The 144,179-nt window shown below is 37.4% G+C and overlaps 1 pseudogene; it reads right to left on the bottom strand.

Moving 5' to 3' along the window:
* Positions 1 to 29,286: 29,286 nt before the first annotated feature.
* Positions 29,287 to 96,379, bottom strand: LOC123818722 (annotated as a pseudogene).
* Between the last annotated feature and the right edge of the window lie 47,800 nt (positions 96,380 to 144,179).

Here is a 144,179-nt window from a genome sequence, read left to right as displayed (position 1 = left end):
TCTCATATATTACAATTGTGAAATTTGAGACAAATATATAAACAATGCCAATGATAGTTTTACTTTCCATTTTTCCTTCAATGTTGAAGGTCTTGCAAATTGATTTGAGTAAAGTTGACTGGCAACATCAGCACTGAACTCGATGCACTGGAGTGTAGAATGAAGATCAGGCCCTGCAACTGGTGCATGTCTGTAAAAATGTCCACAGAACTAAAGCAGAGAAAAAGAAAACTGGGCCTTTTAATCAGGCATATTTGGGTTCCAATTCCAGCTTGGCCACTCAGCATTGGGTAACCCTGAGCAAGTTTCTTAGCCTTTCTAAGTTTCAAGAAACTTAGTTCAAGTTTTGTGAACTGTTTCCCTATTTGTAAGTAGAGATAACAATGCTAGGCAAAAAAAGTCATGGTAGAGATAGAATGAGGTAACACGTGTAGTACAATTAGCACTGAATCTAAAAGCAGTATGTGTGCAAGGAAATGTAGCTATCATGTAGTTGAAAGCACAATTGTCAAAAAAAAAAGTGAGAGAGAAATTCTATTCAGAATACAAAATAATTAAGATGTGATTATTTCTGGAGGGGTGGGATGGAAAAAATAATGAAAGAAAGAAGATTTTAAAAATTTAAAAAAGTGTCCTCTGTAGCTAGTTAGAATTTTAATACACAGGACTGATGCAGAAAGAGATTTCAGAAAGAGGTAACAGTGAGAAAAGATGTTAGAATATTTGGATATTTTAATAAGAGCAAGGGGTATTATTTGGAGTGGGTTTGGGTATATTCATGAAGTGTCTGGAACACTCCAGAAAGCATAATTTCATTCTTGAAGCACTGAAGAGCAATTGACAGGTTTATACAAGTAAATATATCTAACATTTTTTCCTTACCAAATTATTTTTTCCTTATTTCAATTTTAAATCTAATGATCCTGGTAAAAACACCCAACAACTCCACTTTCTACTCAAACGTGCAAGTTAAGCAACTATATATATTACTTAACATGTATTACAAATCCAGTGATATGTCACAAGATGCTTGTGATAATTATTTTTGTACCCTTACCATGTTATTTTAACAATCTTGTCATGAACATGCTGATGATGAGAAGTAGAGCCATAAAACCCTTTTAAATGCTTTATGCAAATATATTCCCTAATTTGAGGATGTGATATTATCAGAGCCCCCAAATTTGTTTGAAGTTATGATCAGCTGTCCTTCCTAACTTCCGTACTACTGCATAATAAACACAGGCTGATCCCTTACCCGGTAAACATTCAACGGAAAGAAAACAGCTGGTATATGAAAGAGAAGCTTGCTCACACATTTCAAGATAGCTTCCGATTCGACTCATCCCTAGATTATTCCAACCCACAATGTTTCTGGCTTGAATGTAAAACATGTTGAGTGTTCAGGAAGGGATATTTGTTTCTGAAAGCCGGGCTCATTGTTCAGCCTAGCAGAAAGGCGTCTTATCTCCTTGGACTCCCACAGGCTCATGGAATAAAAGTGAGTTGTGCATCGTTGGTTTGCTGTGGTCTCTCAGGCCATATCAAACCGCCTGTGTCATGCTCTCCATTCAGCAGATGGAAAATATTGCCTTGCAGCTCAGTGCCAGGAAGGGAGGCTCATTGGGAGAGGTGAATAGAGGCCCAGAGAGGCGTACAAGCCGTGTGCATTCCAGGGGGGGTTAACGGTCAGGCAAAGTCAGAGTTTACTGAGGCAAGACAGAGAGAAATGGCCGAGCTGCTTTTGTGATTGATGACCAGTGGAATGCAAAGGAAGAGAAAGTAAGCATTTCAGGATGGGACACAAGCATTAATAGTGACTATCACAACTAATTCTGATGATGATTTATAGCGTGGCTCTGAGGCAAATCCATCCATCTGGGCTTGCTAATAATTTGCAAGCCATGAGAAAACTCACAAAAATAAAGCAGTACATTACAACCATGAAAGTTCTTTTGGAACTTTGTTTCTCCTTGCAGTATTTCATGTGCTCACTCAGTATCTAAAATCATTCATCTAGATGCCATTGCACGGTGCCTAAGTGGAATTGTAGTTAATCTTGAGTGGCACCAGGCAGAATCATCTGCCCACTTATCAGTCACTGCAAAGTTCACTGGGCTTGTATCTCTTTCTTAAGCTACACTTTAATGTGGTTGCTTTTGTATTTTCTGATTGTATTTCCCTCCCTTCGCATTTCATGTCATATCGGCCCTCCCAAAACTATCTTAAGAAGTGCAGACCTAATGAAAGAAACAGTTCATTTGATATCTTACAAATAGGGCTGATGATGCTCAATAAACATACTCCACTCCACTAGAGAAAAAGCTACAGACTGCTCAGGGAGAGAAGATGGTGACTTGCTCAGTTCATGTAGAGGTATTTCTGTCTCAGTGTGGCCTTAAGACTGAGGCATGCACAAACCATTTTCAGGACAAAGTGCAGGACAGGTAGCATCAAATTCAGGTGGCTGATTAAAATGCCTGAGTGCTTTAATAATTTCGAGGGAGACATACATGTGGGGTTGTTTGGTTTTTTGTTTTGTTTTTTTTGGTAGACTGGCTTTGTCCCCTTTGAATGCCTTTTATAACAAAGCATAAGTTAGATGGATGATGAATAGCTAGATACATAGACAGATATGAAGATGGTAGATGGATAGCTAGGTAAATAGGTAGGTATAAAGATGATACATGGATAGATAGGTAGACAAAGATAATCTTTTCTCTCATAATATTGTAAGTTAACATGCAGTAAATATTTACTATGTATCCAATACCTTACATTTAGGTTTCCATCTTTATAAAGTAGACTCCTTTCTTGGCTGCTTGTTTTTTGACATGGAAATGGAGACAGTTTCAAAGTCACACAATGACTATGTGGCAGGACTGACCATGCTCTTAACTGCTGTGCCAGGCAGCTTTCACTGGGTAACAGGACTCAGAATGTGCATCTAAGGGAAAAGAGTGGGGCACTGGCTGGAAAAGGTGAAGGCACTGAGAAGTATACATTACCAGTCACAAAAACATTCACAGGTATATAAAGTGCAGCATGGGAAATACAGTCAATAGTATTATAATAACTAAGTATGGTGCCAGCTGGAAATATCAGGAGCAACACTTTGTAAAGCACATGATTATATAACCAATATACCTGTATGCCTGAAACTCATATGATATAATATTGAATATAAACTGTAATTGAAAAAATTAAAAAATAAGAATATGAAAATAAGTCCAATCACATTAAAGCCATGTGAAAGGGGGCATGAAGGACCTTTGCTCTCTTCTGACCCGAAAAATACATACTGTTGTTTTTCTACAGGACACAATTAACAAGATGTGGCCTCAGAGTCTGAGACACAGGAAAATTGTACCTTTTAGTTAGAGTTGCTCAGCCAAGCTCTCAAGGCTCAAGTCAACCAACTCTGGATTCCCCCCCACCACCCCACCCCACTGCTGCAATAACTACCCAGCTAAATCTTTCCTCTTCGACATGAATGGTTACTTTACTTTCCTTGTGGGTAGCTGCTCACTTGCTCCACCTCATCACAGTCAATGTGAACAATTCAATCCTTAACCACAATATATTTCAATCGAGCTCTGAGAAGTGTGTGTAGGCTCACACGAGAATATTTACAGGTCTGGTCTAATGTTGTTTCTGGTAACTATTTTATTTTAAATTTGACAACAATTCAAAATATACTCAGAACTGGAATTTTAAAAAAGATCTGGATTTGCCTTTGGTGCACTCACCTATTCATACACCCCACCATGTGGGGTGAGAATATGCACTCAGCAATATACTGACCCTGGCAACAAAATAAGTCAACATGGCCATCGCTATGGTTGCAAGGAAGAATCCCGATTACATTAGTTCAAGGAATGGCTAATTTTGCATCAGAAGCTGCATGGATAGAAGGAAAACAGTAATCGCCAACAGGGGGCAGATCTTAAAGAAACCCAAAGCTTTAGAGCCATGACACAAGAGGAAGACCATATACAGAGGTTAAACCGGGGTTCCCGGTGTCCTCACCTGGCTGGAGAACTTTTCTTGCTGCCAAGAGTAGGGATTTGCTATAGTCGACCATTCTACTAAGTTTTACCAAGGCCAGGTCCTCTCTGCCTTCATCTCATTTCTGGTCCTGTGCTTCAATGACTCACGGTAGCTTGAGTGCAAATCCCTTTCCTCTTCTGGTGTATCTCTTTAACTCCAGGTTGTTTTCATATTTTATAAGTAGACAGTGTCCCCAGCTTTATGTTATAGATAAAAAGTAAATATTATCAACTCCCATCTTTCTGAAATTAGCTGGATCTTGCCTTTCTGACAAGCAACAGGGGAGACCCATCTTTTTAAAAGTGCGTTTAGGAGACAATGACCCATCCGGAGGTAGGCAATGCCAGGGCTGGTTAATTCAAAGTTTCCACCACACCCTGGTCCTTGCTTGGTGATGCTGTGACTTTCTCAGTTTTCCTCAGCTGTTCACAGCATCTATTCTTTCACAACAACCGATAAAGCAGAAAAAAGAAAAAGGTATCCAAATAGTTAGGTATTCAGTCCTGACCAGGGTGGTTCAGTTGGTTTGGAGTCATCCTGCAAAGCAAAAGGCCACAAGTTCAATTCCGTCAGGGCACATGCTGCTTGTGGGTTGGGTCCCTGGTTGGGGGGGGCGGGTACAATAGGCAACTGATTGATGTTTCTCTCTCACCTTGATGTTTCCCACCCTCTCTCGCTTTCTTCCCCTTTCTCGAATAAACAAACAAATAAATTTCTAAAAAATGATATATTCAAGCCTTAGTGAGCAATCTTTCAGAATCTTACATAAGAACAACAATAATAAATATGCTTCCTACTTAGGCATATTTTACTTTCTCAGCTTAATTTTGAAAAGTGAAATCCATGCTTGGGTTGCTGATTTATGAAAGGATCTTAAATTTCAAATCTCTCTTACTCATTCACAGGAAACTTCTTTATTAGAAAATACTATGTCAAGCTGTGTGATAGATAAAAATGATTTCCTATTTTGTCTTAGAAACACTCAACTTGAAAATCATTACCATATTTTTAAATCAGTTTTAACAGTAACCTTCCAGTTTTGAAAAAAGGTCTCCATCTGCTGAGATGTCTGGAAGCAGGAAGGTGGGTGAAATAAGAAAGAAATTTCATGGTGTGAATGTAGCCAAATATTACATTTAACATTATTCCTTACATGTATTTTTTTGGCTGAGAATATCTAGATATCTGATACCAAATCCTCTTTGCTACTCCTTTAGAGAATACAACAGTAATGTTGAAATGGAACAATAATTTACTCGGTCAAAATGCATTGCTTACAACCCATATGCATAATAATGGATTTCTTATTTTTCAGAAGTAAAGGAATCAAGTTTTGTAGTCCAATAAAGGAAAAGACTCACTAAGCATGAATAAAATAAATTGTTACATGGAACAATGGAGCATATTCAAGTTAAGCATTGATACATAGTATCAACACATAATAACTATATATTATTAATAAAATATTGTCATATGTTTTCAGTGTGGAGCTTACCATAAGACAGATTCTCTCACAAGCCATCCTTTCCTGACTCCCTGTCTATGGAGTTTACCTCCCTACATGTTCAAACACACACACATGCTTTTGTACATAACTTCCAATTCCCTCTCCCTACTCACTTATATTTTGAATTGCTTCACTTAGGAAGAAAACTTTTTCGATACCCTAGATAAGTTTAAACTAGAAATCATTTGGGGGAGGAAGTTAATAAATAAATTCACTGTCATGGTAGTAGTGAAGATGAAATTTTAAGATTTATGGAAATAAGGGGGGGCTGGATTGGGAGTAAAAGGGAGAAAACTGTACTTGAACAATGATTAAAACAAAATTTAAAAAAAGATTTATGGAAATATTATTTATAACTTTAAAGAAATGTCAGTGGATTTTTTTCACACTCTGTTGTAAATTGTAGCAAGATTTTACCTACAATTCTTGATAGAATGGACAAGAGTCTGAGTGAGAGAAGGAAAGTGAGTATTCTCTGTAAGTGCATTCTTCTTTAGGGTTAGTCGTTTTTGACAACATTTTCAGAAGAAAATAAGGAAAAGAACAATGTTTCTGAAATTTCTTTTTATTTTGTTTTGTTTTTACTTCTTATACCTTTGTCCTACATAATACTTTGTGTATTGTCTCATATATATGTGTGTATATATACACATATATATAAGCTAAAAATAAAAATCAGTTTGAAAATTTAAAGACAGATGTCATACCTATATTTACTTGAGATGTTAAATAACAAAGTAAAACACAATGTATTATTAGCATGTGTTTTTCACATTGACCATATTGTTTTACTTGTCTGCTCCTAACATTTTCCTATTTCTTTTTTTAAACTGAAAACTCTGTGTGGTATTTGTCCATATGCATAAATAGAAACGTAAAAGGAGTTAGCAAATCAGGATCCTATGCATGAATAAGTATTGAAATAATAGCTACTAACTATAATTTTTAATCTACAATGAGGTATGGTGAGAATTAGGATTAATGACCATAAATTAAAAAATATATGGACAGCAAGACTATCACTTATTTCCCTCTATCTCTAGACCTGATAGTATCAATACACTTGAAAATGACATAATTAGAGGTGGACTAAAGGGTAAAATTCTGCCTTAGCAAAGCAATAGCAATACCCACTGCAGCATTTTGATATGATACTCCCGGTGGAGTGGTTCTTTCTCATCCTGTATCCCTGGGTCCTCACTTCTTTATGTCCATCTCTTTGTGCAGAACAACCCTAATCAGCTCCAGTATGGAAAGTCTGTCATTGGCAACAGATTCGATATATCTCAACTCTGCTAAAGTGAATATGAAAAATAGGAGGTTGAGACATAGTTTCTCCAAGACTTTCTCATATTATATGTTAAAACTAGTAACCTGGGATTATGTAAAGAAATGTTAAAATCTATGTGACAAGTACATTGCCCTCTGGGAGAAAAAGAAAAGCAGGTGATAACTAATATAAAATGAGGGAAATAGAGGGGGAGAGGTGACTCTTAACCACTTCTGATGAAAAAAAAAGGTCACACACAACAAAGTTGTAGAAAGAGCAATTCATCTGTAAGACTACAAGCAGAGGGACACGGTTTAACATAGAAAATGAATGGTGAGTTTTCCATCTTTTTCTTCCCAGTAGAAACAGAATCAACATCATCTGTGATGTCAAAGAACAGTAACAATAATAATGATAACAAATTTAGCAGGATTTGAAAAGATCAATTACTAAAATTCTTTTAAAGGACTTTTTAGATCTTCTAAGAGTCCCTGTTAAAGAAAACAACGTTGGTGGAGATACCTAAGCTAGAAAGAAAGACAAATTGTTTGATAAAACATCCAGGTGAATGTGGAAACTAAAGAAAGTATCACTATTAAATCGATGAGATATAAAATACTGACATGTTTAAACATACATGTATTTCATAAGAGAATTGTCTCATGTTTCACATTACGGTGATGATACATTGTTTGGGCGAGTGGTTTCCAGACCAGCAGTACGAGTACCCTTCGAGAACTTGTTAGAACTGCCAGGTCCCAAACCCCACACAGACCTTCTGACTGCAAAACTTGGAGGTGCGGCCTGGGAATCTGTATTTTAACCAGCCCTCCCCCTGATCGTGATGTGATCATTTAAACCACTGGTTTACAAAAAGCCACAAAGGAAACTAAATTATTATTTTCAAATAGTCAAAGAATGTTAAAATAGGGAGAGGCATTTGACAACACACACTTATTTGACAAGCACATTCTATCAAAGGGTTCGGTAAGAATAAGGAGATATTGTGTTAAATAACAACAGCACCTTAATTTCAGAGTGTTGTTTACAATACTTATAAAATACTTTTCCATGCATTACCTGTTTAATTGACCTGCTCACAACCCCAGATTACTTGTCAAAATATGTCTTTATAACAGGTCAATTTTCTAAAGATGTTAAGCTGTAAAAAGTGCTGAATATCAGGAAATAATATACACAGATTACAGATAAACTAACAACCAGAAAGGAAAAAATATGCAGTAAAATGTGAAAAAATGCTAAAAAGGCAATGAATGTTACTTTTCAGAGAAGGGCAAGTCTAACTGTTGCTTTTTGCCTATTTTTTTTTTCTTAGTCTTCATATCAGGTGACCTGTGATTACACTCAGGAATAGTGTGCAGAGTATAATTTTTCAACAATGAAAAAAGAGTATTGTAACCATATCGCTAATCTTCCATGACCCACATCCTTCATGGGGAGATTTCTGAATGAAGCTTTAATGTTTGCAAATACTTTTAGCTCCATGGCCTATGCGTTATCCCTAGGAGGTGGGTATTTAATCTGTCAAACATTTGTAAAACACCAAAAGCAGTACGGCCTTTGACCCGGGTCACTAAAATGGTACTCCATTCTGGTGACTTTTTGATTTCACCCAGCAGGGCCCATACATTTGTACTGCACCTTTCGAAGCACTCAGGCCGAGTATGATCTTTGACTTCTGGCCACCTGTGTCCCATACTTTTTGTGTGAAAGAAATAAATGACAGGGCTGGAGATTAAGTCCAGCTTTCCTTTTTTATTCAGGTGTATTGCTAGCTGAGTCAAATGACCCATGTGGGTGCTTTAATTTATTGTATTTTTTTTTACTGTTATAACTTGTAGCAGTGCATGTGTTACTGACAAATTATCGTAACGTTCTGTGTTACAAATGAATTCTGTTCTTCAGGAAGTAGGTATATCAACCCCAAAACATCTAACATATTGCATGCACACATGCATATGCATCTTTAATTTCTGCATGTGTTTTCCATATTAATGTCATCATCATTGTTTTTACATCCAGAGCCTTTGACATTTTGGAATGCTTTCCATGGGCTTATAAATGGGTTTTATGTATCACTAATCCAGAACCTATCCTGGGGATAACATTTGGAGATCCTATCACGAACATTTCCTTTTAACAGTTTTATGAAAATCAACTACAAAGGTCCTCACTAATAAAGCATAAAATCTAAGTTCTCTTTCCTTGCCTAACACGCATGCAGGAGATAATTATTGAATCTCTACTATGTACCAAGAATTTCACCAGGCACTGCAGAAAACATGAAGATGAGTTTCTTCCCTCTAAGTAGCTGGTAAAGGAGCTAAGGCAGAATCATAAATAACTAGAGCGTAGGGTCAGGTTGCCCACGTTCCAAACCAGAGTGCTAAACAATAGCTTCTGAAGGCTGGGCTAAAAATAAAGACGAGGACAAGTGTTGGTGTTGGGGGTGGCATCTATTCTAAGACTTGAAGGATACACAGGACGTCAACAAATATAAATAGAGAGACAAAACAACCTAGGGAAGAGTAAACAGCATGAATTATTAAACAGGAGAGAGAAAACTGGGCCTGTTCTGGAAATACCATGTTGTCTGTACTGAATTGATAGTAAGACAAGCGAAGAAAGCGGTGAAAAACATGGAGGGAGCCAGGTGATGGAGAATATTGAAGGCCACGCTCAGAAATTTTAATGTTACAGCAAAATGAAGTTGGGAGTCATCATATTTTTTAATCAGAGGAATAAATTTTGACTAGAAATTTTAAAATTAGATTGTTCAAGCAGGAAAGATTCACCTTTTCGGTCATGCAGAGCTGATTTCTGTTTCCAGATCTGAAACTTGTAAGTGATGTGAATAAGCGTATTTCTTCTTTTGTGCCTCAGTTTCCTTACCTGGAAAAATTGGGAGTAGTTACTTTTATATCAGGTGAGACAACTGATTAAGGAAATGCATGCAATGCATCCTATTAGACCTTCTAGGCTACACTAGGTGCAGGAAAACTCAGCCATTTTCCCCAAGGGTTTAATGAATAGGGAATTGAAGACTGGAAGTAAGCAAGTAAAATGGAAATATGAGTCAAGGTGGTAATGGAATCTTAATACTTTATTTTTAATACAAGTTTTCATAAATATAATAAGTATTTCATACAGACTCAGTTCATATTTATAATATATCAATGCTGTAGAATTAGCTGGTCTAATTGGCCCTGCCTCTTTTCCCCATATGGATGAAAAGTTTAAAGGTTCAATTTATATTTTAAGTCCCAAACCTTATAGATAATGTGCTGTAATATACAATTATATAGTCAAGAAATCTGCTCATTAACTATTTGGTTTATATTTACATTTGACAACAGCCCATTCTACTTTCTCAGAATTCTTTTTATTTTGGTGGGAAACTTTTTTTTTACTTTTTAAAATTGGTTTATTTGTTAATAATTTTAATTACATTTACTGCAGTGACATTGGTTAATAAGATTAAGTAAGTGTCGCAGGTTCAATTCCCAGTCAGGGTACATGCCTGGGTTGCAGGCCATGACCCCCAGCAACCGCACATTGATGTTTCTCTCTCTTTCTCTTTCTCTTTCTCCTTTCCTTCCCTCTCTAAAAAAATAAATAAATAAAATCTTTAAAAATTAAAAAAAAAAGATTATGTAGATTTCAAGTGTACATTTCCATGCTACTGGAACTCTCTATTGCACTGTGTGCCCACCACCTAAAGTCACACCATCTTCCGTCACCATACATCAGGTGTCCTCTGCCCTGCACCCCGAGCCCCTTCTTTCTGGCAACCACCACACTGCCGTGTGTGTTTACGAGTTTTAGTTTTGTTTCCCACATGTGAGTGAAGTCATATGGTTCTCGGCATTTCTGATTGACTTATTTCACAGAGCATAAATATTTTCAAGGTTCATCCAAAGAGTTGCAAATGGCACTATTTCATCTTTTCTTATGGCTGAATAGTATTTCATTGTGTATATGTGCCACGTTCTCTATCCAATCCTCTGTCAAAGAACACTTTGGTTGTCTCCATGTCTTGGCCCCCGTAAATCATGCTGAAATGAATGTATGGGTGCATATATCTTACATGTTTTTGAGTTTTTCGAGTAGACACCCAGAAGAGGGATTGCTGGGTCATATGGTAGCGCTCATCTTAATTTTGAGGAACCACCAGACTGTTTTCCATAGTGGCAATACCAGTGTAGACCCCCACCAGCAGTGAATGAGGTGAGGACACTTCTCTTTTCTCCCCAATCTCTCCAACACTGCTATTACTTGTCTTGTTGAAAATAGCTATTCTAACAGGTGTGAGGTGGTATCTCACTGTAGTTTTGATTTGCACGTCCCTATTGCTAGTGAGGTCGGATATCTTTTTGTGTATCCGTTGGCTATTTGCATGTCTTCTTGGGAGAGGTGTCTGTTCAGGTCCTGTGCCTCTGTTTTTATTGGATTGTTTGTTTGTTTGGTGTTGAGTTGTATGAGTTGTTTATATATATTTTGGATATTAAACTTTTGTTGCAGCTGTTATTTGCAAATGCCATCTCCTATTTGGTCAGTTGTCTTTTTATTTTGTTGTTGGTTTCTTTTGCTGCACAGAAGCTTTTTAGTTTAATATAGTCCTGTTCAGTTATTTTTGCCTTTACTTCCTTTGCCTTTGCTGTCAAATTCATAAAATTTTCTCTATGACCAAGGCACATAAGTGTAGTACCTATGTTTTCTTCAATATAATTTATTGTTTCAGATGTTACATTTAGGTCTTTAATCCCCTTTGAATTAATTTTTGTAGCAGAATGCTAAATAAGTTTTTACCCTTTAAAAAAATCTATCTCCCCCCACACAAATATACATATTTGTAGCATAGTATTTTACACATTTTCCATGTACATCTGTAATAGCATAGCTAATTAAATTAATTTGCTAATTTATTAAGTGTTATACTTCCCAACTCAAATGTGAACAGTTTGAAACATGTACATAATTTTTTTTATTTATTTCTCAATTCAAGAAATGCATCAGAGTATCAAAATGGGTCAACATTCATATGAATGAATAAATGTCTCCTGTCACAGTATCTGATTTAGCATTTCAATTATAGCAGTGGCACCAAGTTCCTTTTTAGTAAATCACGCTGCCTTTTGGAGGATTATGTCATTAATAAGTAATGTGACTTCAGATTCTACCAATTCCTCTGTGTTTGCAGAGGCCACCAACCCCATCAGGAGATATTATCCGGAAGTTGTTATGGGAGGGACAAGTGGTGCGGATATTTAAAAAACATATGTAAATAAGCCCTGGCTGGTGTAGCTCAGTGGATTGAGTGTGGGCTGTGAACCAAAGTGTCGCAGGTTCAATTCCCAGTCAGGGTACATGCCTGCGTTCCAGGCCATGACCCCCAGCAACCGCACATTGATGTTTCTCTCTCTCTCTTTCTCCCTCCCTTCCCTCTCTAAAAATAAATAAATAAAACATTTTTTAAAAACTTATGTAAATAAATAAGATTCTGAGATCTAAAAACACTTATGTCCTGGACACGACCAAATCTGACTCTCCAATTTTGCTTTCCCTAACCTTTCCTCTACCCATAACCCTTTCCGGCACTCCCAAATCTCCTCTTGTGAATGTCCAAGACTGCAGAATTAAGCTGGTGAGGGCCTGAGACCAGAGCCTGAACCACAGAAGACAGCGGAGCAGGGGATGGTGAGGGCAGCGACCTCCACTGGAGGACAGCGGGACTGCAGGGGAAGCTCTCCCCACTTCCTGTGGGGAGAAACACGACCTCACCTGGGCCCTCAGAGTAATGGCTCTCACACTGGATTGTAAGAATGCCTTCATTAAATGCACAAGTAATTTTTGCCTCGTTGAAGGCGAAAAATAGATAAGCTCCAGTCTACAGCCATACCATCCTGAACATGCCCGAGCTAGTCTGATAAGCTCTGCTAAACTATGTTTGTATTAAGAATACAAGAATACTTTTTTGGAACAGTTACTTCAGCTTCCATTACTTCTAGTATACAAATAAGAACTAGAGAATTCTATAGAAACTGGAGGATTTGGTTTACAATAATATTGTTAAATTGCTTGCGACATAATCCTGGCTTAATGTCTGTTACCATTAAAAAGAAATGTCAGCAAGAGGGAATTAAGGCATTTTTCTAAAAATACCTTATTTGGTACAAGAAATAGCATTGCGTCTTTGAGGTTAAATGCATCAGTGAAGTGATATAAAATAGATTCAGGAAGAGAGCTAAGTAAAACTCTGTTGCAAGATCAGACAGATGGTTGTCAGAGGAGAGGAGTTTGGGGTAGGTGAAAAAGGTGAAGGGATTAAGAAGTACAAATTGATAGTCACAAAACAGTCATGAGGATGTAAGTACAGAATAGAGAATATAGTCAATAATACTGTAATAACTATGTATGGTGCCAGGTGGGTACTTGAAATATTGGGGGGATTGATACCTTGTAAAACATATGATTGTCTAACCACTATTCAGTACACCTGAAACTAGTATAAAATAATACTAAATATAAACTGTGATTGCAAAAATTAATTTAGAATGTAAACATAAAAAAATAAAAAGATTGAAAAAAATGTAGTGGGGGAGAAGATAGATTTTGGAATTGGACAGAACTGGAGTTAAACTGATTCAGAAGCTTACTGAATCTCTCTGACTCTTACTTATCTTTATCATCTAAGGAAGAATGAAATGGAAAAACATGTAAAAATGAGAATAACTGCTAATATTTATTATTTATTGTAACAGGTATTATACTAAATAATTTAGATGTTTTACCTCATCCATTTATCCCCCAATGAAGTGAGTGCTGTTATTTCTCTAGTCTACACTTGAGAATATAATTACACAGCAGGGTTAGTTATCTTTTTTGAGGTCAGCAGACTTTTCAGTGGAGGAGAGATCTGGATGTGAACCCAGTCCCTTGAGGTCCAGAGTCCAAATTATACTCCACAAACATGGAAGGAAAAACATCTTTTAAGAATGAACTACCAAACAAAACAGACGGACAGCTGTAAGAGGAGAGAGGACAGGTGGGGACCGACTGAAAGAAGCTGAAGGGATCAGTCAAAGAACGTGCACAAAGGACCCATGGACATGGACCACGGGGTGGGGATTGACTATGGAAGTGGTGGGTGGGCTGGGTAGAAGGGAGCAAAGGGGGAAAATTGGGGAAAGTTTGAGAAATTGAGGTTTAAAAGACCTACCCAAGCAGGTTGGCATGGTTGCAACTTATTGTAAATTAATTTACTGCGGTTCTGTATTCCATATCAGTTTTGAGTACTTAGTTGATGGTATGTTAGGGCAAAACATACATCTTCCTTCTGTGTCAGAACCTTCAGCTGATGGCCATACTCTGGAACTTTCTAAACTTCATTAAGATGACAAAAGTCACCTAGTGAAATCTCCTGAAAAATAATTCTGGTGCACAGTGTCCACAGTGGAGGTCTGACATCAGTAATAAGTGTGCTTTGTTTTTGTAACTACATCCAGTCTTATTTTGACTTATGTTTATCACTGATCAGTGTATATCTATGAGAAAGTGTTTTATATTGACACAATTTATTTTGCATTTGGCTAAAATATATATTAAGGCTATTTTGATCAAATAGAATTTTTTGATAAAACATTTTATTGCTCACTGTAAAAAATAATAAAAGATGAGAAAATCTTTATAAAATACCTTTAAAATTTGTGCTTCTAAATGAAAAGAACATTTAGCAAGAATTTTTATCATCTTATCTAGAGTAATAGTGTGTACCAAATAAACTTGTATGCTTTTTTTTAGTTATAAAACTGAATTCAGGTAGTTCCGTGCATGAAGCAGAGTTCTGGGTGCTATGGAGAGTTTCTAAAAAAATGAGACAGTCCAGTGTGGGAGATGGGGCATGATAAAAAGTAATCATCATCATACCATTGTTAGGACCAATCACTAGTGAGAAAGAGTAAATCCAGATGGGCTCAAGAAAGGATGGAGGCTGTGTTTAGGTCAACTATTGAATGATGACAATTTTCTTTTAAGTCATGTTCTTAGATACATCTATATCATCTGTCTGACAAAACATTCTTCTACTTTGTATTAGTTAATAGATCTGAACCCTGGTTTCAGCATCCCCGATTCTGCCTAGTTTAGTCAACTTCACTTTATGGGATAGGGTATAGATTGGTATTTCTTTGTTTGCCTTTGCTGACCAGAACCAACAGATATTCACAGACCCACCTCTCTGAAAGGGCAGTAACATCTTCCATTAAGTGAATATTAAGAGTGACTGGTAGTGTCTGATTTTTAAAAATCTATCTAGTATTACTACTGAATATTGATTAATATTTACATTATAATATCAACAAGTAAAATTTTATAATTAAAATTCCACAATGTTTATTGAACTCCTCAAATCAATTGGAAATTAACTCAGTAGCATAATTTTATATATATGTGCTTTTAAAGTAATACTTAACACTACAGAACAATGCCTACTACATGGCTGAGACTCAATTATTACCTGTTGGGTTAATTAAAAATTATTTAATTATATACTTGATTAGACTCTTCTTGGAACCATTTTCTTCACACCACTTGCATAAGAACGGCAGAGACCCAAGTATAAGGCTTCGCCAGGAGAATTGATGGATTGATCGGATTTATGGTTGAAAGAGATGGAGTCGTCAAACATGATCCCCATTCTTATAGCTCCAAAAAAGTCTGGATATGTACTAAAATCCAGAATAGAGACTCAAGAACAGGTGGATGAGAGAAGATAAATTAAGTCTTTTTAAAAATCTGACTATGAGATATTGATAGGCCATGGCAGTGTAAAATAATTATCTGAAACCCATAGGAAGATACATGTTGGAGATATTCATTTGGAGATTGTCAACACACTTGGTGGAAACAAAGCTATGGTGAAGACGGGAGGTAAAAACCCTTCCAGAATGTTGTAATCTGATGCCTTTATAAAATGTCAGAATGCCTAAGATGACTCCTAGCAGTGGCTTTCAGTCTAAACAATATAAAAAAAACACCATTTGCTCAGAAATAATTGACTATCTACCATTTTCAGGCATTTTAATCATGGCTAGAAACAGACTGAATCTGCTAAAAAGACAAACATTATTGGCTTTGTAGGTATAACTTTCGGGAAAAATAACAACTGGTGGCAAACGCAGAGGGTCCGTCAATGGAAATGGTATGGGTCACACAATCAAGTCACTTTAAGTGAGCTCTGTTTATCGTGAAATTCCAGTATTCTTATTTAGTAATTACAGGCTAGCTTTGCCTTCTCTCTACCTCTCCACTGACCAGTTCATTATATTATTTGTATAAATATCTGTTTCATCCTCTTGAATCTACACTGCAGAACACAGTGGATTTCCTTGAATCTTAATACATAACACAATGCCATGTTAGTCACTCAAGAAGTATTTCCCAAAATCCTTTCATTTTATTTGTTTTACATACATGTTACTTTATATTACAATATATAAAATGGACTTCATTCATAGCTTTTGGAGTGCAAAAGAGAAAGGAAGCCATTTTTATATGGTATAGATCTGCCCTGGCTGAGTAGTTCAGTTGGTTAGAGCATCATACCCACGTGCCGAAGTTGTGGGTTTGACCCCTGGTAAGGGCACATACAGGAATCAACCAATGAATTCATGAATAAGCAGAATAACAAATTGATCTCTCTCTCTTTCTCTCTTTATCTCTTTCTGTAATCAATAAAAAATACTTTAAAAAATACTTTGTGTAGTACAGAGCTGATTGTCAGAGGTTATTACCCCACTGATTTATTTGTTACCATGCCAGATGAGCAGAACAACTGTGATCAGATTCTCAGACCCATTAGAATTGGCCTACACACCTTTGCAATCGCAGCGATAACCTGTCTGACATATTCTAGTGCTGGTACTTCTATAATTTATCCTGCCTGTTTGTCCTTCGACACCTGCTTAAGAAACTGACTCTGGATTAAGATATTCTTTACCTAGTTTTATTACTTATCTATAATTATTATATCTATTTCTATCATTCTAAACATTTCACCCTGATCCAACATTTGGATAATGAATCCAGTTTTATCAGTTTTACATTGCATGCTGTACTATTTTTGCTATCCTAATTTAATTTTTTATTTTCTGATTCTGTACCTGCCCTTGTACTTAACCTGAAAATTCTTCAAAAACTTTTACAACCTTCTGGTTTGGGGTTTCCCACCCACCATTTTGAAGCAGATCCCTCTGATTTTATCCCTTACACATAGCCCTGTCCAAGGGGGGACCCTGTAACCTCTGGAATGTCCTCACTCCTAACCTTATTCTGATTGGAGATCAAAGGAAGCAGCACCCACCTGTCTAAACTCTGATCTCCATCCATCTGGGTGTCTTCAAATTAGCATATTAACTCATCCTAGTAACTGTTAAGACTTGAGTATTTTATAACTAGTGTAACTATTGCAGCAAAGTAAAAACATTATGTACGACAGATGAAGTAAAAATTTGTCTAAGATATATGAATAATTTTTGTGTGTCTGTAACTTACTTTAAATGTTTCAATGTTGTATATATTATCTTAATGCCAAAGATATATTAAAGTATATCGCAGGAAAGTTATAATAATGAAATTATGGAGAATAGATTTCTTGAGGGTACTAACAGATTTATCGGCATGTTTTCAACATTATGCAGTGAAAATTCTACTTCTTCTCAGGATGAATGTAGTAGCACAAAACGAATAAGTACTAAATTCTATCTGTGCTCCATAATGATGCTTCTATAATAAAGCACTTATTTCGCTCACTTTCATAGTTGATAAAAATCTTAGTCAACACAAGTTTTCTAGACAATTCTTTCACTGTGTCATTAATAGTCATAGTTCCTGGTTTTCTCTCTTTGATTCAGATGAAGCACTAAAAGCAAGGCCACAGACTCAGAAACCACTTTATAGCAGGCAGCATGACTTGGGTCCTACAACTTTTTCCATGAGACAGGAAGCAATTGAATGTCTCCATGGCTTTATTGAAAGTTTTTATAAGTCTAGACAAAAACTTACACAAAAACAGCTTGCAACCCTGCAACTACTGAATGAATGCGTATAGAATGACTCTCCACGGAGAGTCATTAATTCCATGAGACCCCTGATCTCCAAAAGTAGGCCATTTATTTGTTTGTAACTTACTTATAATTCCAAATATTTTTAGGTCTTGATTTAAATCTTACTAAACTGGAAATTTTATAAACTATTAAAAAAAACATGATATTATTACTTTATTTTATACTTTACTCCACTTGTAAAACTGTTTCATAAATTAACATTTTGATGTTTTCATGTTTTGGTTTTTTGCCTACATGCAAACAGATTTTATTAACATTTAAATAGGATAACTATTGCATAGAAATACATAATATTTGAAATGCTTTTCATAAAATGAGAATTTTTTTTAAAGTCTATGGAAAAACTAGGACAGAGTGTTAGGCAATACCTAAGATGTCTTTGTAAATTATCAGTGCTATTGTTATAATTAATTATCCATTTACATGTTTGAAATTGCCTCTTATAAAAACGTAATAAGTCAAATCTCTTTGGCTTCCAATAAACTGTGGTTCAATCCTGTGTGTTGTATCTGTATTGCTCGGCCTGATAATGTTTGAATGGGTTATTGGAAGAATGGAAACTTAGGTTAACTAGAACAAGTAACAGAAAGCACCAGACCTAGCTTAGGTATAAAGTGGTAATTCAATAGAAGGACACAAAAGTTCTCCTGGAATGAAGTCAATCTCTTTGAAGTTTCTACAAACAGAACATTGTTAAAAGTCCAAACTCTTCATTTCCCTGCACATCTCCTAGATATTTTCCTCTAGCAGATTAACTCCCTTTGTTTCTCTCATCTGAAGGGCAGGTAAATCATTATCTTCCATGTTACAGGCCCAGCCTTGGTCTTAATTCTAAATATGAAGGAGCAACTATTGTTGACCCTTCACTACTCCCTCTTGGCCCAATTACTGATGAAGAGTGGCCAAGGTCACATTCTACCCAAATATAACAGGGCAGTGTGACGTGGGGTGGAACGCCCCTTTGGATTGGAGGTAGTTTTAGAAAAAAGGAGAATCCTGGTAAACTGGGAAGGTACCCAGTAAAAACTGAGTCATTATGATTATAATTCTAAGAATTTACGACTCATTAATGAAAGAGTTTTCCTTGAACTATTTTGAAAGGTGCTCTTGTAGTACACAGGAGCTCCCTTGTATATAAAGTATAAAGATTAGGTAAATATGGTCCCTACACACAAAGTACTTACCAATGAATATCAGTACTCAAGAATTTTTCTAACTACCTCACTGTCTGCTATGAGATTACCATATATTCATCATACAAAGTGAATATTTACTAACTTAAAAAGTATTTACTTAACTTTTTAAGTGTATGTGTAATGCACAACTAGATATATGTGAATATTTACTAACAATGGTGTCAGTGGACCAAAGAGCAAGAAGAGGTAAAATATTTAAAGGCAGGGAATCATTAACTTAGTGGGTAGTGTGAGTCCTGTTTTACAGATCCAGGTTACCTCTGAGATTTTTTTTTTTTAAAAAAGGAGTTGATTCAATAACTCTTTTAAAATGTCATGAAGGCTAGCTTTTGGTAGTTCACCAGCTATTTTGTTTTTATTGTTTTGCACAATGGTTTGAAAACAAAGTCCACATTTACAGGGTTGAAGGCATGGGGCAAGTCACCTACACAATGAAGTGGCCTCCTGCTGTTGATCCTTGCTCTCACCTTTTAAAGCTTAGGTCAGGTCACAGCAGCCTCAACCCCAAATGTCCCAGAGACTTCACATCTGGGAGTGAAAGACAAAAGCTTTCTCATGGTCTCAAGACCCCACATAATTTGCTCCTCCTTCTTGACTCTCTGAACTGACCTAGAACTCTCCCTCACCCTTTTCCCTCCAGCACACTGCCCTTCTCACTGCCCTTCACACCCCCTCCGAGCTCGAGCTCGCATGCTTGCTGGTCCGTTTCACAGCAGTGCCCCTCTCTCAGGGTTTTGCATGGCCTCTGCCCTCACTTGCAAGTCCAAAATAACCATGCTTTTCCCACACCCCAGCCTTGTCTATGCTACCTGCTTTGACTCTAAATCTGGCCTACTCTACATGCACTGGAACCAAAACAGGAGGAACTTAGTGTAATTACAACTTTTGTAATAAGGAGCATTTTGAGGCATTTTATAAAAACATAGGGTAGCTATGAGTTTATATTGGGAGATCATTTAAAAGTGTTAGGGTGGGGGTAGTTGTCAGGGGGAATAGAGATGACTGTACTTAAACAACAATAAGAAATATTTTTAAAAGAATCATAAAATAATAAAATAAAAAATACAATACAATAAAATAAAATACAATACAATACAATAAAATACAATACAATAAAATAAAATAGTGTTAGGGTCTCACCTTTCTGGAAGAGTTCATGAGCAATGTAGCCTAAGTTTAGCAAATGAATTGAGATTACTTCAGATGGCCAGAATATGACAGGCAAGTTCTGAGGAAGCCAAAGTGTTATTCAATAGGCCATGAATGGAGTGTATGTGATTTGGAACCAGAAGAACAGAGTTCAGACCTGGTGTTGCCACTTTCTCTGCTTTTAATGTTTGGCAAGGTCATCAAATAGGACAAAAGATATTAATACTAGCAGTTTAAAAATACGGAGTTGGTTTACAGTTGTATGTGAAACACAGAGTTTATTTTCATATTATCATTTATTAATTATTGTATAATTGTCCACACTAAGAACAGTAAACCTACTTTTGCTCCACCCTGTATATGAATACGTGAATTACCTTTTTAAGCCATGTATACTTCTTTTTTTAGAGGCAACCAGAACTTGTACTGCCTAGCTCATTTAGTCGTAGTGAAGATAAAATAAAATATGAAAATGCTCTATAAGCTGATAATAAAATAATTTATATTACCTATTGTTATTCTTGGTAATCAGGAAAGTAGTAAAGTGAACACATAATTGAAAAAAATTATACAACCTAGTGTGGACAGAGATACTGGTCAACAGCTTGATATGCACAAATCTAGTCACAATATAACTGGAAAAGTATAATAAAGAAGAATTAATAGTAGTAATTCTTATCAAAGATTACTAGGTGCCAGCTACTGAACTAAGAATCTTACAGCAACATCTCTCTGAATAATTACAGCAATCCTATGAGTCAAATGACTATTACTGCAATTTTACAAATGAGGGAACAAAGAGTGAGCAGCCAAATTTCACAAATCTAGTAAATACTTAAGCAGTAACTGGAATCGGAAAGTTTATTAGTCATTTGTTATTTTACACACTCATATTGGTATTATGAGTCTAAACCTGTAACAATATGTACCCTTAATACAGCCCATTCATATTTCCTCTTTGTAAATGGAAATATAAAAGAGAAACAAAATTAATTAACATTCATATTAAAAAACATGCACATTCCTTCACACATGAAAAAAAAGAAAGCTGTTAATGGTCAGAAAAACACAAGGTTGGGGTTGTTTGTATAAATTTGAAGTAACTATACACAATAGGATACACCCTCAGTGGCTTTTGTAGATTTTATTGTAGGATGTACATCTTAAGGAATTTGGGGAAAAAAACTCTTCAGCAGTTCCAGCCCAGCTGTCCCTTATGGAGCGTCATGGCTCTTTGGCCCTTTGCTCCACCAGAGGTCACTGCACCACCTGCCAGGCAAAGCCCTAAGGTTAACTGAGGGCGGGTCCTTCCTTCCCCAGGGGTGACCTCCATACACACAGGGACTCTGTGGGTCCTAAGGGAGGATGATCTGTCAGTATAAGTGAGGTTTCTATTACCACGGAATTCACAGAACATGAAAGGAGGTGATTAATTATCCAGGCCCTGGAAATTATAATACATTTCTTCTTGTGCTCGATTATATAAAAGAGAACAGTAGGAAATTTGAAAAACTGTGCTTTGAATGTGGTTGACACCCAAGGTCTAGAATATAAAACAATTGCCATTACCTTTGATTTCTTTCACCATCTGAAAGATCAGCTCTGCTTTGAAATACTTTCAGGTTCTACATACCTGCTTTTTTTTCCCTGATGTTATTTTAAAATTCAACATTAATGGCAAAGAAGAGTTCAACAATTTAAGGGAGGTGAAGAAAACATATTTAGTGGTGAAACAGCCATCTGATTGTGAACTAGCTCTCGCCTATTAAGCAGAATCATTTGGTCCCCTGTCTCATAACTATGGAAAAGCAGGAAGCAGTTTTTGGACAGGAAAAATCAGAGCTGGGAGGAGGTGGGCATGGGAAGGTCTGGTTTGTCTGTGTGACATGCTTCTTACCCGCACCATGCTCAGAAAACTCTCCATGCCCCTTTGAAAGGCAGAGGCTTATAAAAAGCTTGAAAGAGGTCTACATTCTTGACAGAAGGTACGAGAAACAGGATAGTCTGAGCAGTCATAAGACTAGATCAAACCTGCTGGTGCATTCACATCAGGGCTGCGGGCAAGTCTAGGAGGGAGAGTGCAATGATGTTCAGAGGAGGCGCTGACCATGAGGTTCTTGGAGAACATGGCGGGGGGAAGGGAGGCAGGAGGCACAAATGGAAAAGTCTGTTTTATAAAGTGGGGCAGGCAGAACAGTAGAGGAAAACACCTGTTGCCTTAAGCCAGTGATTAATGATCAGAGGGAACGGAAGATTTGGAGATTGAAAATAAATGTGGTAATTTGCCATATGGAAACAATGAAATATACATGAGTATTTAAGTAATAGCATTATTTATAATAGTAAACATTTAAAAGTAATCTGTATGTCTATTTACCTATATGATATATCATCTACGTTACATGTAATGTGTGTGGGTATGTATATATCCTAGAAAAATGTATAGTAATTTAAATATATTTCTTACAAAAATTTTAAATCTGAAAAAAGTTGATATTCATAAAGCAGCACCTACCCATATACTCATGTATGTATATATAAATAAATTACATATATACACATGTGTACAGATACAAAAGCAGAGAAGAAAATGAAAAAAATATGTCAGAATGCAATAATGATTTTCCTCTCAGTAATGGAATTGTATATGATTTTAATTTACTTTATACTTTTTGATGTTTTTCAGATTTTTTTACAATACTAGATTGCTCCTCTATATTTTATGTTTTCTTAAATTTAAATGTCATTCATAGACATTTTGAAAGTTTCCAGTAACGTTAAATACTATTAAATAAGGCAGAATGTTCCCCAACTCTCATGTCTCTCCAGCCCTCACACCTCTTTGAGTCACGGTCTCTCAGTAGCACTGTATTGACTCAAGTTGAGAGAACCTGAGGAGTCCATAAATTGCTGTGGAGTTGCTAAAGACACATGTACATGCCCTGGATTCATCTCTTCTACTGAAAAGGGACATTTTGAGTTAAACTCCAAAATCCGAGTGAGTAAGCAGTGGGAGCCCAGAGTATGTGAAGCAGCTGGGTCCCGATAAATTGACAATAAACATCAGGAAGTGATACCACAGCAGATGTTTTAGGTAGTGAAAATTGGAGACAGTCAGCCTGGTTTACCCGTCCCCTCCTTGGGTGTATCATCCAGCCTTTGTCCATGATAAACTACTGAGCGAACAGCCATAGGCTCAGGCATGTGGCAACCTGGGGACAAAGGGTTTCCCAGAGCCAAACAGAAAAACTGAAGGACTTTATGTAATCTTAGTGGTTAAATTCTGAGATAAGAAAATGGGTCTCGAAGCTCAGATTTTTCTGGAGAAGAGAAATATGCAAATCCTACATAGTTTATGATACAAACTGCCTGAAAAAAACTGATGAAAAATTTCATACTACCAACTTACACAGGCATGAGAAAACTTGTCCTGGATGTTTAAAATATCTGTGTTGTTTCACCAGAGATAATATTGGGCAAGCCTATCTTACTAGTTCTAAAAGGCTGCGTGATTCCAGCTTTAATATTCTCCATATGGGTGGACATAATTGGACATAATATATCACAACAGAATCTAAGTTGTTAAAGGACGGGTGTCCATAGGAGATGGGAATGTCCACAAGGACAGCAAGTCCTTGGGCACCGACACACAGTGATGAGGTGCTATTCGGGCTGTGCTGACACCTCACATAAACATATAGACAAATATGGCAGAAGGTGAGAAGTCATGGGCTGCTTGGTGTAGTTTTTCTACGCTGATGAAGTCTAAATTTTGCCCAAATTATCTGGGGACAGGAAGGAGTGGAAATGCTAATTTAGCCTACCACGGATCTTGTTATCACCAAGAGCTGGGAGAACAACGGCCCATCTCTCGGGGTTTTGACAAGTGAGGGCACTGGCTTAACCTCAAAGCTCAGTGCATTTCCATAGTGTTTGCCACAGAGCAAATAATATGGCCCGGACTCACTTTCCACCACAAAATTAGGGGAAGCTTTTCTATTAAATGAAAGAAAGGTTTTGACCTCCAGTTAGAACTGTAGGGACCATCTGTGCCAGGACCAAGTAAGAGATGATGGCCCAGAAAAAAAAAAGTAGAGTGCAGCGAAAGAAAGCTTTCAGAGTTTAAGGTAACTACTAACTCATGCTGTTAATGTGTCCTTGTGACCGAAGAACCAACTGAAGCTGTTACAGAGGCTTCACGTTTAGCTAAGTGAGAGTATTCTACTCAGAAAACAATGCCTGCCAGAAACCCCTTAGTTTGCCAGCTGAAGACTCCCAAAGAATGAAACAATGCACGTACAGGCTGGAGCTCTTGGTTTCAGTTCACAGCAAAGGTTCAAGCACATTTTTAAGGCTTGCTCATTCACCATGGACATATAGCATCACACTAGCATACATGTTACTACGTTACGGTTAGGTGCTCTGCCAATTTTAAGTTCAATGGCCTGAGGAAAAAAAATAGGGATTCTGATGCTCTGTCTATGGGTCCCAAGCTTCTTACAGAATGGATAATATAAACTGTAATCAATCAGATAATTGAATTTAATAGCCCAATGAGGAGTACAAAAATTAGCTGGAACATTTTCTGAAGGTTGTACCACTAACAGCAAGGAACCAATCCTCTGGGCTACACTGAACAAAGTCAGCTAATGAGGGAAACTGACGTATAGATAGTTCTGCTGTCTAACAGAGGAGAGAGTCTCCAAGAGGACAGAGTAGCTAACAAAATAACATTATTCTTACAGGAATAACACAAATCCCGAGTGAATCCAGGGTAGAGATCCCAAAACTAACTCATGCTGTCTAGAGCTGCTGCTACCTATTAATGAGAGCTCTTCATGGTAACTTTGATTCTTGAGACTGGACTCTGAATTATCTGCCCAACAAACCCTATAGATCCTCCAAAACAGTATATAAGAATAAAACATTAAGGCATTTTGCAGATACAATTAATATAGAAGTGGAATAGACAGCTCATCTGGAAAACATGACGTGTATTGCAAATCTCCATGAGACTCCAAGTGACAAGAATGTAACCTCAATATGCTCTAGAAAAAAAAAATTTAAAAAATCAGAAGAAAAGGACAAAAAAAAGGAGAAAAAAAGGAAAGAAAGAAAAGAATTGTTTCCTTAATTAAACTGAAAAAACCAGGGATACTATCTTTTTTCTCTGCGTGGTTCTGTTCTCAGGCAGAGTTCCACAATGACAAAATGGCTCCCAGCAGTTTCAAAAACTCTAGTTTAAAATATGACTTATTTCTTAAGGACTCTAATGAAAGTTCCCCAACTGAGACTCCTTGGTTTTCATCAGGTTTCATGGCCATCTCTGAACGGCTGTGGCTGGAGGGTTGTAATACTCTGTCTGGGCCTAGGACATATTCCCCCACCTGAATGCAAAAGGGTCAAAACGAGTAAGGAAAATCAGGAAATAAAAGTGAAAATGCATGTTATGCGGGCAAAAAGGATATAGACTTCATTCTCAACAAGCAAACAGAAACAACATGAATACATGTCAGCGGTGGCCTCTTCCAGGAAGCTCACGCTCTTGCCCTATTCCCGGCACATCTACCAACCAAATGAGCCTGGCTCCAGCCTCCTCCTCATTCATCTCTCTTCTATCAAGAATGGGTCATTGTCAAAGGCAGGAAATGTTTTCTGGCCTCAGTCCTAATGGGTGGAGAGTTTTGGGTGCAAAGTTAAAACCTGAATCAGTAGTAGTGGGATCTGCTCCCACACATTTGGCAGGTGAAACCAGTCTGGGGCCAGTTTTATTTGGTTACTGCCCGAGGAGGTGATATTACATTGGGATTCAGGGCAAAAGCCACACCGCGTTGAATAATAGGCCTTAGCCTGGCCTTGCCCTCTGTGCACACATCTCTCGGGCATATTGCGTTTGGAGCAGTGTGGGTTGAAGGAAGGATTCAAGTAGTTGGTATCCTGGGTCCTGGCCCAAATACCGTCTCTTTTCACGCTTTAACATGATTTACATCGGGCTTGGTTTCTGGAGGTTGTTTATGTGCAGGGAACTTGAAATTAGGAGGAAAGTGCTCCAAACGAAAGAGTGAGACTCAGGCTCTAGGAAAGGCCTCGGATGTTTATATAAAACTGCAAGTGCAGCTGCGCCTGCTGAGTAATATCCCACATGCAGCAAGCAGGATCTGGTGTTAGTGGGGATAGGGATTTATTTCTCCTTCCAGACAGGCTCTCTTGGGAACTCTAAATGGTAAAAGCAGTGAACTTCCATATGGGCTGGGGTAGGCCATAAGTAGTCTCTGCATATGGGATTTTTTTGGCCATGAGCCTCCTCACCTCACTTTGAACTCTGTATTTCCTTTCCTTTGCCAGCTGTAGCCTGCATCTAGGATCAACGACGGATTTGTGGCGGGGCTGAACAGGGGGATTCTTGCAGCCTGCTTGAAATGTCTCCTAAGAATCCATTCTGTCACTGGTCAGTCCATTAGGTGAACGTTCATCCCTGAAGCCTTACAGGGGAAGGTCAGAGAGAGATGGGAAAAGAAAATATTTTGTTAATATGCATGACTTGACCACAGCAGAGCTAGAGCCAGCCCGCGTCATGCTTTTCTGTTAGAGATCCATACAGTGCCTTCGATAATCCCTCAGCTTGGTGGCAGATTGCAGACACCTCCTTTGTGTATTCAGCCAAACTGAGTGAAAGATTTCATCACTTGAAATATGCTGCTGCTTCTTCTTTTTCTTGGACTAGGATTGTGGATTGAAGCTGGGGCAAAGTGCGGGGGTTGGAATCAGAAATGATTCATGCAGATGGTATTTAATACATAAAATCAAAGTAGGAAGAATTGAAGCATTTATATGTATCACTCGCATAACACACCTCAGGAGGAACACAGTTTAGGGCAGGTCTGGTGACCTCTTGTCCATCAGGCAACCGGTCTCTTCTTTCTGCTCTATCGCCCAACAACATGACACCCGTACTTGAGATTCACTTTACCATTGAAAAGGGCCACTGGTGCTCCAAGCGTGCAAGAATAAAAATGCCAGCTATCTGCATCCTTCAAGTGCCTTTCCTATTTTTGTTAGTGAGTGTCATACTGCCTCCACGTGCTGCCAGCCAGCTGGAAATGTGTCTTCCAATTAGGTGCAATGTCAATTCTGATCAAATGTTTTCAGACCAACAGTCCTTGCCACTCACCTCTTCCACTCAAGCAGTATCAGCATTCCTAGTTCACTAAGGCATTGCCATGAAGTCTATTGGGTTAAAAGAGAAAACAAAAGCTGAAGAAGATATTGCCCCCTTGAAGGAGTTTAAGATATTTCACTTTGTTCTCTTTATTCCAATATTTTTTCCTTCTCCTCCAGAAATTTGTCTAAATCAAGGGGAAAAGTATATTGGGCCGCAGCACTTGCACTGGCTCTCTCGTTTTGACAAAAAGAAGAATGCATCTATCAGAGCTGAGGAGCACACACTTTCTCTGTGCTCTCTCCCACAGAGTCAGTCTACTCACTAGAGAAGGATAAGCTATTGTGCCAAAGAACAATGTGCTTTAAGGTTCATACTATCCGTCCCCAGCTTTGCTACATATTACGGGAACTACATTCTTCAGCTCCCTTCACCTCTGGATTTTTGATAGGAGCAGACGATTAGGGGAAGAATGGTGGATATCCCATCACCTTTGATTTCTGTCACTTCCCTTTCTAGTTCCCACCAAATAGCCCTTCTGTATATTGTTCCACTTTCTATCAGGAAGGCCTCGCTGTAGTTGTAGCTTTCATTGTATGCCTCAGCTTCTGGGTAACACCATCTCCTTCCATTGTCCTTCTGTTCCATGGGTATTACTTTCTTATATGCAATCTCTGGGTTGCCTTACTGTCTTGGGTTTGCTGTGTACTTTTGCATCACCTATGCAACCAATTTTCTGTATTAAATGTACTGCATTTGAACAATCTGAACTGCTTTCTGACAAGTTCTTGACTAATAAAAGTTATTCTTCAATAATCAACAAGTTCCCAAATCTCAGTAGCTTAACATGCAAAATCTTGTTTCCTACTCACATAGTAGTAGTGCAGGGCGGCCACCTTCCAAATGGTGAATCAGGAGTCCAGGTGGCTTTTAGTTTTAATTATGACATTTGCAGTATTTGGTTTTTACATAATTGTGGCAAAGGAAGATAATGAATAAAGAATTCAAATCTACAATTGTTTTGCTTGATCCACAAGTGATGTGTGATAATCCCACTTTAGCCCATTGGGCAGGGCTAGTCATATGGCTCAATATGATTACTAGAGACTATTGGAAGTGACCCTTTTTGTGTATGTATGTGTATATGTACACATATGTACATGTTTAAACATATTTATACACACACACACAAATAAACTAAGAAAGGTACAAGATTTGGGCAACCTGGATTGTGAATTCAAGGCAAGTATGATCACCTGTATCTCTTTCTGAAAAACACAACTTTACATGTGACAATGATTAACCCATTCAACTGGTTATTTTTACATTTTTCTTCCTCGACATCCAAAATCTTCTATTGTAAAAATGTCATTGAATTATTTCTCAGTGTATGGAAAAATGGTACTTATCTTCTTACTACAGCTTCTGTCTTTCCCTCTCTCAGCTCTAGTCCCGCTTGTTGAAAGTCAACGTGAAATCTAAGCAACACTTGCCCCTGGAAATATGTCATGATTTTTCTTAAGAGAAAGCAAACAGCTCTGTCCAAGTTCATAATATAATTACAAGTCCAAGTTTTTAAGAAGTTTAAAACTATGAAAACTTAATATAAAAATAAATGTTAATGGGAAATAATTACTGCATATAGTTGAATAAATTCCAGACACACCCACGTAAAAAATTCCCTAGAGTTCCATCCATGCTAACTTTTCTTTGGCTTCATCCAAAGATGTAGAGTTTTCTCATACAGGCCTTGAGATGCAGTACTCCCCCTCTATATTTATGGGCCAGATCTCTTCTGTGACTTTCTTTTTTCAAGCTTTATTTAAGGGCAATGATCCATGATGGATTTTTAGGTTTTGTTGAATGGAAGCAGCCACATCCATGGACTACATGTAGACTTCAAAAGCAGTGATCTTCTCCTCCAGCGTATCTGTTCCAACTTTATCTTCTTCTACTACACATTGTATTTGAAGTTTTTCTTTTGAATTTCATACTGAGTAGAACTAGTTTAGAGAGCCCCAGACCAAGCCAGCTTCTTGAATGCTCCTGACACACTCTTCTAATTTTACCAATCTGTCTAGTCACCCCAAGGTTTCATATCTAATAAGATGGGAGAGTGGGCAACAAGAGCAGGATTTTTAGCCCCTTACTGTGCAAGGCATTCTTCTCCTAATCTTTTCACTTCTTTTCTTCCCTGCTCCTTCCTCATCACATCCGGAGAGATCAATGTCATTATCATCTTTACTCTCTGTAGCTCTACGTGCTGTGGTGTCTTCCACATTAGCAGGGCCATACTTGCCCAAGCTTTCTTCACGCCTGGCAGGCTGGCCTGTTCCTTTTCATAATACTTGATGCCATTTTACCGATTTAGGGCATGATACCAATTGGCAGGTGGTGGACTGGAGTCTGCTTCAAGTACTGCCACACGTGCTTCAGATGGCACATAACCCTCGATGTAGGCCTTGTCTGCCAGGTAGTCACTGAGCACCTAGAGGCTGACTGGCAGGCCTTTTCAGGCCTGCAAAATCCATGGTGTTGGCTGGTCCCCGAGTGTGTTGTTGCAGAGGCAAGAGGAGTGCAGGCGGTCAGAGCTGAGTGCTAAGTGGGACAACAAAAAGGTTCTCTTCTGGAACTTTCCTTTTGTGTATTATTCCACTCATATTTAGGGGTTTCATTTTACATATGAACGAGATAAGAGAAGCACACCAAATGTAAATACCACATTGTCTGATGCAAATCAAATGACAACAAATGTTAGCCCTAGTATGATGCTGGGATTACCCCCATTAAAGATAGTTGGGGCTTTTAATTAATGAATACATTACATGGAGATTAACATATAAATCTGAAAAATACTTGAGCTTACTTTTTGTCTTGCCTTTCTATTCTGAGAGTAGCCGAAGTTTGCACTGAAAGCAGGTTCACCTGATACTTCCTTTTTTAGTATCTACTGTGAGCCAGCCCCTGTCACCAGTACTCAGAGTTCAGTAGGAAAAAAGACAAACATGCTTCCCTCTCTCAGGAACCTTATATTTCAGTGAAAGATATAGACAATGAATAATAATTAACATGAGAATAAAAAGAGATCCAAGATCTTTTGGAGAGGAAAAGAAAAGAAAAAAAACAGTGTTTCCAGAGCAAAGACTGAAATGGTAAGCTTGAAAATGGAGACACACACAAGGTTACACATGGCCCTGAGACTTTAGAAAGAATTTAAAATTTTATTCTCAGTGGAAAGGCTGTGGAGAGTTTTAAGTATGACCTGTGTTTTTAAAAATCACCTTGATTGTGAAGAACAGTGGTTTTGACTTAAAAAGCGTAGAGGCAAGGGGACTGCGAAGAAGCTAGTAGCTGTTGTACAAGCGACAGGTGATTAGAAATGTTCTAGATGGCAATATCTTTTCACGTTCGAATATCACCGAGAAATTTTTAAAAGAAAAAAAGGTAGGGTAAATATTATTAGCTCCTTTAACAGATAGAAATACTGCCCTGTGGAAAGGTAAAAGTTAAGTCAAAGGTCAAGTTGTTTTCGCTTCCAAATTTAGAGGGTTTCTTTATCCATTTTATCCTGAGGAAAACAGTTCAGGAAAAGAGCAAATATGGGTGCATAAAGTCGAATCAAAGCATATTGTGCAGGTTGAGTAGTGTTTTTATAGGCTTAACCTATTTGGAATATCTTACAAATCATAATACGTTGCATGCAAAGCATTATGAGACCACGGCGAGGCTTCCATAATCACTGGGGCAGAGACGTCCACCGAAAGTTTTTAGATCAACACCACCCTGTGTGGGTACGGCTTTCCATGGGGTTCCAGCTGAGTGAGGCCACTGCCACCTCTCCTGCTCAGGGCACGTTCCCCGTCTCCTGGGCCATCCAAGGTAGATGGGAATCTGCTCTCGCCCCACTACATTTTTTGGTGAAAGAATCACATTCTCTATTTCTAATGCCATTCTTGATTCAGAGTGGCCTTAAAATGGGGAAAACTTTCTAGTAGGATTGCTTATTTAAAAGCAACCATTTTTGCCCAGGAGAGGTGATTAACTGTAAAAGAATATGAAAAATCTTACTGGGGGGATGAAAATGTTCTAAAACTGGATATAGTGATAACTTCACAAGTTAACATATTTACTAAAAATTATTAAATTCTATACTAAAAGTGGGAAAATTTAAGTACATAAATTAGACTTCAATAAGGTGGTTAAAAAAGAGAGAAAACTAACAGAAATAAAGGTATTTCAATGCATTTGAAAAACTGGAAATCAAATGAAAGGCAAATATTTACAAATTGAGAATATTTTTCCAAAATCCAGCAAATATCCCTCAAGGCAGATCAGTTTTAAAAAGAAAAAAAACTGTTTTTAAACAAATATCAAACTATGTGTGTTAAGTTAAATATTTATTTGTGAATAGATACAAAGTGTTTACTTCTGTTTCTGAAATTTTCTGTGTCACTTTTTATTAATTCAACTGTAGAGCTTATTTTTTACATCAAAACTTATCTTTATATCATAAAAAATAGTAAATAAAATTGTCGGGTTCATTTAAATACGGAAGTTCATTTTCTGCTTGAGCCAAATGCAACACATCTATTACCTGATTAATACTGAAGGGTATTTCTTGACAGAAGATAATAAAGTGACCATTTATTAAACCTTATTCCTACTCTGTGTCATAAATAATGTTAATCATTTTATAAAGTGCCAAATTTAGCTGTCACAAGAATTTTATTATGTTCATTTATTAGAGTGTTTTCATTTCAAGGGTAAATAGAGAGTTAGAAATAGTTATTAAAAATATGTTCTGAACTTCACACAATTATTACCACAGCTGAGACTTAAACCCAAATACCATTGTATCTAATGCACACACTTCATTCAGTAATCTATACTGTTGTGTTTAGCAGATAAAAATAGGGGATAAGTTCTCTCACATCTACCCTAAAATCAATCATAGATATGTGACAGTCATACTTTTGAGAAATTACGTTAGAGCGATGAGTTCATATCTTTTATCTAATTGGATTGCATCATTGTGAACTCAGAAAAGTTGAAGGTGAGACTGATAAACTGCTTTTAAGAATCCTTCAGAGATAATAAGAAATACTCGTGCTGCTAATAGATAGGATGATCGTGGAATTTATTGTACAAGCTAGAACTCTATTAATATTTTTTGGACAAAAGGCATAAACAAAGACTGTCTTGAGCAAACTGGGACATCTGGTCACCTTTCTCAAAACTAGAGGACAATAATACACCAGAAATAGAGAAGAGTGATGATACTATTTATTAAACTATAACACAGGCAATGTTGACATAAAATTACCAGATAATTAGTACAAAAAAGATTATTAACTAGATGATTACTAAAGATAAGAATAAGTTTCCAAAGACCAAGTTGTGCAAGTCCAACTACAATTTAGATGTCAGTTGAGATAATACTACCTCCTAATATGAAGATACATTTCCTTCAGTCCATGTCTCATGGAAAATCTCAAGCACCCGACAAGGTTTCTGGGAACTCCAGAGTTTACACTATCTCAGTCATCTATGGTTTCAGGTTTCTGACTGCAAACTTCTGCCTGCTAGGATCTTTTTTCTTTTATTACTTCTCAAAGGGATTCTTGATCTCTGCACTAGAATCCATGCAAATAGAGAACTCAACATTTGCCTTAGTTTTAACCACAATAAGCTAGCAAACCCAAAAACTGAGAATGCCAACACACTACTACTACTATTGACACTGAGAGCAGATGAGCTAGAAGGGGATTACAGAAGAATAAAAGTGAAAAAATAGATAAGAATACAAGTCTAGACTTAGGTTGTGCTACTTAACTGCTTATATGATCTTACTCACATCCTGGTAAAATGATGGCACTACCTCAAATAATTATAACAGAATGAATGTGATAACAGATGTTTCATTAACACAATGAATGGGTACAAGGTAAAAAAACAAGAAATATTAGTTACCAACATTGTTACATTATAGTTGAGAAAATAAACAAATTGTAATTTATTCTGTTCTTAGAAGTCCTTTGGCCTGTCTGCAATGATATTAGTCCTTTTTTTTTTAATTTAATCTAATCTACTTTCTTCTTTTCCTTCACTGCATAAGAGAAGAAAAAAAGCTCTGTTTTCTTCAGCACCTACTGGGAAACCAAATTGTGAAATTTCTGTTGCTCATTCTGAGATTTACCTGAGGCTAACAATGATATAAATACCCGTGAGCACCTGACTCAGTGTTCACACAGCACACCACCCTGGTCTAGCTATAGACGAAGTAGAAAAGGGTTTTTTTCTTTTAGTTACATAATGTCAATTCTAAGATTCACAGATTGACATGAGCAAGTTTTATGTTCACATAAAGATTTCAAGTGTCAACTATTATACTAGTTTATTCTAAGATTTCACATAAAGAAGAAAAAGGCAACTAAATAATAATATATTTTACTAAGTTCATTGCTGGTTGACTATGTCTAAAGAACATAATGATGTAATTGATTTATATCCATAGTGGGTGTTTGGAGGTGGAGCTATTGACTCTGAGCCTATTGGAGAACTCAGACCACTTTGAGATTTGTTTGACTATATCAAGAAAGGAATAAACTAATATTAATACATATCCACATAGATAAATGAATATATCTATAAATATATCTATAAAAATTCACGTGATACATATATCTGCACATATATGCAGATATTTTTAAGGTGATTCAAAGAATATGTAAAACCCATGAAGATTCATAAACTCCAACCTAAAAACTTAGACCAAAAGCAAATCAAGAAATGAGCAATGATCTGCTTGGGTTCTGTCAGTGTAATGGACACTTTTGGTTATTAATAAATATTGTTAACAGGATTTTCTAACAGGATTAGCTACCTAACAATCCAGCAAAAAGATACAGGGATGGACTCTAGCTAGCAAAGTTCACTAATGCAATGCTCTCAAAGAAGGCCAAATAACTGCGTATAGATTTGTCCAGTGAGATCAGACCCAAATTTCAGTGGGTGGTACTGCAATGCTGTGTAATAGCAAAACATAACTTTTGAGCCCAGTGCACTTGCATTTAAATCCTAGTTCTGCTACTCGATACCTGAGAACCAACTTAAACAGTTTAATCTCCCCCACCCCACTTCAGTATTCTAATTTGAAATATTGAGGTCGTGACAACTAGAAGTCATCATGCCATCATGATTGTAAAAAATGATATACAAAAAAGTTTTACTGTGCTTGGCCCATAGTAAGTGCTCAGTAAATGCCTGCTATTTTCAGGAAACAAGCTGCTGACTTTGCAGGCCATTGCAACACTATTGCAATGTATATTATTATGATTATGAAATACAAATACATGTATAATATAATGTATATTACTACAATTTTAAAGTATTAAAATCTTTTTCTTCAACTCCATTGATAGTATGGTCCTTTTAATAGCTAGTAAGCATTCTATTAGTTTCTCTCTTGCCCTAAAAAACTTCCTCACTTCTCCAAGGAGGACGTACAGAGGGCCCAGAGACATATGAAAGGATGCTCAGCATCACTAGCTATCAGTGACATCCAGATTAAAACCACAATGAGATGCCACTTCACATGGGTCAGAATGGCCATCATAAACAAATCAAAAACTACAAGTGCTGGTGAAGATGTGAAGAAAAGGGAACCCTAATGCACTGTTGGTAGGAATGCAGACTGGTGTAGCCACTGTGGAAAATGGTATGGAATTTCCTCAAAAAACTAAAAATGGAACTGCCTTTTGACCCAGCAATTCCACTGCTGGGGTTATGCCCTAAGTATCCTAAAACACCAATGCAAAAGAACCTATGCATCCCAATGTTCATAGCAGCACAATTTACAATAGCCAGGTGCTGGAAACAGCCTAAGTGCCCACCAGTAAGTGAACGGATCAAAAAACTGTGGTACATTTACACAATAGAATACTACGCAGCAGAGAGAAAAAAGGAGGTCCTACCCTTTGCGACGGCATGGAGGGAACTGGAGAGTATTATGCTAAGTGAAATAAGCCAGGTCATGAAAGAAAAATACCCTATGATCTCACCTATAAGTGGAACCTAATCAACAAAACAAACAAGGGAGCAAACAGAACTAGAGGCATGGAAATAAAGAAGTAACTGACAATAACCAGAGGGGAAGAGGGAGGGGGATAACCATGGAAAGAAGGAGAAGGGTTGTCAAGGAACATGTATGAAGGACCCACGGACAAAGACAAGGTAGGGGGGAGGGTTGAATGCAGGAGTGGAAGGTGGGTAGGAAGGGGAGAGTGGTGGGGAAACAATGAGGACAACTGTAATTGAACAACAATAAAAAAATACTTCCTCATAAACTCTTCATTCTAAAGGCATTTCTTTTATTTACTTTCTGACTTTACGGACAGTTTTGAGTATCAATGTTGAAGTGTTGAAATAATCATTCTATTTTTTGTTTTAATCAGCACTCAAGAATGAGCAGGATATATATTTTGAATTTTACAGTGTGTGACGATACAGATTAGGATAGATACCTAAGTATAACAAAATGCTATCCTTGATTCAATCAAAATAAATCATACTTGCTATAGTACTTGGTAGGGCCATTTTGGTAATTTTAATATATTTTGAAAATACAAAAGCAAGCAGAATAAGTCACATGAAAACTAATACTATATATGAGAAATAAAATATGTTAAATTTATTGTTAAATTATAGTTGACATCAGACAGTATATTAGTTTCATGTTTACAAGAGAGTAATTAGATATTTATATTTTATAAGAAGAAAAGTAACAAAGTATGTCATTGTTTGGCATTTTATACCCATTGCCTCAATTGTTTTATTTTTTCTGACCACTATTTCACTAATTGTTTTAGAGAACTCATTTCTGTCATCTCTAGCATGCTGTAAGGTCTTGAAATGAAGTGATGGGAAGGGCAGTTACCTTGCAGTCAGGAGAACTGTTTTCAAATGGCAGCTTTACTGTTTGTCAATATATAACCACAAGAAATCACTTAATCCTTATGCTTTTCAGTTTTTCACATATAAAATAAGGGAAAATCTTTTTTTGAAGGTTTAGATCTTTTCTAGCCAAAAAAAGAAAAGAAAAGAAAAAAGAGGGGGTGGGGAGGAGGAGGAGAAAAGAAAGGAAGACTTGGTTAACATTTTCTAAATCATTTAATTGCCTGCTTACTAAAACGTACTCTAACTGCTAAAATTTTTAACCATACTTCCTTTTTCTCAGAAAGGGGATCTTTGTTTTCTTACATATACAGCAGCCTCTCTTTCCAAGTTTTCTTCTCTAAAAACCATGATGGAGTTGGACATTCTAATTTTATGGCTGATAAAACTGAGTTCCAATATATAAAATAATTCATGAAAGATGGCATGGTGAAATCTCATCAATGATTACACGTGTGTGTGTGTAATTATATAGTCTCTGCATTAATTATTACAAATAGTCCCCTAAATATGTCTAATATTTTGAATGAAAGATATTTAAAGCACAGATGTAGTTCTACATATTTCAATGTAATTTCAAAACAGTCTATTTATTATGCTAAAGAAAGTACTTGGACAGCGAGCATTTGTTATAGCATGATTTTCCCTGTAAAGTCAGAAGATTGAATGCAGGAAATAAATTATCAACCGGTTAGTGTGTATTTTTTTCCAAGTCTTACTCATAACTTCCTTAGCTGTCATTTCATATAACCGTACTTTACCTGTAAATTAAGCTCTCCTTTTATCAAACTCAGCTGGGGGTTATTATATCAACTTTAATGCCCCTCTAAAATTGGTACTAAATGTGGATTTATATCACAAATGGAAAATCTGAGAGTGAAGGACATTTTCCATGTGGCAGTCTCATAAAACTATCACTTTTAACAAACAACTTGAATTCAAGAGAAATTTGCAAAAATCTTTTAAGCACATTCATGGTCTTAGGAGGAAATGCTAATACAGAGTCTGTCTGCTCTGCTGCAGCTGCTTGATTTATGAAAGCATAAACAACCCTGACTCATTCTAGGGAAGTCATAATTACCATATGGAGTGTTAAATGTACAGACACTTCGTAAGGACTAATGCAGTAGCTTAAATTATAGTCATTATGCTATCCCCACTCCCAAATCTTGCTTTAATCCTTGCTGAGGAAAAGAAGTCCTCTATTCAGTACCTTTCACAATCAACTCCATTGCATCTTGAAAGTAAATATACATGAAGACACATAACAAACAGGTAAGGTAAGCAAAAACTGATTGTCGAGGCAAGACAACTGGCTACTTCCTCAAATGTTTGATAATGGCATTCTCAGCACCCCTATTCTATGTGAATTACACTACAGAGGAGCTCTGTTGATAGGAATATGATATGGCCAGGCCCTTTAAGGTTGCAGTGGGAGAAGCAAGCTACTAAACATTTGAAATAACTGTGATGTAACCATTGAAATACAAGGTCTGTCCAGAAAAAATCCAGCCATTGTTAACATAATGAGCATGGTTTGCGTAACATTGATGTAACCTGGCAGCCAAGGAGAGTGGGCTGGAATGTGCATGCATGAACAATGGTGACCTCACTGTACTAGTGAGTAGAGGTAAAGGTCATTGAGTGAGCATGTCTACTATGTGGCTGGTGTATTCAAAATGGCTGAGCAAGCAGAGCAACGAATCTGAATCAAATTCCGTGTTACACTTGAAAATTCTTCCACAGAAACTATGTAGATGATTCAGAAGGCCGCAGCTATAGGCAGCTTCATCACAAAAATGTGCCCGCTCATGCATCACTTCTCATGGAGAGTTTTTTGGCGAAACATAAAATCGCCCAAGTGACTCATTTCCCCTACAGCCCAGATTTGGTGCCCTGCAACTTCTGGTTTTTCCTAACACCAAAATCAACTTTGAAAGAAAAAAGATTTCAGATCATTGATGACATTCAGGAAAATATGATGGGGCAGCAGATGGTGATTGGGTGAACTGTGTGAGGTCCCAAGGTACCTACTTTGAAGAGGACTGAGGCATCATTTTCCTATGTACAATATTTCTTGTCTTGTGTATCTGCTTCAATAAACATTTCTATTTTTCATATTACATGGCTGGATACCTTCTGGACAGACTTGGTATATCTCAGTGAAATCTTAAGTGCTGTTGCTAATAAAATCAATAGTAAAGGAACTACTATATATACAATGAGCAAAATAGAAGCTAGCAAGCAAGCTTTTTCCTATCTATATCCCAGAGAAGTACTTCTTAACATATATTTCCATCAGTTATCCCTATAAGCCACTTGGTAACTTAAATGGCAATGAATACTTAATCAGCATCTTCCCTCATCCAGACTCTAAATTGTGTATGTTGCATCATAATGTGCACAAGTCTCAAAGAATCTTCACTATTAAAGTGTCCTAGAGTCAATGGGATCCCACCAACAGTTTTCACACAATGCGAGAAAAGACTTACCTAGTACTGAGTGAGTGATAGGCACCATTCTAAAGGCTTTACATGTGCCAGCCCTAACAAACTGTACTGAGTCACTGCTATTCCTATTTTTCAGGTGCTTGAGCTGAAACACAAAGAGTTTAAGTTGCCTAAAGTCACATATAATGGAATCAGAACTCAAATCCCTGGACTCTGGTTGGCACTACTGTAATTCTCAAACAATAAAAGTGATATCAGAATTAAACTTTGATATGATATTATAGCATCAAAATATATAAATACATATATTACATGTATTTAATAGGTACAAAACTGCACAGAGGACTACTAATTAAAGAAAAAGTCATATTCCATAAAAGTAATACATATAACAAAGGATATGAATAAGATTTCAAAAATTTGGTGACTAATTGGATTTGGAGAACAGAAAAGATTCAAGCTTTGTAAAGTGGGAAGATATCTTCTTAACAGAAACTCACATGATTAAAAGAAAGTAAGAGTGGATGAAAGACAAAATCACATTCAAACTTCCTATTATCAGGGAAAGGAAAGCTCATGGTGTGTATACAAAGCAAATTAGCCATGCTATATAAATCAACTACCTTCCTAGTTTCCTACTTCTATTCTGTGGTGGTTGGACACATACTAGAAACAAATTTCACAAAGCATTGTCACAGATATACTGCTCCTTTGGAATATTTTGCAATTGCATCTGTAAATATACATTTAATCTTACGGAACTTACTAACATATAAGCGTTTACCATTCTTCAGGCCAAATGCTCAATGGAGAAGGGTCAATACAGCTCGTTGTCCTGTGACATAATCCATCATAATCCCTCTTTAATTTCTCTGTGCAAAGTCAATTGATTTTGGCTTTTGGAAATTATTATAGGGCTGAACAAGAAGCAAAGCTGAGTGAATCACAAAGGTGGAAAAAGCAGCCATCAGAGCAGAAAGCCCTGTCCAGGTAGCCAGGTGGTCTGCAAATGCCTGCTAGCACTTTTTCTTCCAGTTGGCACGTAACATCTGTTTCTGAAGTGAAAGGGTGTGAAGAAAATGACACAAGTGGTAAGCACTGACATATGCAGGGGAAAGGAAGTGATTTATTTTATATGAAGATTGTTACTGTTGCAAAAATAAAAGCACAACCTGAATATGTCTCTGTAAGACTTGTATAATATGTGTGTGTTTAAGAGAAAGATTGTATATTTTTATTAAATCATAACACAAAAATACAGGACTCTGAAAATCTAATTAGCACAATGAATAAAAACAGGAGGCCTATAAAAAATTATTTTCTGAAATAAGGGCAAGATTCTACCAAGACTTTAGAAATAAGAAGGGTAGGAGTGGAACCTAAGAAATTATAAACTATTCATGTGCATCAGCTAGAAATTGCATAAGTGAAAGAATAAATAAATATTGGCTAAGAAAAATGAAATAAACGTATTTTAAAAGAAATAGTAATTATAAATTATCAGTGCATTAGGTAGGTAATTAAATAGTTACCTTTTGGGATTGCTGCAAATGACAGCATTTTGAACTGAAGTCGGTATCAATTATAGAGCCTTATAGAATGAGTTTATAGAAAATAGGGAAGGGCAGTTAATGGACTCTAAGTATTAATCCCGTTCACACCCTGTTTGTATAAATAAAAATCACAGAGCCATGGAGGTGAAGTAACTCTCCCAACATCAGTTTGGGGGGTTTTTTTAGCAATGATACATGGAGACCTTTTTTGGGACCTTTTTTGGGACCTTTTTTTGAACCCATGATAAGAAGGGTGCGGCACTGTCATAGTCCCAGAATAAATGGCATCTGGGTGAAGAATTAACGAGGCAGTAGTTCATTTATAATAAAAGTATGGGGAGTGTACTGGGCCACAGAAAATAAGGAAGGACCAAATTAGGAAGTGAACACAATCACAATCAATCATCAGAAAGCAAATGTGGTAAATTAGAGAATAATCTGTTAAAGTTCCTCTGATGAGAAATAAGCATTTCTAAAGTCTGAGGAAACACTGGTTTTGTCTGTACAACTTAGTTGTGTAGAAACAAGCCAGGTTGCCAAGGAGGTCATTACAGGGTTCCCCCCTTTCAGAAAGAAAACGACCACAATAAAATTTAAGTATCTGAAATAAAGTATTTTTGATATATTATTTTTAAGTATCTTGCCAAAATATGTACCTGGCAGAGAAGGAAGAGATGCAGGGAGAAGGGAAAACCTTTGAGAGTATCATTTCAAAATTAGAAAACAGGGAAATGAGAAATAAGTATTATGTGAAAAAAGATATCAGAAGTATCTCTTCTTTACATAATTTCTCTCATGGCTAGCGAAAAGCACAAAACAAAAATCTTCTTGTTAGACTTACAGGTTGGAACACTTTGGATAGCCACTCTGGGGTCCCCAGTCTCCCTCGGGGCTCCGGGTCATCGCCTGGTTTGTGGCCCACAACGTGCCTCCTGTGGAGCCCTCGTCCCGTCACACGCCTGACCCCTGCCCCGACAGGACCACACCTCTGTCATCGCAGTGCACGACTTACAGTGAGTACCTCACCATGTTAAATTATAAAAGCTAAGAGTACCTTTTTGTCACAGAGATAATACAAATCTGATAATAGCCGGTGTCACGGGTTTGTGATGAGTGGGATGAGGCACTTTTACCCTACAAGGAGACAGATGCAAGAGGGAAGAGTTTTTAAGTACTGTCCTCAGAAGTAATGTTGCCAGAGCTTATGGAATTGCTTTCAAGGTAGGGAAAAATAAATGAAAAGCAGATTTTCTCCCTAATAAAATTGCCAGTGGGTAAGGCAAAGGTTCAGAAAAACAGGAGGTTTCTAATATATTAACCACCCATTCAATGTCTGGCAGTAATTAGGAAAATAAACAGGATCCTGAGTCGAATTAACAGCACCAATTAAACTTTCTTAATACATTTATACTGATAACCAGTGGGGCAATGCCTGGAGCATTATCCACAGAAATGATGTCTGATATTTCTGATGTTCTCAAAGTAAACAAATACAAATCAAAAAATTAAAAATGAGCAGGAGGTATGAGCTGGGTATCAAAAGATAAATGCGTTCTGATTTTTGCCAGAAGTTTAGACAAATAGCAGATCAAACGTGTTTAAATGTTTAAAAGGTATAATTACCTTAGTAGTTTATTTCCATGAGCAGAGTTGTTTCTAAATATGGTCTAAGACATAGAAATTTTTAAATTATATTTAAGGTAGATACTAAAACCTTACAAAACTGAAAGTGAGGTAAGGACATGGCACTTAATATAACACGTAGTTGGAAAACTTGACAGAAACAGTATTTATGAGATCACATAAAATCCTTAATATTTTCAGCAATTTTTTGTTTATAGAAGCTTTTGATGAGTTTTTAAATAAAGAATCCACTGTAATAAAATAATTCCCCTTTTATTTATCTCAGCTGCATGTCAGGAATCCAAGTTATGAATATGTTTTATTTAAAAGCTATTGTAAATCATTTTTGAAGTTTGCAGAACATATCTCCATAGAAATCATAGTAATGGTAGTTTTGATTCCAGAGCCCAGAGTTCTCAATTATCTCTTTAATCTTATGTGCCCATAAATATAGTGTAAATTACACTATTCCAATTATACCTAACCAATATATGCATTTTTCCTTACTTGAAAAATGTATTCCAAATTCTAATTTAAGAGATCAGGAAGACCTTTCTTTCTCACGAAAGACTCCCACTCACCTCCCAGAAAAGAAATACCGTTAATTAAAGATTTTATCACTAAATTTATTTTCAAAAAAGAAGACACTTCTTTAAGACACTCTTTTCTTGAGGGGAAGAGGGGAAGAATGCAAGAGAAGGTGGAGCTACCTACCTGGCTCGAAATTTCCAGTGCACTTGTTCATTCAACAAATATGTATTGAGCTCCTACTAGGTAAACAATTGCAAGGAAGGCATTACGTTACTCAGGAAAAACGATGATTAGTTCAAATGCAATGTGACTTCCAAGAATCTGTTCTGGTTGGGAATAGAGCAGATGTGCGCACAAATACTCTGATGTAACATATCACGCCATACGTCTTGGCTAGGCAATGGAGCACCTTAAATGCAGTGCTGAAGAGATTGAAGTTTATTCTGTGGGCCTCAGGGAGACATCAAAACTCTGATGAGTGTTTGTTTGGAGGCAGTGAAGTGACTGCAGATAGTTTTTTTTTTTTAAGTATTTTAAAGACTCATGTAAGATGAATTGCAAATGATGGGCGTGGTCGATGCGAGAAATTGATGTTGAGAGACCAGTTCTAAAATATCAAAATAATATAGCATAAACAAGACTGCAGAACACTGGACTTCAGAGATGAGTAGAATGTTTAAAATAACGTAATGGGAAAAATGGACTAATTCTGATGGGGAGCCAAATGGCACAATAAGTTAAATAAGGCCCTCAGGTCGAACATACATAAATAGAAGAATGCAGATAGAGTTGGTTTGACTGGGAGAATAAGGTATTTGATTATGGAAGTATTTCACTGGAGATGCCAGTGAAATGGAGCTGATGATAATTACAGTAACTTTAGTTAAATCCTTTACACTAGAGTAAAAAAGAGAGAGAAGTTTGGAGAAATGCATACATTTAAGGAGTTATGAAAAGGGGAGGTGAGGTGGATACAAAATGTCAAAGAAGAACAAGAAGCGTGTTTCTTCTAGGAAGCTAAGAGAAAAGAGCTTGTCCCAAAAGGTGTTGACCCATTAAATAAAATGCCTCTAAATAATGGAGGAAGATGAGAAATAGAAAACAAAAATAAAAGAACACTTGAAATCTTCAAATATGGGCTCCTTCATAGGTCAGGTATTACTCCCAAACTTGTCCACATCTAATTTATTTTTTTAAACAAGATTTATTTCTACCACCCATTTCACAAGAAAATATCAGTTTCATTTTGTTGATGAAATAATAACTCACTAGTTTTAATAAGTCAGCTTTTATTTTATTAGAATCTATATTTCACAAGTCTCTCCAGCAAATTTTCCAGTGTCTAGCACAGTGCTGAGCTTGTAGGAATCACTGAATAATAGCGTGCTGGATAAAAGTGTGATATTGGTGTAGGTGATATGCAGGTATGTTTGGGAGTAGAAATGGAAGGGTTTGGGGGAACATTATAAAACAAGGGAAAGAGTCCATTTGGATGGTCTGGACATTACGTGGCTACACTGTTTATTATTTATAATAATGATGATTAAGAAATGGGAGTGGGCAAATGGAAGGTGCTTTGGAAAGAAATATCACACGTTTGCTCAATCTTATCTCCAAATTCCCTAGATTCCACTGTATTCTTTATGTCTTTCTCTGTTAGGTATGTTCACCTTGCCCTATTTCATAATTTTTTCTGAAGTCTGGAATTCCATTTCATCAAAGTATCAATGTAAAAAGTCAACAATTTCTTTCAATATTACTGTGTTTTCAAATATAGCTTGGAACTTTAAAAACCTTTTGCTAATGAAAAGCCACATACAGTAATTTTGAAATCCTACCAAAAAATCCATGCCAATATATGCAAAATATTTCTACAGGTTACTAAAGCCACATTTAATAAAAAATGTAAATACAGTAAAAGTTTCTAATAATTTGGCTTAATTAAAATTTTATTCGTGTATAATAAATTATTAGGAAATATTCCCTTATTTCTTCTTACCAGCACCCACATGGCATGCCTCTCTCCTCACCTCTGCCCCACTATTACCTTATTAATAATTTATTTGTGTTTCTGACAAAGTAAATTAAAGCCAAGTTTTTGTGTTATTCTGCCCTCCTTCTCACCCTTAACCTGAACTCGTGGTATTATGACAGTTGGGACAGAGGGAGATGATGTCAGCTTTTTTGTGAGCTTTTGAGTCCCTTCTTTTTAATTTCCTCCTGTGTTTCATCCATCTTTGCTCACTTTATTTTGCTCTTGGATGGAAAGTAACCAGCATGATAAGATAAATGATTTATATAAGTGGTTTAACTTTGAATCCTTAAAACTCACACTTGTGCTTCCGAGGCAAATTTCAGAGCAACATGGGGACTTCCAGTGCTCACCACCAGTGATGTGGATGTAAGGAGAGAAGACATTATGTATTTGGAATCTTCATGGTGTGTGTGAGTGTGCTTGTGTGTGCATGTGCATGTGTGTGTGTGTGCATGTGTGGCTTTTCCTTTGGGTTAATCTCCTTTCTGTACACCTTCCCACATGGGGAATCCCTTAGAACAGATATTTGAAGTGGAAATTTGTGGTACCAACCTTCAGTGTTACTTGCATCTCCCAAGATGGTGGTCAAAGTCCTGTGTGGATCAACATAGGTCAATTGTGCTTCTCCCTAAAATCTTTGATTTCCTCAAAATTTAAATATTGTAGATCCTGAGAAAATGTTGTCATTTTAATGGCAAATGTTTTTCTATGCAAACCATAGCCTGTACTAAAAAGCTTGACTGCCCTTACTTTGAGATTCTCCTAACTTCCATTACATGGTTTTTACCTTGGTCCTGTTTATCTTTCACTTAAAAGACAAATAAATATATTTTCTTCTTGGTCTTTGTTGGGTTTTTTTGCAAAAGGGTTAACATTTCACTGCCACAACAAATCCTGTGTGTGAAGATGTTTATGTGCCTCAGTGAAAGTTTTTACACTTTTCAAAACCTTAGCAATGGTTTTTGGTTCAGTTACGAAGTTGTAAAGTTTATTTCCTAACTGTAGTTTTCCCTCTTTATTAAACCTGACTCCCAGATTAAGATGGAGGATAAGCCCTTGCAGGTAATAATTTGGTTAAGTTGTTCCTCCACCTGATATTGTTAGGGTGGGAAATCTCATGGAATGTGGGTCTGAGTTTCCATTTATCTTTGTATCTTAACTAAGTCCACTCACTTCTTGTGTTTAATTCATTCTCTACAACTAAAATCTTAATCTTTACTTACCCAATGTCCATAGAGAATCCTCAGTCATGACAGACAGACACAAAAAAAGGCATTTCTGGATGTTCTGAAGGCAAACCAAGTGAATTCCTATGGTTGCAGTTTATTTTTTTTTCCATTTACCTTCTTCATCACCCTCTCCACACCCCCAGTTCCCAAAACTCACAAAGAGACAAACAGGAGCTTATGTGAAAGGACATTGTAGGGTTGGTTATCAGAGAAGTGTCACATTAAACCCTATAAGTTAGTCTTGATAAAGTCACCTCTTTGCTCCTGTATGTTGGTGAAGATAGTGATAAAAAAGATAGAAAAAAGTGAAATAAAACAAAAACAAAACCACAATAAGGAATAGAACTAGGGCAGCCAGTCCTGCACCATTCAGATCTGTCTGGTACCATCAGCCTGAAACCCAAGAACAACCACATTGCAGCTATGACCATTTTAATGTCAATTTGTGAGAACCCTAGGAACAAATCTCCTGCAATCACCCAAATCAGACTTTTATTAATTAGACACCCTGGATTTGATCTATTTCTAGTACAAGGACCTAATTTCTCATGGGTAAGGTATTGGTTTGAGCCAGCAGAGTAAGTCTCTTTCATAAGCCTTACGAAGGCAGACCAAAGATAGAAATGATCAGGGTTATAACCTGGAGCCCACTGTATCTTCTAATAATTCATATGTGACAGGTCCAGGCAAATCGCTGTATATTTGGTAGCTTTGTGACTCACATGCGAACAGCACGAAGTGTTCTTTACCATTATTTCCTAGATTTTCATCCTTCAATTTTCCATCCTTGAGCACCCACAGGACAATAGGAGAGAAGACGTAATGCAATTTTTAGATGAAGTCCCACCTGACCTCACCACCCTGATAGATGCACGTTACATGGAGTTAGAATGGTAAAAATCATAGAAATGTTTATACAAATCAATATCCTTCATTTCTTCCTAAATTCTAATGGCTCATTCAAGATAATGGTGTTTCTTCTTGGGTATTGTGAATGTCCATGAAATAAAAATATTGTTGTATATTGACATAAATATGTCAAATAAAAAGTATTCTATTGTATTTATCAACCTGATAAGATCGACACAGGGATGATGTAAGTATATTAATTTTAGTAATAATTTTACTATTTTAATTACCAGGACATTAATAACAAGCAGAGGGGGTCAATGTACAGGTAAGATCTTTCTCAGAGATCACAGAAACTGGTAGGAAGTGCACATGAGTGTCAGATTAAGGTAGGATTAATAGCAAGTAGGAAACTAAAAGGTTATGTTGTTCAATGCCATTTTATAATAATAAAAAAGGGTTCCAAATAACAAAATTAACTAGTCATAGTTAAACACAAAGGAAGTGACACAGCCTAAGTCTAATTTTTTTTTACTTATTTTGAAAGAAATGCCATAACCTCTCCTTATCATCTTGGGCTGCATTTTGCTGTGTCTAGGAAATCCACCATCTAATTAGACAAAGAACATTCTCCATAATTAAGGTAGAAAATGCCAGACATTTTTGTAACCTTCCATTTAACAAAGGCATGGATGTATAAAGTCAGCAGTCAATCAGATGCTCTCAGAACAGACTTCAAAACAATAGCAAGTCAAGGAAACCAAGGGTTTGCAGAACTCAGTCTGGTGGATGTAGTGGCAAACAGTAGCAGATATGCTCAGAGTCCTGAACTATCTGTCACATGGTACTGAAAGCAATGTCTAGAGCCTGTCAAAGACAATGAATTCATAATAAAAGCTGTCAAATTTTTGTCCACTTGTGATGGCAGTGGTGTCTTCACAGGGCCAATGTGAAGATGTAATTTTGGGTGTGTATAAGACACAGAACAAGGAGAAAAGCTGAGAATAGCCCAAGAATAAAAAAGTCACATAGGTCACACAGCTTCCTGTTCCAGCCCAGATACAGTGTTTTTTCCTTTTCAAACAAGCCTCAAGATACCTTCAACCTTAGTTTTACAAGCTCGGGATCAGGCTGGAGCATGAGATGAACAGCCATCAGCTCTATCAATCCTTTCTGTATGGGTCTTGATAAGGAAGATAAGTCAATTAGTATGTCATGTTTTTCTTTCTTTTAGTTGTTCATGCTTGTTTTATTTTTTAAAAAATATGTATTAAAAACCAGTAAAAGTATGATGAGTGCAGATATAAAAGAATAGGAAAAGGAAAAATTAACCAATTAACATCTGTCTGCCCACATGCCACAAATCCAGGTAAGACAGAATACCAAACTACCTTAAGAGATTTCATAGGTCAGGGTCCAACCAGTAAGATTCAGCAACTGAAATGGGTACTGATCATTTGATTGCCATTTATAAAACTATTCCAAATAAGTAAATCCATCATGTTTAAAATAGTAGTTTAAAAGATATGGGCATTGAATCAATCTCCCTGCTTTTTGTTGTGTTTTCTTGCTGTGCAAATGAGTAAACAGTTGCCATGTTTCATGCAAAGGTGTTGATGCAACATCTCATGGAAATTAAGACTATTCTCTGTGACAGTAACTTCTGTAGCTTGCAAAATAACATCATTGTCTCCAACTTCTCTGAGCTTTCTGAGAAAGCGATCTGTGGTGTTGTGACTTATAATAAATAGGTGTTTGGTCTTTATCCCTTTTCTGATGCAGGGCTCTAAAACCCTTAGAGCTTACTAAATGATGAGAGTCCTAAAGCTGTCTTTTGTTAGGTTAAGAAGGTGGCTTTGGGTGACAACTAAAGATGGCAGATGGTAACCAGAACCAACCAAGCCATTAGAAGGTGGGAACTTTCAGCCCCACCCCTGACTTCTGGGAAGGGGAGAGAGGCTGGAGATTGAGTTCAATTACTACTGAATTAATCATGCATGCCTCTGTAATGAAGCTTCCATAGAAATCCAAAAGGATGGGGTTCAGAGACTTCGGGTTGGTGAAGCTTCATACCCTTTCTCCATACCTTGACCTATGCATCTCTTTCCGAGTTATATTCTTTTAGGAAAAAAGCCATAAACTAGTAGGTTAAAGTTTATCTGAGTTCTGTGAACCATTCTAGCAAATTAATCAAACCCAAGGAGGGGTCGATGGAACCTGCTATGGCTATTTGGTCAGAACCACAAATGACAACCTGGTCTGGCAACTGGCATCTGAAGTTGGGAAGGGGAGGGGCATTCTTATGGGGCTGAACCCTTAACCTGTGGAATCTGATAGTATCTCGTGGTAGGTGGTATTAGGATTCAGGTGAATTATAGGACACCCTGATGGTGTCCAAGAACTGCTAGTTGGGGCGAGTGAACCACCACTACTCCATGTTGAAACTGGATGTAAACCTTTCAGATCTTTTGTTTGAAATGTCTGGCTTTCCTGCTCCACAAAACTAAAGGCCGATCAACCTCCCTGTGGGGAGTAAGTTTGTATATTGGCCTTAACAGAGCTTATCTCTAGGAACACAAAACAAAAGAAAGTCAGATTATGGCATCAAAAACTATATTAAATACATACATGATTATAATTGCCCTCCTGTTTCTACAAACCCAGTAACTTTCCTTTTATTCTTGATTTTTGCTGATTTCAATTTTTAAGAGTGTCTTAAACTTATTTTTCATATTCTCCACAGTTGCTAATATAGGATCTTGTATGTAGGTGTTTAATTATCAGCTAGTGTCAATCAATTCTTGATGCAAAATATTAATCCATTACCAAAATTATATTCAACTACCCTTTCAATTTAACAAATTTCCATTTATAAAATGCCAAAACAAGGAATACAATCAATGTTTGACAAATTATATATCTATTAGCAAGTCTAGAATGTAAAATGGGACAAATCATGAATATTTGCTATTTTTTTACTCAAAAAGAATGTCATCTGGAATTATCTTGCATAAATTCTGATGTTATATAATTTATTGCTCATTTTAGCAATATTCTCTTTTACCTTAATATTCTGGCTTTATTTTACCTATTTACAAATTTTAATGCTGTAGAGGTGTCTATTGGATAAGTCAAAGAATATATGAAGTGAAAATTATTTCAACAAAACAAAAGAATTTATTAAATCTATTTAGAATTTTAGATATCTTGATATCCATATTATATTAGCATAATAGAAGGTAAATGATATTGTAGAATAAAAAATGAATACAAGTATATTAAGTATATTATCAAATAAAAGTGGAAGTTAGAAGAGAGTATCATCATTTATTTATGAAACAACCACTATTTCAAGGCAGTTTTCTCATAGCAGCAAACCATCCCTAAGAGTTAGATATCAAGAACTTCCCTTAGACTGGAGACATTAAGACTGCATAAGATTTAAGCCCCACAACAGTAGGGAGTTGGGTAAGAATGCAAATAATCTTATTTTTATCACTTCAACTATGGCATTGGTTTTGTTGCAGAATTTAATGAAAATTATATATATGGACAATTAATGCAGGAGTTATTTATTTTCATTCCATTAACACTTTTCACCATCTTGAATTATGTTAGTTATTCTAAGTAGAACAGAATATCTCACCTCCTAATCACTTAACAAGGTCAAAGAAAATTATCTCTGCCCACAAGAACAGTAAGGTAAAAATAATAATATCAATGGTGTGGTTTCAGTGAGGAATATTCTGTAGAGAACAACACTTCATCCAGGAAGACAGTTCCCTTAGCATAATGCTCTCTGGGCTCACCCACAAGCCAGCCCCAGGATGACAAATCATATAAGAAGTCCATGAGGAACCCACTTATATAAGGAACCCATAATAGTCAAACTTATAGAAACAGTGGTTGCTAGGGCTGGGGGTGGGAAAATGGGGAGTTCTTACTTGCTGAATATCAAGTTTCCCTTATGTCAGATGAGTATGTCCTGGCTATCCGCAGTAGAACACATTGCCTATAGTTAATACAATATTGTGCACTTCAAAGTTCATTAAGAAGCAGATCTTATGTTACATGTTCTTACCAAAAATCAAGAGAGACAGAGAGGGTGGTAAGGAGAGAAAAAAAAGAGAGAGAGAGAGAAGGAAACGCTGGGAGGCGTTGTGTACGTCTAATACCTTGGTGGTGGGATTTGCAAATGTACAAGTTGATTGTGTGCAGGTCTTTGCACACCAACTATACCTCAATAAATCTGTTTTTTTAAAGAAAGACACTTCCCCCTTCACTGGATTTGTACTGTTTTAAGTTCAGAGGATTTATGTATTTCATGCTTTCTTCCCATTTGCTAAGAACAAAAAGACACACACTTCTTGGGTACAAGTCTGCTGCTAGTCCGTGAGTGGCCATGAGTCTTGACAGGGTGGCTGTGTATTTAAGAAGTGACACAAGGAAGGCAGGGGTCCATTCACTGAATGCATAGGATATTTTAGTAATTTATTTCACATACATATCACAAATCTCCTCTTTTATGGGTAACATAGCTAAATACAGCTACCACAATCATAATGAGCAGCTACTATATGTCAGACACTACGCTAATAACTCTCACCTAATCTTTCATATCTATTTGATCTAGCAACTGGCTGTTGAGGAGCTGGCATGGAGAACTAAGACAAAGAAAACACGATAATGAAAGCAATAATTGTAACTACAAATCAGAAGAGCTTAACGTATCTTAGCAGTTAGTTGCCTGTCACTTCTGGTTTTCAACAGCGGTCCGTGCCTGTCCTGAACACTTCTCCTGAATCCTGAGGCCCTTTCCCACAATGCTCTGCCCCATCCTAATCCTCTCTTCCTTGTCTTGAGCTCTGCTCCAGACCTCGTCGCTTTAATTCTTCATTTCAACTTTCAGCTCCTTCTAAAAGCCCCATGCATAATGGCTGTAGCATAGGTTGGACAATCCTGCTTCATCTAGGAAAATCATCTCAGAAACTGACAGCAGTACAAATTCCAAAGTTTGAGTCTTGGAGTCTGAAATGGTAACGCAAGGTGGCCTTGGCAAGTGTGAGTGGGGCCACCCAGTCCTCACTTCTTGGGGCCACTCTGCCACTGTGCAATAGAGAAGCCCCACACCCCCCATGGCCTAAAGTTCTCAGCGTCTTTGGACACACACACATGCATAAAACACATGCACATCTCTAGAGAAACTTTTTGAAGTTATTATAATCAAATTAAGGTAGAAATCAAAATTTCCCCCGAAAGTACACAAGGCTCTGAGATTTTTCTTGCCACAAAAGGTAGGTAAAGTAGTTACATCATTATCCAGGATGGGTTTGTCTTCTCTTTCTATTGATAGCTCCGTTCAGGTACTGTCCCAGTGATGTATTAGTGCATGTAAGCAAGCCCATTAATGTGCCTGCTCTGACGTCCTTAATCCAGCTACTCTAACAGAATGCAGGGTAAACTGTGAATGAAAAATAGCTCTCTGTTTTATTTCATTCTATTGTAAAAGAAAATAAATTAAACAAGCTTTAGCACATAATTCAACTTAAATATCTGCCTTCAGTTCAAATAGTTTAGGATCACAGAATCCACTAGTTTGCTTATCACACTGAACTGAAAACTTAGAAATACATTTGGTGATCTATCCCCTAATTACCTTTCTAGGTTCCCCCAGTTAGTCTTAGAAAATTCTTTGAAGGTCCTAAAACAAGCCTATAAGACTATTTTATGTTCTGATTTTTCTATGACTGGATTCTCTACTCTTTTCTTACTCCAATTCCTATTGTGTAGTCTCAATTCCTATTATGTAGTCTCTACAACACCTAAATACTCTTTTTTTTTACCTCATAGAAAAAGCCATTGTATCCCATGTGCCTCCAATGTCCCTAAAATGTTATTTCTCGTACTTGATTTCATGTTTTCCTACTGGACTGCATTTCCAGGATTTATTGCAGGGTCTGGCACATAGTCGGTGTTCAATATATATTTGATGAATAAGTGATTAAAGAATAAATATTATATAACAAGCTTTGTGAAATTTCCATGCTCAAGTGTAGAGCAGGAAACATGCAGGTTGTTTATGTGGAAGTGATCCCAGAAATCAAAAATGAGGGAGGATGGGCAGGTCTGGAGGAAAAGACAGGAGGCTGAGTTCTTTAGATCCGGTCTACAAGGAAGCATGTGAAACACTTCGGAGAATTGTCTCTCCAGTCTTTCAGGTTGCATTTCAGGCTGAGCAGACTCCTGCAAGCTCAGCTTCAGAGAAGGACCTGAAGTTATTTGAGGAATATGCGATGAACCTTTGAAGAACAAGGCTGTCAGTGAACACGGAGTTTTTCACCACAGTTTCAGCTTCAGTCAGAAGTGAACCTACAGATGTGACACAGGGTATCAAAGCATCTGCTACAACTTCATAAAAATGCTCTTCAGATGTCCTATGCAAGTAATCAATGGCATTTAAGTACCAGCTACCAAACCATTGTTTCTGTCTTTCCTTTCACTCCCAGCACTTTTGAGATGTTACATGGGAGTGTGCTTTCACAACATTAAAATGCTAATGAATTCAAAGTAACATTTACGCAGTTCTGTTAAAAAGCAATTTTACTAAACTGTATTGATTCTCTAAATTACTCTGTGTTCAACCAGTTGTGCTGCATTGTAGAGTGCACAACCAGAAGATGAGAAGTTAATATGACCTACTTAAAGCAACTAGCCTCAACCTGGATTTAAAAGCTCTGTGGAATATTCTATTGCTAGTGGAATTAAATGGTTCAAATGTCTACATTAGGTTCTTATCGAAGTTTCAGCCAATCTTTTATTTAATTATTGCCCAACACTCCTCATAAAAACCAGGAAGTAATGGTGATGTATGTTAATTTCTGTTCAGATTAACCACATCCTCGCTCGGTTAAACAGAAATCTGAAGCTCTACATTCTTCATGTTTTGTTCTGCATGAGTAAAATAAACCATATTCTATGAATTGGAAACTGTTGAAATTGAATTAAATTGTCCTCAGTTCTAATTACCTTGATTGCAGGTAATAATATGCATTGGGCACCTGAAAGAATATCCTATGCAATGGCAGACATATAAACAGCAATGATATTATTGGCTCATAACATCCTAGGAAATCAAAAGATTTCATCTAAACTTCAAGGTATCATAGTCTCTCTTGCAATTCCAGAACTATCTGTAACTAGTTTCTCTGAGCGTGTGATGTTTATTCGCAGGAGAGTGCAGTTTCACCCCTGTCACATGTCTTCTGATACAGAACATGGTCTCTGGGCCAGCGAACTAGACACAGCCTGGAGGTTGTAAGAAATGAGAAATTCAGGCTGCTTCTCTGATATACTGAACCATCATCTCCACTTCTAAAAGATCTTCATGCAATTTATACTCACTTGAAATTTGAGAAACATAGCTCTAGATGATCGGTTTGTTTCTTTTTTCTTTTTCTTTTTTTTTTTGTACTTCTAGATAAACTTTTTTTTCTGTCTTATTTATGGAATTGGAGATGGGTGCTGGTAATGCTGTTTGCTTTATACCATTTATGTCACAGGCTTTCTTTCCTTGGCTCACGCAACTGAGACACAAACCTGTTCAGTAGCTACCCAACCACCATTCCCAAGTTCTTCCCTTCCCAACAAGGCCATTGTCTCCATAAAAAATGAGACTATCCCCGGTCCCATCGAGTGAACCATGGCTATTTTAAACCAATTCCATTATTTCCTTATTTACCTGAGATTGATTTAGGCTTGGGCATATGACAATATCCTAAGCAGATTTATATTAATCTTGTCATCGTGTGAAACTTATAGAAGGAATCCAGGGAGAAGTATAGTTCAGATCATTCTAAACCAGAAGAGATCAGCAAAGACCAAGAAAAACAATAATAGAATTTGGGGGAGAAAAATATTCAACTGTAAATTACTGATAAGTTTTTCTATACTATTAATGTGTATGACTACTTATTTTCTGTTTAAGAATGTGGGAGATCTAATTGACAGCATAGAGATTATTAGGTGAATATAATTTATGTAATATGAAAAGCAGAGATATTTATTGAAGAAGATGCAAGAGACAAGAAACATTATACATAGGAAAATGACACTTCAGTCTCCTTCAAATTAGCACCTTGGGACCTCATACAATTCTCCCAATAGCCATCAGCTGTCCCCTCATATTTTCCTGAACCTCATCAACATTTCGAAATCTCTCCTCTTTCAAAGGTGATTTTAGTTTTGGGAAAAGCCAGAATTCAGCGGGTGCCAAATGTGGGCTGTAGGGGGACTGAGTCACCTGGATGGTTTGATGTTTCACAAAAAAACTCTGCACAAGATGTGATGCATGAGCAGGTACACTGTCATGATGAAGCTACCAATCAATAGTTGCCACAGCTGTGGCCTTCTGAATCACCCAAATATTATTCTGCAGAAGAATGTTCAAGCTTCATGAAAAATTTGATGATTTACTCACTCAGTCATTTTAATTGTGATGGCCACACAGTACACATGCTCAGTCAACAGTATCGACCACCCCCACTGACTGACTAGTACAGTGAAGTTGGCATTGTTCACACATGCGCATTCCAGTCCATTCCCCTTGACTGCCAGGTTATGCTGATGCAAACTGTTCTCATTACATTAACAGTGGCTGGACTTTTTCCAGGTAGTATATTGAGCAATATTATATTATAAATTTAAAAGTTGCTGAGTGACTAGGTCCTCATCTTTCACCACAAAAAAAGGTAATAATTATGTGAGATAATGGAGCTGTTAGCTAGTGTGAAGGTGGTAATCATATTGCAATATACAAATAAATCAATATGTTATACACCTTAAATTCATATAGTGTTCTATGTAAATTATATCTCAATTTAGAAAAAAATCTTCCACCTAATGTCTCTATTACCCATAGAAAAAAAATGTGTTATGAGGAAATTTATGTCACAATCTTTCTTTTAATTTAAAAATATTTTTCAATTACAGTCTTTATTCAATATTATTAAATCTAGGGATAATATTTAGATTATGTTGAAAAATGTCTTCTCTCATATGAACTTGTGTACTTTGGAAACATTCACAAGATCTGGAACTGGTTAAATGAGAAATGCTCCCCTTAAGTATAAGAAACTCAGAAGGCTCTGTGTTTGAAAAGGGGCTTCAGAGAAGTTCATAGTCAAGACCATGCTGCTTTATGTCAGTGCTGGGGGCAAAGACAGTGCTGACCTGCTCTGTGGATCTTTTTATTCTATTGGCATAACCCAGGGAAATTAAGGTAAACATTGTACATCAGCAAATTACTAACTAAAATATCTGGGTTCTAAAATCCTTAGACTCTCAACCCCAAAAAGAAATATCTTTCTCAAGACATTATCCCTAAAAATCAAAAAAGCCCTCATAAACTTAGTAGGGAAAACAGCACAGTATTTTTTTAAATTGAAAATTAATTTTCAGCAAGCCTTCTAGGTCCTATCTCTCTACCAATAAATTACAACTGTAACAGTTAATCCTAGATACACTAATGAAGTGTATGGAAGGATTTATTCTTTTATGATTTAGAAAATTTTCTAACCTGAGAGGATGTTAGCACTTTTTCAGACCTATGCTATAATTTTATAAGAAGAGAAATTGAAATCAGGGACTTCAGATGGCTTTCCCAAAGTCACACCTAGTTAGCACTGGAATCGCAACAAAAGCCCGTGTTTCTTCCCACTTACCTCTTGCGCTTCCCCCTGCCTTGTGCTCTCAGGCTCATCCCATCCCAATGAATCAGTTCATGGTTCACAGCACATTTTCACTTGTGTATTAGTTATATGAAAGTATATATGTAGAAATAAACCACACTAATTAATATCCTATAGCTGTTTCCTGACAACAGGATAAGCAACATCTTTTGTTTGATTCTGCACATTTTTGTTAGCTGAGGAAGTGTTACCTAAGTTTTTGATTGGTCATGGTATAAATGTGATGATTATTTTACTTCTACTCACTATAAACATTGTTGATTCATGTACATTTTTTTCAAAGAACTAGATTACAGTCTGTCCCCATGTACAAAAATTAATTCAAAGTGAATCAAATAATTACATATAAAATCTGAAACAATAAATTACATAGAACAAAATGTAGGTACTAAACTTATGGACCTTGGTCATGAGGAACATTTTATGAATTTGATCCCTAAGGCAAAAATAAATGAATTAGACCATACTAAAATAAAAAGCTTTTGCGCAGCAAAAGAAACTGACAAGAAGACAAAACTGAGGCAACTGACCAAATGGGAGGTGATATTTGCAAACAACAGCTCCAACAAAAATGTGATATTCAAAATATATAAATAACTCATAAAACGTAACACCAGACAAACAATCCAATTTAAAAAAATGGGTCAGAGGACCTGAACAGACACCTCTCTCGAGAAGACAAAAAAATGGCAAACGGATATATGAAAAGATGTTCAACCTCACTAGCTAGGGAAGTACAAATTAAAACTACAATGAGATACCCTTTCACACCTATTAGAACAGCTAGTATCAACAAGACAAGTGATAACAAGTGTGGGAGAGGTTGGAGAGAAAGGAGAACCCCCATCACCGCTGGTGGGAAAGTAGACTGGTGCAGCCACTATGGAAAATAGTCTGGCAGTTCCTCAAAAATTAGGAATAGAATTACCATATGACCCTGTAATCCCTCCCCTGGGTGTCTACTCAACAAAGTCAAAAATATGTATTTTCAAAGATATATGCATCCCTATGTTCATTGCAGCATTACTCACAGTAACCAAGATGTGGAGCCAATCAAAGTGTCCTTTAGTAGAGTCTCGTCCATAAAAAAAAATGAAATCTTACCTTTTCCAACAGCATGCATGGATCTAGAAAGACAAATATCATATGCTTTCACTTATATGTGGAATCTACAGAAAAAAATAAGTAAAAATAAAAACACACTCAGATACAGAGAACAGACTGATGGTTACCAGAAGGGAGGGTTGTTGGAAGGCTGGGTAAAAAGGTAAAGGAATGAAGAGGTACAAGTTGGTAGTTACAGAATAGTCATGGGAATATAAATTGCAGCATAGGGAATATAGTTAATAATATTGTAATAACTATGTGTAGGGCCAGGAGGGTACTTGAAATATCGGAGGTGGCCACTTTATCAAGTCTACAAGATCTTTCCAGAAAAAGTCCAGCCATTGTTAATGTAATGAGAACAGTTAGCCCAATATCAGTGTAATGTGGCAGCCAAGGAGAGTGGACTGGAGTGCACAGGTGGAACAATGACAACTTCATGGTACTAGTCAGTGTGGGGGGCATCGTAGACACCATTGAGTGAGCATGTGTACTGTGTGGCCGGCACATTCAAAATGACTGAGCGAGTAGAACAATGAATCTGCATCAGATGTTGTGTTAGGACTGAACTTTGCTCCATGGAAACTGTTCAGATGATCTAGAAAACCTCAGCAATGGACAGCCGCTTGATTGGCAGCTTCATCATGAGGACATGCCCACTCACACAGATAGCAACAGGGCGGATGCCAGCAGGATGAGGGTGGGTGTGTGGGGTTGGGGGTTGGTGCAGGCCTAGCATATGATGACAGGAGATGGTGGGACTTTAGGTGGTGGGCGCACAGTGCAACATACAGTTCTTGTGATATAGAAACGTACACTTGAAACCTATATTTAGGTTTCAAACATACACTTGAAACCATTATTAACCAATGTCACCCTGATAAATTTAATAAAAAGGAGAGAGAAAGAGAAAAAAGAACTACACTTTTTAAAACTCTAATGACATAAAATTGTGAAAGTCATAACTGGCCAATGTTCAAAGGTCATAATTTGTTTTCAGCAAAAATTAATCCTTCCTTTTAGCTAATCTGAAAATTATATAGTCTCTAGGTTGCATTGTTATTTATTCATCTGTTTTATAGCTGAACACTTTTAATTGCTACCATAACTGATAATTTCAGATGTCAAATTATAACACTTTGTATCCAAAATATTTGCAGTCTCTATTTCTTGTACTGTTTTGTTAATTTTATTTCTGATAGAGTTTTATGTGTGCAGCATTTTGTCAGTGTTATATGGTTGCTACTTTTATAATTATTGGCATTTACCCCCTAACAATTTCAGTCGACCTATCTGTAGATGTCTTTTTAGCTTAATGAGAAATGTAAGCATGACATAGTTCTCTAGGCCCAAGTGATCTCGTTGTAGGCATCGTCCTCTCTCTAAACATCTGAGACGTGGCCCTCTCAATCAAGCTGCTTTCTATTCCATTCAGATTGTTAGCGAACTACTTGCTTATGTGGAGCCAAAGTTTTCTCATTATAATTTCAATGCATTGGGTTTAGTTTAGCCTTTTGGAGTAACACAGAATAAGCCTACCATTTTTTCAAAGTGTTGGGTTTTTCTGTTTGCTTGTTTTTAATAGTAGGCATTAGCTATCATATTACACTTCCTTTTTCTCTTTCCCAGGCCCTACAATGATGACAATAATGATATCTGATATTTGCTGAGCACCTACCATGGGTCAGATTCATAGTCTTTCGCATGCTTTAGCCTCAGGCCCCCAGTGACCCACAAAGCGGACGCAAGTGTCCCCCCTTCCGTATGAGGAAACTGAGGTGCAGAGAGATGACATTGCTTCTTCAAAGCAAACCAGCCAAAGACTGCAAGCAAGAAGTAAACTGATTCTCTGACATCAAATCCAAGTTTTCCCTACTACACGTCATACTTTTTACTGTATTTCCTGTTTCTTTATCCAGTCTTCCTATGGCATGATTATTAAACTCACGACCAGTCTCTCACTTCCAGTACATCTATTTGTTGAAATTATTTATACTCTTCCCATGTAACCCATGTTTAATATACTAATGTTTCTAATTTTTTTAAAGATTTTATTTATCTATTTTTAGGGAGGGAGAAAGAGAGAGAGAGAAACATCAATGTGCGGTTGCTGGGGGTCATGGCCTGCAACCCAGGCATGTGGCCTGACTGGGAGTTGAACCTGCGACACTTTGGTTCGCAGCTTGCGCTCAATCCACTGAGCTACGCCAGCCAGGGCTAATGTTTCTAATTTAATGAAGGATTCCATTTTAGTGAAACTTTCAGCTTTTCACACAAAGTTGTCACAAAATATGAATTGCTGGGCCTTGTTTTTTGATCTAGCTAGAAAATTGTTTAAATTTTAGTCATCATTTTATACTGGATATATTTAAGTAGTACTTACCAACAAGAACTCCCATCCTCCTCCAAATGCCAATGGGTTACTGTGGAGACATAAATGTAAACTAGAAAGCGATCAGGCCACTAATTGATACAGACAGTCAATTAGTGCTTCAAAGGAGCTGGCTCCGTATTTTACACCCAGCAAACATGGGAGAAACATCAGTTTGTTGCGGTGAAACTCTGTTGCTTCTCTGTAGACTGAAGCTGTGTATGCTGCTAGTGGTTTCTACAGAAATTATGCAAGTTTCTCACTGGTTACTAAGGCGTGGTGGTGTTATGGAAAACACTGCCATCGTGTGATTTGAACCATCCGCTTTCCCTCTTTCAAGTCCCAGACTGCACTGATTCCAGCGCTGTTCAGGTCAGAAGTCTTCTTAATCTCTGTGTTATGCTGATCAAACCCCCAACTGTCGGGTCAAATTATTTCCATTGGGCCAGTTCTATTTGTGATTAATTAAAATTTCTTCTTGATTGCATACAGTTCTTTTAAATGTATAATCCCTTTATTGTGTATCGAATTGAGAATATGGTCCTAATTTAAAAACAAATACTCCAGAGGGCCTCTCAGTGTGATGTAAGCCACCAACTTCAGTAAAGTGAGGAAAGAAAAATAAAACATTTTACCATTTTCGCCTGACTATGTGAGTATAATAACCAAGAGAAAATTATACCTGACTTGCCTATCATTACAGATTAAAAGGGTTGATTTCCAGAGAAAATGCTTTATATAAATAGAATGTATATGCAGAAAGTTTTGATTCCAGATTTTTATCCAGAGGTATTATGGTTTCAGAAAAGAAGAATCAAAAGCTGAACTACATGGAAAACGTTAAAAGGTGACAAACCTCCTCATTGGATTACTGGAATTTGAAAATTCAGGCTAATTTTCCTCAAGGATATTCTGTCATTTAAATGAAGAATTGGTCTGAAGTTTCATTGTCTCTGTGTATAAATGTATGGTTATTAACTACATAATCTTTCATGTTGTGTTTATCATGAGGAAACAGGGTGCCTTTTTGTTATGTTATTCATTTTCTACCTGCTAAGAAAACGTATGAATTTCCTGGGACTGAAAGCCTAGCACACAAATGTTCTAGTATCCCGAAGGCTGTGAAACATCCACCCTTTCCAAAAAGAAGCTCTGCTTTTCCCACCATTAATGCCTCTCCCCCAAATACATAAATAAAGCCGTTAATGTAAGCCATGCGGAGGACTGAAGAGTATCCCTGAGAACAAGGCCCACAGTGGACCCAGTGCTGAATACCCACCCCATGGCGAAGGGCAGTGAGGAAAGAGAGGAAAAGGGGGGGAAGAAAAGAAGCCAGAAGAGGCGGGCAAGAATTTCTCAGAGAGGGCCTGGCAAACAAAGAAATAGAGGCCAGAAGAAAGGAGGGCTTGTGAAAGGCTGTTGAGCTCCAAAATGAAAGAAGGGCAGGGGTCTGCTGAGCCAGCGCCCTAGTGAATCTCCTGCCTGCAGCCCCAACAGAGGCCCAAAGCCAAGGTCATGTGGTCCTCTGCAAAGAGCCCTACCTTGGGGGTGGCCGGGGCGGTCACCAGTTGGGAGCAAGGTGATTAGAGGATACAAAAGAAATGTCCAGTGCGTTTGTCATAAGACATATCAAAGAACACAGTCTGGTATGTTCATTAATGTAGGTGCCCCTTAACTAAGCTGCGTGGTCTTGCAGCCAGGAAGGAGCCATGTTTACTCACAGCCTTGAGGAAAGGGTATGAATATACTCATTATCATTGTGTCAAAACACTGCAGGGCTTCATATGGTAGCATATATTATGTAAGAAATTGTGTGTGTATGTGGGGAGGTGGATTGGTTTGGCTAATGGAAACAAAGAGGTCTCTGCCACTTGTTAGCTGGGAGACCATGGAGAAGTTATGTACCTTCTCTGTGCTTTTGTAGGCCCCTCTGTAAAATGTGTATATATGAGAGTACTTACTTCCTTAGGGTTATCTTCCTAAGATGATAGGATGAGTTAATATTTATAAACCATTCAGAGAATAGTATGGCACACAGTATATCATTCAAATTCTTACTCAAATAATAAATTTTATAGAATTAACTTCCCTCTTATTTCTCTATCATTTACATATTTGTGGAAGAAAGTAACTTTCCTCACAAGAGCATTATGTCTCTCTCTCTCTTCCAAATTATTATGCAAGGGAACTTTCTGGCCTGCCCATTCTTAAAAAGGAAAATCATTAAACAGAAAAATATTTCTGAAATATGAAGTCTTAAGAAATCAGCCTGGATGGCAGATTTCAGCCTGATACCAGCATAAAAACACTTTTTTAAAAAAATGAGAAAATCACTTCATTCTTTCTCCCAAGTGTGAGTTCTTCTACATACCTTTTTGCTCCTGTCCACGCTCTAATATCTTTGGATAATTTCAAAAATATTCTGTCCAGAGTTGATAGCTACTCAATCAGTGGGAGGCTGGTCCATGGAAATGACTCTGACCTCAACTGGAGGCAGAGCCTCCACATTCTATTCCAATGTGATGGGGTGGAAGGGGAGAGGATCGGGCTCCTTCTTTCATGCGGGGCTTTTCCTCGAATGTTTCGGACCCTCTCTTGTTCATTTATATACAAGAATTAGACAATAAAGCTGAGTGCAAGTCCTAAGTGCATGGAAATGTTGTCAGTGGGCTATACAGTGATGCGTTTCCTGCCAAACCTAGTTGTGAAAACTTCCAGACATCAGAACCTGCAGGTATTTCTCCGGAGAATAAAGTTTTTTTTTTCAGAGAATCACCATTTAGTTGCCTGCCTGGGATAGTGCTCAGCTACAGCAAACTGGACACTCATAAGGAAAATGAGCTAGAAGTCTTGTTGTCCAGGTATGTTGCTATGCATGACCCCTTATTTGTATTTGAACCTCCATGTCTATCTTTCTGTTTGTCTAAGGCAAATGAGTCTGTACTATGATGAATTAAGTTGTTCTGGAGAACTTACATGGTCTCTCCCAAAGAAGGAGCAGCAGCAGTCTCAGTGCCCAGGGTAACAGTGTGACCCTGGCTGTCCAACCATTCATACAAGCAATTCACCTGTCTCCAGACCTTCCCCCTAGCTCTATGTTTCAAGCCCATTTTGTTTACTATTCATTTTCTCTGGTTTTGAAGGGAATCAGTTGCTGCTTTGCTTTTCCTTCTGTAAGCATTTGATGTCGACCCTCCTTCAGTTGGCCGAATCACGGACTGTTTCCTGGTCTGATTGCCTTTTTCACAAATTTGGGAGGAATTACAGATTTTGGCAAATTATAACAATAATGTTATTTGTGATTGTTCTTTTTCGCAAGGGTGGATTTTTGAGGAAGATGAGGAAGGGAAGATTTTTGGGGAAGGGAAGATTTTTGAGGATTTTTGAGGATAGATTTTCACCCTTTTTATGAATATTGGAAATCTCTTTCTCGCATGGTTTTCATCAGCAAAGTAGTTAATTTAATAACCTGAAGTACTTTGAAATGTTAAATGAATAAAATCCTAGTGTATCATTATTGAAAAAGTTTTTAATGAATATCAACTTTTTTTCCAGTGTGAGCATCATACTATATTTAGCATTTATACACTATATTTTCTTGCCCAGGAACATTTAAGGATATTTTTCACCCACAAACATACACTGGTTATGATTTCAGAAAAACATCAATTTAAATGGGGAGAGCAAACACGGTAGACCGCAAGACAATGTATAATCTTTTTTGACACGAGCAAAGATGATATAAAATTTTACCTCTTGGAAATGTTTATGTCTTACATTAAAAATGGGAGATCTGTGCATAGTTTTAATCACTGACAATTTAGAAAAATGAAAGTGTTTCACATCTAAACATCTTGACTTGATCTTGCTTGAAAACTCAGAAGATCTGTCACACTAGCTCTACATTTACAGAGGGCAGCAGTCAGTAGGCACCGGGTAGAGTAAATGGTCTCATGTCTCGCTGGAACTTGTGCTGTTCATTCCAGCACCATCTTCGTCTCTCCCTGTAGAGGCTCTGAAACCCAGCCCACCTCAGCTGTTACACTATTTGCTTCCTCCTTATAGGGTAAAGCCAGCATCCTAAAGCTAGTTCTGTGATTGAACTTTGTACTTAGGATAGATTTTCCAAGAGTAAATGAACCTGCAAACATTGCAGTAGAATTGCATTACTGCAACAACTATTATGTTAGCAGTCTTCTAAATATGGTGGACAAATAATGAATATTAAAGCTCCTCCCAATTTTGTTAGCTCACCTTGGAGATTAGGTATTTATATGATAAAAAAAATTGCACTTTTCTTTTTGGTATGAATTAATAATCATGTATTTTCTTTTTTATATAATGTTTTTTTAAAGATTTTATTTATTTGTTTTTAGGGAGGGAAGGGAGGGGGGAGATAGAGAGAGAGAGAGAGAGAAGCATCAATGTGTGGTTGCTGGGGGTTATGGCCTGCAATCCAGGCATGTACCCTGGCTGGGAATCAAATCTGGGACACTTTGGTTCCCAGCCCGCGCTCAATCCACTGAGCTATGCCAGCCAGGGCTAGCTTTTTTATTAAATTTATTGGGATGGCATTGGTTAGTAACATTATATAAGTTTCAAGTGTACAATATTATAGTACATGATTTGTATAACACATTGTGTGCTCATCACCCCAAGTTTCATCTCCTTTAGTCACTATATTTGACCCCCTTTTCCCTCTTCAGCCCCCCATCACCCTTGTCCTTTAGTAACCACCACACTGTTCCCTTTCAGTGAGGTTTTTGTTTGTTCGTTTTGTTCATTCATTTGTTGCTTTCTGTTTTACAGCTTACATATAAGTGAAATCATCTGATTCCTCTCCTTTTTTGTCTAACTTATTTTATTTAACATGGTATTCTCAAGTTCCATCCATGTCCCAAAGGCAGTACTTCATCTTCTCTTATGGCTGAGCAGCATTGCATTGTACGTGCTCCACATCGGCTTCACGCAATCATCCATCGAAGGGCACTTGGATTCTTTCCATGTCTTGGCTACTTTGAATAGTGCTACAATGAACATAGGAGTGTATATAATCTTTAAAAAAATGTTTCCAAATTTTGGAGGTCAATACCAAGAAGAAGGATTGCTGGGTTATAGGGTAGCTCTGATAAGTGTATATTTTAGAAAAATCATATATCAAAAGTTGAGTGCTATACCAAAAAGAATATAGTTAAATGAAGTTAGGTCATTTATTGGACCACCTTAGCAGAGAAAAACTAAAGCACATAAACCAAGCAAGTGTAGAGAAATACCAAGAATTAATTACAAAGGGAAAAAGAGAAACCAGTTATCCAGGTGAAGAGTAGTCTAGTAAGTAGTATATGTGAATAGAAGAACTTTTGAGGAAAAAAAAAGATGAACAAATTGCCAGAAGCATTCTAAAGCTGAGTAAACCTTCAAATACACATCATCGATCTTTATTTCATTTCCCAGGCACATGGGCTTCCTTCTTAATTTCACCACAAGCTAAACATGTGAACGGTGACATTTACTGGCTCAGTTTTGTGGTCAGTACAATATACCTAAACTAAATCATTAATAGAATAGCATGGGAAAAGTGCCTAGGATAGTGTCCGGCACATACTTGGTTTTCAAAAGATATCCACTCCTTTCTTAGCCTTCTAATTCTCTTCATGTTTTCTCAAAGTTGAATCCACTCCTTGAGCACCATTTGAATCATTCCAGTCCAGCATTCTCCCAGTACGAGAAGGTTCTCAGTGCTGTCCTTCCTCATGCGGTAATCTGATCCATGGTGTGGTACTGAGTGTGGGCACAGGAGTTCTATGATGATCCTGAGCTGAATCTCTGTGCCCGTCCTTTCGTCCTTTCTGAGAGGGAGCTATGGAATCGGAGAGTTTTCCATGCTGAAGCCCACCTCCCACCTTACCTCATTCTTTTTGTTCTTTATCTCTGATCCGACTCCTGAAATTAGATCTCCTCCCTACCCTCATTTCCAATTGTCAAAGGCTTGAGTGACTCCCGCAAGGGATAAGTGTCTAAAATTCTCTTTAACTATTTAGAGAGAACTCTACCCAATAGACATTTTTCTCCAACCCATAAAGGTGTCATCGGTTTTAAGTAATATCTGAAAAGCTTAGGCTTCCCAGTACCTTTAAGCTCTTGGCAACCATCATTGGTATAAAATTTATAAAACCAATCTGTGCAAACATTGTATTAATGAATAATATGCTTTTTCATTGAATCTTTCATAGTTTCAAACACAATTGATGCAACTACGCTTCTTACCTCTCTGAGGCTGGGTCACATGCCAGAATGCCCTTGTTTATTGCCATCTACCACTCTGCACTGAAATCATCAATTAAACAATTTGGCTAATTTTTAAAAGCTAATATCACTTATGAGGCTAAAGATCCAAGTAATTTTTTCTCTGTCTTGTCGGTGCTATTGAGTTATAAAATATTGAAACCCCTTTAGTCCTTGGGGCCTCAGCCCAAGTGGCATCAGAAGACCACTCCCAAACAAGTGATGTAGCCTCCTGACTTGCCCTCCATAGGGGACCTTGCTCCAACCACACCCACTTTGCTCTCTCACGCCAACTTCCACTTCAAATGGCTGTCACCTGTGTGCTCAACCTTCTCGACAAGTTCACATCCCCGCCTTGCCTTAACCAAAGCGTCACATTCTTTAGACAATGTTAAACCCTTGTTCAACATGTGTCTCTCTCAAGCGGACACTGCCTGTTCTCGTGCACTCCCCATGCCACAGCGTTCAGATTTGGGGATTAAATGTGTTTAACTTTTCCACTGAGACAGCCAAGCTTTTTGTCCTAAAGGACAGCTGAATGTTTTGATCCCAGCTTACTGGAATCAAACTCCTTCACATTTGTTATTGACACCTATTGATTTTCTGTCCTCTGCCATTGCCCTTTGGCTTTTTTAAGGTTCATGTCACTCCACAATATGCCCCTTGTGATAAGGAGGCTGAATTTACTTCACCTTTTTGCCAATCTGTAAAAGTAAAAATCTACATAAAGCAATTACAAGGTTTCTCAAGGCTATTGCATAGAGCTGGTTTCTCCAGTGACTCTATTACCATTTGAATTAGATGATCCTTTGATGTAGGAGACTGTTCTGTGCCTTGCACGAGGTGCAGCAGCATCCCAGTGCTTTAGCCACTGGATGCCAGTAGCATCTTTTCTCCAAGTTTCAGTGAGAATTAACAATATCTGCAAACATTACCCAATGTTCCCTGGTTGTGAAACTTGCCCCGGGGTTGACAACTACTGTCACAGAGGAAATGACAAAAATATGCAATGCATCATGGAATCCATAAACCTGAGCTGACACACTAACTCAGAGTGCAGCTGCAAAGAGGAAAGACAAAAAACTATTAAGGAAGAAAATGTAAACACATAAGCCTGGAAAGTTGCTCACAATAAAATTCTGAGAACAATAGATGCATTAAAATTTTTTAGAAGTCTCTGTTCAAGTCAGTGTGTCTGACATTGTGGAATAAATTCATTTCATAATTATATGTTCATTTTAATTTATGCTTGGGATTACAAATGAATCTGATTTGGTTATAATCATTTTTAAGATACAAGAGTGGAGGAAAAAAATAAGAAAAAGCACAGACTTTTTAAATAGCTTCAAACATAATGGATTCAGAGAGAAGTAATTGTGTTCAACTGCAAAAGTAGATTTAAAATGTCATAAGTATCTGCAATTGCACCATTATCTTTTCTTACTATGCCATTTATACTTAAAAAACAGCTATTTATAGTAATTTACTTATTTCATGAAAAATAATAATCCCAGAATCAAGATTTGAATCCTAATTGAATGTAGTGTAATTCCAGGTACAATGTGACAAGAAAAACACAAATGTCAGTTGATGAATTGTGATGTCAAAGTAGCTAAATTGGTACCAAAAACATAATTATTCTTTTCTTTTATTATAATAGTTTTCAAAGAAATTATAGCTATTATACTTGAATTGTAAGGCTTACCATGAAGTTTGAGTTTCGGGCTGCCCAAATCGATTTCTCAAATATATTTGTAACTTACAAAGCCTGTTAGAATTGCTTTAAAAATCACATATTCTGAAGTGCATTAATGATGCCAACTTAGTCTGCAGCTGCTTCAGCTTGAAGATTGTGACCTTCTCTTTGGTTTTCAGTTTTCTTTTGTGTAGGAAGATGGATACACTCTCCTGATTATGGTGGTGTCCACAAGATAACAAAATATCAAGAAAACTAATTTTAGAAAAGTTACAAATATATTATTTTCTTTCCATCACAAATATAAACATGATTAAAAGTGAACAGTGTAATCTTTAAGTTTATAATTTGATTTACAGAGGGCCAAATACATGAGTTTCATATTCACTACAAAGCTATATAAATGCATCTTAAATTACACCACATTGGCTGAATAGTGGGGTTTTATAACACTCAGCAGATATCAGGAAGTTGTTTTTTCATTCTCAGACTATTTCTCCATAGTTTCAAATTGTTTTGTTTTTAATTAACCATAACTGATTGGCCTGATATTTAAGTGATATTTTTAAAAGATAAATAGGTCTTCTAAAGAACACACTTCCTTTTAATTTTTGAAGCTAATAGAAATGATTCAGTGTTTAATTATTCTTCAACAAGCAATTACTCCATCGCACAGTGAACTCCCATTTATACTAAGAAACTCAATTTACCTAAAATTTTACTTTGACTACATGAAGCTATTACTTGGGTTAAATTCTCCACAGTTAGATGTTTTCCATGCAAAAGGAAATGTTTCATGATAAGTTATAACTTAACTTTTGAGTTAAATCTGTATTCAAATCTTGTTTCCACCATTTTCCACATGTGTAGACTGAGGCAACTTTCATAACCCCAGTATTCTCATTTGTAAGATGAAACAGCATCTTGGGTCATGGAGAGAATTAAAACAAAATAACTTTTTAAGTTTGCTTAGCAGGGTGACTGGTGTGGAATAAATGATCAAAAATGATACAACAATAAAATAATTTTTAAAAATTATTTCTGTTATTGCAAATAATTATTTTTATAAAAATCAATGATACTTGTTATTTGGGTATTCTATAAAAACAAAAACATAAGCTGCTCTATATGCTTTAGGTAACAAAACCATTGTTACATGCATGTGTTATTTTTCTAATGGAGGTGCGGGGGAAATACCTGAATGACAGTATTTCTAGTGGGAAAAAGCATTATCACTCTGTAAGTGGTATATAAGTGGTATAAGTGGACTTGAGGATATAGTTCCTTTTTTTCCTGAAATGCCTCATTATTTAGTTTATTATGTTAATTTTTTATTAGAGTTGACATGTAATGCTATATCAGTGCCAGGGGTACACATAGTGATTGGACATTGATAGACCTTATGACGTGATCGCCACAAGTCTAATAACCATGCCTAGTTATTAACAATATAATTGACTACATTCCTTATGCTGTACATTGCATCCTCATGACTTATTTTATAAATGGAAATTTGTCATTCTTACTACCTTTTCCATTTTCTGCCCATCGCCTTACTCCCACCCCTCTGACAACCGTTAGTTCTCTGTATCTATGAGTTTGTTTCTGTTTCATTTTTTTAATTTGTTCTGTCCCTTACATTCCACATGTAAATGAAATCATCTAGTATTTTTCTTTCTCTGACTTATTTTACCTAGCATAATACACTTTAGATCCATTATGTTGTTTCAAATGGTAAGATTTCATTCTTTTTTATGGCTACATATATATTTCATTATATATGTATGTATACACACATGTGCATATATATATATTTACACATACACACATATACATCTATTCATATCTCTATGGACACTTGGATTGCTTCCATATTTTGTTTGACTATTATAAACATTGCTGCAATGAACATAATGGTGTGTATATCTTTTTGAATTAGTTTTTGTTTTCTTTAGATAAATTCCCAGAAGTGGAATTGCTAGGTTACAGAATAGTTCTATACTTAATTTTTGGAGGAACTTCCATAATGTTTTCCGTAGTGGCTGCAGTGAATGCAATAAGCCTAGCAACAGTGCACGAGGGTTCCCTTCTCGCCTTATCCCTGCAAACACTTGCTCTTTGTTGCATTTTTGATAGTAGCCATTCTGACAGGTCTGAAGTGTTATCTCATTTTGGTTTTAATTTGCATTTCTCTGATAATTAGTGATGTTAAGCATCTTTTCATGTGTCTGTGGACCATCTGTACTTCTTCTTTGGAGAAATGCCTATTCAGGTCCTCTGCCCATTTTTTAATTGGATTGTTTGGGGGTTTTGATGTTGAGTTGCATGAGTTCTTTACATGGTTTGGATATTTACCCCTTACCAGATATATCATTAGCAAATATCATCTCCCATTCAATAGGTTGCCTTTTCACTTGGTTGATGGTTTCCTTCCCTGTGCAACTTCAGAGTAGAGTCTGTTCAGAACTAAACACTTCTGGGGGTTATACTGTGAACCTTTAAGGTCAAGAGTTAATATTAAATATGTATTCATATGTAATTTTGAATACATGAATTTTTCATTCCATCATCAACTGGATTTTTTTTTCTATATTCAGTGGTCCAGAACTCTAATTTCTTTTATCGATGTCTTACTCAAGAACTTGAGGACTTTCAGACATTTGGGAGAAGTGAGGGAGGATATTAATCATATGTATAAGTTCATCTACAAAAAAAGATTTTATTTATTTCTTTTTAAAAAAAGATTTAAAAAAAGATTTTATTTATTTCTTTTTAGACAGAGGGGAAGGGAGGGAGAAAGAGGGGTAGAGAAACATCAACGTGTGGTTACCTCTCACACAATCCCCACTGGGGACCCAGTCCACAACCCTGGCACGTGCCCTGACTGGGAATCAAACCAGTGACCCTTTGGTTCATAGGCCAGCATTCCATCCACTGAGCCACACCAGCCAGGGTGCAGTTAGCATCTTTAAGAAGTGTATTTCTCTGCCTAAAAGACTGCAGGAACATATACTAAAATAAGTCAGATCTATTTTTAGTATACATTTATTGGATTTATTACTTAATTAGCATTATGGTAAATATTCCAACTATTCCAATCTGTTTTATCAACCACAAACATCTATGAGTTTTCTACCCCTTAAAATTCAGCTAAATTTCACCAAAATATAACATATTTAAGACCCTCATTCTTTGCATAAACCAATAAAGGCATTTGTTTCTGTGCTGTGCCTCCCACCACCCAGGATCACTTAGTAGTGTTTGTGTGTTAATTATATTGGTCAGTGTATTAACTATATTGCTCAATGGACAGTCACTTGTATTCTAAAATTCAAAGCTGTTTTAGACCTATGTTATATTTAAAGCTATAAAAAGGAACCCCAAGAAGTTGAATTCTATATAAATTCATTCTGATGAAGAATGTATTTTGTTGTAACAATTTAAACAAAATTTAAGTAATTGCAACAATTTTCATTTTAGCAGGATGGTTGGAAAATACATTGTTTCTTTTTTCCTGAGAGTTTAGTTACTTTTCTCCCAGTGCCCTAAACATACTCAATAACATCTTACCCAATATAATTGTTAGCTTTTGTTATGATATTTTAAATTTTACTTTTTTTATTTTTCACTGCTCATTGATTGTTACCATAAAGGAAGGTTATTATTTTGTATGTATTTATTAAATGATGAGGTCTCTCCAGAAGGTATCCAGCCATGCAATAGGAAAAATAGAGATATTTATTGAAGAAGATACAAGAAAGACTGTACATAGAATGATGATGCCTCATTCCCCTCACTTTGGGACTCACACAGTTCTCCCAGTTTCCATAAGTTGCCCCATTGTATATTCTTGAATCTTTTCAACTGTCTGAAATCTCTTCTCTTTCGAAGGTGATTTTAGTTTTGGGAAAAGTCAGAAGTTTCAGGATGCCAAATCTGGTCTGTAGGGGACTGAGTCATCTAGGTGCTTGGATGTTTTGCTAAAAAACTGCATGATGCATGACATGATGCATGAGTGGGTGCATTGTGATGAAGCTGCCAATCAGCAGTTGCCCACAGCTGCACCTTCTAAATTACCAGAATAGTTTCCGTAGAGGAATGTTCAAATTCAATGCAAAACTTAATGCAAATTTGTTGCTCTACACTCTCAGTCATTTTGAATGTGACAGCCACACAGTACACATGCCCACTCAATGGCATCTACTGCCCCCACTGACTAGTACAGTGAAGTCAACATTGTTCACACATGTGCAATCCAATCCACTCTCTTTGATTGCCAGTTTACACGGATGTCACGTGAACTCTTCTTGTTATATTAACAATGGCTGAAATTTTCCTGGACAGACCTTGTATATACTGTTCTAAGAACCTCTTATAAATTTTAAATATGAGTAGCAGTTTTTCCTCTGAAATATTTTAAAACATTTTATAAGAGGTTTTACTAGGCATATAACTATACATATATGAAATTTAAAATAATATTATTTGTAATCATTATATTACTTCATTTTATTCACTTCAAAATCAATTTAATTTGTAAAGGTGACTTTATAACAATATTTATTATGCTAATTGCTATTGGTTTGTTGTGGTCTTTATATAATATTTGTGGTCTATTCTATTTTTCTTCACATAGCCTTTTTTTAAAAAATTAGGATGTGTTACTAGTTTTACCAACTCCTGCTTCAGTTTCAGGCTATGTGAACATATTGACTTGTTGTAAAATGTTCCTGAAATGAATTATGCTAATTAATTGCTAATACTTGATAAATATTGAAAATTTGTGAACATTTAAAAAATTTGTTCACTTCATTAAATTTTAGATCATGTAATATTGATTTTGAGACTTTTCATTGTTCCTCATGTTTTTTAAAGCATATCTTTTAATTTTAAGTTGCTAAAGATTTGGTATGTGTGTATTTAATGTTGTTTTACTTAATTCCAAGTGATATTGGCTTATACTGACTCAATGTAGCCTGCACCTAATAAAATTTATTGAAGTTTTTGGAGGGGGGATCAATACATGACCAATTTAATGCGTTTTTAAAGAAATAGATAAATGTTTCATCTCTACTTTAGATCTGTACATCACAAGATTTATTTATTTTTCATTATTGTATACATGTAATAGGGCTTGTTGATTTTGTTATGTGACATTTCAAATTACTTTTTTCTTGTTTCATTTTCTATATAATTCATTAGTACTGAGGGATATATATCAAATGTCTCATTACAACTGTATTTTGAAAGAACTTGTATTTCTAGGCTTTTTTCTTTATAAATACAAGGCTATAAAACTCCATGGAAAATTTTATTGTATACACTATGTGGATTATATTTTGTTATTTTGTTCTTTAATTCATCTGCTATTAATATTGCATTTTCCTTCATTATATTTGGAATTTCATGATAATACATTGATCTATCTCTATTTTAGTGCATTTGTTTTACTGTATATAGCAAAATACACTTTTAACATTTGCATGGTATTAGGTAGTAATATCATTTATTTTTCTTCCTTTGTGGGCAGGCAGTGGTACTAGCATTGCTTTTTAAAAATTACCTTTCACTCATTGTTTCAAAAGTTTTCCTTGCTCAGTTATCAAGATTCCGCAAGTGTGTATAGGCTGTGTCTGGGTTCTCTGTGTTGTTTGTGTTTGTCGACCCCTGTGCACACACAACATTTTAAAGTAACACAATATGTTTTGAAAGCTTGGAAATCCACTGCCGCTCTGTGGTGGCTTACAGAAGGACACACTGTTTCTCCTCTCCTCCTGTAGAGACAGGACTTCTCCTGACCCAGGATGGCCAGGGAGAGCTGACTAATCCATGAAGTGCAGAGGAAATACAAATTCTGGTTCCCCAGAATTGGGTATAAAACCTTTGCAGCTCAAGAGACTGCAGCTGAGTCTCTTGAGATACTGTCTCTTAGAGAGCTCGTTCTCAGAACACAGGTGTCATGCCAAGAGAAAGCCAAAGCGTGAGGAGAGGCCTTGTGAAGACTCACTGCTAGGCAGCCCTTGCTGAGCTTCTAGCCTTCACAGGGTGTCAGCTGACAACAAGGTGACCGAACTGGAAGGGTGAGCCTGGGTGAGTATGGCAACCCTGGGAAACACCTAACTGCAGTCACATACAACTCCCCCAGACAAAAACCACCCTTCTAAATCCACTCAATCCACAATGGTGAAATAATACTAATAAATTATTCTTAGAAACCAGTTAACTTTGAGGTGGTTTTATCATACATCAGTAGGTAATCCGGATACTCTCTTTCATATCATAAATTCTTTTCTGTTGTCGGGTTTTTAGTCTAAACTATTAATTTTAGAGTCAGCTTATTTCATTTTCAAAAATTAAGAATGTGAATGGAATTGATGTGCAGATCAATTTGAAAAAAAATTGTCTTTATAAAATAAATAGAAAAGAAACAAGTTACAAGACTCTAGGTTTGGAAGTAAGTCAACAAACAAAACCAAAGTAGAAGCACACATTTATTTTCCTGTCATGCAAGTTTGTTGTTGATGAACTCAACTTTACAACAGGACCCAAACTAAAATAAAATGTTAGAAATAAATACTATAAAATTCTAGTACTTTTAAATATACCAGATTTTAAAGATTTATGTCTTCAATTTAAGAAACATTTTAAAGCTCTACCCCACTACCATGATTTCATAAAATTTAATGCACAAATACATGTGCATCCCAACATGTCAAAAGATTATTTTCATATGTTGGAAGGTTTGATCCATGCCTCTCTTAAAAATTTAGAACTCATTCTTTTCTAAGGCTGAATGGCTTTTGGAGTAAGTTTGTGTTCGCTACAAATAACAGTCCTAGCAACCAGGCTCTGCTTTTAGCAAAGGCCTTTGAAGAGTTTCTTTCACTGTCTCTGCCCCTCCTCCTATACACACCCAGGTCCCTACCATCCCAATTAAAGTGAGAGAGTGGGAGGGAAGGGGGAAGGGAAGAAGGGAGGCAGGGAGGGAGGAAGGAAGAAGGGAGGGAGGGAGTGAGGGAGAGATGAAGGGAGGAAGGAAGGGAGGGAGGGAGGGAGAGAAGGAGGAAATTTTTGTCTAAAATGGGGTAGTGCAGTGGTTCATAGTTTAAAATTGTATGAAAGTCAAATGTACACTTCTTCTTCTTCTTAACATGCAAGTTTTGGGATATAATCCTACAGCAAACAACAAGTTTATTGATTATAAAGATTCCAGCAGGGCTTGCTTGCCAATGTCTGCTTTTTTTGTGTGAAGAAAAAGAAAAAACAGTGATTTGGAAATGAGCCACCTTTATTTTAAGTTCCCCAGTCAACTTGTTGCCACAGCAACCCAAGTTCTTGCTATCCGGGGAAAAGACAGATGCCTTTGCTTCAATCAGGATGCAAAGCTCAGAGAAGGAAAAAGGGAAAAGGCAATGAAAATTCATCATTTCATTATTTTCAATGTGAATTGTTCAGAGTTGGCTTGGGGCCATAGTTTTTATCCACAATATCCTTCAACATATATTCACACCCATCAATATTGCAGTACTTCATTTCCATTAATTAAGTAATTATATCCAACACTGTCTCATGATGCAGTTGAATTCATTCATTGCCAAAAACAGTCATTTTTTCAATTTAAAGTAGTCCATATTATTATGCAACGTATTGACCAAGATGATATTTAACTGTAGATAATAGGAGTAGTTGTACCCAGAGAAGAAAAAGATGGGGACTGTGAAAGGCAACTAGAGAGAGAGAACCAGAAAGCCGTCTGCATTTTTAGTTAAACATGGATGTTTACTATATGTGCTTATTCCTTCTCGCCCCTGAAGTTTTGTTAAAATGAAAGTAAGCCATTTTATGAACGTTTAAACGAACAAGGGCAAAAATAAGAGACAAGAATAGATAATATACTACAAAAAGTTTTTGAAGGTGGAAAAGAAATACAACAGTAAAAAAATTAAGAGACTAAAGGAGGGTTCAATCAAGCTGTCTGGCCTGAAGGATACTGAAGAGCAGTGAGCAAATTTAGATAGAATTACAGATAAACTCAGGTTCGATGTCTGCAGAAGGTGATGTGTTAAAACAAAACAAAGGCAAGAAATTAGTTTTACAAAATCTCCTTGGAGAAAAGTCGGAGCTTTCAGACCCTTCCTCTTCCTGAGACTATGATACCAAACAAAGTCGAGAGGGAGGGTTGTATCCAGGTCTCAAAGTAGGAAAGTTAATGAAAAATTTACATGTTATACATCACTCTACAATTTCATTTAATTTAGTGTTCGCATGTTTAAATCACTAGGTTTCGAGTTTTGGAACAGATTTAGGTGTAGAGGAAAGTTGAGCAGATAATGCAGAGAATTTCCATATATTTCCTCTTCCCTAAACACTAGTTTCCCCTTTATTAACTTTGTGCTTTATGTAGTACATTTGTTAAAATGGCTAAACCAATGGTGATACCTTCCTATTGGCTAAAAGCCATGGTTTACATTGTCTTATTCTTTGTGTTGTACTGGATTATGAGTTTGGGAAATATGTGATGTCATGTACCTGCCATTAAAATATCATTTGGAATAGTTTTCTTACTCTAAAAATCCCCGTATCCATCCCCCTCCCTCCCCATTCTGCATGAACCGCTGCCAACCACTGATCTAGTTACTGTCCCTGTAGCTTTGCTTACCCAGAAAATATCATACCGTTGGAACGATACAGTTATGGAGCTTTTCACACGGGCTTTGTTCACCTAACAATACGCATTGTTAAAGCCAAGCTGCCTGGGTCAAGTGAAAATATACCTGTTGGTACTGAAAGGAAGATAACATTACAATTTTGGATACTGATTTAAGCCAGTAGTAGCCCGCACACATGAACACATCCTGGGAGCAGATGCCCACAACAGATCAGCACCATGAACTTTACTAATTACTCTATCAATTCTGTCATTGAATTTGCCACTTACACATGCTCAGCTACTCCATTTAATTAGTTCAATTGTTTCCATAGTGCAAAATATTAATAATGTTGATTCAATATGAGGATAAATGTTGTTGATTGTCCAGTTACTCAGATGTATTTTCTCATTTGGTTTTCACAAATGCACTGGCCAAGGGGCAGACCCAGACGGAAGTGTCTTCCATAATGGCAAAGTAGATGAGCAGCTCAAGGTGCACTGAAGAAGTGGGTTTCATTGTGAACCCTGTGTTCTCAACAGCTGAGCTACACCATACAAATGTTCAGCTCAACATGGCAGATTATGCTTCTTGGAAATAGTTTTTTGGATGGCTGGCTTCTTCACATAAAAAGCACAACTCCTTTCCAGAATATCTGAATATTCATTGACTTTTCCATCATTGATTATGCATAATAAACTGAAAAGTTTATTACAATTCACAATCATATGTATAGCCTCAAAGTTCACAATGTAGAAGATCATCTGCTTTTTACACATTGCAATGATCTGTATCTTTATGGAAATAATTTAGTAACTTACCATCTGGCTATATTTTATCACATATGGTACACTTAAATAGTTAAGCAATATTAGTCACCTGTTTTCTATTAGGCTTGCATTACTTATTATACAAAATATGTTACATAGATCATACTTTGTTTTGACTATTGAAAAACTATGCTTACTATGTTTACTGTTGTAATTTAGTAATTCCATGAGAGTTCCAGAGCCCCCTTGGGAATTCCTCATATTGACATGACATCCCAAATTGCCAGAATCTACATTTGGATACCTATTTATAATTTTGCTTAAAAAATATGTTGAAACTCAAACAGTTATCCCTTTGGCTATTCATCAGAGGAATCTCAGGAGACTGAGCATTTGTATTCTAAGGCTGGAATGATTTACCATTTGAAAGAAATGTAAGCAGGCCCTGGTCAGGTAGCTCACTTGGATAGAACATTGTCCCAATACACCGAAGCTGAGGGTTCCATCCCTGGTCAAGGTACATGTAAGTTTCAACCAATGAATGCTTAAATGAGTGGAACAACAAATGAACAATTCTCTCTCTCAAATCAAGAACATTTGTCTACATAGATTTTTAGTGAAACAACCAAATGCCTCTTTAACATCTACAACATGTGAGGAGCCATATTATTATCTACATAAATAAATAGTTGAAAGATATATCATAAGACTCCTTTGAGTCACAATGCCATCTTTCAGCAGAATGCAATGAAAGCCACTTTGTTTTAAAGCAGTGCTCCAAGAAAATTATTCAAGAAATTCCTCTTAAGACACTGGTCAGTTAATTGTTATGATCTAGTCTCTGGCTCTGAATCTGTTTTTGATCATTCTTAATGAAAATGAGCATGGATGATTATTAACCTGCACAGACTTTGGACTGACTGGAAGACCATTATCGGGTAACTTGTAAGCCCTTCTGATTTTCCATGCATCCATCTCAAACCATTTCCTCAAAGTTATCTTCTGAAAATCCATCATGTGGAAAGGTCCATCTTTCCCTTATTTCTCTTGCTTTGTAGAATACAATAAAAAACCCTAGCTTTACTATATAAAGCAAACATAAGAAGGTTCTGAGAAACAAAGAGAAGAAGAAAGAACATGCAAGACATTGGGACCCAAGGAATGACATGATAACATGTTCCCTGGGTTTTCTTTTTACCTCGCAAACCCCAGACATGGAACTGAAGAAGCTGGTGACCAGTAATGCAAATGAACACAAGCCAGAAAAAAAAGAGGCAGCCTAGTGGGACAAACACTTAGACAACAACTGCTCTGGTTAAGACAAACACCACAGGAAAAAAAATGGCAGCCTGATGCCCATCAGCACTAGCAAAGGTAGAATGGAAAGCCTAAATATCCACTGCACCTGGGAGTAATAAGGTGCCCCTCCCTGCACCTGCTGGGGTGGTATAAGAGAAGTCTAATGGAGACTTTGGATTTTAGCCTGCTGCTACAGACCATGGGCCCACCCCCTCCATGGCATCAGTAGAAGGGTGTGGGAGCAGGAAGGAGGCGTTCCTAGTCCTTCTCGACAGGAGGGTGGGTATGAGTGGAGGCCTCATCAGGAGCTGGACATCCCGCATTTGTCCAGCAGTAAAGATGAACCCTCTCCTCGCATCGTTAGACTGAGTAGGAAACCTAGATTTCTATGCTAACCAGGCAATAAAGAGACTGCACTGATTCCCTATCTCCCTCTGTCTCTGCCACAATAGTGTCAAAAAGAGGTCAGCTAAAACAGAGGTTAGATAAGATCCAGAATTTCATGATATAGACCAGAAATTTGCAAGTTTTGATCACAAATCACTTGTTACACCAAGAAGATCTCAAACCTGAAGAAAAACAACAATCAATAAAATAAATACTGAAGACATAGAGGTGTTAGAGTTATCTGACAAGACTCAAAAGCTACCATCCTAAAATCACTTCAAAAAGCAATTATGGACAGTTTAAACCAACTAAAAATATAAGTACTCATGAACGCCAATTCAAAAGAACCTATGTAACCCAATGTTCATAGCAACACAATTTACAATAGCCAAGGGCTAGAAACAGCTTAAGTGCCCATCAGTAAATGAATGGATCAAAAAAACTGTGGTACATTCCCACAGCAGAAAGGAAAAAGGAGCTCCTACCCTTCATATTAGCAGGCATGGAACTGGAGAGCATTATGCTAAGTAAAATAAGCCAGGCGTGGTCATATCATATGGAACTTATCATATGATCTCACCTATAAGTGGAACCTAATCAACAAAACAAACAAGGGAGCCAAACAGAACCAGAGACATGGAAGTAAAGAACAAACTGACAGTGACCAGAGGGGAGGAGAGAGAGGGATAATGGGACAAAGAAGGGGAAAGGTCGTCAGGAACATATATGAAGGACCCATGGACAAAGACAGTGGCGGGGAGTGGGGGAACTGAATGTGGAAGGTGGGGGTGTGCGGGGTGCGGAAGAGTAATGGGGGTGGGAATGGGGACAACTGCAATCGAACAACAAGAAAAATATTTAAAAAAATAAAAGCATATGTACTCAACAAAGAATTAAGAAATCTCAGAAAATGAATTAAAAACCATTTTTAAACAAACGGTGCCCTGGCCAGGTAGTTGGGTTGGTTAGAAGATCGTCCTGACACACCAAGGCTGTGGGTTCGATCTCCAGTCAGGGTGTATATAGGAAGCAACTGATGAATGCATAAACAAGTGGGACAACAAATCAGTCTTTCTCTTTTTCTCTCCTTCTCTCTAAAAATCTATTTGAAATTTTTAAAAAATAACAAGTGGACATTTTAGAGCAGAAAACTATAGTAAGGACTGAACTAAAAAAACCTCCATGGATGGGCTCAAGACCAAATGAAGAGGGAAGATGAGAGAACCAGTGAGCTTCAAGGTTGGAAGTAGAAATTAGCAAATCCGAACAACGGAAACTAGATGAAAAGGAAAAGTAAGCGTAAGTGCAGAGACCTGTAGGACCGTAACAAAAGATCTAACGTTTGTGTTGTCAGAGTCCCAGAAGGAGAGGATAAGAAGGAGGGAGCTGAAAAATGTACTCAAAGAAATGTGGCAGAAAGATTCTCAAATTTGGCAAAAAGAAGTAAAGCCTACATATTCTTTAAAAAGCTGAAGGAAACACAAATACAATAACCCCAAAGAAGCCCACACCCAGACATATCATACTCAAACTTTTAAAAAGAAAAATCTTGAAAAGAGTGAAAGAAAAATGCCACATCTGTAGAGGAATCATCACCATTAGATCTACTTTGTACATCAAACCTTACTTGTCTGACTCAGGGGTACTCTCCGTATCCAGACCCAAAGGGAGCCCCCCCTAAACAAAGGGAAAAGTTCGTCACCTGCTTAGTGAAAAGGCACAGAAACTCTAAATATTTTGTGCATCATTGTGACGTTGATTGTATACATTTATGTTTAAATTTACAATACCACTTTTAAATGTTGGTTTTACCACTCTCCGTTAATCCTTTATTAGATCCATGAAGTATAATGCTAAGTAGCCCTTACTGTTACAGATGGCTTCCCACATAACTCTTTTGATCTATGGCAAATTACAAATTCTCAGAGCCAGAGTGGCCAAACAAGTTACATCTTAAAGAGTGTGTTTCCAAATGTCAGGATGCAACACCTGTTCCATAGATTTAAAAATTAGAATTAAAAAATGCACAAAATATTAGCGCAATTTAATTTGGGTTTGAGGTAATAGAATTTTTTCTTTCTAATTTTTTCCCATTATTTTTAAAGCGAGCATTTGAATTTTGTAAAGAAAAAACTATTAAAATATTTTCAAATTTGGTAAGTATGTTTCCCATCTCAGACTCAGAGTTCAGTGTATAAAATATGTGATGTGTAAGTAAGTATTTGGCAATGCAGGATACGATTTTGGAAAATCTGCCTACATTATGATAATCTACTTAGGGTGACTCCTCTTCTTCACGGAGACTCAACTCTTTATTCTTTAATTTGTTCTTTCAAATCATCTTCCATCTGTTATTTGTGTGCCCCTCTCGTACCATTTGCCCTGATGATACTGCGAGTGTTGTCTGTGTTTCCTGTAACACGGTCCTAATATTTATTATATCTCACAAACATATATGTGGATGTATGGGGGTGTCTGTGTGTATTTGTGTTTGTGACTGTGTGCATGTCTATTCATGACTGTATGTGTACTTGTGTGGTTACCATCTATGTATATGCCTATGTATGTGTGTATGGTTAGGTGTGCATACAGATCGTGTGTTTGTATGTTTATATGTGAGTATTTGCTCTTTATTTGTCTCTCCATCTGCCTACCTTTAAACTTTTATTACTTATCTACCTACCTAGCTACATTCCTCTTATCTACCTATAATCCAAAACAAAAATTACTTCGTACCTTTTAGAATATTCTTTCACAATTCAAATATTCAAATGACAACCTAATCAAAAAATGTATGTTTAATACCTAAAATGTATGAGTGACAATGCCAGTGACTGGGATTACAAAGTTAAAAAAGGAAAATTTCATAGAGAACAGGATGACAGCCAAAGGTGGGGGGAGAGAGTGGAGGGACCGAGCAAAAGGAGAAGGGACTCATGGGCATGGAAAACAGTGTGGGGACTATGGGGCAGGCAGCTATAAAGGGGCTAAATGGCAATGGAATAAATAAATAAATAAATAAATAAATAAATAAACAAACAAACAGTTTCTGCACTTAAAAAACTTTCCTTCTCTTGACAGTTTTTAGAAAATCGAGATTATGGATAGGTAACTAAAATGTAACCCGTTTTCGTCATTGAACTAAAGTTAGAAAATCCTACCTAAAATTTCTCAACATTTCATTGAATAAAAGCTTGATTTCCTTAGTTTTGTAAGCTGAATCCTAATAACCTGACTCAGGTATTCTTTCCAGTGTTCCTGCCCCATGTCCTGGCATCCGACTGGTACTCGGACCCGAGTAATTCACCGTTCCATAAGTACTCACTCCTCCTCTGCATCGGAATGTTAAACATTCTCTTTCTTTTTGAGCTACCTCTTCTCTCTCTTCCGGTTTTGACACTTTGAATCTGAACCACTTTCCAAACTAGCACAGATTCTGTAGTAACGTATAGCACCTCCGCGGCAGCCTTTCTTCAGACTGTATCTCTCTCGTAGCAGTTTCCATCCCCTACATAAACCAGTCAAAAATATACACAGGTCGTGTGTCAGCAATGTGCCCATTACGGGGTGAGGCACTGGGGATACAGCCACTAGCAAAAGAGACAAACAAACAAAAAAAAAACCCACAAGGAGTTTAGGGCCAGCAGCCGCGGTGGACTTTTAACAAACCATTTAAAATAAGTACATAATGAAGGGTGAGTGCTGTGGAAGCATCTACGGAACACTGCGGAAGCGTGTCGTGAGCAGGTGGGTATCATTTAGGAGGACGAACATTGCTAGATGGCAGACAGATCTCCAGGCGACTTGCATACATACGAGACATTCAAATATTTATTACATGGCTAACTAGTTTTAAAACTACTTAAAGCATTTGTTCAGTTCATAGTAACAAGTGAAAAGCCTCACTGTACAGGGAGGCTGCTTTTCATTCATTTTGTTTAAATCGTATTATTGCAAGCAGATAATAAGGTTCTGATAGAATGTTACCAAATCTTCTTTATTTCAGTCACATGGATGTTCTTAGTAGACCACACAAATCACTTGGAAATCAAACTGTGATGTTTGATAACCACAATTGCTGTTTTGTGACTTCAGGAGTAAAATAACAGATTCTCAGATTCTCTAAATAACAGATTCTCAGGGAATAAAAAAGCCTGACAAGCGCACTTAAAGCATTGAAATTGTTCTGGGATTAGGCTAAGTCACACTAATTAAACAAACATCACAACCTCACCAGTGCCTGAGTACCCATTAGACCAGAAATCTCTCTGGATTCAGTCTCAACCAAAAGCTCATCCATGGAAAAGCACTGCTACTTGGAGACTTCATTAGACACTACCATTTCTAAAAATGTACTTCAAGTTCAAGTTAATTATATTGCATTTCATATTTGCCTTAATATTAATACAGAAAAAAATCTGGTTCGAGCTTTCATTTTTTAAAAGATTTTATACAATCACTGCCTGAATTTAATGAAAGTGGGTTTTTTTAGGCTCCAATAATAGTGACAATATACTAGCAGATGTGTAGAAAACATTAATCACCAGACTAGTAATAATTCGATTTCCTGAATCCAATGATTTAAAATATGGATGTATTCACTGATAAATTAGGTGTGAAGCGAAGAACATGAAGTCTTAGAGAATAATTACTTTCAAGGCCTGAGTTACTATGTGGCTTCCGGCAAATATGTGCTTTTGCCCACTTCCCCAATCTCTTCTATTATTGCCATGTGTTCTATTGAACAATTAAAACACTGGATCCGTACCCTGCCCAACAGATTCTGTTACTTTGCCTCAAAGTCTTTTTTCCTCAGTATTTTTAAATTATTGAAGAGAAAGGAATTTTGATGAGAAATGAAACCGAAAAGGAACTTTTGATTGCTCGTTACCTAAGTACAGTTCTTGAAGTATTTGAGGCAAGAGATTTGTCTTTTTTAATTTTTTTTATGATTTAAGAATTTATGATTTTGAAAAAATGATAAAAAGAAGATATTCAATAAAGAAAATTACAAAATATATGGGAAAATATCTTACTATCTATAAATTACTGTTATTACCTTACCAGGGATAGCATTTCAGATATACACCTACACTACTATGTGTAGATAGAAGAATATATAAAAATAGAAGGTTGCATGAATAGCAGATGGATGGATGGGTACATAGTTCGATGGGTGGATATAATTTTTTTAAACCTAGAATATATTGTATTTGTCATTATAGTGAAGAATGAAATTAAACTTTATTTAATTATATTTAAATTAGCAGCACTTAGTGGCGGTTTTATTTCATTGGACGTCTTCCATCATGGAAGTATCAGTGCTTTATCCTCATTCAAAGACCCTGAGAACAAGTATTTGACTCTTATGCTTGCAGTGCTTCTGCTAACACGGTCATCCATGAGTTTGCTGGAGGCTTCTTTATGTTCTCCGTGGTTTCGATATTGAATCTTATGTCAGGCCAAAGGCCCTGAGGCAATACATTTCCGGCATGCAGTCTATTCACCCAATAGCTAGCCTGAAAAAAATGCTGAGTGGTCTATTGAATATTCTATCATGGTGCCCTCTTGGCGGTACCATTTTGAGGGCATGGTCCTTCAAGATGGGATACATGCTTTGAAACAGCATATGACCTACAGTGTTATTCTGCATATTGATCAAAATTCATTGCTCTCAGGATTTCTATAGGCTTAAGCCAAAAGACCCTTTCATAAGCCATTTCTCCCCCTCATTGAACTTTGTCTTAATTCTATGGAGAAGATACCAAGGAAAATACTTGTGCTAGGGGATATAATGGCCACAACACTGAGCCAGAATCTGAGACTACCACCTGGTCACTTCGAGCTTATTGTGAACTGAGTCAACAGGAAAAGAAGGAGGTTACCATGTTGGCTGAGGCTTTAGTCCTGATTGTCCTGGAAAGTAGGCTGTGGCCAGAAATGGAACACAAAGAAGCATGCCAGAAGACCTCAGATAACCTACTTTGTGTTTACTTTATTCAGTTTATCTTAAATAATTTCAAATCTACATAAAATGCTACAATAAACAATCTATATCTATCAATTGTTAATATTTTGCCACACTTAATTATCTTTCCACAGATGATAAGTAGATGATAGTTACACGATAAATTAGAGAGAGGTAGATAGATAGATTTTCTGCTAAATCACCTGGAAGTTGCAGACCTCATTGCTTTCTGAACACTAAATACTTCAGCATGTGTCACCTAAGAACTAGAACATTGTCTTACGTAAACATAATGCATCATCATCCCTAATATATTCCCCACATTCAGATTTTTCAATTGTCTCTAAAATAAAGCAATAGAAGAGTAAATAGTCTTACGCTGTGAACCTACTGTGTTCTACATCTGCTGAAGAAAAGCAGGCGAGGCTGGGAGTAGACTCCTACAAGGTCACAGAAACGTATCTTTAGATCCTCAGTCCAGGGCAAGATCATAAAATGAAAAGCGTGATCTCTTCTGTCATGCGATGACATTATACATTTTGCAGATATCAAGTCACAGAACTGAGAGCAAATTAAGTTTCCGATCCTGCTGGTGATCTGTGTTATTTCCTCTCCTGTCCCTAGGCTCACGTTTTTTAAAACCCATGGAAGCAGAAAGCAACCAGAAAACATTTTTTCAGGTTCCTTTCACAGGTGGGAGGTGGGAGCAATGCCAATCAAATGCCTATGCTCATGCAGTGAACTTGGCTCGCCGTCTCCACAGCACACTTACTTCACATGACCCCGCAGGGGTAACTTCCTGACTACCACAGGATTCTGGTCATGCAGCACACCCATGAATTCATCTTGTTCCTGTGCATTTCTGCTGAATTTATGGCCATGGAGATTTTTATGTTATGCTTGATCCTACCTAAGACTTTTCAGTTTTCCTCTCCATACTTCGTGTATTATCATTAGGGGTCTGTCCTAGAAAATACCACATGGAAGCACAAACTATTTGTAATATACTCACTGGAAGTAATTACCAGGACCACTGCATATGGTTGTGTGGTTTCTTTCAAGCACAAGAAGGCCTAGCCTGAGAATGAACAAGGACAGAAATCGAGCCTGATGTTTGACATCACGTTGTCTGTCTGGCACGGGGCTGCAAGCACCTACAGGATGAGACACCTTTTTTCTGGTTCACAGAGAGGAATTGTTTACCAAGATATACGTCATCAGTGCGTACCCAGTGAGACGGGACACCTTTTCTCTAACTCACACAAAGATAGCCTATGGGCTGGCAATATCTTTGGTCATTTTATTCCTTTAAAAAACCATTCCTGAGGACTCTGGAAAGGTAGTGGTAGAGTTTTTCAAACCCTATGTGAGATAGATAGAGAAACTAAATGGCAAAACCCAAAGCCCAAATGATAAATAGGTCAATTTAATGACATGTACACATACAACATTACAGTGTGGAATGCACAATTACAGTTGGAAACTTCAACACTCCTCTCTCAGGAATCGATTAAATAAGTAGACAAAACATTAAACTAACTGACATTAGGTCACCCCACCCAACAGCAAAATCCATATCCTTTTGAAGTGCATGCAAAATAATCACCAAGATAGACTGTACTTTCTGCAAAAAAGAAGAAAAGTGCAACTAGTTTCTAAAAACTGAAATCATACAAAGCATGTTCTCTGATCACAATGGAATTAATGTTTAAATCAACAACGGAAAAGTCTTAAGAAGTACAAATCGACAGTTACAAAATAGTCATGGTATGTAAATTTCAGCATAGGGAATAGAGTTAATAATATTGTAATAACCATGTATGGTGTCTGATGGGTGCTACACTTAAGGGGGTCACTTCAAAAGTTATTGAGTCAAATAGGGTAAACAAGAGGGCTTCAGCAGGCCCTGTTAGATAGATATCCCCTGTGTCTTATGGTTTCTGAGTTTCCTAAAAGAATTGGCCTGCCTTGTATGTTCCTTCCTCTCTTCCTCAATCACCTGTAAATCACCCATTCTCATTCCGAAAGCTAATATCCAGTCCTCCCCTTTTCTCCTTTGTCCAAAATGCTTTATATACTTAATGATGAAGACTGATGCTTCAATATGCACAAGAATGATTTATGCTAAAGGAGTAAGAAAAAACATGATTAACAGGGAGAGTAAATGCACCTTGTCTTCCCACAGAAAATTTAAGTCAGAGGTATAATTTAATCATGATATTAAAAATAAGTGTTACAAAAGAACTACTGTTTTTAGTAAGGTACTATTTTCTTTATAATGGATGAAGGCAATATTCATTTTTTATTTCATTTTTTATTTCACAGCAAAGTAACATATAAAAAATCCTATCATTGAGTGGAGAGAAAAAAATCATATCATAAAAGAGATATTAGACAAAGGCTACATAATTCTTGTTCTTGTATCATTTATTCATTTGTGCAGGCCTTTTTTTCTCTCCTTTAAACATTTACTAAACAGAGCTGTTGTGCTTATAATTGATTTTGCTGTCTCAGCCACATTAGGCTGAGATGCTTTTTGGCTTTCATCTGAATGAACAATTTTCTCATTAGACACACTGGGTTTGGAGTTGGGTCAATAAAAGCTTTACTGTGTCCCTTCTCTTTCCTCTTAGAGCTCACAAAAGAGACCTAAATTCCATTCATCTTTTCACTTGCCACAGTGGAATCTTTAGCAATGCAATTATGGCTTGAATGAAGAAACATAGTGAGAAATTGGCAGAGAAACAAACAGGAATTCTCTGTGTTTCCTTCTTGCACCCCTGAAGATCAGTTACTTCTGGGTATGCATGTAAATCTGCCTACTTTAACTGTTTGTCTTTGCTATTCTTTGAGAGTGTACATCGTTATCAAAGGTTTAGTGTATTCTTATTGAACCTCCTGTGGCTAACTCTAAAGGTATTTGCAAGGAATCTAAATTGATTGGATCCTGGTATTTAAACTTAACATATTTTTAATGGATTGAACCAAGGAGTTTTCTTCCCAACTTTGAATGGTGTCATAAAAAATTACCAACTATTAAAAGTCTGAATTTTTAATATTAATAATCATTTATAAAAATTATTTTTGAGATGCCTACCCTTATTTTGTAGTCTGTGATATAAGAACTGTAACATACATCATCGTTTTTATCTGACACATGTAAGCTGAAAATAACCAGCCCTAAACTCTCAGCAATGAATGAAAAACATGCTTTGGAATGAATATAACTACAAAAACGTTGGTAGTTCCTAAAAAGAACGCGTGGCTGTTGTGTCGCTAAGTCCAACGGTGACTCCACAGCTTGAGGGCCAGCCGATTCTCCGTCCCACGACTCTGCTGAACTCCGCTGAGCTGCCGAGGTAACGCTGGCACTCTTCTGAGATGCACAACGCTTTCTGGCTCATAGATTTATTGAATCTTATCAGATGCTTTCTCTGAATGAAACATGGGTAAAATATTGATTTATTTTCTCTGTTCCAAGTTCCTTTGAAAATTTTTTTCTAGTGCCATAAATAATGAAAAAACCTCTGGAATATCCAATACAGAGAAAGAAGGAAGAACCAGTTAGAAGTATGGCCGGGGAATGTGGAAACAAATATAAAAGTTTAATTCATCAGTGCGAGAAAGACGATACTGGTGTTTAATAATCAATATACAAACACATGCTCAAAATAAATGGAAGTAACAAAAAACTAGGTTAATTTACTACTTCAGCAGTTGTTGATTATAGAGCTATTCTATATCACGTACTGTTCTAGGTTCTAGGATATAACAATATAACAATTCATGAGCAAAATACTCTCATGTCCCCGACTCCATGCCCCTTACGTGACAATGAGGAAAGTCGGACAGTAAACAAAAATAAGTAACTATTCAGCATGCCAGACACAGACGTGTATCACAGCAGGGGAGACACAGAGAGGAGGGGGCTGGTAGAGATTGGTGCTGAACTGCGTGCTTGGTCTTCATTGAGGAAAACACCTGTCAGGTGTTTATGCCTAAATACTTATTAGAGGTTGAAAAATTGTACCTGGTGTACATTTTATCCTACGTATCAGCGTAATGTACCAACATTGGATTGAATCTACAAAAGAGGTTGAAAAATACAAAGAGGAAAATGTGGAACTCTTGGCTGTGAGATAAAATTTAATATTCCACTGTCTACCATACTCTAGGACTATAAGATTGCTAATATGAATTAACCCCCACACACATACACACACACACACAAAAAGACCGTAAGTGTTAGGGTGAAAATTATAGGCCAATGAACAACAATGTCTTATTTAATAAACTTGTAGAGGTTATATTAATGGATGGGCAATGAAACAAATGTAATAGGTATGATAAAGGCAAATAGTTTCTGGAAAAAAAGAAAAAGTATGCATATGCTATGTGAATTCATTCAGAAAGAACTAAACACGTGAGTCGGAGAAATCACTGAAGAGGACTCATCTATAATATGATTCTATAGAAAGATAACCTTACAATGAGAAGATGTAAAAGGGAAACATTTTTTCAGATTAAGAATTGACTTGGAAGCAGACTGAGGTGAGAGGAAAGATAGATTTTTCTTATGAAGTAAATAAATAACTAAACAGTGAAAGACCCTAAAGCTCATACAACTAATGAAGAGACAGGGTGCAACACAGCCCCCACGTCGTCAGAGCACATCGCTCTTCCGGGAAGTGAAATGTCAAGTGGATGGAAATAAAGCCATCAGTTCAGAATCAGTCACAGTTATTGAGCACCTCCTGTATGCAAATACACTAAGTATGAAATTACAACAATATCTTTTAAATATGGCCCCTGTATTGATATAATCATCAGCCGGGTGGTTAGGACTACAGTGTAAATAAAGAAAGAATTATAATGTTAAGTGCTAAGCACACAATATAGGATGCCTTGAAAACATACAGCGGGCTGGATGGAGAGAGGCAGTGCTCACACCAGAGGCTGCTCCAGTTCAAAGGCCATGAGCTCTCTTCCAGGAACAGCTGAAAGCACACAGGGAGGGGGAGTCCAAGGACATTCTATTAAAAGAAAGTGGCCTTTAAAATGGGACAGATTTTTAAAGTGCCTAGGAATAAGAAATATTCGCAAAGCCCACATTAATTTCCTGAGACCCTACTGTGTGCCAGGAACTCTGCCAAGGCCGTGGGATTTACAAAGATGAATGAAAGGGTGTTCTAGCTTTCAAGAAGCTCATCAGTCTAGGAGGGCAAAAAGAGAACAGCAAAAATATTACCATAGCTTATTGCCATAAGCATGTTTATAAAGAATTGCCCTGAATATAGGGATGGGCAAAGGGGTGAAATGGTCACTTCTGCTTGGATAATATGGCTGGGTCCCCAGGGTATTCTTGATTTAGGTTTGGAGACATGACTTGGCATTCGTACATATAAAGGCAAGGGAATATTTCAGGAAGCAACATTTTGCAAAAGGACAAGCAAATGAATCATCCGATAGCATTAGAGGAAGAATAGATGGTTTTCCATGGCTGGAACAGAGGGCACCTGTGCTACAACTGAACAGAGGGGCATGTGAAAGTTGGTTCCTGACATAAACATTCCAATTTGCCTGGAACATAAATTTTATGTGAAGAAAGTATAGAAGATACCATTGGAAAATTGATAGTATCAGATTTTGAAAAACCTTAAATATTAAAATAATTATTCAAAAACATTATTTGGAAATCCAGGGGAATTCAAGGTACTATTTTGATACAGAAAGTGTGGAGTGTTGCTTTAAGTAAAGTTAGTTGATGACAGTGTCCAGAATAGTTTGTAGGAATAAAAAATGGTTGTACCTGTCAAGAAAGAATCAAAGGAAACTTAAAGAGATAAAGAATCAAAATTAAAATGTTTGAGAAAGGTGTCCAAGATGATGTCTAAGTTTTGATCTTTGTTTAAACTGTAGAGGAAAAAAATAACTGTTCTTATCAACTTAGATTACAAGAACTAATATTAGAGAAGAAAATATTACAAATACCAAGAACAAAATCCTGCTGACACACTATTTGGTAAACATTTACAAAACAAAAGAATGTCACTTTTCCTTCTCATTGTGAAATAATTTTTAGTTTACATTTTTATAACTTTATTTTCTGCTTCTACGATGTCTCTCAGGAAGGCTCTGGAAGTTCAAGTCTTTCAGCAGCTCTTACGTACCCACTTTTGTGCATTCGATCATAAAAGTCACGGAAACAGACTCCCTGCAGCTGGTGCTGGGACCTTCGCAGCTGTCCCTTCTCGTCTCACACCTCGGGACGTGGTGCTGGGCAGCAGACCAGCCTCGGAAATAGTCCTTACTTCCGGTGATATTAGCTCTCCTGACTTTAAGAGAAGAACAGATGTTCATCGGAGAAAAAAAATAGTTTAAGCATGGAAGCATTGTTCTTCACATGCTTTCATTTGAACTGACCTCCGCCGTAGACAGATTTTGCCTGCTCCAGACAGAATCTTCTTTCTAGAGCACTCACAAGCAACACACACTCACACGCACACAGGAACCAGGCTTCTTTTATTGACCAATAACAGGTAAATAAAATTACAAGCTTGTCTAGAGTTTAATGCACTAGAGAATTTTTTGCTGTAAGCTTGGAGAGTAGCATAAATACAGATATAAAAAAGATTTCTTCTGCTAATGAAATATAATTTTAATTGAAGCTTAGAATAAACACTCCAGCAGAATCACTACATTCAAGAAACAGTTGAAGATAGGACAAAAACAATTTAAAATAACTGTAATAAGTATTTACAAAGAAATTCGATAAGATTTAGCATCCTTAAAAAGATTGTATTAAGAAAAGAAGTAATAAAAGATTAGAATTACAAAAATTACTGCTAAAATGAAAATATTATAGAATAAATAGAATACATTCAACTGAGAACTAATGCTGATGCCAAAGAATTCCCTCAGAAGGCAGTCAAAAAGAATCAAAATTCAAATAACATAGGAGAAATGGGGGGTAGGCTCAATTTGAACATCAATGTAATAACAGTTCCTGAAAATAAGAACAAAGAAAATGGAAGAAAGAAAATAAAATAATAGTTCAAATAATGTACTAGAAAGCTAAAGAAGGCAGATTATTTAAACCAGACTCACACATGCTTTGAATATTGCCAGAATATGAGTTGATGGAAAATAAAAACAAAGAAATCCAGAATAAATTTATCCTTTTAAACTTGTAAAAACACAATTTTACATAACAGTAGGAGTACAGAGAATAACAATTTAAAATGAGAGATTACTTACAGAAGCACAATGTGCCAAAAATCTGCAGAACAGGGCTAAGTGGCACTTAGTAAGTTGCATAATCCAAAACACATTAGAAAACAAACAAAAAAATTTCTGAAAAATTAAACACTTTAAGGATCAAGAAAAAATAACAATAACACTTCACTCACAAAGGAAGGAATTAATAAAGATAAAAATAGAAATAAAAATAAAACAAGGAGAGGACCAGTAACAGATTCATAAAAGCTATAGCTGGTTCTTTGAAGAGTCTAGTACAACAAACTAAAATTAGAAAGCTCAAACAGCTTTAAGAAGGGGAAGTATTGATAACATAACTAGGACACTTCTTATCTATAAATTCAAAAAAAAACAAAAAAGAATGACTTGTGAGGAAAATATGCAATAACCAGATTGATCTGAAAGGACTGGAAACTCCGACATTTAAAAGATTCTGTCCTTGTAAAATGCATCAAACCCCAACCACCTTATTTGCAAGACTTTCAAAACCATCAGAGGAGAGTTCAATCCTAAAATGGAGATCATTTTTTTTTTGAAAACAGAAAAATAAAGAATGTGTCTCAGGGGGACAAAATCTTTGTGGAAAAATGCAAGTAGTTAGCATTACAAAAAATTCTAGTCTGATCTCTTTAATAAAAAAGACAAGAGTATAAATACAATTTAAAGTACAGTTCAGTTACAGATTGGAATACTACTTGTCACAAAGAACATTTTTCCCCAGAAATTCAAACTTGCTCATCTCTAGAGCATCTCTGAATACTATCAAGTAGTTTAAAAGATTTAACTAGAAAGGACAGGCTTTATTTAGCTGATGCGCCTCCCAGTACTAGAAGACCAGGTAACCGCCTGAATGGCAGCAAGTCTGGAGTGCTATAGGACGAGAAGGGGTAGGCATCTGAGTTCCCTGTGGTCCAGTCCAAATTTGTTTCCTTCCTCTTCCCCTGCTGCTAAACTTGTGTTTGGGACAGTTGAAGATTATTCTTTTGCTTGGGATCCCTGGTGCAATGCAACCTTAAGAACTGGTGCAGTCCTTATGAGAGCTGCTTTCCCAAATCTTATTATTTTGGTCAAGGTTCAGGTCAGGGAAGGAGGGAGGGACCAAGGGAGAAAGGAAAGGAGAAAGGGAGGGAGGGGCAAAGTAAATAAATAACAAAGGTGGGGTGTAGGGGAGAAGAATAGGGAAGAAAGAAAAGAAATTAGAAAAAAGCAAAGGAGGTATGAGTTGAATTAGGGACATTTAGGTATATTTTAAATTTTTAAAAAAATATTTTATTTATTTATTTTTAGAGAGGGAAGGAAGGGAGAAAGAGAGAGAGAGAAACATCAATGTGCAGTTGCTGGGGGTCATGGCCTGCAACCCAGGCATGTACCCTGACTGGGAATCGAACCTGCGACACTTTGGTTCACAGCCCGTGCTCAATCCACTGAGCTATGCCAGCCAGGTGGTGTATTTTAAATTTTTTAAACTCTAAATGACGTGAATAGATATTAAGATACAATCCATGAGATCAGCTAGCGAAATACTGAAAACACAATTACAAACCTATACTTTAAAACCAATTCTTGGCTTGCTAAAATATACCTACCAGGAAATTATAGCATTTATCACATATGACAGTTCACAGATGAACATTTTTTCTAATACAATCCCATTAAAGTTACTAAAAAGATTAGGTCGCCCACTGTCTTTTGGGCAGCTTTTGTTGGTGTGCTCAGCACTGCCCATCTCCTCTAGGAAAAAACGTCCCCCTTCTGTGGGGAGCTGCTCCCCACGGCAGCTCTGCTCCACGGCACAGGTAAAGGAAGCTACGGCTCCCAGTTCGTTGCTGATGGTTGAACAAGTGAGCCAACCCAAGCCAATCGTTCTTTTTCAGGGTTTGCTTCCATTTTGTTTTTCAGTCTGCAGCTGAAGAAAGGGATTCTATTCCAACTAACGACAGAAGATTCGAGATACAAAACATCAAGCTCTCTGCATCCATGGCTGCTCTCAGCGAGGAGGCATCGGTCACTGTAGAAAATGAGGCCCAAATGAAGGGAAAACATAAAAAGAGTTAGAGAGAGAAGGAGTCCGGGCTGCATTTCAGTTACTGGTTTAGAGTGTGCTTCAGGCCAAGCCGCACTGACTTCAGGCCAGCCGCAAGCTGTTTGAATGTCCTAAAAATTTCCTCTTGTTACCCAAAGTTTCTTCAGGTTAAATATATTGCTGTTTGCAATAACAATATGATAACAAAATATTATCATTTGCAACAAAAAGATCCTGATGAAATATCATCACAACTAGTCAATATTGATTTCGGGGAGTATGAGGGGGACCCCCCAAAAAAACAAATTATCTTCTGGAGGGTGAGGCCCTTGTAGTACAGCCTTCCCCACTGTGTTCTGTATTAGTGTACCAGCTGGGGTTGTTGTGAGAGGCTGTATTCAGCTTCAGGAATTTTTTTGGAAGACTCTTCCAAGCATTTGCCCATTTCATGATGGGTGATTTACCAGTGCACCTGCCCATGATGCACTGAGTGTTCAGCAGTTTTGACCAAATATAGCACGACCTCCATTCCCACCCCCCTTATTCACCCCATCTCACTCCTGAGTGACTTTTTTTGTTTCCTCAGACAGAAAAAGTTCTCAAAGGGAAACATTTTGCTGATGTGCAAGAGGTAAAACAAAAAGCAGCAGAAGTACTAAAAGGCATCAAAATCAACAAGTTCAAAACCTGTTTTGAGCTGTTGGAAAAAGTCTTGATAGATGTATTGCATCAAATGGAGATTCTGAAGGTGACTAAAGTTTAAACATGAAAGAATAAATACATAACATTTTTTGTAAATAAATGCTGGTTTGTGGGGGGACCCCTCTTGTACAGTGAGAGAAAGAAAATTAACAGGAGGACTGAACATTGAATATAATGATAATGTAATTATGTGTTGATGGCATTTATATCTGTCTAGAACACAGAAAGATTCAATTTAGAAATATTTTAAAAATATGAGCCAATAATATTGCTCAAGGTAGAATTATAAGCAAATTCTAAAGAATTTGTTCATGCTTAGCAACAAGAAATTAGAAAACATAATAGAATATGACTCACTTGCAGCACAAACCCTCTGTTTCTGGAAGGGAATACACATATTGAGATGTTTATTCCATCTTAACAAATTTTGCAAATGAAACATCCTAAACTTCTTTTGCCTTAAGCAAAGAAGTTAGGGAAAGAGGAAAGGGAAAGTGAGAAGTGAGATCTTTATCCTTTCACTTGTATTTTTTAATTAACTATAATCATGTGTTTATGCAGAACTTTGTAATCAAAGAAAGCAATGGTACAAAAATGTTTTTAGCTCTAATGTTACAAATAATGTAATTATTTTACAAGTTGAGTAGTCAGAGAAGTGGGTGGATGATCTGGCATGAATCCTCAAACAATATTAATCAGTTTATATAAATTGCTGTATGCTTCTCTCCTTCCTCAAACTGGAGGTCCATCAGCTGGTAAGTTTCTTGGGAGCAAGAAAATGTTTCATCTCTGTACCCGAATCCTCACCACCGTGCTGCTGTTCGGTGGCGTGCAGCAAGTGCTGCAGCATTTTTAAGTGAATCGTGGTGAGCACGAATACAGCTGTTCTGGAGACGATGCGCCCTCACCACGGGGCCATCTGCTTCCATGATGCCAAGAATCACCCAGAAGTAAATGGAAAAGTCTTTTCTATGGAAAAGTGAAAGTCTTTAAAGACTTCTTATTATCACTTCTCAGATGACCTTTTGCAGCCGTATAAAGAAATACAGAGATCAGGACAAAGACGATGATCTCGGCACCCGGTAAATTGCTTTGAGAGGTGGGGCTGAAGGCGAAGTTGGCGAGGGCACGTTCCACGTGCCCACAGCAAGGAAAGCACAGCTCATTTGTCAGATTCCAAAAGCATATATGTGTTTTTTTAAATATAGTAGATAAATTAATTATGAAAGGAAAAAGGCATTTCCTTACTGAGCAGAATGACCCACAGTGTTCCTCGGAGAAGGACGCAGCCCGGAGAATGAAGCGTGCCAAGTCCAGGCCGGTCCCAGGCGCACTGCATGTCATGGCAGTGAGTGCGGCACAAGGTACAAGGTCCCGTGTAGTCGCCAATGGCAGCATTTCTTCTTATGGCTGAGTAGTACCCCATTGTGTATGTGCACCACATCCTCTTTATCCAGTCCTCTGTTGAAGGACACTTCAGTGGTCTCCATGTTTGGCAACCATAAATAATGCTGCAATGAACATAAGTGTGCATTCATCTTTGCAAATACATGTTTTCAAGTTTGTTGGGCAGATACCCAGGAGAGGGTTGCTGGGTCATATGGTAACTCTATTTTTAATTTTCTGAGGAGCCATGAGACTGTTTTCCATAGTGGCTGCACTCCCACCAGCAGTGAATGAGGGTTCTCTTTTCCCCACAACCTCTCCAACACTTGTTATGACTTGTCTTGTTGGCCATTCTAACAGGTGTGAAAGGGTGTCTCGTTATCGTTCTGATTTGCATTTCCCTAACAGCTAGTGAGGTTGAACATCTTTTCATATATTTGTTGGCTATTTGTCTTCTTGGGAAAGGTGACTCTTCTGGCCTCTGCCCACTTTTTATTTGGATTGTTTGGTTGGTGTTGAGTTTTATGAGTTACTTATGCATTTTGCAGATTAAACTTTTGTTGGAGCTGTTGTTTGCAAATACCATCTCTCATTCAGTCTGTTGCCTCTTTGTTGTGTTGTCGGTTTCTTTTGCTGGGCAGAAGCTTTTTAGTTTGATATAGTCCGTTTATTTGTTTTTGCCTTTACTTCCCTTGACTTTGGTGTCAAATTCATAAAATCTTCCCTATAACCAAGGGCCATATGTTTGGTTCTATGTTTTCTTCTATGTAATTTATTGTTTTATATCTTATATTTAGGTCTTTGATCCACTTTAAATTAATTTTTGTACATGGGGACAAACTGTAATCTAGTTTCTTTTCTTTTCTTTTCTTTTGCATATGGCTTTCCAGTTCTTCCAGCACTATTTGTTGAAGAGGTTTGTTTCTTCCACTGTGTGCTTCTAGCTCCTTTGTAAAAAATTATCATCCCATATACATACACGCGGTTTTAAATCTCAGCTCTCAATTCTGTTCCATTGAATCTGTGTGTCTGTTTTCTGCCAATACCATGTTATCTTAATTACTGTAGCTCTGTAGCACAATTTAAAGTCAGGAAGTCATATTACTTTTTAATAATTAAAGGCTTTCAAAAGGAAATTTCCTCCGAGGTCCACGCTAGCTCAGAGATCTAGTGTAACCCTCATCATTTTCCTCCCTGCCATAATTTGGAGAGACTCCTGAGTCATGTAGATGACTCTTCGAAAACCCAATGGTCTCAGCTGGAATGACTTCATTTTCACTTCACTTCTGTGACCAGTGTCATCTTCAACTGTCACTGCTATTCCACCTCAGCAAACAGAAGCTCCAATCTATCTTTTCTCTACAACTATAATTTTATGCTGTAATTTTTTTTAGTTTGCCAAATAAATCTCCTGATATCACTCCCTTTCCTATCTTCGATGATTCACCACCCTCCGTCTTTCTACCCCTGCTCTTCTTCCAAAGCGTACCTCCGGCAAAACAACAGCTGCTAGGGTGCCAAAATAGGAGGAACATGTGTGCATAGAACTATGTAGAACCAGCAGACTATTCCAACAAGACCTTATATGTTACAGATTTTCTTTTTTCTTTTTAAAATTTATATTATTGATTATGCTATTACAGTTATCCCATTTCCTCCCTTTATTCCTCTCTGCCCTGCACCGCCCTCCCACCAGCATTTCATGTTATACATTTTCATCTGTGCTTTCAAAACGACTTGGCCATCCAATTGTATATTCTGAATAGACTCCCTCTCACACTCCCTTAATGGTCATCCCAAACTTTCACCTTTGCTCTCATGCCCTCTGTCTCAACATCCTCTCACCTCACAGCAGAAGACGTCACTCACATCATGAACACACTCCTGCATCCCTGCCTCCTTCTGGATACATGCACCCTTCCTTATCTTGTTTACCCTGTCACAGAGGAAGTAGCATCCAGGCTGTTCATGGATCTGAAGCTGACATCCGATCCCTTACATCGTTGTAATGCATGGATCATCTCATCATCCCTGGGCACGTAATCTCACTTTCTAATGGCTTTTCTGCATCAGCATATAACTATGCTCTAGTCACTCCTATTAAATTACAAAAAAAAAACCCTCTTCCATGTTTCATGGCTTTACATGCCTTTCTAACTATTTCTTAGAGCTTTCTTTCCTTGAAAAAACCAAGCACCTAAAAAGAATCTTTCCTTATCGTCCCTACCTCAACCCCCTAAAATCCAGCATCTGGCTCCATTTGATAACAATGACCTTCAAGTGACTACATCTCAGCCCTCCTCATCCTTGGCTTCCCCTGATGTCCCTGAGTTTGATTACGTTTCTCTACTCTGAATTCTCATAATGTCCTGTGCTTATTTGTATCACTACATTTAATACACCCCCTTATAGTTATCTTTCCAGATATTACTCTCATTTACTTTATTTCTTGCACATAACACACCAACAATATCCACTTATATTTCTTTCTAAATATTACCTCTATACATTGCCTCATTTCATCCCAGTCCAAATCAGGCCATCAGAATCCTTACCAAAAGAAACTGATTTATTGCAACAGTTTATTTTTCCTTCTATCCTTACGGCACAAAATAAACTTTCCCTCTGGAATAAGCTTTCTTCCAAGTAAAGTAATCACATTGAAAGATTGAACATATACATCTGAATTTACTCTAAGTTCGCCAGTGTTCTCAGGAAAACTAAGGTAATACTGGGCAGGTTCCAAAAACCAGAGCGAAGAGGATGGAGAAACAGACAGAGTCGCATCGCTGGGAAGGCGCTAAGAAACCTGCTGTCCACTCACCAGGGAGGGGGCGTTGCCAGGCCCTCGGATGCTTCTTCGGTGAGCCGCGGCCGGCCATCTGAAAACACAGGACACAGCACAGAGAGAGAATGTGTCACCACCAGTTTTCCAGGCCTGTGAGGAAGCTAACAGAATGATTGTTTTTGAAATCTCTGAAATAAAAACAAGTCCTAAAATATATTTTATTTTGTGTTGTTTTTCTGGAAAAAATTAAAAAGCAACCACAGCGTGGCGTTGCTTTGATGGGTCCTGAGTGTCGCGAGCATATGCCGAGTGAATAGCACATGGTGAAGGGTGTGATCTTCGCCGCTCCAGTGAAGACCTGCACCAAGCCTTATGAGGACAATTTCAGACCTTCATTTACATTTGCTAGGGATTAGGACATCAAGACAGTGCAGTTACAATGTCCCTGCACAATGCATTATTTTATTAAATTTAATTTATTTTTAAATTCACGAGCTTAGCTATAAGAGATGGTCTCATAAGTTTGCTTTTTTAAAGATAAGCTATACCTGTGTAAAACACTAGATATCATAAATACCCTGAATGTTAAAGAACTTTTATACTGATGATTTTTATTCCAGATTCCACAGTTTTATTTAATATTCTGTATTTTGGGCCACAGGCCTGAAATTACTTTAAAATGGTTGCCACATAATATGGTAAGATTTTTTAAGGGGGAGCAAGTTTAATTGTGGCAAAGGAAATTGTAGTGCTGTTGGAAGAACCATTTGAATATGAAAAATAAACTTCTGATTGTGCAACTTGAATTTCCAGCTGCAGGTGCAGGGGAGAGGGCCTTGTTCTGCACAAACACCATTCTGACAGCACAGAACTGATAGATAGAAGGATAAGGTCATAGTTGGCACTAGCCCCGACCGCTGAGACCGCTACAATGAGGTTCCACCAACTGTAGGGACCACCTTCACTGCATGACACTCTCATGACAGAATCACAGCTGGCCGGGACCTTAGGAACATAGAGGCCAGGCTGTGACCCCGTATAAGAATGTCTTACCCTGCGTCCCTGACAGATGGCCTGCCAACCTCTAGCCTTAGGGGAAAAAAAAAAAAAAACCTGCTCACTTTTGGACATTTACATGGTCAAAGGGTCTCCCTTAACATTGTATCAAAATTTCTGTCATTGGACCTCTGTTTGTTGTTGCTAGTTTTGTCATTCAGCAGAGACCTGAAAACTTCGTCCCTTGACAGGATAACTCTTCCCATATTTTGTCAGGTCTGGGGTGCCAAGCCTTCCCCTCTTTGGACTCAACATTCCCAATTTTGAAAGCTTTTTCCTCTTTGGCGTGATTTTCAGAATCTTCCCAATCTTTATCTTCCTTTGCCAGATCAGTTTAACTTTCTGAAGCGTGTTTTAAATTGTAGCAACTTTAGCTACACATAATGCTCAGATGTAGTCTGATGTATAAATGTGATAAAACTATTAATCCTTATATTTTGAAGTGTGTAGCTACATTAAACTAAAAATAGAAAGGACCGTCTTCTATGTTTTTAGTTATTGTTGGTTCATTTTAACTTACAAAAAAAAGCAAAAATCTTTTGCACAGAAATGATTCCAAGCACAACTGATTTTTAAAACAAATTTGCCCTATAAATTTAAATTTCATATTTACTATAAAAAATAATGAAATAGTTTGACTTAAATAACAAGTGTGCCTGAGTATATGAAAAAAGTACAGATTTTTACTGAAGTTGATTAACAAAGCAAACCTAAAATTATCTTTGTTTGGAAATGCTAAATATTGTAAATATATGAAATTTCTAAAAATATATGTATTAAATGAATGCACCTCATATAATATTTCCTATGGAACTTTTTAAGGACCTTAACAAGTGTTCCTCAAGTTCATCAAAAGAGTGTGTGGCTGGAAGCAAACAGGCATTTCAGAAAAGAAGTGGATGTTCATACCACCAAATATTAAGAGATATAGTAAAACTCCAATAATATAAACTGTGTAATCAATGTCTAGTGTACACAGAAGTCAGAATTCATGGCCTTGAAGAAATATGTTGTATTAGAAAAAGTATATATAAGGTTTTTCATCACAAGTCCATTGAAAGAGAGCATTATTAGCCCAAGCAATAATTTCTGACCTCTTATTAATTTCTGGTGGGATTATAAAATTGGCACAAGTTTTCTAGAAAAAAATTGGCAATATTTATCAAATCTTTAAAAATATTTTACATCTTTATATGGCAAAAGCCTGTCTAAAAAAACCCTAAGAAAATGATCAGATATTTGGACCAAGAGCAGTGCAGAGTAAGTTATTTATGCAAGGGGGGGAAAGGCAAAAAGAATAAATTTTCATAATAGAAAGAATAAAGAAGTCATGAACCCTACAATGATGAGCGAACATTAGTTTCTGTCAGAAGCAACCCCAGATATAACACCTCAAATATAAAAAATCTGATTTGTATAAGTACAAACCAAGTGTTTCTGGTTACTGATGTTTTTCCTTTAATTCATAATTCAAGAACCTATGCTCTTTCCAGCGTGTGGCTCTGCCTTTTTAATTCAAGGTTGCCAGTGGAGCCAGTCTCATTCTGGTAAAGGCAAAAGGCCTTGGAGCCACATATGTATGACACGTTACTTTCGGTTCACATTCCATTTGCGAGAACTCATTCCCAGGGCCGCAAATAACTGCCAGGGAGGTTGGTGAGGAGAGCTGAGCTGCGTGCACTGGATGAAAGGAAACTATGTTCAGTGACTAACTGAGCTGTAACATCAGAACCTCCCCTTGACGTTCCAAATTGCATCTTTCTTTCCAAAGAGTACAGGCACCACCCCATCCTCCAGGGAAGGAACCAAATGCCCATCTCAAATTTCATGATCTCTAAATGGAGGGGGCGCAGTTCTCTCTATCAGATCTGGAATGAGGTTCCTTGTGGTCCAGTGACCTGTGAACTAAAAGGACTAATTACTTCTTGTTCCACAGATAACAGTGGGGGGTAGGGGATGGGAACAACTTTTGGAAGAATTTAGGAGAGAAACAGAGCAGTTGCTAGTCTGGAGCAATGATGAATCTTCCTGATTAGACATTTTAAAGACCCAGAGACTATTTCAAGGCCTAAGCAGTGAAACATAGTTTTTATTTTGTCCAACCAGGTTCACACTCATTCATCAAATTCTTATGAGGCTTCTGTTCCTTCTTTCTTATCCTTGTTCTCCTTCTCCTTCTCCATTTTCCCCTTCATCCCCTCCTTCCCCTCCTCCTCCTCCTCCTCCTCCTTTTTTGGAGGATATACTTATTACCCCATCCAAAGTTCTTATCTACTGATAAACACTTGTGTTGCTTCTAACTCTTGGCTATTGTAAATAATGCGGCAATGAACAAAGGAATGAAGATGTTCTTTCAAATTGGTGTTTCGGGTTTTTTTGGATATATTCCTAAAAGTGGAATTACTGGGTCATAAGGCAATCCATGTTTAATTTTCTGAGGTACCCCCACACTGTTTTCCACAGTGGCTGCACCAATCTGAATTCCCACCAACAGTGCACGAGTGTTCCCTTTTCTCCACATCCTCACCAGCAGTTGTTGTTTGTTGATTTATTCATGATAGCCGTTGGGACAGGTGTAAGGTGGTATCTCATTGTGGTTTTAACTTGCATTTCTCTGATAATTAGTGACAGTGAACATCTTTTCATACGTCTATTGGCCGTCTCTATGTCCTCTTTGGAGAAGTGCCTATTCAGGCTCTTTGCCCATCATTTAACTGGATTGTTTGTTTTTTGGTACATTTAAACAATGAAATACTACTCAGCCATAAAAAAAGAAGAAAATCTTACCCTTGTGACAACATGGATGGGCTTGAAGAACATTATGCTAAGTAAAAAAACCAGTGAAAGACAAGTACCATATGTTTTCACTCACATGTAGAATCTAATGAACAAAATAAACTAACAAACAACACAGAACCAGACTCATAAAAAACAAAATTACAGCCATCAAAGGGAAGGGATGTCACAGGTCTGGGTGAAAAAGTGAAGAAATTAAGCAAAAAGAAAAAAAAGAAAAACCTCCTAGACACAGAGCAGGAGGTGGAAGAAGGACAGAGGGATAAATGGTGATGGCAGGAGACTTGACTTGGGGCAGTGAACGAACAATACAGTCTACAGAGGATGTGTTATAGAACTGTACACCTGAAACCTAGAGAACTTTAACCAATAAATTTAATTGTAAAAAATTATTTTCTAGATGCTGTCCTTCTCAATTAATTTCACTGCCTTGTCACCATCTGAAAAGAAGGAAGTGTGGCCCAAAGATAACATTCTATGCTGGACTGATTCAGTGGAGTGAGAAATCTCTTACTCCTGGTGTTCAAAACCTTTCTCAGTTTTTCTTTACTATTTGGATGCACAGGTAATAACTTTCCAGCCTTATAAACCTTCCATACCCGAATCTCTGTTTTTGTGATCTCTGCTTCCACTCTGGTCTAAACTCACTTCTATCACAATACCTCTTACCACTCCTTACATTGTGTTTTCCTCGCCCTTTGAAAGAAAATCTCCTCTCTCTGGTGCTTAATTAAATTCCACGCTTTGTCCTTCAATGCTCTGATTGTTTACTGCTCTGAATTTTATCTCTGTAGAGCTAAATCTGTGTCACATATTTTTTGTAATTAGTATGTTATCATTTTTAATGTTCTGAATGTTTTAACCAAGAGGAAATCAAAAACAGAAAACATTTAGACATGTGCAAGTGATTAGATATTTGTTTACTTCTAATTTTGCTTTTATTTTTTCATTTTATTATAATTTACTCACCTTAATTTTTATTATTTCAATTTTTAAATATATTTATGCTTTTATTTTTGGCTGTTTTAAGTTCATTATTTCTGCAAATGGAACAAATATACTTGCATAGAGGATGCACTTTCTGTTGAATACAATATTTACTACCAGTCTTTATATAAAGCTATTTCATTCAGGTTTTTCTTTCTTTTCAATTAATGCTTCCGTCAATAGGACTCTGTCTCTAATGTGATTTTTAGAAAGGTCTATAAATGTTATAAGTTATTGACTAACTATAAGTACATTTCCTCTTCCTTTACATGTATATGATTTGTGCTGCTTCAAACTTTTGTGGTCATACAAAAGTCTACAGACTCTGCTCCAGGTAATTATGAAAATGTTAATGGCTTCAGTGACCAGGTTTTTCTGTCGGACATTTATGCAAGTATTTCTACATCATAGGGATCTAAAAATGTCATCATGATATAACCCCTTTAGTGCTTCCCCATTTATCCATTATTTTTTATCCCATCATATTTATCTTGTTATTCTTATTGTATATAGTTACACAGGGTTTCTCTCTTACGACTATCTTTGATATCAGTGAATCTGATTTCAAAAATATTTTTCCTATATCCATCTGCTTTTAATATGAATTTTCATTCCCATAGCCGTTTTCTTATATTCTACTTTTTCTTCCCTATTTCAGCTCCTTTAAAATTCGAATTCTACTTTATCACATCATCTTTTTATATTTATTTTAATGATATATCTTTAAATAACTCATGTATTTGATTTTTTAATCATGTGAAAAAGCTGTCTTGTTCAAACTTTTCTTGTTTCTGAATGCCACTGCTAGTTTTGTACCATCTTTCTTTTTTGAAAGCCTTTCTTTAATGTTTTAAGTGTCCATGCACAGATCTCTTGTTGGGTTTATTCTATTTACAGTTCATCATCAAATGACCGTAAATCTTTCTAAAGTTTCCACTTGCATAAGGGCGGTCTGGTAGTCTCTGTCTCAGGTCTTGTCCATTTATTTAATTGTTTGTTTTACTGTTTCCATAGAACTTAAATTACAGGTTCGACTATTGATAGTTTTAAGTCTTTCAGTTCTTTGGCTACCTGGGGACAACTGGGGCCAGTGAGTTAACCAAGCAGCCAGATTCAGTTATTCCACGTAGACAAATGTGTTCTGCCAAATTCAGTAAAATCATCTTCAGACCGAAGCTATTGCTCCCTACCAAGCAGCTCTCTCTGATGGAACACCGTCAGTAGTACAGCCCTAGACCTCGCAGCGAAGACCGGGAACACACTCATTTCTGTTTTATATTTGCATGTTAACTTATCTCTGCTTAAGAACATCATTCAGTAGCTATAAAGCTGATTTCTTTGTTGATGCTTCCCCTGAAATGTTTTTGCATCACCACAGGTCTTGACCATTTTTTTCAGCTCAAAGCAAGTAAAAATGGCATGTCCTTCACTAAGCCTTCTTTTCCATGATGTCTTATAGTGAGGAATTGGGTACTGTACCCTCCTTCATCTTCCCAAATGAAGACTTCTTGATTAGGACCCTTTAAGATCCTCTGACTTAATAAAAGAAATTTGCCATTTGTGTTGTTTCTGCAAAGATATGCATTCGTTCTTGTTGCCCTATTTCATTTAGGCTCATGCTATCACTCTTAATAGATATCATTTGCTTTGGTAGTGTGGCTCTTTCTTAGTTTACAGTTAAGGTTAATTTTCATTGTTTTTGATCATTTAGGTAATTTCAGGCAGAAATGTATGTAAAAACAACTTCAATCTCTTCTTTTGCCAGAACGACACAGTATGCTATCTGAGCCTTGGCTTATCTAAAAATATCTTTTTTGTTGCTTTCAGGCATAAAGATTATAATCATTCTTCCAGATTTGAATGTGGGCAGAGAAATCTATGGGTGTGTTTGCTGTGTGAAACCTCTTTTTTTTTTCTTTCCGGAGTTCCAGAGATCTAGATACTTTCAAAGTTTGTACTTCATAAATTGCGAGGACATATTGCAACCAGAGGACATGTGGCCGAGCACCTCCTTCTCTCCTCTGAAACACAGAGTCAGAGAGAACTTGCGTTTATGAAAAAAATCATGGAAGTCACCACGTTGACAGTCACTCCAAGAATCCAGGCCACATACAGAGTGTGCAGATCAGGGTAAAGAAAGGCACTTGAGGCCAACATGCTCATTAAATGTCGTGTCTTAGGTGACTATATAAGTGGAGCCATCTCAGCAGTGGTGCTCATACCCCACAAGGGATGGTTTATCAAGTTGGCAGCTGACGGTACAATAAATTGGACTGATTTTTGCAATAGGAAATAGCTCTTTTCCGTGACAAGAGGTGGCCTAGATATCTTAGAGACACAGTCAAGGGAGTGGCTCCAGTAAAGTGTCTCGAGGTAAGTTCCATCTCAGAGGGAACAATGCTATTCCTACACCAGGAAAGAGAGCTGAGGATGTGAACTCCAAAATCTGGCACAGTACTTCACAAATTAAACAGGCAAATGCACACCTAGAAGTAAGAGAAATGAGGCCATGAAAACATGTAATTTTCTATCTGGAATTACCCGTATTTTCAACACCTTCTCTCAAAAGATTGTCTTTTAAAAATTGATTAAATTTTTGAATCTTCAGAACAAAATAGTTCATCAGGAACCAGGAAAACAAAACTCAGAAAAAAAAATAAAAGCAAAGATTTATCCTCCTGAAGGGGTTGTAGAGGTTCATTACTCCTCTCTCTGCCATCCTTGATTTCTTCATTGAATAGGCAAGTGCCAAGTGGGTGTTGAAACATAGCATACGTTATTTCTTGGTTGAGCTCAGTCTCACACTGGGTGTGTTACAACTTCTCCAAATGAATTCTTCCAGCCAGTTATAAGTGAATAGCTGGAGACAGCAGGCTTTCCCCCAATGCGATGAAAATAGAGAAAACAAATTTCACCTTTATGGGTGGGTACCTACAAGAGAGGAAAAGCAGCAGGATATCGGGTCATAGGTGGGCAATGAATTTCCATATATTTCTAGATCCCAATAGGGGAAAAAATTTTTCCGGACTGTTATTGGTCTTTGTAGCTTCCCTTTTATTGAAGAAGAGGGAAAAGGGACATAGAGAATGGCAGAAACTATTCCAAAGTGCTTCACTAACACACCATATGATCTCACCTTTAAGTGGAACCTAATTGACAAAACAAACAAGCAAGCAAAATATAACCAGAGACATTGAAATTAAGAACAATCTGACAGTAACCAGAGGGGAGGTGGGAGGGGATAATGAGGGGGGGAAGAGGAAGGGTTTTCAGGAACATCTATAAAGGACACACGGACAAAATCAAGAGGGGGAGGTATCAGGGGAGGGAGGTGGGGATGGCTGGGGTGGGGGAGGAAAGGTGGGGGGTTAGTGCTGACAACTGTACTTGAACAACCATAAAAATAATTTTTTTAAAAAAATCTGATTCTCACATTGAAAAGAATGACAGCGATATTGATTGGTGTTCTTATTTTATGGAACCATTCAGAAACATGATGACTGGAGCTGGTGTATTTCCCTCTACCATCTTGAAGAGAGCCTTGAACTTCAAGTACTCAAGCACATAAAAATAACAGATCACATACAAAGAGGGCAAATCTGCTTTCCCATCCAAAGCACAACTGAATTATTTGTGTTTCTATCTTACGTGGCTCAGTTAAATTAATCTGCATATCAAATCCTTGGGTAGGAGGGATGAAACAGCAAATAGACTGCCCTATTATGGGTGAATAGTATGCTTGCCCCATTTCCTTTCATGAAGAGAAGTAAGGTAAGATCATGTAAGCCCAGGTGGTATCCTCACTTTCAAAAAGATATAGCAAACTTGTATGTCTTACATTATTTTATGTAGTATCTTTTTGTCAAGTTGAAGGTAAACTAACATTGATTTGAATAATTTTCCTAACAGTTCTCAGCATTGGACAGCATCTGCATTGCCAGTCACTATTCTAATGACATAATTTCATAGCAACAAAACATACTGGTTCTCAACACCAGACAGGTAACAAGTCACTCAGTTCAAAGATATTGCACACTCTACACATGGAATAAGTGGGGCCCAAAACACTGGCAGTATCAGAAATAGGCTTTTCATTAATGATTTGTGATAACAGGTCCTAGGTATTCATAAGTGAAATATGAAAGCTCAGAAAAATATAAATGAAAGCTAAACAAACGTCACTCTTTCCAGCAACCCAGGAGGACATGGCTAAGAAGGCATTTTTCATATTTATAGATGAAAGTAAATTAGCTCTAATAAGCTGCTAATTGGGCATCACCTGAAGGCTGGGAGCGCTGCTGCCACTGGGGAATGCGAGGCTATTTAAATGAGCATCTCCAGATCCACTGTAGCAACTCCCAGCCCAAGGGCCATTTGTATTTCTTGTTGTACATGTTGATGTAAAAGAAAGGGACATAATGAACTGAAGTGTTTCCCCCACCAAAGGAACTTGACCTCCTTAGGGGTAAAGGAAAGAAAAAGAAGAAGAAGAAAAAATAAAATAAAAAACAGCTGTTTGGCCTAAAGGAAGAAAAGGATTCCCCAATGACAAATTTATAATCGAGAGGAAATTGGGTCCAAAGAAATGAAATGAAGGCAGCCAATGTGATTATCTCTAAATTTTTAAAAAATAGTTTGGGTATCAAAGGACAGGAAAGAAAAATGTCTTCAAAGAATCGAACTTCACAGTAAAAATCCCAAAGGAACAAGAGTGGGGGAACAAACTATAATACTTATATATATATACAATGCACTTCGGATTTTTCTTTAAAGCTGTTACAAAGTTCAAGCTTATCTTTAGCATTTACTTATCATAACTACATCAAAGATGGGCTCATGCTAAGCCCCAACTCTCGCCACACCACAACCTGCCTTTCGAATCACATATGTCCTGTAGCAAGAAATAAACATTTCTGGGATGACTGGTAAATGGAATAAAAAAAACATAGATTAATAATATAAATCTTATTTCTTTAGCAATTAAATTAAAACCAAAGCATATGGAGGAATTAGAGTCAGAAGAGCTCATGAAACCTGGGTCTGCATGGATCAACTCAAGCCATGCGAAACCTGCAAACTGACTTTCTTCAGACACACAAAAAATGATCCTATATGAGTGACACAGATATTTTCAATGTGCTGCTCTTTGCTCCTGCAAGGAACAGCCTAAAAGCCTCATAACATGTGCCAGGTGCCTGTGCTATGCTCGCAATCCTGTCATTAACTTGTCCCTTCACCTGCCACAACTTGCGCTTCCTTCTCAACCAAAAGGAAATTTTGCCAAACTATGCTGTCAAAGGAGTAGCTTGAAGGCATACGTAAGTCATAGGATAAAAACTTTTGAGATTATTTTCTCTAAAAAAAATTCCATGTTTTTTAGTTAGAAAAGAGTTCCAACTTGTTAAGATTTCCTTTAGTTACCTCTTCATGCTTTAATAGTATAACCAGTGCTTGATGCCCCATAGAGATATTCACAAATATACAATAAAAAGCTCACATTTAGAAAATTAATAAATAACAGGAAAAATCACTTTCAAATATGCTATTGCCAATGGCCATAATAACACACACACAAAATGGAAAATAACTGGGCTTTTTTTTCCCAACCTATCCTACTCAAACTAAAAGAAAAAAGAATGATGACCACATCCCAACTCAATAGAAAAACAGAATTGCAGATGTTGTGGCTCCTAACCAGAAGAGGCTGGACCTCTGAGCAAGGGAACTCTCTGGTGGCCAGAATCGCTGAACACACATCCTGAAACCAAGAGACACTAAAGCTTAATGAGAACTCTGGAATGCCGGGGGAAGCCAAACAAAGCTTTCCAAATTGAAAAGTCACAGAATTTTCTCCATTTGCTTTTCTGAAAAATTATGTATTACAGAATTGGGAGTCTTTCTGGCTACATTGGGGAAAAAATAGCAAATAATTTTTTAAGACAACTGAAAGAAAGTTGCTTTTCTTTCATAGCATTGACTGGAATGAATGTGCATAAACAAACCCAGGGAGAGGGCTTCCTAGGGGCTGTCACAGATGGTGCATACAGGAGAGATTTTATCTAAATGAGAATCTCAAAGGAAAACTTGACCACGCTCATAACAAATTAGCCACAAAAACAATAAGCTGTACAGACGGTTCTTCTGGCCTATGTTCTGCCAGCCACAGAGGATGAGGAGCATTTTTTTTTGAAGTTTATAAAAGAGAGTTTTAACCTACAACTAGGGGCTTTACTAAATGTTCTTACATATATTCAGATTTTCTGCCTTTTGAAGACACCAGTTCCAAAATGTTTCCAACTGAATTTATGTTGCATTTTTTCAAGAATAATTTATTTATTTGCCTGTGCTGATTAAGCAAATATATTGCAGGTATAGATACATATGCATGTATACAAATACAACCTCAGACCTCCATACAATGAACAGCATCATAACACTCAGTTGATAGGATTCCAGCTAAATGTGAAAACACTTGATTTGACATTTTAGTTTTTCCACTCTCATCATCAATAAACACCAAATGTTCCTTATGTATTTCTTAGTCCTGAAAATAGCTTGCAAGGACTTACCCTCTTCATGATTGTTTCCTTACATATCACCTCAAATTCTGGGAATGCACGTTTGGATGTAATCATAACAAATCTTTAACAGGTTCAAAAGGATTTCATTACATTTTTAACTGAACTGATTTTAAGAGGAATCTAATTTCTCTCCCATCCCTGAGGTAATGTAAGGAAACATTACAAAGACTTGAATATTTTGTTTTAACCAAGTCAAACAGTTGTTTCGACAGAAGCGCATAAAATCTTGAGCTCTATCCATCAAATGGGCCTTCTGAAATGAGGGAGCTGAGGACCCCTCTCTGCTCTGCTAAGATCACTGTTGAAACCAGTGCCCATTCTGGGGACTGTGCTTTCAGAGGGACATTAATGCACTGGGATTTTTCCAGAAAAGAGTGATATATTTGATAAGGGAATTCAGATCATGCTCAAGGGGAACCATAGGATCAGTCATCCCAAAGAATTTGGTAGGCACAACTATTCTATATATCTGTGAATAAATTCAAGTAAGATTATGCATAACATTCTTATATAACATATGTAAAGAACATTGAAGTGAAAAGTTCCATGTTTTTTTTTAATTTCTAAAATTGATTTTAGACGAAGAGGAAGAAGAGAAAAGAGAAAGAGAGAGAGAGAGAGGGAGGAGGGAGAAAGAGAGAGATTTGTTTTTCCACTTATTTATACATTTATTGGTTGATGCTTGTGTGTGCCCTGACTAGGGATTGAACCTGCAACCTCGGCATATTGGATGACGTTCTGACCAACTGAGCTACCTGGTCAGGGCCCCATGACTTGTTTTTTAAGTTTATAAGCCAAAATCCAATGACTCAGTAAATCAAATCTGAATTCATAATCAAAATGTATTGCATAGAAATAAATGCATGTTATAGCATCATTATTTTTGGTAGGAATCTTTTTTTCTTTCTCTATAAAACACAATTTTAACACTCTTATTATAGAAAACTTAACTTTTTACAGGAGCTCAGGCTTTCTATAGTCTATCAGTGCCTAGATTTTACAAAGCAAAATCTACTTTTAGAATATAACTAAAGAAAGGGATTTTATCATATGGGGAAAAAATAAATATTTCAAGCAAGGAGTATGACAGTGAAGTTGAAATGATGGTAGATTTCAGGATCTTATCCAGAAAAAGACAGATAGGAGATATAGATATATAGATGGATATAGATATATATATATAAATGCATACACACATATACATATAGAGAGATATATAGGTAGATACAGATAGATGTAGAGATAGCTATATATTATATATATATATATATATATATATATACATGTAGGCATATATCTATATATAATACATAAAGAGAAGGATATCAAATAAAACACTTCTCCCCAATTTTAAAATCTAAGGCAAATAACCCAATGTTTTCAGAATTACAATATTCTGCTAGAACCTCTTAATGTATACAGTTGGAACATCCCCTAAAGTCTCCCAGGGAGGACTTGCCATTTTCTCCCCTATGTCACAAACTTACCATGCTTTTTCTCAAGCAGAACAGCTAGCCCCTTCTCTCAGATAGTGACCTTTCACTCCTCAGCTGGAGTCCTACCATCCCCGTGAAGACACACCTCAGTCATTGAAGAGGAGCGCATATTTTCATGTAAGGAAAAGAGGAAGGAACTACTTCGTTTGGAAATAAGAAATGTCACATTACCAAAACAAGAAGATTATAAATGATGATTATAATGGAGAGTTCGATATAGGCCAAGCCCTATGTTTTGCCCTCCTCCTGGCTTGATTGGCAGAATAAATCTTTCCTCTTGTAACACAAATTCACTCAGAACTGATTGCCTAAGCTCAGAGTGTAGCCAAGAACTTCCTCTGGTCACATTTGCTAATGTCTACATGGAAGCTATTTGTATCATAACTTCTTTAAAGTAAAACATAAATGACATTCTCTTACTGGATGCATTCACTGTAAAGGCAGGATTCAGTGATGATTTGAATGACATATGTTCTATTGTCATTGCAAACATGAATTTATTATGTGTTTATAGATTTATTTCCTAAGAATGAAAGGTCTTTAGGCTCCTTTCATTCAAAAACCACAGGCTAGTAAGCTTTCTATAAAAGAGCAAGCTATTGCAAAAGGAGAAAATAATGTTCAGGAATTGAAAAATGGTGCAAATATTTGGAAATATTTAAATAAATAAGGAACCGTGCAAAATTATTTCTAAAGTGAAAAAATGAAGAAATTAATTAATGAATACTTTAGGAAATGCATCTTTATAAATGACTTCTTAGAGCGCTCTTATACAAGTTGTAAATCAAAGTGTAGCAAATCCTAAAAATCTTGTCTGTAGTTTATTAAAAGTCATAAGGCCCATCAGACACCAATTAGCAGTTCCAGAACATTTCTAGTTGCATCTCTAAGCAGAGAGAGAGAATTCATTGTTGCTTCGTGTATAAACCACTATTCTGAAGGGAGAGGGTTCCGTTTGATCAAAGTTCTCACTAGAAAAATTATCTTAACACTTCATTGTTAGGTGTGGCGTCTAGGTTCTTGTTTTTAAATATGTTTTCATATCAGCATTCTCCCAAATTTTCTTTTAAATAACTTAAAGTGTTGCATGTTTGTCCCCATTGTGAATCTGGCCATCATCCACACTGAAGACGAGTATGATGACAGGGAGACTGAGTCACTGAGAGAGGACCCCGATGTTACTGCACTAAATGTTACCGCTTCTCGTCCCACCTCCTCTGCCCTCCAGACTTGCCAGCCACTCCTCGGGTGCGAAACCAATGATTTGCTGACAATTCATGAATCTACGTCCACAGCCCCAGATTTTCTTCTGAGCTCCCGACCCTTACTTTCAACTACATACACCCAGATATCTATTCCACAGGCATCTCAAAATCACCTTGTCTAAATACACACCCATTACCTTTTCCCATTAGTCTGTTCTGCTACAGTAAACCCTACACCAGGACATAGCATCAGCTTCTATCCCATTGCATAGTCTGCTGATCTGGGTACATTACTAACCACCGCCACCACTGCCACCACCCCCCACACACAGTCGTCCACTTAGTCATCACCACTATCACTTCCCTAATCCTTTTGCCTAAACTTTTATTTTCACAGTCCCCTAAATATGCACCCTGTTTCTTTCCAGCCTGTCATCCTCATTACAGTATAATCTTTCTAGAATTATTTCTCAATAGGTTATGATGCTTCAGAAACATCTTTCTTTGCCATTTGAGAAATTTCAAACCCCCTGACCTGGTTTAACAATGGGTTTATGACCAGAGCCCAGACTTCCTTTGCCCCTTGGTCTCTACAACCTTCCCCCTACAAAATTTGACCCCCACCACATGGACCTTCCTCCAGGTCCTTGGAATTACCATACAGCTTCCAAGTCTGTTTCTCCATATTGCCCCTGATGAAACATTCATGGCCCATTGCTTATGCAACTAATTCCAATTCATCCTCCAGGTTTCAGTGGAGCAGTGTTCCTGCCAGAATCTTACCTGATCCCCCTAACTTAGCTTTTCATATCACCATACATATAACACTCTTTTAGAATTGAGTTTATTTATCCAAGAGTGGCCTATAGGCTCAGAAAGGACAGGGGATGTGTCTGCCTTCAGTATCACGGCACCCCCGCCCCAGCTCCCAGAAGCCAGAGTTCTTGTCACTTGGTAGTTGTTCAATGCATTTGGTCCAAATAGATGAAATTTTCCGAGCAGACAAAATCCAGAATATGCATTTTAGTTATGACTATTATATTAGTAGGTTAGTTAATTAAATCAAGGATAAAATCAGACTGTTTTTAAAGATATAAACAATGATTTTCAAAATAGATTTATTATGGTGTTGGTTTTTGTTTCTTTGTCTTTCTGGAGAGAGATATCAATGTATGGTTGCCCCTCATGTGTCCCCCAGTGGGGACCCGGCCCACAACTCAGGCATGTGCCCTGACTGGGAATCGAACCAGTGACCCTTTGATTCGCAGGCAGACGCTAAATCCACTGAGCCACACCAACCAGGGTAATGTGGTTTTTAATCACCATCCTCCCATGACAATTTAGAAAGGTCAGATAGCAATGGGTAGAAGGCTCTTCCACATCAGAACTGAGAATATCTCAAGGAAATGTCTTTCATCTCCTTAGCTGTCATTGTCCCCATCTTAACAGAGACATTAAAGTGCATTTTAATTAAATTTACATTTCTTTCTGTCAATTAACTGGTTGGTTTGCTATTGTTATTCCTTCTTAGACTCTTTGCCTGATAAAGACCGACCGACCCAGCTCTGCACCTCTGGAGACCTGGAACCAGTTTAGTGGCAGTTGACTGGGGCAGAGCCAGAGTTATCCGCATGCATGTGACAGAAGCGGCAGTAGCTGTGTGATTTACAGTTGTGTTACTGCTAATTCACTGATGGAACCGGAGGGCGGACTTAACTTCTCTCAGGAAAATAGCGAGTCTGATCTAATAGTCAAGCCCGCTATGATTGTGTATCCCTACACCATATTTCAGGCCCTTTTACTAACCTCAAAATCTGGGTAAAGCTATTCAAAGCAACACACTGAAGTGAATGACTGGAACAGCGGCCTCTGGTAATAAGGGTATTTTAACTTTATTTTTTCTGTCTCGTTATTACAGATTCATTTATAGGACATTTATAACTGATTATAAGCTGATTTTCAGTGTATCTTCTCAGACAGAGAGATATGGATAAACAGATTTGATGCTGAGAAATGGAGATAGGTATATAGATAAATACAGAAACCAATAAATACAGATATAGCAAAGACCTAGATGTGGACATAGATATCAATATAGAATGTTTTTTCTTTATTTTCCTCAATTTCCCTAAACTGTCAGAGTGCTTAATGGTACGCTTTACTTGTATTTACCTGTGTACTTCAAGTTTTTCTTTTCAAGTCAATATTAATATTAAAAAATATTACTCCCTTGAGAATTTATATATTTTAATTCCTCATAGATACAAATTTAAAAAATGGTTTAGAAATCTCAATGCAAAACCCTATATAAAATTTTTGCTTTTGAGGTAACTGTTTCCAAAAGTAATGCTTTTTTCAAAATGTGTCCTAGGCCCTTAATTTGTAGCATTGAGGTTGTTTGGGTTTTCCTTCAGAAATAGCAAGGCAAGCCTGCAGTTCCTTTTCGTAATGTTCACTTACATAGAAAGCGAGGCAAATATATATTTTAGTGACCTGGACTTTTACAACAGCTCATTAGCGCCAGTTAGCATGTAATAGATATTTTGGCTAAAGAAGTTTATGGGTTTTACAAATAATTTCTTCCTCCCACACACCAAATTTAACAGTTTTATAGTCCTTTACAACTTCCACCCCATTCATGCACCTCGTCATTATACCAAGAGCCAAATTTTAATGATTTTTGTTGCCTCTAGCACAGAATGCATGTTCAGAAATGATGCACCCCAAACTCTGATTAAATGCCAAACGTTACTGATGAAAACCAGGCCCACTGAGTAAGCAATAATGATGAGTGAGATTTCATGCTGTTTTACTGCCAACAGACCATCAGAAAGGGAGTTCAGTTCATATAAAAACAGTCCCCTACCAAACAAGGCAGGATGGCTGGGAGCCTTGGTAAACATGTAAATGAACTTGATAACCCTCTCTCTTTGGAGAATTCATGTAAAATACTCTCCTGCTTGCTTTATTTGGCTTGATTTAAAATGTCGGGGGGTTTGCAATGAGACCAATGGCATCTAAACTCTTCAATTAACTAAATGTGCATTATGATGGCTGACTAGGACCTGAAGTATGATACGCACTGACTCTAGAGGAAACCAGAGAAACGTACAAGAGACTCTAATGTTTTACTAAGAATAATATGTAAAGTAGCTAAAAGGAAACGTTTTAGGCTTCCGCAACTACTGGGCAGAACCATTCTAAAAATAAAAGAATTGGCACAATGATGAATTTTTGTATCTTATCATAATTAACAAGGTGTGATGATGTGGTATTAATAACAATAAATGATATTTGTTCACCACCTGATATTTGCTGGACCCAGTATTGGTATATTCTTTACACATACAAATTCATATAACTTTTCTGATATTTTAGTGGAAAGGATATTGTTCACATTTTACAGATGTGAAGACTAAAGATAAGAAAGATTAAATACCTTGGACAAGGTCAGTCACATGAGCTTTGGATGTAGCGTCAAAGTTCAAACCTCAGCATATTGGACCCAAGTTCTCACTACACAGCATATAACACACATGCGCACACACAGTCTATATTATATTCATTCCTTTCCAAACTCAATCCATTACCTACATAAACTATCTGAGTCTTTTCGGACTCTCCTTCCTGCATTCCGTTACACTTGAACTAATGAAGGGCAACACTGCATGATTTGAGACACAGTTAATGAAAAGTGGCTGTGCCATCCACACTTAGTTGTCTGCTTCAAGGCTGACATGGTTCTAGAAGAAATGAGACAACAAAGCTCTGAATTTGAGCCCCTCCAAACTTCATTTTATACATGGACGTCTACCACTTATCCTCCAAAATGTGTTTGTCCTTCATGAGTCTTCCGTCAAAATGCCCTTCAGGGCAGCTCAGCTTCACCAGGTTGCACAACTGCCAAACCTTGCTGACATCTTTGTATAACTTTCCAACAATGCACTGTATGTCTCATTCTCTGTGTGTCATTCTCTCATGTCTTCATAAAAAATGTCCTGTCTATTAAAACTCATGCATATTCTATTTTTTCCAGTGAGAGGAAGGTGCATTGCCTTCCAACAGTGCAAGTATTCCAACAGTGCTAGTAATAACCAACAGTGCTAGTAATAACTACAAATCATTTGGGTCAATACTTTCCCTTGTGAAAACCCTGCTCTTTTTTCTGCCATCGATTATAGCCTCTAATTTCCCCATCTTGTCTACCCTTCTTTCTTCTAATTGGCTCGTACATTGAATGCCTGATTGACTGGGATTCTGCTTTACCTCTAACATTCAGAATGTTGGCTTACGGAGCACATGCATGCATGCAACTGCACACACACATCTCTGGATGCTTCTTGTATGAACAGCCTCTGCCCACTTCTGCGTGCTCCCCGGATGCTACACTGAGTCTCATAGCCAGCCTCATGCTTCCATGACAACGCAGCTCACTCTAGAATCTATTTCTGCTACATTTCATTGTACCTTGACAGAGCAATGAAAAACAAATTAATATTTTTTTTATAAAATAGTTGTGTGGAACACTGTCATATTCTTCAAATGCTTATCTTGATTTGTATCATTTCACAAATATAAATAAACAATGGCATCAGATACTGAGTCTGAGACCTGGCAAAAAATATTCATAATTTGACTAATTGGTCTTCAGTTCCAGAATAAAGAAATACTTGATTCACTCGATTTCTATTGTCTGATTCTGTACTTTAAATGTACACCTACAAGATGTTCTTTGAATATAACCTATTTTTAAAATGCTAAAGCTGTGAAAAAAATTAATCATCACTGTTAATAAAGTGAATAAAAAGTAATAGTACTACAAAAAAAGCAGTTTATTAAATTAGAATTTCTAGTGAAAGTAAAGTACATGTTAATATACATATTTGCAATCTGAAGAAAAATTCTTAGGTGAATACACTCAAAAATGGAATAACAAAATACATAAATTTTAACTTCCTGGAGAAATCAGAAAGAAAATTAAAAGATGAGAATAACTGCAGTAAACAATTATAAAAAAGCTATCATTATATTTTGAGGGGAAAGTTAAAATAAGATAGAATGGAAGTAAATAAAATAACCGCAATACCGTGTTAACATTAAAAACATAACATTTAAAATAACTCTTTGAAACACTCCAAGAAGTACTAATTTTTTTTTTTGGCTTTCAAAAATTGCTAGGAAATAAATACAATATAAATATATTTAAAGCAAAATGATAAAACAATGATTTTTTGTGCAATGTAGGGTTTGAGCTCAACTTTGAAAATATGCATAAATAAGATAGAGAAGGGTAAAAGAAAACCAGGAGGGAAGAATAAAAAGTATCATTGTTCCGATATAGCAATGCCCAATCTCCTAGGATAGCAAAGACTAGCACCAAGAGTTCATTTCAGTAGCAAATAGAGTCATCATAACATGGATAATGGAGTGTTTTGAAAGGAACTATGGCACAATGTTGAGTTTTACATGAAGTCAGGAAATGCTTAAATATTTGTGTTTATTTCTTTTATCCTGAAAGCAAATACGAGGCATCTGGGTCAGGGACTGTTATTCCTAACAGCAATAACTAGGTTGGCTCCCCCATGTCCATTTTCTCCCCTTCAAGATGGTGGGGAAGAACCAGAAAGGTCCTATGTGTGTACAAAGGGGGTTTCTTACACCATGGAAGAGGACGTCCAGCACTATTAATCAGAAAACTTGTACAAGTGATCCAGTGCCTCCTCCCCCTCCTAAGAGAGGGAAAGAAACCTTTGCTCCCAAATGTTTTACAGTTCTTTGGAATGTGAACAGATGGCTCCGTGACTCCAGGTTTTATCCCCCTTTAAAAAGCAAACACACTTGCAAATAAATCCTAAGTCGCTTTAAAGGTTTCTCATTATCTATTCAGTCATCTTTTATTTCCATTAACTGAGGCTTGTCCCTTAACCCCAGTTCCCGGTTTCTTTGCTCAGAAATCCCTGAACGTAAAAATGCGCCCTCCCTGAGTTTGAATCATGGATCCCTCATTTACCAACTGAGTGCTTTTGCACAGTGATTCGATATCTTTGGAGCTCAGTTTCTTCAATTGTAAAATCTAAAACAAAACTAAAGCTGTGACAAACGTTATTGTGCAGTGTAAATTGGATAATGCATGCAAAGAAGAACAACACGGACTGGCTCTGGATTAGGGGTTTAATTCCTGTTAGTTACAATTGTTTGTGTTTTGAAATCCAGGGGGGAAATACCTCTGAATTTTCTGTAGTTTACACATGAGGGTATGCAAAATTGTTAAAACGGAGGCTGAAAGTGGTGTTTAAGCCCAGTCGTTAAAAGCATTCTCTGAAATGGTCCAACCTTGGTTTCGGGTTTGAATCCCAGCTCTGCACTTTACTGACCATATCAGCTCACATGTATCTAAGCCTTGTTTTGCTCATGTTTAAACAGTTGTTAATGATATTAATTCACCGTATTGTTACAAGAACTAAAGGAGTTAGTGTACAAAATACATAAAGTCTGGTGTACATTACCCTTTCAGTATAGGACAATCATTTTATTGTTATTACTGGAGTAATTCCAGGGGGGTGGGGTTTAAAAATAAACTTTAGTCAAGAGGCTGGTCAGTGCACTTGGAGTGGTGACACAGGGAGTTCGGAGCTTACGGAAAGAGGGCACCAAGCTTGTCTAAAGCTGTACAGGAAATTTCTGACGGTCTCTACTTAACGTTTGTTTCAGGAAACAGCCTCGGTCTTTATAAGGAACGTGCTCATTTGTGTTTTCTCAAATAGAATTGATCTGAGCTTAGTCAGGGTAGAAGGTGGGCCAGTAGGTCAATCCCTCTTTCAGTATTGTGTTATATTTCTAAAATAATGCAAATGATGACAAAGAGGAGAGGAGTCTGTTTACCTTGAGGGGACCAGCGTGAGCACATAAAAAGCTGAAAAGGAATTCTGTGTCCCATTTTATAAAGCGATCATATATTTTGCTATTTTCTAAACACAAAGAAATGAATCAAGCACCATGAGTGTATAAACTAGAGGAAATTGCTTTACAATGTAGAAAATAAAAGAAATAGAACACATCTGACTTCTCAAAAAGTACAATGGGTATCATACATTCAACTGCTTAGTTATGAATGTAAGTCTCAAAGTCCACGCAAGTGAAAAAATTATATTAAAGGCAAAAAAATGCAAAGAACAGAAAAAGGTTGTCAAAGCCAGGGAAGGGTGGCAAGCGAGGACTTCAAGGCAGCAATGGGAAGGAAAACAATTCCTTATTATAATTACTTCCACTTATTATCAAGGATGCTGCTTTGAAAATCATTATTCCCAATGGAGTATGCTTTTTTATCTGTGCTTTGGTAAACAGGAACACACAAACGGATAATTTTAAACGGTACTTTCCAACTTGTCTCCTGGAAAATCATTTTGTAATAGCTAGAATGCTGCTTTTGTCTTAGAGCTTTTTATTTTAAATTAAATTGAGAACAAATTGCACATTACCTCTTCATAGTATCTGTATACTACACACAGCAGGAAATTCTATAATATGATTCATTTTCAAGACAATTAAATAGAGCCCTTATTTCAACATTCATATCAATTTCTGTACCATTGGGAAATTGATTCTGACCTTACCAAACTTAATTGATCTTCTTCTGATTTGGATCAGTAAATTCAATTCTTAATGCTGTTGAAGGATTTAAACTGGACTTTCAAAAGCCCCACCATTCATTTGGTTGGCTTTTATTGTGAGGGGGAAAGATACATATGCATATGTACATATATATTCACGTACATATATTATACTATATGTTAATACCTAGTAGGGCCTTAGTACACATAATTTGTATAAAACTTATCTCTGGCCTCTCTTATTCTTCTACTCTCTTTTCTCTTTTACTACTTCTTTATTGATTGTTTTATATGTGTGTTTGAAAGTCACTTTATACCTGGCTGGCATAGCTCAGTGGATTGAGCGTGGGCTGCGAAACAAAAGTGTCGCAGGTTCGATTCCCAGCCAGGAAACATGCCTGGGCTGCAGGCCATAACCCCCAGCAACCGCACATTGATATCTCTCTATCTATCTATCTATCTCCCTCCCTTCCCTCTCTACAAATAAATAAATAAAATCTTAAAAAAAAAGAAAGTCACTTTATTTTGGGCCAAGATAGACTCTAAACAAATAAATACCAAAGATGTAACATCATTAAAAGAATAAAATCAAAACATTCACCTTGTTTTTCAAATCTACACATAGACACATGTCTTTGCTACTTTGTGAAATCAATAATTAGTTGCTCGTGAGGTTTAAAACATGCATAGTTTGTAATTATATAGACTGGTCATATGTTTACATGTGAATTTATAGATGAAGATATTACTGTATGTAAGTTATGTTCATGTTATCTTTTTTAATTGTTTCTTTAGATTATACTTTGAAAGACTCTACTAGACACTAAAACAGAATTCATAACTCAAATACATCTACTTAAAGATGTGTAACTCTCCAAAGATTCCATGTTTAGAAAATATTTCAGCATTGTACTAAAATAGTAGCAATAAAAAACACTTTAGAAGGATGCCCTTATCTATCAAATACAACTATCAAAATACATCCTAATTCTGACCAGTCCTCACTGTCTCCTTCTCTACCACTTTGGTCTAACACACTATTGTCTCTTGCCTAGACTTTTACAATAGCTTTCTAGATAATGTCATCCTTCCACTCCCTTAGCTTTTTCTGATACATTTTTTAAAGATTTTATTTATTTATTTTTAGAGAGAGGTGAAAGAAGAGAGAAAGAGAGGGAGAGAAACGTAGATCAGTTGCCTATTGCACATGCCCCAACCAGGGACCAGCCTGCAACCCAGTCATGTGCCCTGACTGGGTGCCCAACCCACGACCTTTTGCTTTGCAGGCCAAAACTCAACCAACTGAGCCATGCTAGTCAGGGCTTTCTTCTGGTATTTTAAATCAGTAAATAAGATTGTTTCACATGTATTCCCTGCCCATCACTTAAAACCACCCAAAAGTTCCTTACCACTTAAAGTAGAAGGCTAAATCCTCACTGTCAGGGATGAAATAAAATGCATTCAATAAGAAATGCAGTAACCCCAACCTCCCCACCCCTTACTGATGCATCAGTCCTGAGGGAAGATTAAGGTGCATGCCACATAAGGGGCTATAAGAAGCTCAATAATTCAGAAGTATTTAAATATTTAAATGAGTTTGTTGTACCAGTACAAAAAGGCTGAACCATGGCTTACTAACTCCTATAAGTTCTGGCCCAAGATTTGCATTTCAACCTCATATTCTACCCCTTCTCTTTCTCTGCCTACGCTTAGGCTATCCTGATCTGAGCAGACAGATCCCTTGTGGGTCCCCACACTTGCTGTCTCCTTTCCTGGGAAGATTACATCGTACACTGCATCATTTAACAAGTTCTGTGTTCAAAGGCCACCTCCTCAGGGAGGACACCTTTGACTCCCTGTCTGTAGGAACATCTTCTCTTTGCTCCATGCCCTCACCTGGCTTTCTTTTTCTTCATGGCCCTTACCACTTCCTGAAATTATTTAACGCTCTTACTTGTTTCTGTGCCTCTCCCACTAAACTGTGGAGTCAGAGACTTGGTGTGTCTTGCTTACCAGGGAATTATTACCACCTATAATCAGTCTTGTCTGTACTTGTGTACAATGGGTAGAAACTTTTGAAACACTTCAAGAATGGGGTGATAGTAGTACATTGCCCCAGCAGTATACACACAGAATGCTTTGTCAATGCACGAGACAGTGCTTCCTCTGAAACAAAGCTTCACGCAAGGCATCGCGGAAAAAGCTCAGAGCCACCAAGACTAGTTGTAAAACCAGCAACCGAGATCCAAACCAAGTCAGTTATGAAGAAACTGGCTCCACAAACATACTACATTTTTAAGAAATCCAATAAAAAACATTTGGAAACTCCTAGACGCTCTTGTGAAATAACCTCTTAAAATTGTGTGCTGAAGATGAATGCATAAAATGTATTTACAACTGATGTTAAATATATGGTTTATAGGGTTGCAAAATAATAGATTTAGGACAAAATTTCTAGCATATGTCTGACACAGACATTTTAATATGTACATTTTAAAATTCTCTTCCTCTGTTATTAATTTTAGAAAAGAGTTAAACTGGGATTCAATATATTAAGTAGGAGACATTTAAACATAAAATGGTATAGCCTTGTAAATTTGCTAAACAATTTCCCCAGCTTGCTAATATATACTCCTACTTCCCCCAAGAAGGCATTATACAATTTTTAAAAGAAATAACCCCTTTACAATTCAGTAAGCCTGTACTAGTACTGAAAATTCCTGGTTTAGATACATCTTGCAGAAATGTCCTAGTAAAATGATATAATATTAAGTAGATAGTATTGATTATCAAAATAAAATTTTATAATGTTTTCAGGTCTTAGCCATTGTGAATCTTCATGCTTAAATCAAATGAGCTTAAGAATATTAGTCATTAAGATTAACAGACTGACAGATCTCAGAGGGGAAAGGGGTGGGGGGACAGAAAAATATTAGTCAGAGAACATGCATGCGTATATGCTGGCCATGGACACACATGACAATGTGGTAAAGGTGGGGGGACAGGGGCTGGGTGGGGGGGAGTAAGGGGGTAATGGGGGACATCTGTAACAGTGTCAACTATAAAAAAAATATTAAGAGCAGGGTTGATTCAATTTCTGGCATGGATATTAAATTTATGATTGATTTATCTGAAGGTATATAAAATATTTTTAAACCAAGTTAGTAAAGTATTAAGCCACAATTGTTCCTCCTATTGTGGCTTCAAAAATAATGTCAGATTTTATGCTTTTAATGCCATGATTATTTGAGGAACTATGACAAGAAACAAATGTAATATGGATAGAGAACATTTCTAAAATCGACAAGAAAGTGAGCCCTTCCCCATTTTAGAAACACCTCCTACTATTCAAAATTTGGGTGGAAACAGAGAACAAAATGTGTCTGCAATGTAGCACAGGCCACAAAGCAGGAGAGTGCGAGGTTTTCGGCGGGAATCCAGAGGTCAAGGAAGGTTATCCACTGAGTCCTCACGCTGAGCTGAAGATGGAGCGAAATGACCTTCGAAGGACTAGATCTCTCCCAAGGAGCGCCAGTAGATCCCTCATACCCAAGAAGAGATATCTCACAGCTACCTGGTATTTGGAAAACTGTTTCTCAAAGAAGAAGGAAGTTCCCCACCCCAAATATCTCAGTTTTTTAAATGCATAAACATTTATGAAAGGGAACACTGAAATGACTAGAGAGGTATACACCAAAATCATTGAGTGGTTATTTCTGGTTTACCTGTGTGTCTACCTTCCCTGCACCTTTCTAATATTTTCCAAATATTTTTTATTAAAATGAACATTATTTCAAACAAGTGTTTTGGTAGAAGATCCACAATACTTAGACGATCTAATGCTTTTGAAAAAAAAACTGGCCACTCAAATAAATTTTTTTTTCTAAATTGTTCATTCTCCTCTGACTTGCAATTTTGAAGAAAATATCTTGGAAACTTGGGGAAAAATATTTTTATTATTTTAGGTAAATTTTCATATATAAATATATCTTTCTTAAAAAACTCCCTTTACCTTTGCCCTCATGGCCCTCTGGCTTGTTTTCTATAAATCCTTTAAATCATATTGTTTTACTTAGTGCAGCATGTTGTGCGCATTCCTGGAAATAACTGTATTTGTCTCATAAAAACACTGTGTTTCCCCTCATGCAGGTGGCATTGTGCTAGTGCCAGGTGTCCCTGGGTGGCCACCTTGCCTATTTAAATGTAAATTATATGTGCAGGTACGAGACTAGAACGGCAGGCACTGTTACAACTCATATTAAATAATGCACTGATGTCTAGACACAGAGTTCAGGAATTTTTCATTGTTCTGGGATTGAAGTAAGCATTAGCATGCTCAAAATGTCATTAATGGTGGTGAGGCAGATCAAGAGATTGGGGACCAATTCAGAAGACTGGTCTGTTCACAGCCAAAGCTCTGAAGCGCAGATGGAGAAATTACTTACTGTAGTAGGCCCCCAGTGGAGAGTGGTCTTCCGTTGCCCATTTCTCTCTCCACCCTGCACTTTTAAGTGAAGTAAGTTCCCTTATGCTTCAGTTGAGTCCAAGCTCTGTAGTATTTTGATTCAAAACAAAACAAAAAAAAATCACCAAACTCTATCGCCATTTGCCTGCTGAATTTTAATGTCTCTCCTGTCCTTTTCCTTGTAACTTCCTAGAAGAATCTGATACCATCTTAGCGACCTGTGAGATCTCCTCTTGAAAGAACAGCAACAACAACCAAAAAAAAATACTGCTCCCTTAAACTTCTTATGGTTCTTTTCCTTCACATGGTTCTTTTTCTTCACTGAATTCCCTGCTCACCAGCCTCAGCCTTCACTCATTGTATTGGGTTGACCAAAAAGTCCGTTTAGTTTTTTCCATAAAATAAAAGACACATTTTTCATTTTCACCAATAACTTTACTGATTTGGATGTTTTGAGTATGTTATCTAGCTTCCACTATTGGCTTCTAGTGGATAAAGGCCAGGAGTGTTGCTGAACATCTTCCAATGCATAAGACAGCCCCATAGCAAAAAATTATTTGGCCAAAATGTAAACAGTACCAAGACACTTTGCAAACCACTTTTGATACCTTTGGTCAGTCACAGCACCTTCTCCATACACTGCACAAATCCTTTTTTTTTTGCATTTTTACCTTTCTTGAAATAATAAAGCATAATATGCTGAAAATGTTGTGTACTTTCTTCTATCTTCAATATGAAAATGGCTGCACAAAAATTGACCAATTTTGATAAGTTTTTTTTAATGCACGCTGATATGACAGCTGTCACAATACAATCTAAAAAGTTGTTTCGAATGCAGTTAAAGACAGCTAAGCGCTACTAGAGCCATCACACAGAAGCAAGCTAAGTGAACTTGTAGCCAGCCCAGTGTATCTGCTTTACAGCCGGTCATCAGCACGTTTCCCCCTGGGTAATCGTGAAACCAAAGGACATATGGAAAGTTGAGGTTTCATTTATTTTTATACTAACATCCTTTCAAGAGATTAGGAAGAAAGCATGGAGACACACCAATAAAACAAGAAATACAAGAATCTATACACATTATGTGGTGGGAGTGAAATCCCATATACAATTTGTTGTATGTTCATGATAAATTAGCTGAGTGTACAGATTAAAGTAAAGGTACTTATCTTAAACACATTGGTAAGTAGAAAGAAATAGGCTTCTGTTATGAAATCTATTTCTCTACAAACATGTAGGTTTGTTTGACCTAATCATGCAGCTTTCATGAACACTATTGATGATGACGGTTAGACAACTTGTTGGGAACCGCCCTGACTGGTATCAGAGGCTGAAACCCCCGCCTAGGCTAAGGCTAAGGGAACGCCCTTGGAACTGTAAGCCAGCAAGGAGACAAAAGCTTATCTCCCTGGCAGGAATGCTGCTTCTGCTGCTGAACCCCCAAAAGCTTGGTCGGTTAGCCAAAGACGGGTAAGATTCCCCACGGGGAGCGACCTAAGACAGGCACGATCACTTTGGGAGGCCCCCCAAAAGAAGGACTTGGGGGGCTGCAGCAAAAGGGGGGTGATGGACCCTCGCTCCTCGGCTTTGACATAGCCTGAGTTCTCAGCGTCTGGAAGAAAATCTCCTTATCTCTCGGTTGCCTTAGTTCCCTTGCTCCACCTAAGCCTGAAACAATGACAGGGTGGTACAGCTCGGTACTGAGAAGTGCGGATTTCCCGGGGTGATCAGGCCTAAGAAAGAACATGTAAATTACTGTGAAACCTTCTTTGTTTAGAATGCTCTCAGTTGAATGAGAAGGGTCTTAGGAGGAAGTTATTTTGTTCCTCAGTCTTACAGCTCTTTGACCCCCAACTCAATAGACTGGCAGAGTTCTTTGTTTTCTATGGTTCCTTACTTCCCCTAATGAGTACTGTACTTTACCTGAATTATTATGCAAAATGAGCCTAATAAAAGCAGGTATGGATGGTAAATCAGCGTGCTCCCCACTAGGGGGGGTGGCCATTCTGTCCCTACTTCCCCCACAGAAACTAGTCTGTCTCTGTGCATGTGTTGTTTTTTCTCGCGTGTTTATCGTCGAGCCATCCACAGCGTTCCGTGGTCACTGCTGGCCGGTGACCCAAGCGCAACAACAACTGATATTGTTTTTTTCCTGAGAAAGTGAAGCTCCTGACTAGATGTTACAGTGTGTTTGTGTTTTCTTTCCTTCCAAATTTTTCTACATTGTTTCTAAAAGATTCCCAGTTTCCAAAATGTAAAGTTTAAAATTGACAAGCAATTGTGATTTCTTGGTGTGACAAAATTTCCACTTTCTTATCACATTTTAATTATTAGTCAAGGAGCATGTGGTTATTTTAAGAAACTAAGAGGTGGTTTGTTGGTCATGAAGCTACTGGATAAATAGAAGACGTCAGCACAAAATTATGAGAAATCTGAGTCTCAAACCACTTCATCTTCAGTGGGGAGCATACTACCGAAAAAACATGCATTAGGGCAAGAAGTTAAAATTCATGTTCTGTGCGCAAAATTCTTTTTCTCAGCTGGAAGACTCTGAAACAGTAAGTTTATCCTGTGTGCTGTTTTCCCTCATATAGGGTTTGAGGGAACATAGATGGTTTGAGGGAAAACAATGTCAACAATTTTGTCTCAGTTCCGTAGAAACTCACATACCTTGACCCTAGTTATGAATTAACTGCATGTGCTCCATACTCTCGTACACGCCTGTCTAATGATAATCTTAAACCTTTGTCTTCTTGTAGCCTTCATAAGAATCTTTATCCAGAAACCTATAGCCAGTGTTATAATTTGAACTTTGGAAAAAGAGGTAGTGGTTTTACCTAGAAGAGTTTCCCTAGACTGAGAAAATTAAACATAATTTTTTCTAAACCTACCTTTTCCACCCTGTAACCTAAAGGTAAATGTGTAAGTTCTGAGAACAGAATGTCTGGTTGATTTTGTTAACCTGAACACTATAGAGAGAAAATTTCAAAGGCTGCTACAATGGATACATAAATGAGTAATCACCCATTCAAAACTGGATTAAACTAGTTCTGTATGTGTGTTTTAGGCAATCAGAGCAGGTGGATATAATTAAACAGAAACCTCTGGGATTTGTGTAAATAAAATACAATGAACATCTGCACTCTGCTGTTTTGTGATATAGTCACTCTAAATGCACCTTTGTGCCCAGATGACTGACATTTCTAACCCTACAGGGAGGGCCCTCCAAAATCAGATATTATTTACAAAAATTGTGTATTTATTCTTACATGCTTGAACTCGGTCACCTTCAAAGTACTGTCCATTGGAGGCAACACACCTGTCAAGACATTTTTTCCACTGCTCAAACCAGTTTTCGAACTCATCGATTATGAGGCCTTTTACTGCTTCTGATGTTTTAGGTTTCACCTCTTTCACATCAGCAAAACATTTCCCTTTGAGGACTTTTTTCATTGGCGAAACAAAAAAAATGTTGCTTGGGGTGAGATCGGGTGAATAGGGAGGGTGGCACACAGGGGTCATGCTATTTTTTATCAAAAAACTGCTGAATACTCAGCACAGTGTGGGCAGGTGTAACCACCCATCATGAAAGGGACAAATGCATTGAAAGAATCTTCCAAAAGGTTTCACTGAAGCTGAATGCAGCCTCTCACAATGATGCCAGCTGGTACAGTGATACAGATGGTTTCCTAGAACATTCATCTGGGAGGGGGGAAGCCTGTCCTATACGGTGCTTGCCCTTCAGAAGGTAGTTCTGCTTTTTTGTGGGGGGAGGTCTGTCCCCGTAGTACTTAACAAGCAGCTCCTGGTGATTTGATCTTCTACGTACCAACAGAATCATATGACCCTTGAGCCTTCCCCTCTGAAATGTGCTCCTTGTACACCATATACCCCAGCCCCTCACCTATTTCCATTTCAACATCTAGCATATTTCCCTGAAGGCAGTATGAAATTTGGCTTTCTAAAACTAATATGTAGTGGCAGCAAAAAGTCATTAGCCGGTGCACATTTGGCTGGAGATCAGCAATGTTGGTTATAATCCACATTTTGCTTACAACTTGGATTCCATTAAAACTGAGAGGAGCCAAAAATCATCAGATGGAATGGCTGGTCCCATAAGCAAAAGGCACAGGTGGATAGGATTAATACAAAGTACCCTTCCCACTCTAACCCTGCACCTATTTAGAAGGCCCATTGTTCAATCTTGGATCGCCCAGGGCTTCAGACAGTAGGCAGAGTTTATGAAGGAGCCCACTTCCAGTTTGTAATTCCCTCTTTATACAGGGTGGAATTCCTTCTTTCACAGAGAGGTTTCTAGGCAGAAGGTCAGGAGGCTTAGAGCAAGCCCCCAAGCATTTCAAACCCATGAGCCTTTACTGAGCTCTGACTACATAAAAATACACATGCTCCATTTTGTAAAGTATATGATTGTCTAACCATGCTATACACCTGAAGCTAATACAAAATAATATTGAAAGTAAATTGTAAGTGAAAAAAATTTAAACATTTTTTAAAGATACACACATTCAGGAAAGTAGGCATGAACTTTGACCCAAGGAACTTACAATCTGTTCCTAGGAACTCATGTAGCTTTCCTAAACGTTCAGTGCCTCAGTTTCCAACTTCAAAATAGAAACAATGAAATCTACTTCAACATGCTCCACATATGTATTAGAATGCTGGTCAGGCTTACAAATGAGACCAAAATGATCTGGTCTAGAGAGATCGCATTCCACAAAAACAAAACCCCAGTTTATGTCGATGTGCATTTTAAGGCACGTAATTTTTTTGTCCTCAAATATTGCTAGAATGACAACAGTTAAAATAAGCAGGCCATTGGCTGAGCTTTACTGCATTTTGTTTTTCTACAAATAGTGCCTTGGACACATGTTTGTTTACAATCATTTTGTTCTCATGGAACATATTAAATGCCTATTGTATATAGGAACAGAAAAAAGTAGAAGGATTATATGAAAACCACAATGAAGTACCCTTTACTGAGAAATCTGGCTCACTTTAGGACACAGAGAGAAATCAAAGTAGATTATTTACGACGCAAATGTTATGGAACAAAAATAAAATTTGCGGAAAATTAAAGAAAGTAAGAAGAAAATGTGACAACAAAGTGAAGAAAGGAATTCATTATGCAGACAACATTTTGTCCACTTCTCTTCCTCAATCCTTTTTCCCAGAACTTCTTTCCCAAAACCCAAAACACCAAAAATGTCTCTCTATTCTACCAAACACCAAAACACCAAAAATGTCTCTCTATTTTATGGTGGTACTAAATAATAATAATTATTATTATTATTATAATTATAGTAAATAAACTAATAGTAATGATGGTGTTCAAATTAGGGCTCTTTCCCTAAAAAGATAAAACTCCCTTTTAATTAAAATCTTGTTCTCCATGAGGCACAGCACACAAAGGCACCCTCAAAGACTGATGTAAGGAAGCCTTTATAAGAGTGGGCAAGTAACTTTGTAAAAATGATGAAAGAAAGCAGACAGCAGATTTTGACAGTGGAGAGGGATTTGGGGAGATAGCAGCAGAGTATGAAAATCTTGATTACTCAAAATTATTGAGTTACTCAATAAGGGAACTAGACCATCAAGGGGTGCCATAAGGGAATTGATACTCTGGGCTCTAAAATGCCAAATTGAAGAGCAATTATAAGCAACAGATGAGGGAACTTGTCAGGATATTACTAGTTTACAAAATTCCTTAAAGCCAATCTTCCCGTAAATGCCTCCTTTGAGAAAAATAGTTGCTAAAGCAGCCCATCCTAGAGAAGCTAAGTAGACAGGCAACGAGGTATAGTTAAGGGAAGTTACTTGCACAAGAACTGAGGAAGTAAGAGAAAGTAAGAAGGTAGGGTGAGAGTAATGCCTTAAACAGGGGTACGTGTGTATGTCTCAAACACTAGAAAATAATTCAACAGGTTTATAAGCTAAAATAAGATTCCAGAATAATGATCTGGAGAAAAGAGAGGGGATACTCTCAACTAGGACAAAGAAATTTTCTTCCTTTGAGGTTAGAAGAAAATCGTGTGGGGTCAGTAAGGATTCAGCATTGGGAGGGGTGGGCAGCGGAAGCGTGCACTTTCATGATGTGCTTCTATTGTCTCTAAGAACTAACAGACAAAGTAACTACGTAAAATGGAAAGGCTTAGATTGTAGTTTGATGAGAGTGGTAGAATTGTCAGGGTCTGCTTTGAAAAATCAAAGTTGATTACAATGAGGAAAAAAAGTTTTGCCAAGGAGATTCGCGTGGTCCAGTTCAGGTTGGAAACCGATGTCCAACATTGGATCCTCTCAGGAAAGGACAGATACTGAGAACGAACCTGTCTGAGTTTAGCCACAGGAAACGTTTACAAAACAGAGTCCTGGGGCCACGCCAAAGTGTTCAGAATATTAGCCAATCGGCAGGAACATGGCAACTCACAGAAACTGGCTTGAAGCCAGAAGGTAAAGCAGGCAAAAATAAGCCGAGATGCCAAGACTGAAAATGGGTAAAACACAGAAGGAATGAGGAGGTCAGGGCCTGAGCATGAGCAGTGAGGAAGACAGCAAACCACGTTGGCAGTGCGGGGCTGTTTCGGGAGAATGCATTTTAGAAGCACATTTATTTGGCTGCTTCAATTCATTTATTTTGCCTGTGGTTAGGTGGGTTCCAACAAGGTCCAGACAGGACATTTACAAGGGTGGGCATGGATACAGGATGCATAATTTCCTCAAGCAATCTCCACAGCCCTGGAGTAGGAACAAAGAAATCAGATAGGTAGAATAATTCGGGGTTTAATAGTAGTTGGCTAGGAATGTCGAAAAATCAACAAATAATGATTCAGGCAAGATGTTGTCAAAAGTCTGCTGGTAGACCAGAGAATGGGGGCTAGATGGCTAGAACAGGTGAGTGGGGAAAAGGGAGTGAGAAAGATGGCTATTGTCTAATGAAAAGGCAATCCTATATCCACACACAGTTTTCCAAATCAATTCTGGAAATGGGTAACTTGTGACCCACAGTGAAAAGGTCCGCTGACCGTGAGTAGTTAGACTAACAAAGAGGGTGAAGAAAGAATATGATGCTACTTCCGATACTTTAGAGTTTATTGAACAGGAAGAGAATGCCAGGCTATGAGAAATGCCAGACTGTGTGTACTTGAGTGAGCACTGGAAAGAGTATGACTAGGGAAGAATATGAGAGTTTCACAAATAAAACAGAGACATCCTCATTTAGCTTCTTTTGAAAAGCCGACCTTTGTCACTAGCCCCTATGGTACTATAAACTTGAGATGCAAGTCAGAAATTTTCTGTCATTTTTATAGTACTCCACTGTTTACAACTCACTTTGCCTTCTCCTCTGTTATGTGACCCTCAGGATAACTAACTGTGTGAGAGGAATAATGATGCCTCATCCCCATATACAGAAGCAGAAACTAGCACTGAGGAGATCTCTTAAGCAGATGGCTCTGTAAACCCCTGTGGAGAGCAGGACCAATAAAATGGCATTGGTCCGTCAGGATAGGATAAAGTATATAAAACAAAACGGTGTCGCTCACATGAACTGAGATGGCTGCTGGTCAGCCATGACACTTGTTTAGGAGAGAAACTAGCTAAGTCATGCCCGGCAGAGTGGAGTGTTCAAGACATCTGCACATATGACCTGAACAGACAGGTCTGTAGAGGTGAAGTTCCCCAGGATAAGCCCACTAGGAAATTGCCCACTCGCCATCAGGGGGGCCAAGATACTTATCAAGAGGCCCAGAGGGGTGGAGTCCACCACTGTAAAGGTATAACTGAGGCGGGCTGCAGACCACTGCTGAGACCGCCAAGCTGCACACACTATGGTGCTGCCCTACACGGGGCTGAGCTCCTGACCGCCTTGTAGCTGGAGGCTCCACCCGCCTGGACCAAGAACTTCATCTGCCCTGCTGCCCACCCGGCTCCAGAGATTCTGCCTTGTAAGATGTCGACGGCTCCCTTGCCCACCATGCTGTCTCCCGGACCAATAGACTGAAGACTGGGACTCGGGTTCATTACCCCACAATTCTCTGGTGTGATGTGATTACTGCTTGCATTACCATGGACTTGGACTGAATATGCGTTAATAAAAGCCAAGTGAATAATAGCACAGTCACCAGTGTTGGCTCCTCTTATTTCTCGGTGCTGTGTCACTGGTAGGACTGGTGGTCATGCAGGTGGCTTGGCGCTCTCAGTTCCTAAGGCCCAGACCAGACAATAGAGTGGGTACCGAAGGCTCTCTTACAGGAAAGACTATATCGGGAAACACACTCTTGCAACAAGCCCAACCTCCTTCTCGACAGCCACAGAGCTTCAGTAACACAAGCCTTCATCTCCCTAACAAGATGGAAAAAAACACTAAGAGTTCCTGCAAAGTGGAAATATCAGCGGCTGAGTTTAGACCCCATGAGGGTAAGTAGAGAGAATATCTGGGTGTCATATATGACTAAATCTATAGTGTTTAATAAGTCATGAAACTATGCTGCTGTTATGAGAAAATGTTATCTCTTTTATCACTCAGTAATTTGTGTAGGCATAAATATATAGACTTGGCAGAATTCATAATGGCTCCATATGCCCACAACTAAGGCTCAATTGCTCTTTATTACTGATGAGAGCTTCCTTGCTGCTTCTCTATTACATCATTTAAAATATTGATCTTAAGTTATTATGCACACGATCATGAATCAAGTCCTGTGTGTTTACATGCTGCAGCTGAAGACACTGATCCAACAGTACCGTAATATGAACTTTAGAGTATTGCAACTCCCTAAAGAAATTTACTGAAACCGGTTGAACATACTTTGAATTATTTGTTTGGTTAATTATCAATGGCTCCAAAGTGGGCCACTGTAAAAGCTTTCTCGGTAAATTGCTTTCAAAGCCTCAGGCAGTTTGTAGGCATTATGCATTTTTTACACTCCACACAAGGTTCTCTTTGTTTATTGCCCTGTGTGTTACATGTATCCTTGCACTGTGCACTAATGGTTTGTATGCAGCCCTAGTTCATTATCAGGAGGCCCTGACAATTTAAATAGTCTTCCTGTCCTCTCAGGTGGGGTTTTCACTTGAACGTAAGATCTTTGCCACCGTAATAAACACATCCATCTGGTCACTGTGCATGAAGACATTAAACACATAAGTCTGTGAGTCCTTGCTACCCTATGTCTTTCTTAAAGCTTCCAGATCCCAGACTGATAATTACCACATCATATGGCTGTTGCCTCCCATATTATCTTACGATCTTCTCTTAATATCCGTGGTAATTAAGATCATATCCAGTGCATCTGGAGGAAAGGTAACCTGGATGAGACTTCCTGAGATATTATCTGATGCAGACACAGAAGCTGTGATGAGAATCCTGATGAAAACATAACATAGACCAAAAGGTATTCATGTCTGTTCCAGGGAAAGAATGGGGATGCTTGGGTTTTTATTTCATTTTTTCTGTTTGTTCTTAACATCCGCAAGGTGATTTGCAGTGTTCAGTTCCTCCACGTTGGAACTGTGATCCTCAGAATTCCATTTTCTGCGTAGTTCTAAGTTCCTGTGGGCCACAAGAGACCAGTTATCATCAGGTCTCCTTTTTGGTTTCTCTGACTCTTGGGCCCTCTATGAGTTCAGCTCCATGGTGAAGGGCACCAGGCTCACACTCAAGTCGCCAGCAGCGTTGATGTTGAGGCTTGGCCATGTCAGGACACCTACGTGAGTTTCAGTTCTGCCTGGTTGCAAACGTATCCTGTCCCTCTCCAATGGCTTGTCCTGCTGACTTCAGGCCCAGCATCTAATGTGGATAAACAGGCTAATACAAACGTTTAACCACCTCCTGCAAATGTCTAGGGCCAAATCCCTATGATAAACCCCTTCGTCTTTATCACTCTTACTAGCTCCGTTTCTCTGACCCAGACTTAACTAATAAACGAGGCATACCTGTAACACCCAGGGGGGATAATATTTAGTAAAATATGCTTCCACAACCTGTTTCGTGGAAGCCATTAAAATTTGAAGTGGTAAAGGAGAAAAATTCCACATTAATTCAGGTTGATATTTTGAAGCTTCTGTCCTTTCTAATGATTTTATTTTTAAACAGCATTCCGTGGGTAAAATGTAAATGATATAAAGTTATGGGAAACTTAAAATTACCCCCATAGACCATTCTAAAAGCCAGAAGCGAATGCAGTCATAAGTGAACAGTATCCTTTATAAGGACATGGACGAGTTTTGCAACCCCAACCACTGAAACAATTTCCCAATTTTGACATCATAAAGAATTAATTCTTCTTAAACTTGGGAAAATAAGAGAACTCGTTTCAAGACATGGAAAATGTTTTGTAGTGAAGACACTTACTATAGGTAACTGAAACCAGGAACTGAGCTAATAAAATTATTTATGAATATAAATGTTCTCCCCTAATACATTTTTCCATACAGGCTATTAATCTAATTTATATCACATACTTAGTTCTCTTCTACTTTTCCCTACCCCACAGAGAAAGGAATGTGCCGGTATAAATTCACAGAGGGGCATGTTCATAACCACTAGAACCCTGTAGTTTAAAAGGCAGAGCTGAAACTTTGCTATGTGTTCCATAATTCTCTGGTTCTGTTCCCGTCCCTATATTACTTATATGTGCTGAAGCAATGGGACTCTTAACATCTGAGTCACTGAGTGCCACTTAGCAATTCAAGTGCACAGAAGGCATGGCTGCTGACTCTGCAGAAGATACAAGGATGATAAAAACCAGCCCTGTCCTGCAATTCAGTGAAATACACAAGAAGGATGTGGCCTGTGCTAAGGCTTCAGAGGGAGAACTTACTCTAAAGAAGAAAGAGAGAAAGGTGAGGATGTTACTATTCTACTCCTGTAAAGGACTAACGGAGCAGAAGAGAAACAGATGTTAAAAAGCAGAGTCCACAAGATGGAGAAAGGGTGCTATGGTAAAAACACACTACCTGTGTGAGCATTTCAATGTAAACCCTCAACTAAAGCCCATAAGCAAACTTCAGTGAATTCTACATTTGTGGCAAATATAGTGTGTAAATGGGTTCTACCAGGGAAAATTTGAAAAGGTATTTATTTCCCTTTGGATCATATAGAATCTATGGACGTCTATTCCACACAAACGTAATATTCTGAAGGCAAAGAGGGCTCTGAGTAATGTGTTGATTAGAAGTTAAATTAATGAGTGGACTAGCACAAATACCTCAGCTACCACAACACAAATCAGAGTACAAAATACAGTGGGCTTTGTAAAAGGATGAGATTATTTTGGTGCAGAGATGAAGAAAAGCATTTCAGAAGAATTGGTTAACCATATGAATCTTAAAAGGTGAATGAGGCTTCAAAATGTATAACAAGAATTACAGATTTTGGCAACGAAAGGAGAAAGCCACTGAATGGGAAAACGCATAGTCTGTTAAGGAAATCAGGGACAGCACCTACGGTATAATATATACATGTAAGGGAGATAAAACCAAGGAAGTAGTTTATAACTTATTGTGAACTAGAGAACCCTGAATGCCAAACTAGTATTTTCTACTTTTATTGGAATAAAGATCCCAAGAAGATACCTTTTTAAGAGAACAATTATAAACAGAACTGTTGATGCAGAAAGTTTATCTGGAAGTTACAAGGCTTGAAGGAGACAGTGTGAAGACAAGAGGAACCAGTGTGGGGGCAATGTGGCAGACCGTAAATAACGAGGACCTAGAAAATCGCCATAAGAATGGGGTGCAGCTATTTTATTCTAAAAAGAGGTAGTAGAAGAGAGAACAAATGAAGTTTTCCATATAGGTTCACATTATCTTCATGAAATAAAAAGTAAGATCATTTTTGAGAAGAATGAGATGGTGAGGTAATAATTCAAGAAAAGTAGAATGGTTCATTAATTAATGTTTGGGGTAGGATTTGTCTGTCACCCTCACAGGACAGTAACTCTCCTGTCCACTCTGCTTCATGCATTATTGTTCCCACTGAAACTGCCCAATGATTTCATCACAAACGTGCCTCTTCGGCAGAGTTGGTGAGCCCAGACTGAAGTGCAGCCAATCAGCGTGTTCACCTAGAATTTCAGGAACCGAGCTATAAAAATCATGGTCTTTCTAGTAATCTGGGTTTTAAGACAGAAACCTGAATGCCATATCCTATTGTCTTTTTATTGTGCTTCCCACACGTTTACCATCATATGAATGGTAGAGCAGAGGTGACCTACACAGCGATACTTAAAATTGATGCACAAAAAATACTAAGGATAAACATAAGATGGAGAGAGATCAAATGTAATCCCCTCATTCCAGCTGTAACAGAGGACCAGTCTCATTCCTATTTCTTTGACTCGGTGAGACAGCCCAGAAAGATGTTGGTGACTTCTCCCTATTGTTTAAACTGGCTCAGGTTGGTTATCTGAGACTTGCAACAAAAGGCTGTAATTAACAAAAACTGTTTTGGGGAAAATTAGCAATAGAGCTTACTGTGGCAACATCTAACCATTACCAGACACTGTTAGAGGGTCCAAGTAAAGTTTGAGACAATACGTGGCAATAGACTTCATCCATTCAGCGTGTCCATTTCTGCAGAAGAGTTCTATAGCCCAGAGAAAGATGAAGTGAAGTGGGCTATTGGACTGATCAAAAACGGAGTTGTGGTTTGAATTATAAAGAAACTCGGTGGAAGCACAATAGGACATGAGAGTTAGTGATATTGACAAACAGGCTTGAGGCTTGGGGCAAAGTGTCTCTCAAAGGAAATGATGTAATCCATTAGTAACCTCTGCCCTGACCTGAGGGACAGGAGGCACAAGTATGACTTTTAACACACTCCTTTTTTTTTCCTCTTCAGGATCTAGATTTATACCCTATAATTCTTTTAGCAAAGCCAAATTAATGTAATTGTCCGAATAAAAATGTGGTAAAGGAACTGATATAAAATCATTATGCAAACATAAAGAGGTTTTAAAATTTAAAAAAAAAAACATAAAACCATGTGATATATCTTAAGGATAGGATACTTGAAGAAACAGTCAAACAGAAAAAATAAAAATTTTAGTTGTGATGCTATAGGAATAAAAATTAGACTAAAAGGAGCATTGTGTGCATATGATTGTAAAATAAATGATAACTGGACATGCCAACATTTCATCGCTTTCCATTTCTCTGCTTCCTACTCTGCAAGATTTTGAAGTGGGAAACTCTCACTGTGTGCGCCCACTCAAATCCCCTCAAACCATTCTAATACTTGCTTTCCTATCTTCAGCTGCCTACACCTGCATTTTGCTGCCTGTGAATTTTATCTGGCAACCAAAGCCACTGTGTCCTAGAAATGCCTAAGAATTGACGTCCCCGCGGGAGCACCCCACAGCCAATGATGGAAGGAAGTTGGGTGTATACAGAGCCTGCCTGTTCTCCCCACCTTGGTGTAATGCTAAAATGCACCAAGATTTTCTCAGTGAGAGTGAAATGTGGTTTTGCTCAGTAATGATCCGCTTGCTAATACATTTGGTATCGGCTGCTTTCCTTCCCTGTTTGAGTTTCCCACTCTTTACCGGCATTTTCTAAATTATCTTTCAAATAAGTAACTTGAACTTGAATACTTGTTTTAGAGTTCGTTTCTGGGGAAATGCAAACAGCAAAAAGATTGGGGTAGAATCGGGAGAATAGTGTTGAATCATCATTCTGGGATCTTTTTTCCAAGAGTCAGGATTTGGACAGTTTTATGTTATTCCCTGGGCTAACAGATGTGTCGGTTGTTTAATTTTATGTAGCACAGAGGTAAGATGTTTGAGATATTAAGATTAACAAGAAATTAAACAGGATGGGAGAGGAGAAACTAAAAACTAATTTTTTTAAGAAACAGGGTGTGGGGCAGATGAACTGGGTGAAGTGGGTCAAATATAGGGTGTTAGAAGGAGACTAGACTTTGTCACAATGGGCACACAACGGAGCGCACAGATGTCCTATTATAAACATGTACACCTGAAAGTTACATAGTGTTACTAGTAAGCAATATCACCCAGTAGATTTAATAGTAATAATAGATAAAAACTTTAAAAAGAATTTCTAAACAAAAATATCAACTCTATGAATGCAGGTTCTGATTACTGGCATGAGACTCCCTCGCTGTTAAAGACTCGTGTGTTATATTGAGTGTTAACTAAATCAAACCATTTTTAAGAACTGGGAAAGATGTATGAATATAACAGAAATTCATATATATATGTGTGTGTTAAAATAATCCCAATTATTAAAATTTGTCTTCCTAAAACTTCTGCCAAAAGCACGTAAGTGTTCAGTTCTCTGAAATGCAAAGCAGTATTTCAACCACTTCTTACAAATCCATGGTGTACAGTATCACTACTATAGTTAAGAGTGCTGTACGGCATACTTGAAAGCTGATAAGATTATAAATCTTAAAAGTTTTCAGCACAAGAAAAAATCTATAACTATGTGTGGTGATGGATGGGAACCAATTTTATTGGTGTGATCATTTCCCAATATATGCAAATATCAAATTAATTACATTTTGCACCTGAAACTAACAGAATACATGTCAATTATACCTCAAATAATCTGTAATTGAAACATTTATTCATATTAGTCTTCTCCTATGCCACTTAATTAAATTCATATACTTTACATACAATGAAATCTGAGGAATTCCTACCTCATTTTTGCCACATGTCTGTATATTCCTCAAGGGAAATAGAATTTTCATTACTGCCATTTCTTTCTGCATAAAACTATCTATTTTCTCTGACCCAAGGAGATAAATGCAAGAAGGATGAGAATGTAGCAAATTTCAAGATCAGCAGTAGAGTACAAAAGCATATTGTCACATCACACTGCCAGGAACTAGAATAAATGGTTTACAAAATCAAGTAATCTGTTATAAAGTTCACCGCTTTTTCCAGTGAACCGAATTATTAATTTTAATCTATTGATTTAGCAACAATCATTTGTATTAACATGAAAACTTCATTACAAATATCTACATGTAGAAAAGAGAAAACAGTGCATTATATATGAATGTTTTCATTTCTTTAAACGAAACTCAACTTTGAACTCATTCGGAAAATGTACTAACTTTATTCTACAAGGTGGAGTTATGCTGCATACCTAAGTGATGGAAGGATATTATTTGTAAAAATGTTAAGGAAAGAAAACAGCTATATTCCTGACAGAGAGTAGGGTGCTTATGAGCAGAACTATTGACTTGCTGCAGTCAGGGTGGATTGAATACTTATGAACCATGTGCCAGCTCCATGCTAAATGCTTTCAATGCTGTCTCACGTTATCATTATTGCCAATTTGTGGAAGAAGAAACTTCAATATGCAAAGTCAGGCGCCTTGCCCCAGAGCATGCCAATGGGAAGCAGGAGAGCTCAGATATAAGCCCAGATCAGCTTGACTAGACCCTGTGCTCTTAACCATGATGCTGTGTGATCGTCATCAAAGGTACATCACTCTTCCTGCTCCAAGATAAGTCCAGGTTTAAACACAAAGCTCTAATATAATGAAAATGAACACAGACTAGCAAACAACTATAGGATAGAAAATAATAATTATTATTAGGCACTTTCCTTTTATAATCCTATTTGAATTTTTACATAACAACTCTTGGAGATGAATAAATATTTTCCCTTTTACACAAGACCATTGAGATTTAAAGAAGTTGGGAGATGTATCCAGCAGCAAGCAGGAGACAGGGCCAAGACGGACCCGGGTGTTCTGACTTTATACCCCTGCTGCTGCACTAGGCGGGCGTTTTAGAGCCCAGACTTCACATTGAGTGTTTTTGTTTTGCTTCATAGTACCTAAGATGACCACGATTTCCACTCTTGGAATACATTAAATACTATTTTATATCCCCTCCTGAAACAAGCAACTGATCCCATTTAGTGTTACTTTCTTAGCAAAGGATGAAGATACCAGTCAAAATCCAAGTCTTTATCTTTTGAGTGATGCCCTCTATTCATATCATCCAAAACAAAAGGACAGGAGAAATGAGGCCTGCACAGCACTGGAGGTTCATTCCTCCCACTCTGAGGAATTACAGAAATTGTCATCCTATCGTAAAAGTAAGAGAACACAAATATGAACAGGAAATAAATGCAATGCTTGCAAAAAACAGTAGCAATGTCAGGTTTTATAACTGGGGCTAAAAGGGACTATCTGTGCATGTATTTAAAGAAAAAAGGTACACTCCAAGTGTAATTTGGGGTGGATTTTGAGAAACCCCAATATTATTATAATGTGAAAGCCTTGAGGAAACACTAAGGGTGTAGTACGGATTGCCCAACAGTGACAAAAAATATCAAGAAATATTATATTTGATGACGGAGAAGAATCTGGAACTGTGTAAAGAATTTTCAAAAGATATAGAATCCAGCCCCTGGCTCGTGTAGCTCAGTGGATTGAGCATGGGCTGCGAATCAAAGTGTCACAGGTTCGATTCCCAGTCAGGGTACATGCTTGGGTCGCAGGCCATGACCCCCAGCAACTGCATATTGATGTTTCTCTCTCTCTCTCTTTCTCCCTCCCTTCCCTCTCTAAAAACAAATAATTAAAAAATAATAATAAATAAAATCTTTCAAAAAAGATATGAAATCCCACATAACAGAAAACATTGGCGAAATAAAGCTTCTTAAACTGTTTGAGGGGAGAGCTTAAAAGCTGAGCGTAAAGCTAATCATTGCAAGGAAACTCTCGATAGAACTAACATAAAAATGTGTTCAATTTTATTTTCCAATTGCAGTTTCTATTCAATATTCTTCTGTAATAGTTTCAGGCATACACCACAGTGGTTACACAATCGGATACTTTACAAAGTGATCCCCCTGGTAAATGGACGACCCCCCAGCACCATACGTAGTTATTACAATATGACTGACTATACTCCCGATGCTATACTTTACATTCCTGTGACTATTTTGCAACTACCAATTTGTACTTCTCAATCCCTTTACCTTTTTTACCCAGTTCCCCAACTCTCTCTCCTCCGGCAACCATGTCTGCTTTCTGCATCTGGGAGCCTGCCTCTACCCTGTCTGTCTACTCTAACAAATAAAAACTTAGCATGCATTTTTTATGAGAATGATAAAAAAAATCAAAATATAAGAAAAAATAATTCAAGAAGGGAATGAAAAAGAAAGGTAGTTTCAGAAATTTTATTTGTCTTCTGACATTCTAATTTGAAATTAGACATGCAAGAAAATCGATTTTATAGAGAAGTACTGTCAGAAAAAAATTAACTGCATAATACGACGCATTTTTATATTCTCAGCTACATCATTTTTTAATGTGAAACCACAAGGAGAACCAATGTGCTCACACTGTGACACAAGGGATATGTTAACACCCAGAAAACAAGAGTGCTGCTGTAGAAGACTACCTTTCCTAGGCTTCCTACAACATTTTCTATTAATGCACAAACATAAAATTTGTAAAACTGTATCTCTGTTAATACGCACTTTGTCATTGTTCCAGACAATCGGGCAACAGAAATGTCATTTGATCCACACTTACGTTCTTGAGAGAACCAGAAACATAATGGGCTCCAGCACACCTTAAACTGCTGGCATCACGAACACTTCCTGCCTAATTCTGTCGGACAACAGAGACAAAGCAAGCCCTGTAATTACATCCCGGCCTGATCTATGCTTGCAGTCATGTAATTAATACTTCCTCTGTAAAGCAGTGGAATAATTTAAAGAGCAGATATTTTTCAACCATGGTCTGAAAAAACATCCTCTAAGAGGAGAATACATGTGCATTTTAGCTATGCGCAGACACTTCTGGGATTCCATTTGCTAAGAGAAATTGTAACTAGATTCTCAGAGCTTTCATTGTACCAAGAGATGAAAATGATACTTCCTTCCTGCTCACGGCTATAGTGGGGGGTAGAATGGAGAGTGACTGGAGCCTATATTTATTCCATGAGGGTTTATGAAAATGGTAAACATAATCTCAGTTCCTGGTTACCTGAGCCACCCTCGGACGGTGCCAGCCGCATTTGCAGAGCCGCAGCCAGGAAATCGGTGCAGAGATCTGGCTCCAGAGGTTAGACCCTAACTTACACAGCAGAAATGGAACGCTGCCCTCCAGCAAACCCATGCTGACGTCCCAGTCTGTTCATCATTTCCGATGTCCACCTGTAGAGAGCCTTTCACAATCGTGAATATAAAATCCTATAAAACTCTGAGACCATAAACTTGTTCTGTAACACAAAAGTGAAGGGAAGAGTAAGAGGATGTAAACTAACAATATAGATTTTACCAAGAAGCCTCCTTTTCAACAATTGCTGGTATTTTAAGTAATTTTTCATTATTTTCTTTCAAATAATTTGCATATATGCCCAGAAAAAAGTCTTTTATTATTTTCAAAGTCCCTCTCCATCTCCATCCAAATCCAAAACAAATTTCATCTTTGTCTACTTCTCGTCAACTGTTTCTCTTTAATATTTAGGCGACACAAACAATAGTGCTGGGGTACACATAGGATGAATGAGAGGCCGTTCCCTCTTTCTGAAACACTGTCTCCCCTTACTCTCTATAGCACAGAACAATCTTGTTCTTGACAGCAGAACATCTCCAATAAGAGGTCTTCCCCATCACCATTCTACTTCTCTGTCAAACATCGCCCTGTTTATGTTCTATACAATAAATACTTCGCAGTCTTGGAACTTTCTGTCATTGGTTCGTCTGGGCTTCTGTCACACAGTACCACAATCTGGGTGACTCAAACAATTGAAATTTGTTTTCTCACAGTTCTCAAGGCTGGGAAGTGCCATATCAAGATGCAAGTAAATTTTGGTTTTTGTTTCTTTCTTTTCTTTTTTATT

The sequence above is a fragment of the Phyllostomus hastatus genome, unplaced genomic scaffold (assembly GCF_019186645.2).
Source record: "Phyllostomus hastatus isolate PE091 unplaced genomic scaffold, TTU_PhHast_1.1 phas_contig_29, whole genome shotgun sequence".
Classification (NCBI taxonomy): Eukaryota; Metazoa; Chordata; class Mammalia; order Chiroptera; family Phyllostomidae; genus Phyllostomus; species Phyllostomus hastatus.
This window is presented reverse-complemented; position numbering and strand designations above follow the sequence as displayed.